The sequence below is a fragment of the Camelus dromedarius genome, chromosome 32 (genome assembly GCF_036321535.1).
Source record: "Camelus dromedarius isolate mCamDro1 chromosome 32, mCamDro1.pat, whole genome shotgun sequence".
NCBI lineage: Eukaryota > Metazoa > Chordata > Mammalia > Artiodactyla > Camelidae > Camelus > Camelus dromedarius.
Genome location: NC_087467.1, coordinates 2,627,850 through 2,772,028, shown reverse-complemented (window position 1 = coordinate 2,772,028; position 144,179 = coordinate 2,627,850). Strand labels below are relative to the sequence as shown.

Genomic DNA, 144,179 nt, shown 5'->3' with positions numbered 1-144,179 from the left:
ATTTTTTTTAATGTAACCTTGATTTCTGTCATATGACAAAATGAAATGAAATGTAGAGATCAGAACTTATTTATTGTTTCCAGTATCCTAGTCATAAAATGTGAATAAAGCTTGAAGAAGAATGGTGGCTGTGTGCAAAAGCAGACATACAGGAACAGTGTAATCTTAAATGTGTTTTCAAGAAGGTGAAAAGTCAGAAAAAAGACTCTCTGAATCCTTGACCAGTGGAAGTCCATCTGCCCGCCTCAGCTGCAGGTTTGAGAGGAATTTACGTTAGGAAAGATATTCCAGATAAATAAACATATCAATACAAACATGCATGTTTGTTGTGGACTTAATGTGTGCCACCTCCCCTGCTCATGTGTTGAAATTCATGTGTTGAAATCTCCACTCTGAAAGTGGTGGCATTAGGAAGTGGGGCTTTGGGAAGTGATTACATAATGAGGGTGGAGCCCTCACCAATGAGATTAGTGCCTTTATAAGAGAGATCCCAAATAGCTCCCATGCTCACTTTCTGCCAGGCGAGGGTCCAAGGAGAAGACAACAGTTTTCAACCAGAAGAGTGTCTTCACCAGATCCAGACCATGCTGGCACCCTGATCTCAGACTTCCAGCCTTCAGAGCTGTGAGAAATAGGTTTCTGTTGTTTACAAGCCACCCAGCCTGCCGTTCTTTGTATCAGCCCAAATTATGACAATATTAGCCGATAATTCTGTTTTAAACTCCAGGGCAAGTTAAGTGTAGTGATTTAACTAACAAAAAGCTGACTTTAAAGATAAACAATTTTCATGGTAAATGGAGAGCAGGAAAAGAAAAAGACCTCCAGGATTGTTGCAGAGAAGTGTGTTACAGCTCAGTTGTGACAGCAGCCTGGATCCAGGCAAGAGACCAAGCAGCACTCAGAGAGTTGGAGAACTTAGATTTATTCCTCCAGTGGGCCCAGAGGAGTTAACACTCCAAGCTCTGGACACCGTCTATAGGTTTACACAGGTTTTTATAGGCTACCAGTCTAGACTGCAACATTTTGCAACATCATATGCAAATAAGTTACAACAAAGGTGACTAATTAGGAACATGCTTTGTAGAAATGGACCAATCGGGAGTGAGGGAAATGGACTAATCAGGAGTGAGAGAAATAACCAATCAGGAGTGAGCTCCATGCAAATGAAGCACTACAATTGGACCATTCAGGAGTTAGCTCAGGGAATCAATAGAATTTTAGGGGTAAGTTCCACTTTGCTTGAAGTAAGCCATTTCAGAAGCAAAAAGTGAGATAAAGCCTCTGGGCCAGAGAACCAGATGGCAGGAGAGTAGTGGCCCTGCCTGGGGGTCCTGCCAGTCTTCTTATTTATGGGGCTTCCCACCTCAGGATAACCAGCCTTCCTCCCTAAAGTGAAGCTGACATAAAATATCAAATCCATGCTTCTTTATCCTGGACCCCATCATGGGCCTGCCAGGACTTCTCAACTGGAACCTGGCTGTAGGTTTATATTAACAGAGCAGCTGCATAGAAAAGACATCACAGAAGAGGAAAAAAAAAAAATTAAAGGAAAATATAATATTAGATGAGGGAATTTTCGGGAACTATCTTTTATACTGAAATCACTGTCATCAGCTTCTGGGCCCATGGCGTGTGCTCCTTTGGAATCTTATGGCTTTGATCTGTTTGAAGGAGGACGGTGAATTCAGGGATCACCATTATGTTGGACAATGTTGCTACCACTACATAACAAAGCAGTTCAAAAATAACTGATGTAAAACCATTTTATTATGCTCACAAATTCTGTAGAGAATTCAGCAGGACTCAAGGGTGCTGGCTAATCTAATGCCCCCATTATGTTGGTGGGATAACTCAATGGCTGGAGGCAGGAATCATTAGGCAGCATCCTTATTCATATATCCAGTGGTTGATGCTGGTCTTCAGCAGGAACCTTAGCTGGGCTGCAAGCTGGAACTCTTACTTGTGGCCACTCCACATAAATTTTCTGGGGGTCTATTCACAGCAAGGGCAGCTGGGTCCCAAAAGAGCAAGGGAGAAATGTATGCCAGTTACTCATGTGCTAAATCCATGTTTTGAAGATAATAATATATAGGTGTTTGGTTGATTTAATGCCACAGAGCATGACCTTCACCTCACTGTACTCTACTGGTTAAAGCAGTCACAGAACTCTGCCCAGGATCAATGAAATGGGTTAGAGACCCCAACACTGAACGGGAGGAATGTCAAGGTCACAGGGTAAGAAGAGCATTTGAGATATCAGATACTGTTGCAGGCAACAAGCAGGTATAGAGAATAAAGAATCAAGCAGTACTCTCTAATAGTATGAGTTCTGGTGCCTGTGTATCCCTCCAGGGAGGCAGAAAGCTGCTGATTCTCAGTGTTCCCTCTAAAATATTGGGCAACTTACTAAAAGCAATGATTAATTTAACTCAAGCTGGAAAATACTTTCAGTGTTAACCACTGGCTTCAGTTTTTGACCAAAAGTTAGCACATGGGTTTGAGGTATGTTTTGTTTGTTTGTTTTTGTTTAGTTTTGTAATTTTTTAATACTCAAAGTGTTCTGAATTTGAAGGATGCTCATGAGTCAACTGAGCAGAAGTGGAACGAATTGAGGGACAATGAACAGTTTGTGTACAATCCTGGGTTAAGTGATGGAGAGGAGAGCAGGAAGAGGTAAGGAAAGAGAGCCATTGCGTGTGACACAGTGAGTGGGAGGTTAGCCCCAGGGCAGCTGAACCCAGAAGGTTACTCAGGAACCAGGGGATATAGCCCAGGTCAGTGATGTGAGTCTTTACCCTAAAGGATAAAGGCAGTAGGAAGCCACTAGTATGTGACTGTAGTCTCAGTGATGTACATGAAAAGATCATTTTGGAAACAGAATAGATAATGGATCAGATTGAGAAAAGACAGTGTGGAAGCAGTGTGCCCAATTAAGGGGTGTTTGTAGCGGTCTAGGTGAGAAATTATGGCAATATTGATTAGGGCAGTTGTTGGGAAGGTCAAGGAAGGTGGACAGATTTAAAGCTACTGCAGATAAATTGATCATTCTGGGCTTAAGAGGTCAGAGAACGTTTCTATGTGGATTTGGAAATTGAGTTGAATCTTGAAAAACAGGCAAAAATCAACTATATGGTGAGAGAGGGGATAAGAAAACCTCAAGTAGGGAAAACAGCTTATGAAAACAAATATATGTTGAAATGTGCTGAGGCCATGATCTGGAGCTGATACTACAAGTGTTTGATTATGTTCATGTGACTTGGAAGGCCTTGAGCATCAGCCTAAATAGACTAAGACAGGCTATGAATATTAACCTAAAGAGACTCCAACACAAATTTGGTTAAAAGTGTCCAATGATTTTTTTTCTTCTTTTTGTGTAATACCATAGCAATTAAGATTTGAGTTCTAGAATTAAATAGAACAAGCTTTAATTCTCAGCATTATTGCTTACCAGATCTGCATGCAACCTCAGAGAGATTGCTTAATCTCACATAAATATATATATATATATATATATATATACACACACACACACATATATACATATATACACATAAATATATATGTATATGTGTGTGTGTGTGTGTGTGTGTATATATCTCCCTTAAAAGTAAGCTTTTTAAATCTCCAAACACAAAGAAAATTATAATATCTATCAAATAGAATTGTTGAGAAGATTAAATGAGATAAGGCATTTCAATGCAGTTTCTGGCATGTAGCACATGCTCATAAATATTCATTATTTTTTTTCTCTTTCTTCTTTTTGTACTCCTTTCTTATGGTTTGATGACTAGAGAAGTTCCTTCAACATTTTTTGTAAAGCTGATTTGGTGGTGCTGAATTCTTTTAGCTTTTGTTTATCTGTGAAGCTTTTGATTTCTCCATCAAATCTGAATGAGAGCCTTGCTGGATAGAGTATTCTTTGTTGCAAGTTTTTCTCTTTCATCACTAAATATATCGTTCCATGCCCTTCTGGTCTGTAGAGTCTCCGCTGAAAAATCAGCTGATCACCTTATGGGAGTTCCCTTGTATGATATTTGTTGCTTTTCTCTTGCTAATTTTAATATTTTCTCCTTATCCTTAATTTTTGTCAATTTCATGACTATGTGCCTTGGTGTGTGTTCCTCTTTGGTTTGATCCTGTGTGGGACTCTGCACTGCCTGGACTTGGGTGACCATTTCCTTTCCCAAGTTAGGGAAGTTTTCAGTTATTATCTCATAAATATTCATTATTGCTATTGTTACTATGAGCTCACTTGCTATTGTTGCTTATTATCTTAAACTATTTATTTTGGGAGGTTATAAAAGGCAGAAATAATTGCTCATTAGTGTCATCAGACCAGCTTTTGTGGATGATAGAACTTGAACTAGGCACAATGCAAGGGGCATGATGGATGCATTGCTACCTCGTAGGCATCCAACTTACTGCAGGCAGCATCAAATGATCTGTATCTTCTGACGGTACCCAGTGCCCCCTACCATGTGAACCACACTAACACAACTTTATTTCTCACCATTTCCCTTCTCTCCCTTAGGTTTTTTACTGTGCCATATGGACCCAGTGGGCCTTATGATCATTAGTTTGATTCCACAAATACTAATTAAATATCAGTGCCCTTGGCACCACGGAGAAATAAGAACTAAAGTCTGGATTCCTGTCCTCCAAGAAACCATAATCATATTTACTCATGTTTTAAAAAACTGGAAAACCATGAAATATGGAAGAGTAGTTGTGTCATTCAGTGGAATTCCATGAAGAAAAATGCAGTGATGTGAAAGTACCAAGTACGTCCAGTGAGTGGAAAGCAGTCTTGATTCATAAAGGAAAAAAAGAAGGAGTTAGTTAAAAAAAAAAAGGAAGGCAGTTGTCACACAACTTTCCTACTCTCGGCTGCCGACTAGGACTCATTGCAGAAGCAAGTGTGATAGGATGTAAGCTACTCACACTATTGCCTCCAATGAACCTGTACAGCACGTCACATGGAAGACAATTTATTTCCCTGCTCAGCTTGAGTTATCTCTGGGGAAATGAGTCTGCTGTTGCTGCTTTTGGCAATCATCTTCCTTATGGAAGACAATGTATACCCAAGGAGAGAGGTTGCAAATGAATTTCTAACCCATAGCTTAATGATGTGAAAAAACTTTGATGTTTGTCAATACTCCTGAAAAATATATGTATTAAAACAGTAAAAGTCTTTGGGTATTTTTTTCTTTCTTTCTTTCTTTTTTAGCTGGCTTTTCCTTAGGACTTTCTGAGTAGCGCAGCATGGGCACAATCCCTTTTCCACAAAGACAGCTGCCTCTACAACCTCACCCATTAAAATGCAATTAAATGAAAAGTTAACTTTCAAGTACATCTCACAGTTTATTCAAAGTGGAGAATGCCTCACATTACAAGCTCTCAGACTCCAGGCAGAGCACATTAATGTTGCTTTAATCCATTTTTGATACTTGATTTTTATTTCTTTATTTTAGCAAGGCTTGGGGACAGGGAGAAGCCTGTAACTGCCATGACCAGGTTCAGCTCCTCTTTAGACAACGTGATGAGCCTAGCAGAACCAAAATACAATCCCAGAGAGGGCTAATCTCCCCTCACTTTCTGTTCATAGCTTGCACCCTGATAGGATCGGATATGATTTAAACCCTGCCACTTTAAATCAGCTTTCAATCTTGCATCTGACTCTTCTCCTGGGTTTTAGTGCCATATTGCAACGTGAAAGTGTAAAACTCTGCATCTGCCGAGGCATTTGGCTGGAAAAGCAAGTATGTCAATGGCCGTCCCTTGCTGCCATCACACATATGGAATTTCTGTGTTCAGCTCTGCCATCTGGTCATTAGGCCTAGATTCACTTTTCATTGAATAAGGACCATCTACCATATCAGTGCCTCTTACAGTACGCTATCCTTTTCGTGGTGTTATTTTGCAGATCTTCTCTGAGAACATTTTCTCTTCCCACCACCCCTTTCTCCCCAGCACAAATGTTCTGCAACGAACAAACCTTAATGGATTAAAAAAAAAAAAAAAAAAAGAATGAAAGAAGTACATGCAATGCAATGGATGCAATTGGAACATAAGCCATCAAAATTTCAAGTAGCTGCAAACGCAATGCTAGGAATTTCATAATTACAATTGCTGCTGATTGTACCTTGAAAGTGTACAAAATAGCCTATAGACATAAAACAATCTTAACCAAGAAGAAGCACTTAACATTATAAAGAGAATGCAGGTTAATCGTCCCTGCCATTCTATTTCCCTTATTTGTGACAGTCATTATCTTCGCATCGAAAGGTGTTTCCTTTTCTGTCACAAGGACGCGGCCCCAGGATGGTACACAACTTCTCCTAAGATATACATTCTGCCACTGCTGAACGATTTGTTCCTACCACAGAGAGGAACAAATGCTTAACTACTTAATTTCCTCCTCAAACATTTTATTTTGGGAGGAAAGAACAAAATCCTAGCCTGAAAATAAACATCAACCTAATTTAAAAATTTAAAGGAGAACCATCGGCAACGAGTCAACATGATTCATTGGAAAGTCACAACTGGGCTGGAATTTTATTAACTTCGTAGTAATAAGAAAAAAAAATTTTTTTAAATCTGTAGCCAAATTCTATGTAGAAGAAGCTTAGGGCTGGCTTTAAGGAGAAATATGTATAATTAAGGCTTAAATTTTATATCCTGAAATCTTTGTTAACTCTCTTCCCAAATCCACCCCACCCTCGGCCATAACCAGCCTCCCTACATATTCTATCAAAATTTAACCAACCGGTACTTCATTCTCTCAGGGATTTGATAAGAACAGCTACTTAAACATTGCTGAACATGAAAGTTACCTGGGATTCTTGTTGAAATGTGAAATCTGGGGTGGAACTCAGAAGTCTGCATTTCTCACAATCTCTTAGACCAATGATGCCGGTCTGACGAAGACGCTTAAGTTTATCCAAATGTCTCCTGCTCCTGCCTGCCTCCCCGCCCCAGTCTCCCTTACACCTGGGAGAAGACAATCTCATGCAAGAAGATTTGGAGACTTGGAGCCATGTTAATTTAATTTAATAAGCGTCTTCCACGTGCCAGGCATGATGCATTATTTTTTAACAATGATGCTTCTTTTCATCATTTTAATCTCACAGAAATTTTTTTTTTCCATTTTATAGTTGAAGAAATTGGAGTGATATTGGCAAGGTCAGGATTCATCCAGCTTCTGCCCGACTCCAAATTCTGAGCTATTTACTCCATTCTTCCTCACCGAGTCTCAATGTGGTATTAGACCTTTAATATGCCACCCAACCCGGGGTTTTTCCCATTTGAAGGGGAGCCCTCCTTGGGCTTCTGAATCTTTGATCATGTTAGTTTGTTTTCTTAATTCCTTCATGGCTGAAACCTAGTACAATGCCTATTATAATCAAGGCATGTTTAAGTGAACGAAATGAACCCATGAAAGACAAGATTCACACATAAGAAGTGAGTGAAAAGAGATGGAGGGTTATTGCTAAGAGCCAATGTTCTGGAGTTACAGACGCTAAGTCTGAATGTTTGCTTTCCCACTTACTGGCTGTATGAATTGGGCTAAGGTAATTCTTAGCCCTGAGTCTCAATTTCATCTGTATGGTACGAAAATACCATAAATTGAGTGGAGTTGTTGCCAGTGATTAAGTCCTTGTCTCATCACAGAAAGAATTCAGAGATGAGACCTGGAGGTTAAGAAAGTAAAGTGAGGATTTATTCAGGGATGGATGGTACACTTCCAAGGGGAGGGCGGGCAGGCAGGCTCAGGTGAGTGGCTGCCCTGAGTTTCTTTGGCAAGTTGGTTACATAGGGTGTAAAAATGAATGGGCGGAATATTCATTGGGGAGGGAAAGGTTTGGGGTTGTATTCCTTGATTTTCATCCCAACTGTACCTTCCCAAAGGGAGGAGGGATTTTTGTCCTTATTTAGTCTGGACCAGAAATATCATGTCAGTGCATGATGGCAAACTTCTAGTCTGCAAGGCTAATAGTTAAAACACGGATCTCACCAACAGTTTCCAGTTAGGTAAATCTGGGATGTGGCTTGCGAATTTGTATCTTTAACAGGTTCTGATGGTTCCATTAAATAATATAACAAACTGTGAGTGCATTAAGATATAAATTTTTAAAAAGGGCACGTTTGAAGACAATTTATATTGTTACAAAGTATCATCACTCAGAATACTTATTAACTGCAAAAGGGGAGAGTAACTACTTGGAGAAACCTGGGTGCCAGCACCTTGATCGAGTGATCAAAATGAACATTATCAGTTATGGGATGAATACAAATTGTACACAATTTGATAGGATGCAATGAGAAGTTGACAACTTTACTGTAATTTTCCTGCCAAGGAATCATAATCTGAACCCAATTACAAGGAAAAATCATACAAACCTAAATTTTATGAAATAATTTCATAATCTTCAAAACACTAAAGTTTCAAAATGTCCAAAAAAAAAAAAAAAGGCAGGAGGCTACAGAACTCTTCCAGATTGAAGAAGTCCAAAGAGATATGACAACTGAGCTCATGATTCTGAGTGGATCCTTTCCCCAAGCAGGACATTACTGGGGCAATTAGCAAACTCTGAATGGGTCTGGAGAGTGGGCGGCAGAAATTATCTATACTGATTCTTTATTTTAAATATTATGTTGTGGCTGTAACAGAGGATGTCCTGGTCCACAGGCAACACACACAATCATATTTTGGAAGGATGGAGCATCAAGTTGGCAACTTACTATGAAGAGGTTTAAGAAAATAGTAACATTTTTTGTATTATAGCTCAAACATTTCTGTAGTGTTTTTTTTTAAACAAAAATTATTTTAAAAAATTAAACCAATTTTCACTCAGCAGAGACAGAAACAAAAGTGCCAACCAAGGCTAGAAATGAGTTTGCATTTCTGTAGAGACAGAGAACAAATTATTCACTAAAATAGCCTAATCAAAATTGGTTTATATCACTTTTTAAAATGCCTCAACTGAAACCCCTATAACTCACGTGTTCTCTCTCAATAATGGGGATTCTCTTAGCGTGTTTCTTTACATTCCCTTTCTCTTTCTCTAGTCTCATATTTTGCCTCTTTCTGATATATTTGTAATTTCTACCTATATGTCACGTGTTACAGCTTTTCTGTGTAACCAATTTGATCTGCCTACCCCTACCACTCTGTTTTATCTCACTTGGTAAAGGATTAATTTTTTTCTGCCCTATTTGCTTTGATCTTGATCTTGATGTTTTCAACCACTGATAGACATTTTTTTCATATAATTATTCTCATTTTTACAATTCTCATTATTTTCTCTACTCCTTTTAAGCAAGTATATTTAAATGTATTCTTAATTTTATAATTACAGTCATCTTTATTCATTCATTTTTCCACTGATTTATTCATTCATTCCACAAACACGTGTTACACACCTTTAAAATGACAAAACACTGTGCTATGCAACTTTCAACATACAACTAAGAGACAGTGTGGTGCTTGGTTTTTAACAGCCCATGGTCTCATTGTAATTGTATAATGCAGCTCAGGGTGAGGCACGCTATGCAGTGTCGGCTTCTCCGTGACCCCGTGGCAGTCCACTGCAGACATACTCTGACGAGGGGAAGAGACCCACAACAGCAGGCACATTTGAGTTGCTCTTGATATGTTATTACGTTTGCCTGTAGAAGGAGAGTATATATGCATATTCCGAAAGGGATGAACGAACATGAGGGTCCAGGTAACACCAGACCCCTGGTTTGGTCTGAGTGAAGAGAACAGTGGAAGACAGGAAAGTCAGAATTCAGGGCTAAGACTGTAAGACAGAGCTCATCCTGGAGACAAGCTAGGGTGTCTGGACCTGAACCCATATAAAATAAGAAGACATTAAACAAGATTTTACACTTAGGGTTGATGTAATCAATGGTATGTATGTATGCATGGGGAAAGGATTGGAGAATAAATGGATTGGCCATATGTACTGGGTGAGTCTGGAAAGAGTCCAAGTCTATACAAAGGCAGTGACATTGAGGAGAAGGAGAAGGGGGTTCGTCAGAGATGACTGGGAAATCCTCTAGTGATTCGCTGTTTAGAAAACCCTCCACTGCCTCTGATACATCTTGGACAGCTTTGTGGATTCCTTCTTGCGCTTTGTTTTCAAAGTTGAATTTTAGATGCAAAGGAACAAAAGGAAAGGGTGAGGGTTATGAAGACCAAAAGGAGCCAGTAAGTTCCTGAACTGGAGCCTTTATGGTGAGGTGGAAGAAAAGCAGAAGGATTCAAGAAGAATTACCTTGGAATTCATGATTTATTAGATATGTTAGGAGGGTGAAGTCCAAATGAATTTCATGTTTGGGTTTGGACTGACAATTCTTATTTTACATTCCTGAAATTGTGACAGAGAATAAATGAGCATCAGTCTAAGTAGGATGAAAGAATTAATTCTATTCTGGGCAGTTGAATTTTAGCCATCCATGGATATTCAAATGAATATGTTCAGGCAGAAAGCAGATGTATACGCCAGAAGCCAGGAGGATGTCTGTCTAGAAGATTTAGATTTAGAAATCATTATGCTAAGGTGTGTGTTAAAACCATGACAGTAGGTGGGATGTTCAAGGGATAGTGCATGTAGAGAGAAAAGCACCGTTGGCTGGAAGACAAAATATAGAGAAGCCCATGTGAAAAGCCAGGTGGAAGGGATCAACATAACAGAGATGTTATCGGGGGCCAGAGAGGGGTGCCCTGAGACAGCCACATTTTCTTCACCACTATCTGTACTTCCCACAGCAGTCAGAGTAATCTTTGAAAAGCAGACACTGGAGCAAGTGATTCCTTTCAAGGCTTTCCATGAACTTTGCAATAGAACCAAAGCCCACGAGACCCTGTATAATCCGGCCCCCGTTTACTTCCCCAGCATCATCTTATATCAACTCCTGTATCCTTTCCCACACCCAGCCACTGGGTCCTCCCTTGATTCTGCATCCTCGGTGCCTATGCCTACAAGGTACCCTCTGCCAGATGCACTTTGCTCCATCTTCTTCACTGGCGGGATCACCACAATAGTGTGTGTTTTGTATCACCTTCCCCTTTTTGGAAAGGACTTCCACAACGATCGGATGGAAGCTGGTCCACTCCTGTCAATCACTCCTTCAATACTTTGTTTATCTTTTTTGGGGAATTTACCACAAATGGAAGTTAGTTACCAATTCTTCTATTTATGTCATGTCTTTTACATCCACTTGAATAGGAGCTTCATGTGGGAAGAACCTTGTCACAATTTGATATAAAATGAGTAACACAAAGGCCCATCATTCTCTACACTGCTCTGCACATAGTGAGTAATTAATAACTATTGTTCAATAAGAGCAAAGGATGAAAACTGGGTCAGTTAATGGAAAATATCAAATGTGAGGCCAAGAAGTGTGAACCTGACCCAAAAGACGGTGAGGGATGTATGCATATCTCTTCACCTTAGCCTTCAAAGCCTTTGAATCTAAAAGCTTTGGCATGTATCTTATACTTCTTGTCTATTACAATAATTGCGTATTACGGTAAAGCTACATTCAACACACTTTTGACCTGTTTTTGTTTCCTTTATTCTAGAGGAATAAATTTCCTTTATTAAAGGAATAAATATTCCTTTATTATTTGCTTTGGTCTTCCTTAAATTAAAAAAAAATCTGTAAATTAAATTTTGAATGATTTCTTTAAAATGTAACTAAATTTTATTGTTTGTATAAAAATGATGTCATATGGAATTATACAGGTATAAGTTCCACAAGTATATAATAAAAAGATATTTTAAAAGATCCTTCCCACAGATCAAATTTAAATTTCTTTCATGTTATTGCTAAATTGATTTAAATGAGTCTAATATCTCAACAATTTTAAAAGTATTGCTTTTCAGTGACTGTTCTCATTTGTTGGAAGGCTTATTTTTCTGCACTAGTTTTTCTTGAACATCCATTTGTAAAATCCATGTAACACTTTTTGCCTTTATCCCACTTTTGTTAGCATTCTCTTGCACTGTTCTTTTCATTTTTTCTACCTGGTCGTTCCTGCAGCTGGTGTTGCAACATGAGCCTTTAATATATTAGGTTGAGTTTTCAAAGCGTAATCTCTAGACCAACAGTTTCCTAATTAATTTTCAGCCAGGAAAACATTGGTTTGAACAGAATCATATGAGTACATGTAAAATACAAAACAAGCAAAGGGAGCTGTTCTGTTACAGCAAATGCCAAGTCTTCAGCCTCCTGCAAATGCTCTCGGCTCCTTCCCCTCCCTGCCCCCCACTTCTGTCCCACAAGAAAGCTCCTACGGTTTCCTGGAATTTGCTGCCCACAGCTTGAAAGCAACTATTATAGAAGGCTAATTCCTATTAATCATTCCCCTTCCATTTTAGTATCTGTCACTAAGCAAGTGGTAATATCTTGTTTTCATTTTCCCCAGAAATAAAAGGCAGAAAATTGAGAAATATACCCTCCCCAGCCCCCCTGCACACATTCTACTGGCATTTTTTTGTTTGGCTTCTTTCAACAAAATAAATATTAGATACAACATGCAACATGTAATAGAAATTCTCCTATTCAACATATTTGAGATCTGTATTTGGTCAAATAATAGAAGTTGAGATAAGTTGGGAATCATGGAAAAGATTCTTGTGTTCTTCGCACAGTATAAATTCAAGCCGAGGAAATGGTATTCATTTGCCAGTTTCTCAAGACAGAAGCAAAACCTTCACTTGAATGGAGCATTTTCTGACTGGAGGTATTTTTCTTTGATATATGCCACACTCAGTGTTGTTAATTCCTTTAACATGAAGAGAAAAAAATTATAAGATGCCTAGATTCTTGCCTTTTCTTATACAGTGTCTCTCTCACAATTAGTTGGACACTCCTTCTTTAAGACTCGCAGTTACTGAGTGCAACTGTTATAATTAGGACTTAGCACTGTCGACTGAAATAAACGCACAGCCTAAAGGCTGAAAGTTGTGTTTTATCTGGTGGATATTTCTGAGGACTCGAACCCCTTCCAGCCCTGGATGATAGCCTCTCAGATGATATGAGGGGCTGCTCCGAAGAGGTAGGGGAGGAGCCAGAATATACAGGAGCTTTACAACACAGACCAGGTAGTTGGAACAATAAAAGATTGCCTGTTACCTAAAGAAAACCAGGCATCTCAAGTTAAAGAATTTAGCGCTTTTCTATGTATGGGAGGAAGCAAACATTTGGGCTCATTGAATTCATTCCTTTGACAAGCACCTCACTATCTAGGGCCAGTGTCCTGTCCTTTCTTATTCTGAGTCCCCTCAGGGTGCACCGCTGTGAGAGGCTGCAGAGGCCAAGCTGCAGGCTTGTCCTCACTGGTGGGTGGCGGCAGCCACGGATGACTTGATGGCTTTAGCGTTCTTGGTTTACTGATACGGTTTGCAGTATTTTTCATTCGCAGCACAAACTCAACTGACTTTGCATTAGTGATGGAGTGTTCATGCAGGAGAGATGATATGTTTTGGCATCTACTGCTCACAAGCAGCACCTGCTCAGTCCCCCCTTCAACCCCCCAGCAGCCATTCATCTTTTTACTGTCTTTGACTTTTCCAGAATATCGTATAGGTGGAATCATACATTATGTAGCCTTTTCACACTGGTTTCTTTCACTTAGCAATATGAATTTATTTCCTCCATGTTTTTTTTTTTTCATGGCTTGATGGCTTATTTTTTGTGATCACTGAATAATATTCCATCACAATAATAATAACGTCCTACAGTTATTGATTCATGAGTCTATCTACTAAAGGGTATCTTGGTTGCTGTGGACTCAATTTTTAATCTTAAATGACAATCAATAGATTGTTTATATTACAAGAGCTACTGGTGTCCAGGACTAATACCAAAATATGGTCTCTTAAAAAAATCTGTAGAAGAATCATACATTTCCTCTTCCTTAACTTTCCAATATATTTTATACAAAAAAAATTGTCAGAAAGTGTTTTAAACTAATCACTACATCATAAATAAAAGTGATGCTTGACTCCATCCTTCATCTGTCCCCGAGAATGGTGAGGACACAGTGCATCTCACAATATAATTAAATCATTTATTCATGCAAGTAGTAATGATTGAATGAATGGTACATTCTTGTCTTTGAGCCAACAGAGATACAGTGGTGAAAAAAATAAACATGTGTTTCATCCTCGTGTTCAAATATGTGTGTCATTAGAATGAAGATGATCAAGGTAGTAACATTTATTTTAATCAGAGAAGTATGTTCTTTTCCTTTCTATATCCTTACTCTTGGTTTCAGTTTCTATTATTTGAAATTTGATTTTATGGAAAGATATGTAAAGCCATGGGGTTTAACTAGTTCGCCCATCACTTTAAAAAAAAGAGAGAGGAACTAACAGTTTGCCGATCTCTTTTCAGACATTTTATTGTTTTGTATCCTTCATAGCTATAAATGCAATAAATGTTACTGAATTCCTATAACATTTTCAGTTCCTTATTTTCCTCATTTTTTTTTAAAAGATGTAGTTATTAAGATTTCTACTTTTCCAATTTGATTTTGCAAGGCATTAAATCTTCATCTTACAATTTGGAATTTTTTTTCAAGCTGCTTATATGGCTCTTCTTCATAAATTGGCCTTGAGAATCATAAAAAAAAAAAAATAAATAAAAAGACATCACCACTACCTCCAATGTGTGATGGCTTCCGTATTTTTTCTCATATCCTAATGCAGACAGTTTCTTAGACTGTGGGAAAAATTGAAGCTGCTAAACAACTTTCTTCTCTCATCGTATGCCTTAGGTTTTAAATGCACGTGGCGTCATGGGCACTGACAGCGCAGGTCCCCCGCACCCCTCCAGTCCTGCCAGCACATCGCACTAATTCATCACTATCCGATCAATAATGGTCCCTGCTGACAGGGGGGCAGAGAAGAATACTTTTCTGTTTCCCATAAATATTTGAAATTGGCCTAATTATAATGTCCTGTGCTTGGATGTGACAACAGTAGCCTTCCGTTTAGACGAGCAGAGACATAGACAGGTGGAGAAGTACCTAGTCAGGCAGGTTAAATAGAAACATCCCACTGAAGTGTGTAACTCCAGAAACCATCATCGACCTATAATCCAAGTGCATAAAAATGAGTCCTATTAAAGAAAGGTGGCATCAGGCAAAAATCAACTGAGCAGAAATTCGCCACCTTTCTACTATCACATGTCCCTTCCTTGAGAAAGGACAACTGTTTGCATCTTTAGTTTCTCTCACCTTTCACTTTATCTCCTTCCTTCGGTTTCTACCTTCTTTTCCTCTTCTTCTTCTTCTTCTTTTTTTTTAATCTTTCCTCTTGGATTTGAAAGTAACATTACCAGGGTAGTGATTTGGGACGATCAATCTTGTAGCACTAAGAAGCATGAACTTCAAGGGGATTAGCCTGTAGGCATGGAAATGATTAGAAAATATAACAAATTTTCCAGGCAAGAGATGATGAGGTTCTGAAATGGTGGCCATGGGAAAGGTAAAGAGTGGATAGATGTGAGAGGTGTTGTAAAGATAGAATTGACAGCTCCACAATTATAGGAGAGAATGGAGCACGCCTTCAGAACACTCGGGGAATCATTTGCACATCAGAACCGTGAATTTTTCAGCTGCTAATTCGGTCATTGCAATGTGAACTTCAGCAATCTGCCCTTTATATGCATAACAATATCATAAATAAATCAGGGGGAAGCTAATGAGAAAATATATATCAAAGAGCCAAGTAAGCTCCATGCAGAAAGTCAACAACAGTTTGTAATTCAGTTCGGTCATGTGCTGGGTAATTGCACACTATGCAATCCAAAAGAATGTGCACTTTCTATTGTAAAATCAGATTGAGTCCGGGATGCGGGCTGTCTGTGAACTCAGACTTCTACACAGGGACTAGGGTGGGTTTGCATGTTTATATGTGCTGAAATATACACTTGAAAAAAAGAATACATTTCTCTCCCATGACCTCTTTAGAAAAATAATACCATTGGGCATCTCGCCTTGGAAACCCACATGGCACAGTTAATGAAAAGCCAGGAGTTTGGAGAGAATATTGAATTTGAAAGTCTCCGAGAGTGGTCCCCAAATGGGTTGTTAAGTCCCTGTGACAGAGAACATTAGTGCTAGATGATGACAGTCATTCGATTCTAAACACAAACCATATTGTCTGTGATTAAAGGCAGATGCCAGAGGAGTGCATCCAGGGCACTGTGGCCAGAGCTGCATTAGAACCAGTCCCCTGGCAATTTCAAGGCTGTGACCAAAAGCAATAACAATAATTATAATAGAATAAGACAAAGTTTTCCTTCTTCCCCATATTTAAGGGTACACGTCCATGACTTTTCTAAACGCTTAAAGTCCAATTTTTTAATGTACATTTGGGGAAAGGCTCCAATACTCTTCTTTTATATATGCATGTAGAAAAGTAAATACAAAGACCACAAAATAAACAAACTGCAGGCCACAACAAGATATCCACAACCACCACGTACAGCATACATGTGAATGAGGGTCTGCTTGCCTGTAAACGTTTTGTGTCCCTTTATCTCTGTGGCTTGTTAAATAAGGTTGGGGAAAGGTTAAGTGACTTATCTACTTTTGTCTCTATAATATTTTAATACAGAAAAATATAAGTATTTTTTCAATAATGATGGATTTTTTTTTCCGCAAGTGTTTGTGGAAATTTTTGGTGAAATATCCTTTCTTTCTTTTAAATTCCATAACAACCGCATCACACTCACACAGCATATCACTTTCAGTGTGATAGAATTATTTTTCTATGTTTTGCAATTCACATGCCAGACCCTAAATTATTATGGCTTGAAGGCTATATCCATCTATCACTAATTGAATACTTATACATATGTCCAGAATTTTCTATAAGCTTTACATGTCTTATCCCATGTAATGCAATGATCATGCCCAATATGTGTACTGTTTCCTTAATCTTAACAGTTGAATCAACTAAAGCACAGAAACGTTAACTTGACCAAGGACTGGTTAGTAAGTAGCAAAGCTGAGATCTGAAGCCAGTCAACCCAGGCATTTGTTGAAGGGCATAAGAAGCAAGACAAAGTTCAAGGCCTGCCCAAAGAAAGGAGTCTAGCTGCACCATAATTGCTTGAAAAATTAGATCCCAAAGGCTCTCACCCTTTAGCTAAGAATGAGTCAGAATTTAGTGTTTCTCACTCCCCATTCAGCACATAGACACCAAGGGAATGACAAAAAAGTCTTGCATCTGAGGAGATCAAAAGAGAAGTCATATCCCAAAGAGTTCATCACTGTATCTTGCGATGCTGAGACCGGAGCACGGATTTGTATCCCCTGGGTGATCCAAGTAAGTTTAACCCATGAATTTAGTTTAATGTACCTATGGTCACAACATGTGCTGGCCAAAAAGAGATGAGAGTGCTTCCTAGAAGAACATATCTTCACCTTAATCTTCAAATAATTACATCATTTTCTAAGAGAAATAAGTGTATCCCCCTCAAGTTTACAAAATACTATGAGTGAGGACCAGTAGAAACAACAGGAAGAAGGTAATTTAGACTTAGAATGGTCAAGCATAGATTTTAAATAACTGTTTGTTATATTTACATCAATAAAATATGATGTCAAAAGGTCTGTAGAGAACAGAAACATATTTTAAAAATGACCCAGATTTGGAAAGGAAGTCTAACTCAGGGAATAAAAACTATGTAATTAAAATGAAAATGACCCTGATGAATGTAACTGCAGATTAGACATAAATGGAGAATTATTTTAACTGAAAATAATTTGAAAGAAAAATATTTATTCTAAGTGGTAAATTCGTTGGCCAAAGTTGTTCATAATATTGTCTTAATATCCTTAATGCTTTTAGGATCTGCTGTTGAAGCAGAGCAAGAACTCATGGGGCCCTCCCAGGTACAGATCCTTTCTGTGTCCCCTGTTTCTTGACATAGGAAATCGGCTTCATTCAGTCTCCTTGACCTTCCCTGATTCAAAGGGCAGATTCAAAGTGTTGCTTATATCAGGGAAGTGAGGAGATGCAGAAGCAAAGAGAAGCAGTCAAGAAGCAATAGTGCAGCCATGGGGCAGGGTCCTGGTTCCTCCTCAAGGAATATCAAAATACCTAAGGTGGAGGATGGTAACTTTATGCTGAGCCCAAGATTCCTGGAGCACCACCCTGTCACCTCACCACCAACCAATCAGAAGAAAGTCTACACACAGTGGAAGACTCTGAACCCCTCCCCAGCTGATCCTCCCTTTATAATTTTCATGGCTAAGCAGAACCTATGGAGCTGTGTTTTGGACACAGGTCCACCTTCTCCTCAGGTTACTGGCCTCTTGAATAAAGCTGACTTTCCTTTTCCAACCAACATTTGAATCTCCAGTATTGGCTTTTGAACATTGAGCAGCCATACCTGAGTTCAGTAACATTGTGATGGCCACGTTTTTGTTATCATGATCTGTAACCTGTGTTTCTCATTTAGTTTAGCTAAGATTTTATAAATTTTGTGTGTCTTTTTAAAAGAAGTAACTGTGACTTTGTTCATTTCCTCTACTGTTTGTGAGTTTCTTGTTGTGTTGATTTCTTTCCTTATGTTTATTTTCTTTTACTTTGGATTTATTCTATTTTTCTCTTGCTGTCTTCCTAAAGCGGAAACTTACATCACTGATGGAGCATTTTTTTTTTCCTTTTTCAAATAGAAGAATTTACAGTTATAAATATACCTCTAAGCCCTTAGTTTATCTCACAATTTCATCACTCAACTCAAATATTTTCCAGTTTCCATTGTGATATATTTTTGACCCAATAATTACTTATTATTTGTTAGTTTTCAAATAATTAGAGATTTTCCATGTATCTTATTGTCATTGATTGTAGTTTAATTCTGTTGTTGTCAGAAAAACTACATTGTATAACTTTTTCTTTTGAAATCTATTAAGACAGATTTGGGAGCCAGCATGTTGTCTATTGGGAAATATTTCTTTGAACACTTGCAAAGAATGCACATTCTGCCCTTCTTTGTACATTGTTCTTCAAACGTATTTAAGTAACTTTGCTTAATAGTGTTGTTTACATTGACTATGTCTTTACTATTTGTGTTCTGTATTCATTCTATCAAGTGCTGAGAGATGTTTAAATCTCCAGTGATAACCGGACTTGCCTATCGCCCTTTTAAATTCTCTCAGTTTTGGTTTCATGTACATTGAGTAACATCTGTTATTGGACATACAGTTGTAGATATTGATGGTTGTCATGCCACCCTCTTGAATGGACTCATCATTATTGAAAAGTCCCTTTTTGTCTCTACTAATAGTACCAGCCTCAATGTCTATTTTATTTAATAGCAATGTAGTAACTTCAAAGTCATATTTTCCATTTCTCCCTCGTTATGCGTACTTTTTTTCTTAAACCTTTTAACATTTTTATAATAGCTGTTTTAAAGTTACTTCCTGAGAATTCCATAATTTTTGTAATTTGGGGTTTGTTTCTATTGCCTGATTTTTCTTCTAGCTGTAAGTCACTTTTTTTTTGCTTCTTTGCATACTCAGGGACCTTTCATTGGGTTGTTGAACATTGTAAATATCATGTCTTTAAATGCCTTAATGTTATCGCAGGCCTTTGGATGGTGTTGCCATCTGTTGGCACATACAGTTAAGTTACTTAAAGAGAAGTTTTTTCTTTTTTGAGGCTTGTTTTTAAGATCTGTTAGGGCAAGACTGTAGTAGATTGCACCCTAGGGTTAATTTAGCTCTACCTTAAAGAACAGCTCTTTTTTTCATTTTAATTTTTTTTTAAGATTTTTACCAAAATTTCTGCCCAGATGTTCAGTGAGGTCTTTTCCCTCTGGATAACAGAAGCTCAAATATCACTGAGCTCTCTTTGAGCCATTGGTATTGTTCAGTTTACAGATCTTCAATACTTGGTTTTTGTCTTATTCTGTTTTTTCTTTTTCTTTTTGTAGCCTGTATCTCAAGGGAAACTTTATCTGGATCAGATTTCTAGCCTTTTATGTTTGCATATTTTTTTTTCGTTTCCCACCTTCTGTCCCCTAAATTCATGACTCCTCCACCTTTCTGATCTTTGATCTCTGCATATTCAATTTAGTGTTTTCTTAGAGTTTCCCTCCTTGCAGCAAGGTGTTGAAAGTATGTGCAAGCAGAAATCCAGGGTAGCCATAGGGTTCATTTTATTTGTTTTGCGTTTCTAAAAAAAAAAAAGAAAAAATCAAAGTGTGGTGCTGCCTGATGTCCAGTGTCTGCAAGTAGTTGTTTTATTATTGTATTTAATTCTCTAATTGTTTAAGATGAGAAGACAAATCTGATACCACTTCTTCCTTTACCATCACAACAGAATTTTCTTTGTACTGCTTTTATCTTCATGATTTATTTAATATACTTGATTTTCCTTTTTTATTATTTTCTTTCATACCTATATCTAGCTATACAGAAACTGTCATAAAAATAAAAACTAAGTAAATATTAATATGCAATTAAATTTACAAGTAAATGCATGTCTTATAAAACACATTTTGCCTAATGACCATAATAAATACAATTTATTCAACAGCTATACTATGTGCCAGCCATTGTGCTAATCAGTTTTCAATTGTTATTCTATTTATTTCACATGGACAGTCCATTACATATTCATTGGTATACACCAGTGATCAGGAAATTATAGCCTGTAGGTCAAAGCTGACGAGTCACACGCTTTTGTAATTAAAGTTTTATTGGAATACAGCCGCACTCACTTGTTTGCACATTGTCTGTCTCTGCTTTTTATACACTCTTTTCCAGAAAAGGAAAATAAGAAAGGAGATTATTTAATTTGAACGAAACAAAATTAAGCACAGATCTGTCATACACCAAACGTCCTATTATTGACTCCTGTGTTCTGGGACTTCTGTCTGGCCTACAGCATTGTGGAAATGTTGAACTCAAAGAAGTGCAAATTATTGAAATGATGCATAAAATGCCTTCTCCTCCTTAAGGAATGTTTAAAAAGTTTTCTTTTTTTTTTTTCCTATTTCATTTCTTTTGGTCTTTCTAGATTTTATGTCATATCCTTCTTTGACAACCCCAGCACAAATTCACTTAATTCTTAAAGTTTTGAAAATGATGTCATTCAACTTAAACCTGATTCAAGATCTAGTAGGTTACATGAGTGTAACCTCACCTCAAGGACTCAAAACTCTTTCCCTAATCCGTCTGTGTCCTAATAGTATATACTGAAGCTCACGGTTATAGCTTGTTCAGTAACTTAGAAACATACATACAGATAGTTAAGTACCAATCAATACTTCTTGGTCAGGCACCTCTAATAATTCAGAACTTTGCAGGTGCTGATAACATAATGTTGAGAAGGGTGATCTCCATTCATGTAACTTCATAGTTGAGTGGAAAAGAAAGACATTAAGGGAGTAAGTAAATGAGGACTCAAGGAGAGTAAGCCACCTATCGCATCCTCAGGAGCTCCCATATCTGGCAGACCCTCTAAAACCTATCCCTTCCCGTTACAAACTGCCCCCAACACTATCTCCAGTGCAACAGCCTGCCTTAAAATATGCCTCCCTTGTTCCGAGTGGCAATAAATTTTATTCCTTTCCCTAGAGTAAGTCTGCCCTCTGCAATATAAATCAAGCTGGCTTCACCTACTTCCCCAATTCTCCACTTCACCAAATTCTACAATCAGCAGAATGCAAGTTTAGAAGCTGATGAGCAAGCAAAACCAGAATGTGCTTTTGTGTCTGAAAGTGGAAGGTTGTGCATAACCATGCATTCATTAATTATTTTACTTCTTTTTAAAATAATTAAATAGCCCTGAGTATGTTGATTGCTACAAAGGAAAAACAGAGAATATTTTTTGAATGAAAATAGGTAGTTCCTCACCTGGTTCCATTATCAGGAAATACAGGCAAACCTCGGAGATGTTGTGGTTCAGTTTCAGACCGCCACAATAAAGCAAGTATCTGAATAAAGCGAGTCACACAAGTTTTTGGTTTCACAGTGTATATAAAAGTTATGTTTGCCCTCCACTGTGGTCTATGCTCTATTGTCTATTAAGTGTTCGATAATGTCGTGTCAAAAGAAGAAAAAAATGTACATATCTTAATTAAAAAATACTTTATTGCTAGAAACAGCTAACCATTAGCCTTCAGCAAGTCAATTTTTGCAACAGTAACAGCTAAGATTACTGATCACAGATCACCATAACAAATATAATAAGAATGAAAAAGTTTGAAATATTTTGAGAATTACCAAAAATATGACACAGAGATAGGAAATGAGCAAGGGCTGTTAGAAAAATGGCACACCCATAAGCTTGCTCAAGGTAGGGTTGCCACAAACCTTCAATTTGTGAAAAATGCGGTATCTGGGAAGCACAATGAAGTGAAACACAATAAAATAATGTGTGCCTGTATTGTAGGAAGTGGTGTTAGACAAAGAGAAAAGAAGAGTCTAAATATTGAGCAGGGAAGTTTATATCTGAAGCTAGGTGCATGGACATGAGCTCATTGCCATGATGATGCACTGGATAATCTAAGAAGGGAGTGTACAATGAGAAGGGGAAATGTAAGAAGTTCCAGTTTGCAGTATTTGGGTAGAAGAGAGAAAAAGAATGACAGAAACAAACACAGCCCAGAGATGTGTGAACAAATTTATATAAGCCCGTGGAAACCAAAAGGAAGAGAATTTCAGGAAGGGAGGGACCAACCATACAAGTGCAATTGTGTCCGTGCAAAGATGATAAGAGAAACACTCAACACCATTACCCACACATACAAACACACTCTCTCTCTTTGTTTTTACTTGGCTATTTTTTTTTAATTGAAGTATAATCAGTTTATAATGTATCAATTTCTGGTGTACAGCACATTGCTTCAGTCATACATGGATAGTACGTGTTTTAAATTAAAAAAAATAAAGGATTTTAGGGAAAATTGGCAGAGATACTTGTGGTGAGTATTATCTTAACACAATGTTAATTATTTTTAACCAAGTTAAAACAAACAAACTCACTAAATACAGATGAGATAACCTGAGAGGGACAAGGAAACACCACTCAAGTGAGTCATAACAAAAGAAAAGGGAAAAAAAATTTGAGGACATTCATCTTCAAGTAAGAGGAGCTGTCCTGTAGGTTATATACAGCATGTGGGCAAAGGAATTTTGTTGCTTAATGTTGGTAATTATGATGTTGAAGAGCTTTGGCAGTATAGGGGTTAGGGAGAAGAAACCAATATTAGCTCAGATTTTACCTACATACAAGCACATTCACAAATAATTCTGGTCTCTGCTTCTAAATAATGCTCAGCTAACAGGAACATCTAAGTTACACATATTTGAAACAAATTCTGGGCATGAATTTCCAGATTTGATTATCTGGCAAAGTCTCCGGGAGTCTCTTTGGTGAGTATTATTTCATCTTATAAACCAACAATCAGAAACTGATCATAGTACATTTTCTTCATTAAATTACATCAATCTAAGTGTGATCAGCTATTTTCAACGTTTGCTTCTTGGTATTGTTTTGTGTGTTTGCTATTTTTGTTTGGCTTGTAGGGCAAAGTATAACAGACATCAAATATTTAAGGTTTATGAGAGAAAAATTGAAACTTGAGAAAATGTCATCCATTAACTTGTTTGCTTCTGAAAACTGACAAAAGGTTGAATCATATTGAATCTGGTCAGGGAACATTTGGGTTTAAATTATACAACATAAAATCTTTTTTTAAGAAAGTAGAATTTCCTTAAATACCATTGGATTGACCAAATAAATAGTATTAACCAAATATATTAATGTTTTTAGTTTAGTATTCAGGGAGCTTGGAATACTCACTCCTTGTATATTCCAAGAAAGGACCTTCTTATACACAGAGGAGAAAGGCAGAAGTATATTTTCACTAATTTTTTTCTCAAGTGGTCTTCTGCTGGTAAATATTCCAACTCACTACCCTTAAGAGTGTACAATTTCTATTGCCCCAAAGCTGCCCTTAAAGGGACATGGGGAGCATCATGTGTGAAGCTCTTTGTAATCTTCAACACTTCACCAAGGGGAAGGCATCCCACTCTCTCACCTCTCTTTGCTCTTCAGATTTGCTGTGTCCAGTTATGCATCATTTGTCCCTTCAGTGTACATGATGTCAGAGGCAGGATCTACGGTCTTGGTCCTTTCTGTGTTTTGTGAATTCTGAGCCTCAAGGTATCAGCTGATGATTTTGTTCAGCTTCTGCTGGCTGCAAAGAAGATCTCTATCGCATCTGTTCCCTGTGGCCTCTCCTGGGACAAAGAGGAGATGGTAGTAAGTTTTTGTTCCTACGAGAATTTTTATTTAGTGAATTGAAGATATCTTACCTTTTTTTAGGGGAATAATATATAAGGAGAGTCTTAAAAAATAGATCATAATTGTTGGTGTCTGTCTTATAAAAGAAAATAATTGAGATCTTCTCATTTTTTAGATTTATTTTATTTTTTTTAAGTTTAGTCAGTTACAATGTATCAGTTTCTGGAGTACAGCATAATTTTCATTTCATTGTTTGCCATGCATAAGCAGAGCTGATAACATTTAGTGAATCAGGACACACATATTATTAATTGTGCAGCTCTAACTGACTTTAATTTTTCCCTACCTGGTTCCCAACCTTCCCACCCACTGCACTGCAATTTTGTGATATAACAAAATAACAATTCTATGTACTAAGGGTGTTCAGAGAAGGAAAGTTTAATAAGTCAATGTAAGTTTAGGGAAAAAGTGCATATGAACTCATTCTTAGGAAATTAAGATAGGTACACAGCAGAAGGGGGACCATTCTAGGAGATTCTTGGGCACAAAGATTCTCAGGTTGGTACCAGTGGGGTGCGATTTCATGACAGTGACATCAGATCAAGATTTCATTTTAGAATACCTGACGATTTAGGGAAACAGAACTTGTAAAGTCAGGCATGTTTTGTCTCCAATGTCAAAAAAGGTACATAATCACTTCAGACTTGTAAGAAATAGAATGACAAGGAAAGTTGTGTTAAAAGTAGCTTTCTTCTCTTTCTCCCCTTGAGGCTGAAGGTTTATTTACTTTCTTTTGTGCTTTAATTATTTAAGTATTTACTTATTTTGTAATTGATTTTATAATTGTCTCAGATACCCACTTTATTCCACTGTGTGAACACCCATAAAAATCTGCAGTGTAGTTCGGTAGGGTTTCCTTGATGGAGCGACTGAAGTTACCATTTACAGATGCCTCTCAGCATCCTTGACAGTAGTTGCCAAGAAAAAGCTCCACCATCCCCCAGCAGCAGCCACAGGGCAGAGCCAGAAAGGTGAGCGGCACTGGTATAAAGAAGGACTGGTTTTCTCAGGGTCTAAATTACTAGCAAAGCAAAAACTTCTCCTGTGCCAATTCTGAAATGAATTAATTAGTTGAAGACCAACCTTGGGTGCACTTTTCTTTCCTTCCTTCTCTATCATTTTTTTCTTACAATAGTGCATGTGGCGAGTCCCTCGGGGAGCAATAAAACACTTGGATAAGCCAGTTGTAGATTAAATATAGACTCCCTGTGGCAACTCTTATCTCCCGCCTTCCCTCCTGCTTGCAAAGATCCAGAGACGGGATTATTGCCACAGCTGTGCTTCCTAGAAGAATAATCAATGCAGCTATAAGAAGGTCTGAAATGCGGCAGGGTTTTCAACTCTAAGGATACAATTTTTAAAAAGTAAGGAGGAAAACTGTTCTGAAAGTTATAATGCCGTTAAGTCCAAACATTCTTTAAAGACAGAAAATAAGTTTATAAAAGTTGGCCCATTGTCGTATTTTGGGCACATAGCAAGCTGGGATTGATAATATCTGTCTACAACAGACCAAAAAATGAAGCCAAGGTACCAGAGAACATTGGTTCTTTACCAGAACTTTGTTCTTATAAGCAAAATTGGAGTCAGGCACGGTCACTCTCAGAAGTCATGGTTACACAACTAGACTTCTCGAATTCACCTTTCCTGCCACTTCGTGAACTCTTGGTTGGGCTCTGATGTCACTGAAATATATAAGACAAATCCCAAGCCAGTTAAAGTACAAAATCATAAAGAAAAATTTAGGAACTATAATGGGAGCTCTGAGGAGGATACAGTCTAATCTCATATAGTAGGAGGTAGGATTCTGCCCCATATAGGGGATGTTTGTCACCAACCATCGTTAAGGTTTAGAGGTCATATCCCATTATCTGACAGCATTCTTCACTTTTTGGCAAGGTGAATGAGGCCATCCTGGAGTGATGGCACTGCAAACCAGATATGAGTTTGGGGATATGATGTAGGTAGACAAGAAGTTACTCATGTAACTTCCATGTCATTGGTCCGTGTCAGTCAATCTGCATATATGTAGTGGGAATCTCAATGGGCTTGATGCTATGCTGAGCAAGCCAGACTTGGCCCTGTGTTCTTGGAGCTTTTCTTATACTTGAGAATGTAAATAGTACACACATGATTATAATTGCAATAATGCCAATCCAAGAGAAGCAGAGAATGCCAAGTTCCAGGCTAGAAGGAATCTTGGCCTATAGAGATGGTTGTTAGGCCCCCATCCCTACACTTTTGGAAGAGACAAGGGAAGAGGTGCCAGGTGATTTGGAGCAAAAACAAACAGAAAACAGGGAGATAAAGTCTCATAAACTTCTGATGGAGCGCTGCACCTTCCTGTGTGTAAATATAAGGAATGAGGCACTGGGTGTACCTAACTTGGTGAAGGGATGATTTGAAAATTCACTTCCAGTAGAGTTCTTGCCCAGACCGCTGCATACTAGAAGATGTAGGGGAGGAAATTTGAATTCTTCAGAGTTCATTTCCTAAACAACTTTTTTTCCCCTCTTTAAGCAATTTGTCTTAATGATATCATCAAGTGAAATGATTTCTACTTTGTTATGAGCAAGGTACACCGATAAAAATGTGCAGCATATATCTTAGCAAGAGCTTTTTCAGTGAATTTTGGATCTCACTGGTTTTATAAGAAATATACGCATTCAGGTTTTTTGTTTAAACTTAATGAATGACATTAATGAGAAGTAAAATGTTTTATACATTTAGTGAAAGACATTAATGGGGAGGAAAAGATTCATCATGACACTGTTCTGTACCCAGAGGATGCCATGTGAAGGTTGTTCTCTGGGTGACTAAACAAGGGCCACACTTACTTTAATGGCCATATTAAAATAGCACAAGGGTAGAATACTGAATAGAACACTCTTAGAAGATAAACCTTCTGTTTAAATTCTCACTTGGCGTTCAGAAAATGTTGATCGATTTTTTTTTCTCTCCTCTCTTGGTTAGACAGTGAATTTTTACCCTTCCATGTAGCGTAGCCCTCCTAACATGGTTTCATCTTGACAATGAACCCAAAAAAACGGTGTAAACTACAAACTTGTGGTTGCCAAGGGGGCAGGGGGTGGGAAGGGACAGACTGGGATTTCAAAATGTAGAACAGATAAACAAGATTATACTGTATAGCACAGGGAAATATATACAAGATCTTGTGGTAGCTCACAGTGAAAAAAAAATGTGACAATGAATATATGTATGTTTATGTATAACTGGAAAATTGTGCTCTACACTGGAATTTGACACAACATTGTAAAACGACTATAACTCAATAAAAATAAACAAACAAACAAACAAACAAATAAATAAATAAATAAATAAATAAAAAGTGATCCTGTGAGGCATTTTAGATCAAATCTGAGAGCCCTGGAAAGAAATTTGGATTTACATCCTAAATATCCCTGATCCATTTGTTGGTTGGTTGGTTGGTTAGTTTATATTATACCAGTGTCAAAATGGAGAAAGCCAGAGACTTATTACTAAATTAGAGAACTCTTCTTTATGGATTAATAGGGCCAACTCATATAACATAGAATGAAATGTGTTCCCAGTGGCTACTGAAACCTTTGTTTGCTATTTTAAGACACTGTGCTTCCCGGGTCAAATAAATCTCTAACGTGTGTTGGTATAAGATGGCTGAGTGTAGATAACTCCATACAATCGAACACAAACATACCTGACCCAAGAGTCAGAGAGAGTAAAAGAAGATCTGGGGAGAATGCAGAACAGATTTTATCTTCGTCTATTGCTACAGAAAAACATGATCACAAAACCAGTGCCTTAACATCACATACATTTATTATTTTATCATTTCTGTAGTTCAGAGGTCTTAACATGGTTTACCTCATTTCTTTATTTCAGAATCTCACAAAGATGCTCTTCAGGCATTGGCTACATCTGTGGTCTTATCTGAGGCTCGTCTTTAGCAGATCTACTTCCCCACTCACACAAAGTTCAGTTTCTTGTTGTAGGACTGAGCGCTTCAGTTTCTTGCTGTCAATCAGAGGCTACCCTCAACTCCTAGGCAGTGCCCTCAATTCCTTGTATGTGGGCTACCAACATAGCTGCTTGCTTCATTAAGTCAGCAAGAGAGAGAAAGAGAGGGGGAGAGAGATAGAGAGAGTGACACTCCAGAAAGAGTAGGCACTACAATTTTATGTAACGTAACCATGTACTCATGTACATCCTATCACCTTTGCCAGTTTATTTGTTAGAAGAAAGTCACAGGTCCTACCCACACTCAGGGAAAGGGATCATACAAGGGCTTGAACACCAGGAGGTAGGAATCATGAGGGGCTACCCTAGAGACGGTCTGTCACTGTGCACCCCCTAGCTCCCAAAGGTCCATGCCCCCATATGCAAAATACATAGACACTCTTATTGAACAGGTCTCATCTCATCACAGCATATACTCATAGTCCAGAACTCATCTCTAAATCAGGTCCAAGTGGAGATGAGACCTCTTGGATATAGAGTCTGGTATGTAGCAAGGCTCAATTCTGGCTTAATATTGAACGCATTTTGTGGATCAGATGCAGAATCTTCTAGATTTCCTTGATGACGTCTCAAGGTGACTATTAGTTATCTCATTTATTCAAGGTTGAGTTCCTAGAGAGTTGGGACATTTTGTATTTCATGTTGGTATCTCCAGCGACTTACTCAATGACTTGCATGTAGGAGTCATGCATAGGTAATGCTGATCAACTAACGGCCATACTTAAAGAGCTGATTTGCTGATCACAGTCAAAAGACACAGTTGACTTGAAATGATAGCTGCACTTCATCAGTCTATTTCTCCTTAACATTATGTTATATTTTTCTTGCTTGGTTGATGTCTGCTTTTTACTGAATTTCTCCTCTGAAATTCAAATCCCAACTAAGGTTTAAATGATGAGAAAATATATGCTCAGTTGGTTCCTCAGAAGTGCTATTAAATTCTATATTTCAAAACATATTTTTCTCTAAAGGTTTTGTGCCTCTTGCTAAAAGGAAGCATCAAATTAGTGTGAGTTTATATGAGAAATTTTATTTTCAAGTTTTGAGAGTGTCTTGTCCTGATTAGTTTACAGTCAGTCTAGTTAAGTCAGAGACTCGAGAGTAAGTATCCTATACAAACATGAGTTGCAGAATTCACTTCATTAATCATTCATTAGCCCAAAATATATTTATTGAATGCCAACTTTGTGCCAAGCTTTGTGCTGGGCACCAGAAATACAGTATTAAACAGATCAGATAAAGTTCCTCCCTTATGGAGCTAACATTGCAGTAGAGCAGAGAGGCAATAAACAAATGAACAAAGGAAAACAAATTATGAGGAAGTCTATGAAGGTAACAACAAAATTGCCTATAACAGAGAACAAATAATAAGTAATACCTCTACAGAGGATGGTTGAAGAAGATCACATAAGGAAAGACATTTATGCTAAATGAAGCAAAAGTTATAAAAAGTAAATTACACACCAAATGTGAATGTACTGAGCGCCATCAAACAGAAAACAAAACACAACAAGACGAAACCAACCAACAACAAAAAAATCATGTGCAAAGACTTCAAGGGCAGAAAAGGAACTTAGCTTGTTCATGGGACCAAGAAAAGACTGGTGGAACTGAGGAAGGGTGGTGTAGAGTGGTGGGAGCTGACTATGAGAGGCAGGCAGACGCCAGATGGACAGGGAATTACAGGTCATGGTGAGGGGTCTGATCCAAGGCAAATATTAAGCATATTAAGCATAAGATCTGCCTGATCTAATTAACATGTAAATATCACTATTTCTGCCATACGGAAAAGAAGTTGGAAGGGTCTGAATTGAAGAATGGAGACCATTGGGAAGCTGCTGTAGTAGTCATGTCTGGCGCTGTCGCGACCTAGTGAGAAATAAAACTTATAGAAAGTTGTCCTTTTTCTGTGGACAGAGCTTGCTGATGGGTCAATGAGTGAGTGCACAAGAGGAAGGGATGGTTAGAGCTTAGGTCTAGATTTCCATCCCTAGCAACTGGCTGGTGGTGGTGCCTTTTCCTCTTGAGAAAAAAGGGTAGGCTGGGTAATAGATGGGAGTTCAAGTTCTGGGAGAAGAATCAAAAGTTTCAGTTAAACATACTAAGTTCAGGAATCATATGAGAAATGCACAGGGAGGTGTCAACAGGGCAATCCTATATGCAAATTTAGACCGGATATCATAAGATAAAATTGGGCAGTATATATGTATTTGGAAGCCACCAGCAGATAGATAGTATTAACTTACAAGAACGGATAAGGTTTCTTCAGATTATCTTCTCTTAGAGCAATGCTTCTTTAATTTTTGTATAAAATGACACCTATACAAAATGATAAAATCTGAAAAGAGCATTGTGGTAAGCTTGGGTGAATTGCGGCTACATGAGGCTTCAAATTAGTCACAGCTACCCCTTATGAGAAGCCTGTAGTTTTTACAACCTCAGAAAAATTTTCAAGAGTTGAAATTATACTCATATATTGTAAAATAGTTATTTTCCCCATTGGCAAATGTGACATTGAGTTTTCTTATGGAAATGTGAATGGATTTCAAACGCAATTGAACTTTTGCCATAAAAAAATTTCAAAATAAAGGTGAAGCTCTAATCTGCAGAGGGTGCTTCTGTGGTGGGTGGTCACCTGGCAGCTGGGTTGGTCATCTCTGAAAGCAGGTCCTGAAGTAGGTGCCCTCATGGAAGAGCACATCTTTGGTTGTGTTCGGTGCTGGGTAAATCACAAAGCCCAACACCTGAGAGACAGCGGGACACATGTTCTGAGCCCCACTGCACTGACATCACCTTACCAGAAGCCCTAAATATGGCTGCTCACTGCAGGAAATGAACAAGCCAAAGGTCCACGACACCCCATGCCCTCAACATGTAAGTCCTTGAGGGCGAGAGGGCTGATGCCTCATGGTACAACTGAAAAGTGCCTGAGAACTGAGAACATCATTTGCTGTCCTTGTATTAAATAATGCTGGGACCAGTCATTTGAAAAACACTCACAGAAATGAAGATTGCAGTCTCATTATTTGCAGTAGTTGTGTTCTATAAAGTCTCTGAAAACACTGATTTAGTGAATACTGAGCCACCGTTCCTAGGGGGAATGTAGGATACGGTTCCTAAAAGCCTCTGGTCACACATTTTTGTAACCTGATCAAAATGTAGCACTAAATAGGCCACAAAGACCCTTGTTTGCATTCAGCTGGGAACATGTGCATTGAGCAAATCAAATTTGTTGTCACTGAGCAGATCGATGAACGACGATGAAAACACAAAAAGTACTGCTTTGGGGCTTACAAATAGATTTTAACTAGTGGGAAAATTCACAAATAATGTATCTGTGAATAAGGAGGATTCCCTGTACTTAACTCCTGGAAAATAAAATTTCAGAATTACTAAAGCAGCTTCTCATCCAGGCTTACGTGGAGCTCCTCACCTTGCTAAGCCCACCAAATCCATGTTGTAATGTCTGCACAATCCTAGCCAGCTCACCTTGCAGGACCACCATCAAAGTCACCCCGTCAAGGCCTTATGGTTACTTCTTCCTAAGTTTTCCACGTTGAGACATGGCTTGGGTGGGGTTTACCCTTACTGCAGCAAGTCCGGCAGACTTAGTCTTACTTGATACATTGGTGATTTCTTTCTGTCTTTTAGCGAGCCGATAGTCAGTACCATGTTCAGTACAATAGGATTCCAGAAATGCATGGTCATAGCAAGCTTTTCTGCAGTGGGTAACACTAAGAACCTCTATGAGCATCCTTCAAATGATTAAATTACTATTATTATTTAAATAAATTATGTTTAAGTCTAACTTGAATTGAAAACTGTGACACTTAAGTACCACTTTGTCTCCCCGTCCCTCTCTCTCAACAGTTGCTTACTGGAACAAGTTATTGGCTCCTTTATTTTCTTATTTCTCCTTTGGATTAAGGATACAGACAATTAAAAATACCTGTGGTGGAAAATTGAACTAGTGCCGAGCAATGGAAGCAAGGGGCTTATTTACTGTGAGAAGAGGTAGATGGTAAATGACTCTTGTGTCAAGTTGAAGACTTCAGCACTCCTATTTCTTACATGAAATGGACGGTGACCTGCTCTCACATTTATTCAATTAAGCCAAGGAGTAAAATTAAAGAATTTTTTTTTTCCTTTACACATCTGCCAAATCAGCAAGATTTTTTTGATTTATTACAATAATTATTACTGTCACAAGCCCAAATACCAAGGGTCAAGTAAAAGGGGGTGATCTGAAAATATTACATTAAAAAATTATGATGAAATTATGGACCAAAAAAGAGAAAGCAAGAACTCTAGTCCTAATCTGTCACTCACAACAGGCAAGTCAGTTGCATTCTTGAGACCTGGTTACTGTCCCCACACCATGAAGAAATGGGATCAGATATCACTAAGTTTCCTTCATCTCCGATTTTGTATGATTTGCATCAACGGATTTCACATCTCTCCTTGTATCCTTGGAGGTTTAATTATGTGCATGTTCAGCTCTCGAGACAATGGCTGGATCTGCTACAGTCTTGTCCCCTCACATTCCAGGACTATGAGAACTAGGAAATCTGTCAAATGTAGGTGCTGGTAACTAATCATTACCAGTGGGGGCCACAGGCATGTTTCAGAAATAACTTGATAAATTACATCACATGACCTTTAGGGTACAAAATTACTCCAGAATCTTCAAGTTCTGTGGAACCTCAGGAGAGTGTCTGGTTTTCTTTTCTTCACGTTACAAATGAGAAAGCTGAGGCCGAGAAGAGGCAACTTGAGGCTGGTTGTCATTATTAACATTATTATCATACAAATAATTGGTTTTAAGGAGGAAAAATCAATTTAAGGACTAAATAATGTGACGATTTTCTAGTTGGTCTGGTTGTCAGTTTGAGGAGAAAGGTAACAGGTTTTTTAGTTAGAGGTAACAAATTGATTTTATTTCAAATTAAAACTTTTTGAACAGACAGTAACTGACAGTGCAACTTCTGGGGATGTGGAAATACACATCTTCAAATTTCTCCTGCTTGAGAAGGCTGCAAATGAAGCACTAGCTATTGGTCTTAGAGAAAAGCAAATTTCAGACCCCACGTCCAAAGACAGTGTTCACACCCACCATTTCTCACAAGCTCTTTGTGTTCTTAGCCAAGTTTGGGGGACCTGACACCTGATCTCTGCGTCGCCTTTCCACTCAAATATAAAAGACCTCTGTATTCTGAATAGTATAATTAATTTTTGGCCTAAGAGCAATTTCTCTGCTTTAAATGGAACTCTGTCTTTGGGACTAAAGTTCTCAGTAAAAGATTTGATTAACTTGCAACTGTCCCCAATCTGTGAGGGTTTAGTGCCAGTTTAAACAAACAATTAGAGAAAAATCAAAGGAAAACACCACTCCGAAAAGAGATTTCTGCTCCCAGGGCCAACAGAGCATCTAAAATAGATATGGAAGTCTAAATTCTAGGTACTGGTTGCAAAGATTCAGCAGCAGTTTTAAGGGCCCCCAGCGTTCAGAGGAAGTGTGCCATGCGGTGAAATGCAATCATTTTCCATGAACAGACGTCTGTATCACAAAGCTGACTGTTACTTTCAGGGTTAGACATGGAAGAGGACCCTTTACCCTCTGGGCTCTTCCCTGCAACATTTGACTGCTTCCCACACAGTGGAAAGTCTGTTTTAACCCACTCCCAAGAACGTTTTCCTCTTTCCATCTTGTATTTGTGTCCTGGATTCTGAGACAGACGCAACTTTATTCAGCTCAGTTACTCCGGACTCTTAAATATCTGGGTGTTTGCTTTTTTTTTTTTTTTTTTTTTTTGCTGTTGTGCTTTTTTTTGTTTGTTTGTTTGTTTTCTTCCTTCCCATTTATTCTGCACAGTCATTTGCATCCCATTTCCCCATTAGACAGTCCCAGGGAAGCTGAAGAGATCCCATCTGTGCATTTCAGGGGGCGAAACCGCCCAGCCCTGGGACAGGTGGAACAGGCAGCAGGAAGGTGACCCCAGGCCCGCAGCAGGCGGGGCAGGCAGCACAGGAAATCAGCAGGCGGCAGGCAGTCTGAAGGGCAGAAAGGCCCTTGCTGCCCACGTCCAGGCAGCAAATCAAACAGAGGTTAGCAGGTAAGAAGGGTGGCAGGAGGGCAGACCAGCCATGTGACGAAGGGGGAGGGAGAAACAGAAGGCAATTAGCCAGGGGGAGAAGGCAGATGGAGGGCATCCACCGACAATTATCAGGGGAAAGGGTAGCAGGAGGGTAATAATAGGAGGCAGTTCTGAGCAGGCAGATGACATGTAACAGCAGTGAGGACGCCGGGCATGCCTGCCTTGCCTGGAAAAAAGCATCGAGCAACGAACCTCATTACCTTAGAGCAGGACCAAGCAGTTAGTGGGGCTGTAGGCAGCCAAGAGGTGTGACCCCGAGAATGTGCGGCCTCGGGAGTCTGGGTGCATGTTATAAACCCCCACCTCAGAAGTATTTGCACCACATGCATTGATTCCTGCCCTGCGGGACCTCAGAAAAGTGCTACCTGCTGACAATGACAGAGAAAGCAGAGGCCAATTGCAGGGCAGACCCCTTAGCCTACCAGAAAAAATTTTAAGAAAAGGAGAAAATAGAGAGAAATTCCGTTTTTTAGGTGTTTACCATGAGCCAGGCTCTGTCAGACATTTTACATATGTTATCATATCCAATCCCATGGCAACACACATGACACTTACACAGCTTTTATGTTGAGAAAATTGAGTTTAAGAGACAATATGAAAATAGCCCAAGATCACACACAGGCAAGTGGGAGCTGTGATTCCACCTTGAGCCTCTCTGACACTCAGACTCTCCCCTCTTCTGTAGCATGGAGGGTCTGGAGGTTGGAAAGCCCTCTTTTAACTAGAAATAGATGAGACATCTCCATCCTTAAAGATAAAGGCTTTGGTTTCTGTTAAATATAAATTTCCTCAAGAAGACATGTATTTCAAGATAGCGTTTCTCAGATTTGAATAATGCACAGCTCCCCATTAAAGACATAAAAAGCCTCAAATATCCTTTACTTTCAGAGGTTGGGGCAGGAGCACTAGAAACATAAATAGGATCTTCAACACCTTGGTACAAAAAGGAGACTCTTTGAAAACCTGTTGCTTTGGAAAACTTGGCATCATCAGACTCTCCATTCTGCACGCTCACCGGGCTTTTGTATCAATAGGACAACTTTCACCTGCAGTTCATCAGAAGCTCTGATCCAGACTGACATGAGCATTAGGAAATGTTTCTCACATCACGAGGGCTTCAAAGCTGGAACAGGATCCCGTGTCCCTCCCAGGAGTCTCGCTGGATTCTCCCTCCGTGGTGACTTCCTCTTCAGTCCAGCAGCAAGATGGCCTTAGCAGGTCTAGGTGTGACATCCGATGGTGGTTTCTGCTGGGAAGACATGAAGGACTTTTCACATCTTGTGTCTCTTTCTTAAGAGTAAAGAAAGGGACTCAGAAGCCCCGTACCCCAGGCACACATCCCCCTACAACTCATTGACCAAAAATAATCAGATGCCAGTTCTGAACCAGTTACCTGGAAAGAATGCTGTTTTCACGACGCATTATCCTAACAGGATCCACTCTTTCTCTGAGTTATGTCCTGAAAAAGGTAGATACCTGAACATAATGAAGATTCTTTCAGAAAGGATTGTTGAAAAAACAAATAACTAAATGCGAACGATCTCTGAGCAGGCTTTATGTGGGGAAGGGAACAAATGCATTGGATGCAGAATTGTTTTCTGGATCATTACTCATCCCATAGTATCAATGTGACCTTGAACAAATTGCTTCATTCCCTTGGCCTTGATTTCCTCATTTGTAAAGTGGAGAATATAACACCTGTCCCATTTAACTCACAGGGTTGTTATGAAAATTAAACAAATGTATATGTAAGTGCTTTGTATATGACAAAGGGCTATGTAAATGTGAGGCATTATTATCATTAATATTCAGAATTTAATCAACCTGGTTATTCTGTCAGTGAGCAAATATTTATTATATTGTATAAGCCAAGTACAATTTAAGTGTGAGCTGTGGAGATCATGGGAAAATATAACACCTAAGTAATATGTAAAATTCACTGAGGAATCAAAGTATCGCATGTCTAAGATTATCGAATACATCATTAAAAGAACAACACAAATTAACTTCAATGGTATCAGGAAAAGTGGACACATTAGAAAAATTTTAAAAAGTTAGATCCCTACGTCATATTTCAAAACAAATTCTCAGTAGAATAAAGATCTATACATGGGAATATATAAAAGTCTTAGACAAAATATTGGAAAATATTTATTTTCAATCTCAGTGTAGAAAGGACCTTCCCAAGCAAGTTTCAAAAGAAAAAAATATTGATGTATTTTAGTGCATACAATTGTAAACATGTCACAGCACAACACATTGTGAGCAAAAAAAAAAAAAAAAAAAGGCAAACAACAATATAGGGTAAAGTGTTAGTAACATTTATAACACATAAAGTATTAATATCTATAAAAGGCTTTTGAAGTAAATGAAAAAGCAATCAAATATAAAACTAAGCAATTTCAGTAAAAGAGTGTTAATTTCCAACACAGCTATAGACTTCCTCGTCTTATAAATAAGTGCAAAACATTAAAACAAAACCATAAGATAGTATCATTTTTGCCCGCTAGATTAGAAAACTATTTAAAGGTTGATTTCCTGTGGGAAAAGTACTGTGTGGGGAACTGGACAATGTTGCCACGTAGGTGGGGTATAAACATGCTGAATTTGGAAGGTGATTTGTCAGTATGTAACAAAAACTTACATGTCCATAGTCTTTTCATCAGCAGCCTACTTTCATTTTAAGAATATATTCTGTAGGACACATTTACAATGTAGACAAGACTATAATGGCCACGATTCATTTAGCTGTGGGAACCTCAAAACAATGTATTGTCAGGGTATTGTCTAAAAGAATGGCAGAAAATAGATATATTATTTAAAGCTACCATGAAAAATACTGTACACCAGAAATTGACACAACATTGTAAACTGACTATACTTCAATTATATATATACACAAAAATATATTAAGGAAGAATCTATGGAGCAAAATGAAAAGAAGTCCAAGATGTATGGGCATGTGACAAAAGCAAATTAGAAAACTGTGGGTAATCCATGATTCCACCTTTCTTTACAAGTACTCTGCACATATGTTTCCTTATACACAGGCAAGGTCTCTCTCTCTCTCACACACACACAGACACACAGAGCTACATATAATCAAAGGAGTCTAGAATCCAGAGTGAGAAGTATGATGCAGTATTCTGAAGGAATTGGCAGGTGTCTCTAAGGGGAAAAAATGTAGGCTTTTACAACTTTGGTTTGATAACTATTTTTCATGGACCTGGGCTGATTCCACATCTGAGATTGAATTTAACTGTGACCCCAGAATGACATATTGTTTTCACATTTTCTTTGTTTTTTTTTTTTAATTTTTTTTTTAGTTGAAATATAATCAGTTCCAATGTGTCAATTTCTGGTGTACAGCATAATGTCCCAGTCATACATATATATACAAATATTTGTTTTCATATTATTTTTCATTAAGGGTTACTACAAGATATGGAGTATAGTTCCCTGTGCTATACAGAAGAAATCTGTTTTTTAATCTATTTTTATATATACTGGTTATTATTTGCAAATCTTAAATTCACAAATTTATCCCTTCCTACCCCCTTTCCCCTGGTAACCATAAGATTGTTTATTATGTCTGTGAGTCTGTTTTTATTTTGTAGATGAGTTCATTAGTGTCTTCTTTTCTCTATCTCTCTCTTTTATTATTATTTTTTTTATATTCTATATATGAGTGATATCATACAACATTTTTCTTTCTCTTTCTGGTTTACTTCGCTTAGAATGATAATTTCACATTTTCTGACTTTCTGTTTCCAGACCCTGCTCTTACAAATCCCATGTTCTTAATGACTGCATTTCAGAATGGTGAGACAAACTCCAGGTCTGCACCTTTTTATAGGTTAATATCTAATCAGATGTGACTTTGGAGTGCTTGAAGTGTGACTAGTGGACATTGAGACATGCTGTAACTATAAAATACTGGCTGTATTTCAAAGACTTAGTAAGAAGAAAATAATTTAAAGTACCTCACTAATAATTATATACTGATTGCACACTATATGCAGATACATTATTTTGGATACATTGGGTGAAATAAAATATATATTAAACTAAACATGAAATGAGCTACTCTTTGAGAACTGGAGTGGTTATATTAATAATATACAAAATCGACTTCAATTCAAGAAACATTACTAGAGAGGAAAATACATATTTTAAAAAGGGTATTGTTGGTAATATATAACAGTTATGAACATTTATACACTTAACTATAGATCTCCAAAATGCATGAAGTGAGTATTTACAAAATTGAGAGTGGAATTAGACAACTCAAAAATAATAGTTTAAAACTTAAGTAACCCACTCTCAGTAACAAATAGAACAACTACACAGAAGATTAGCAACCATAAAAGGAACCTGAGTGACACGATAAACCAAGATTTAGATATTTGCAGAGCAGTCTGCCTAACAGAAGCAGAATACACATTCTTCTCAAGAACATGTGGGAGTCTCCAGGATAGACTGCATTTGTGCCGTAAAACGACCTCAAATTTAAAAAGACTGACACCATACAAAGTACATTTTCCAACAACAGTGCAGTCAGATTAGAAATCAATAACAGAAGAAACTTTAAGAAATTTATAAATATTCAGAAATTAATCAACATCCTCTACTTAATCAATGAGTCAAAGAAGAAACCATAAGAGAAATTAGATTTTAAAAAATGTCCACATTTTCAAGATGCAGCAATAGCAGTGCTTGGAGAAAATTTTTCTTTAAATCCCTATATTAGAAAGGAAAAGTCTTAGATCATTAGGTTAAATGTCCATCTTGAGAAACTAGACAATGGAGGACAAACTGAAAGTAAGCCAAGCAGAAGGAAATAATAAGAAACTTGTGAAGAATGGAATGAAAATAATGAAATCAATAGAGAAAATAAACAAAACCAAAATTTATTCTTTAAAAAATCAACAATTTGATAAACATCAGCTTAAACAAGAAAATAAAAGATGAAATTACAAAAATTAGAAAAAGGGAAAATCACTATCAACAACTTCAGAACCAAGTGTTCTTTAAAGAAAAAGTATGAATGAATTTATGGCAAGAATCTAGATGAAGTAGACAAGATGTACATCTATACTGTATTCCCCAAAGCAATGACTAAGAAAAGAACTCAAAAGCTTAAAAAAATCAACAGAAGAATTAAGACAGTACATTAACTATTTTTGACACAAAGGAAGGTGGTAAAGAAAGAGAAGATTTTTAAAGTGAAAAAGAAAAGAAAGCAAACTGCAAATTAACAAAATTGGCTCAAGCAGAATTTAAAATATGGTTATTTTAACAATATTAATTCTTCCAATTCAAGAGCACAAGATATCTTTCTATTTTTAATATCATCTTCAATTTCCTTCATCAAATGTTTTATAGTTTTCATAGTACAGGACTTTTACCTTCTTTGTTAAATTTATCCTTAGGATTTTTTTTTTTTGGTTTGATGATTTTTATTTCTATTTCTATAATTTTTAAATGTATTTTTATTGAAGTGCACTCTGTATAATGTTGTGTCAATTTCTGGTATACAGCAATACTTCAGTCATATAGGAACATACATATATTTATTTTCAATTTTTTTCCACATTCTTTTTAACCATAAGTTACTACAAGATATAGATTATAGTTCCCTGTGCTGTACAGTATAAACTTGTTTATCTATTTTATATATAGTACTTAGTATCTGGAAATCTCAAACTCCCAATTTATCCCTTCCTACCTGCTTCACCTCCTGGTAACCATAAGTATGTTTTCTATGTCTGTGAGTCTGTTTCTGTTTTATATTTAAGTTCATTTGTCTTCTTTCTTGTTTTTAAGATTCCACATATGAGTGATATCATATGGTATTTTTCTTTTTCTTTCTGGCTTACTTCACTTAGAATGACATTCTCCAAGGACATCCATGTTGCTGCAAATGGCATTATGTTGTCATTTTTATGGCTGAATAGTATTCCATTGTATAATAAATGTACCACATCTTCTTTATCCAGTCATCTGTTGATGGGCATTTAGGCTGCTTCCATGTCTTGGTTATTGTAAATAGTGCTGCATGAACATTGGAGTGCAGGTGACTTTCTGAAGTAGGGTTCCTTCTGGATATATGCCCAGGAGTGGGATTACTGGGTTCATAAGTCTGTTCCTAGTCTTTTGAGGAATCTCCATACTGTTTTCCATAGTGGCTGCACCAAACTGCATTCCCACCAGCAGTGTAGGAGGGTTCCCTTTTCTCCACAGCCTCTCCAGCACTTGTCATTTGTGGACTTTTGAATGATGGCCATTCTGACTGGTGTGAGGTTTTATTCTCTGGTGGTGTCTTTGTCTGGCTTTGGTATCAAGGTGATGTTGGCTTCGTCAAATGAGTTTAGGAGTGTTGCCTCCTCTTTAATCTTTTGGAACAGTTTGAGAAGGATCAGTATGAGCTCTTCTTTGTATGTTTGATAGAATTCCCCAGTGAAGCCATCTGGTCCTGGGCTTTTGTTTGCAGGAAAGTTTTTTATTACTGATTCTATTTCACTTCTAGTGATTGGTCTGTTCAAATGATCTATTTCTTCTTGATTCAGTTTTTGTGGACTGTATGTTTCTAGGAACTTGTCCATTTCTTCTAAGTTGTCAGATACAGTGCCATATAGTTGTTCATAGTATTCTCTTATGATTTTTGTATTTCTGTGATGCTGGATGTAATCTCTTCATTTTCTTTTTTTTTAACATTTTTTATTGATTTATAATCATTTTACAATGTTGTGTCAAATTCATTTTCATTTCTTATTTTGATTACTTGTATGTTCTCTCTTTTCTTCTTGGTGAGCCTGGCCAGAGGTTGGTCAATTTTGTTTATTCTTTCAAAAAACCAGCTCTTGGTCTGATTGATTTTTTTCTATTGTTTTTTAATCTCTATTTTGTTTATTTCCTCCCTGATCTTTATTATTTCTTTCCTGTTTTTGTTCTTCTTGTTGCAGACCCTCTGTGCTTTCTGTACTTGGATATCTGATTCCTTCTTTAGGCTTGGGAAGTTTCCAGTCATGATCTCTTCAAATACCTTTTCAATCCCCTTTTCTCTTTCTTCTCCTTCTGGGACCCCTATTATGTGTAGGTTGGCACACATTATGTTATCCCATAGGTCCCTTATATTGCTTTCACTGGTTTTTATTTACTTTTCTGTCTACTTTTCTGACTATGTGACTTCTGTTATCCTGTCTTCTAACTCACTTATTCATTCCTCTGCATTATCTAGTCTGCTTTTGACTGCCTTTAGCTTGGCTCTTATCTCAGCCATTGAGTTTTCTGTTTTTAATTGGCTCATCTGTATAGCTTCAATTTTTTTTTAATGTATTCTGTCTTTATGCATAGTCTCTTTTAGTTCCTTCAGTGCATTGATCATTCCCTTTTGGAAGTTATGATGTCATAGACTACCAAGGTCTATTTCATTGATTGTTCTTTCAGGGGCTTTCTTTTGTTCTTTTAATTGGGAGTCGTTCCTCTGCTTCTTCATTGTACTTATATTTCTTTAGCTTTATGGATTTAGGAGTATCAGATATCTAATCAAGGAAAGAAAAGAAAGGAAGAAAGAAAGGAAGAAAGGAAGAAAGGAAGAAAGGAAGAAAGGAAGAAAGGAAGAAAGAAAGAAAGAAAGAAAGAAAGAAAGAAAGAAAGAAAGAAAGAAAGAAAGAAAGAAAGAAAGAAAGGAAAGAGAGAAAGAGAGAAAGAAAGAAAGAAAGAAAGAAGAAAAGAAAAGAAAAAAAGGAAAAAGGAAAGGAAGGAAAGGAAAAAGGAAAGGAAGGAAAGGAAGAAGGAAAGGAAGGAAAGGAAGAAGGAAAGAGGAAAGAAAAGTCATTCAAATTGGAAGGGAAGAAGTAAAACCATCACTATTTTCAGGTAACATGATACTATATATAAAAAAACTGTAAAATCTCCAGCAACTGGGGAAAAAAAAACAACTATTATAATTAATGAATGAAATCAGTAAAGTTGTAGGATACAAGACTAATATACAGAAATCTGTTGTTTTCTCACTCCTTCTGTTCAAAATTATTCTGGAGTTTCTAGCAAGAGTAATAAAGCCTGACAAAAAGAAATATGAGGCATCCATATGGAAAGGAAGAAATCAAATCACCTCTGTTTGCTGTTGACATGTGTCTATATAGAAATCCTAGAGAATCTGAAAAATTAACTAAACACTACTACCACTAATAAAAGATTCTGTCAATGTTGTAGGATTAAAAAAAAACAGTAATCAAAACAACTTTACTTCTATATGATAGCAATAAATAACTGAAAAAAATTAGGTCATATTTAAAATAGCATCAAAAATATGTAAACCTTCTGGATACAAGCCCAGGAGTGAGATTCCTGGGTCATATGGTAAGTCTATTCCTAGTCTTTTGAGGAATCTCCACACTGTTTTCCATAGTGGCTGCACCAAACTGCATTCCCACCAGCAGTGTAGGAGGGTTCCCCTTTCTCCACAGCCTCTCCAGCATTTGTCATTTGTGGATTTTTGAATGATGGCCATTCTGACTGGTGTGAGGTGATACCTCATTGTAGTTTTGATTTGCATTTCTCTGACAATGAGTGTGTATATGTCCATGAATAACTGAAAAATTATGCTGAACACTGGAATTTGACACAACATTGTAAAGTGATTATAAATCAATAAAAAATGTTAAAGAAAATATATAAACCTAGAAGAAAATCTGACAGATGCGAAAGAGCTATAAACTAAAAAGTACAATCTATTGCTGAAATAAATTAAAGAAGAAGTTAATAAATATACCATTTTCATGCATTTTAAGATTCAATATTTTTACAATGTTAATTCTTCCTAAATTGATCTGTGGACTCAATTCAATCTCTGTCAAAATCCTAGCAGGCTTTATTTTAGAAATTTACAAGTCAATTCTAAAATTCACATGTAAATAGAAAGATCTTAGAATAATCAAAATAAGCTTGAAGGAGAAGAAAATTTGATATGTAAAACATTACAACTTCTTTGGAAAACAGTTCTGTAGTTTCTTAGAAAGAAAAATACATCTACCCTACAAATTAGCTATTCCAGTCCTATGAATTTATTGCCGATAAATGAAAACATATATTTGCAAAAGAAATTTAGGCTCATAGTACCTTTATTTTTAATAGATATGTGAATGTTCATAGTGGCTTTACTTGGAATAGCTCAAAACCAAATCAAATCAATTGTCCATCTTCAGAGAAATAAATAACCAAATTTTAGGTGTATGTATGTGTGTGCATGCATGTGTGTGTATAAAAACACATACTGAAATACTATTCAGAAATAGAATGAATGAAGCATTGATACATCCAAAAGTATTGGTGAATCTCAAAATAGTGCTAGTAAGTGAAAGAAACTGAACAACAAGAAGTTAATATTGTATAATTATTTTTATATAAAATTCTAGCAAATGGAAACTGTAGTGATTGAAAGTAGGTCAGCTGTTGCCTGGAGGTGGGGAAGTAGGGAAAGACATTAAGGAGGGAAAATAGGAAGGTGTTACGAAGGGTGAGAAGGAAAGTTTCGGAAGTGGTGAACATGACTGTTATCTGGATGTTTTTGCTGGTTTCACACATGCATCCACATGTCAGAGCTTATCAAAGCGTATGCCTTAAATACATGCAAGTTAATGTATGTCAGTTACACCACAATATAACTGTAAAACACACGCACATATACATGCACTGAGGAAAGGGGAGGAAAGTGAATATTTAATTTACATGATCATCATGGATAAATAAAAACTCTGTGCTTCAAAGGTAGGAAAATCATGAGGATCAAAGTGAAATACTGCAAACCTCAGAGGAAGAGAGAGAGATAAAGAGAGACAGAGGGAAAAAGAGAAAGAGGTCATGTATGTTCAGTGTTTGATATAGTTACTGAGGTCTTGCTGTCCTTTCTTTGACCACCATTAACCATAATTAGAATAGGGCCAGTTAAACTGGAAAACCTTATATTCAGAGATGTTCTCCATAAAGCTATGAGAGATGCATTGCTGTGGTCCAGACCTACTGTAAACAATGCCCTGTGTGCCAATAAAACTGATTTTTACCTCAAAGATGGGTTAAATCATCAATATTCATTTTTAATGTATCAGAATATTTAGATATGAAATATATTATAGTTGACCCTTGGACAACAATGGGGTTAGGGATGCTGAGCCTCCATGGAGTTGAAACACCATGTATAACTTTACAGTTAGTTATCCCTCTATGTATGTGGTCCCACCTCTATGGACTCAGCCAACCACAGATCGTGTAGTATTATATAGCACATATTTAATTTAAAAAATCCACATAATGTGCACCCACAGCAGTTCAAACTCACGATATTAAAGGGAAGGCTGTACATTAATTGACACAATGGGTACTTGCCTCCAATTTATCTTAAATTTTATACTTGCTGCAAGGGAGGGACACCTGTCATCAGATATCAATTGTTTGTCCTTGGGATTTTAATGATTTTTGAGAATGTTCTTCATTAAACCTTTGGATCTCAGTTTCTCCACTTGCAAAATCAGGTCATATTTCCATGCAGCCAGGACGTTGTAGTTTAATGAGTTGCTTGATAACTCATTGTGATCTTTGGCACAAGCACAAAGCATTATTATTGTTATTAAATATTATTAGCCAGAGTATGGTGTTGGACTGATAATTACTTCAAAGAACACTTCATAAAATGTGAACTGTAAAGTGTACATAAATTTATATACCCATTAATATCCAACCTGCTTTGAATAAATATTTTGGAAGACTGCCAACATTATTCCTTTCATGATGTTAGTAAATTTCAATTTATATTCAAACCCATCCCCTCAGTGCCTCACATGCAACTCTCTTCAATACCACTTTAAGTTCCTTGGGTTAAATAAAGCTAATTCATTTACTTCTTTCATTAAAATGATAATAGCTTATGATACAGTATTAGGAGGAGAACCCCCTTTCCCACAGTTTAGTTGTGATAGCTTTATGTTGTCATGTTTGGCAAGAAAAAAAATGATTATAGAAATTAGGGAAACTGGGAGTCAGAATTTGGGAAGGTAAAAAAAAATAATTAAATATTGCTGTATTAACAGACCTGGTCACACATGTATTGTTGAATTTGTCAAAAACACCATTCATCAGAAATCAATTTTATTGTCATTTCAGAATACACATCACCAACACTGCAATCGGAATTGTGAGAGATCAACAAATGGCAGGAGGTGAGGTCCCTGCCATCCATACGTACAAATGTTATCACACACATATCCCTGAGTGTGGTCCAGAGCTAGTGTCTCATTTGCCAATCACTTAAGGAAGTCCTGGTACCTGCTGGGTCATTCTAGTCCCAAGGCTACTTCCCCTGCCTTTACCCTCCTTATTTTCAACACTCCCAATTCTACAAAGAAATTAAAAGAACAATATAATGAACACTTATATAATCATTACCTGAACCTGCCCGTTTTTAACATCTTGCAGTATCAGTATGTACTCTCTTGCTCACTCCCCCACATATCTAAAGAACCATTTGAAAATAAATTATGTATATTGCTAAGGCTTCTTACATGTTCTAAACAAGAGGAGTTACTTCTAGCTACTGATACCAAATTTAATTGCCTCCAAAAAGGAACAGGCTTTTGTATAGGCTGCTCAGTAGCAGCAAGTGTGGCATTAAATCTGTTACTAGGAAAAAAAAAACAAAACACAAGAATAGGAGAATAGATGGCAAACTGAGGTGAAATTTTACCAACATCAACGTATCAGTAGAGTAAAAAGAGCATAAACAATGTGGGTCTTTTAAAATAATCTGAGTCCCCCTGTATTCCATCTCAAGTCAGTATGAGCTAGTCTACCTGGGCAAAGGAGGAGCTGGGAAGCATGACTGTACGTTGCCAGCGGAAGGACTGTCTCCTCGTGACTAATGTTCTCTTCCCTGACCTCACAGAGAACCTCCTTGCAGGCTTAGGGCATTCCCTTGGCTGCCACTTAGTCACTAGAGAAAGGGGCGAGTGACTGCCACACCCAGGTGAATGTAAGGAGAGAAAGACCAGTTTTTATAAGAGATAGAGGAGGTACGTCATTATAAAAGATTTAACAGAAGAGGACGGATAAGGTATAATAATTGGTAACATGGGCTCATGTAAGTATCCATCTAAGAGACAGAACTGGGCTCTGGGCTACTCTGGAAGCCTTCAAGGAGCAGGTGCTCACTGAGCTGAGATTTGACATGTGTATAAGAAATGGAATGGGTAATGGGCCTAGCCCATCTTTTACAAAAGAAACAAAACAATAGAAGTTTTGAAGGTGTACTGCAATTCCATAATGTGCTGAGTGGATGAATAAACTTATATAATATGCTATAATTTCCCAGGTATGTTTATTTGGATCACCTCATTTAATCATCATAGTCAATTCTGAAGATAAACTAGGCAATATTATCATTACCAGGTTATAAGTGAGAAAACTTAAACACAGAGAAAATTAACCTGCTTGAGTTCTTCTGAGTTTTAAATGACAGAGTTGGATCTAGTAAACATGCATTCTGATGTATTTTTGTTATCCTCACTTTAATTTTATAGATGAGGAAAAGGAAATTTAGGAAAAATCAGCACACACATGGCAGTCAGGACTCAAACCAGGGATCATGTTCCATACTCCAGGTTTCTCTCTATACCCCATTGACTAAAGACAGAGAAAATGAGGGTCAAGTAATGCATGTAGAACGCTAATCCCAAGGAACAAACTCAGAAGAAAGAAGCTGTGATTTCCAAATGGAATCCTTGGTCACCATAAAAAGTAGGTGGAATCTCAGGGAACATTGATGCCAGGCAAGTATCCAAGAACACCAATCAAAATTCTAAAGCTTCCAGCAGCTTTTAGTCAATCCTGTATACAAATACTGTATTTGCTCCTTTCTCTCAAGTTCTCCTGTGTTTACAGAATTCTTGCTTTCTTGGCTCCATCTTCTCCATCCATAAGGTCTTGTTCCATGAATCCTTCCTCAGAACTCTTCTCATCATTCCCTGATCTAAACTTCTAGGCACTTGTCTCTGAAATACTCATTAGCAGGGCATTGTTCTGTATACGTTAAAGAAGCCACATGTTCTACTGACGATCCTTGTGCTGAGACAAGGTAGACCGTTGCTGTTTGCCTTTGCTGAGAGCAAACAGCTTCTCGTTTGTTCTCTGCCCCCTTTATACCAATTTGGGAGACATTTTACTCTCCAAGTTCTCCGTCTCCTGACGTCTAGTGATCCCTGTATTATATTTTAAGTAATTTTAAGGTGGGGCATATACATTTTGTAAATGCTTGTTCCATATTTGAGAACTCTTTTCAAAAGTGAAGAAGACACACCTGTTTACTGCATGTGAGGGCCTGAAACCTTGGCTCACTGAGTCCACCTCTCCTTCAGACATAGAGAACAACTGAATTTTTATCAAGCACCATCTTTGACTTCAAGCTGGGAGAGCACAGCTGCTTAGAGGCCTAAAGCTCGCATTTTTTCACATGCAGGGAACACATAACAAGGTCCCGTGTGCCCTGGCACCCATCACTATGCCCCTCCTAGCACCAAAGGAACCGATTGGCATGATCACAGTGCATTTTGGCTCCTTTTCCTTCATCCTTCTGGTTCAGGCCAGACACCCGCCAAGGCTCTCATCATTTGGCTCTGCTGTTTGAAATTGGCAGAAATTTAAATATAAGATATTCATGCTTTATTTTCTAATCGCTGTAAAGGGGAATTCTGTTGTCCTGGTGCCACTTGGAGAAGTGGCTCTGGTGTGTGCACTTTAGAAATCTGTGTTTTGTGTGGAGCTTCTTGGTTTGGTGGTCTAGACATTTTAGAAAGGGTGAGGATCAGTTGTCATTCTTAAAGTTGTGTTTAAAAGGCCCCTATTCAGTTGTAAACTGCAGTGGTAATGTAAGGGATAGAAATACGCAGTCAGCCAAATGTGGATGTGAGCATGGCAATCACATAGCAGGTGACTTCAGTTTGGATTTAGTTATCGAGGCCATGACTTTTTTTCACTATATGCTTTATTAAACACTTTAAAAGCATAGTTAAACTTAACCCTCACAAATACCTGGGAGGTTGATATATTGTCCTCAGTATACAGATTACTTAGAAATTTAGAGGTCTGAGTAATTTATAAAAGGACTACATGTACCTAGTAAGTGTCAACTGAAATATAAACTTAACTGATTTCAGAACACAAGCTTTTAATCATTACCCTATATTACTTTTTCCAACATATAGTCATTTTTCCCTGTCTGGAAGACAGAGCTCCCCTCCTCTCTATGTATAAGTTTCTTGCTAAATATGTATTGTTCATCTTTCTTTATGGAGCCACAATTTAAAGAAAGTTCCCCTTCATCCAGAAGCATTCATTCACTCAATAATTCTTTATTCCGTAGTTTCTAGTCTGAGGCACTGTACTAAGGATAGAACGATGCATGAATTACCATTTCTGTCTTCAAGAAGGTTATCATTTATTTGGTAAAACAAATAAACAAGCATTTAGAAATAATAAGTATACTGATGGAGTTCTGCTCATTGTGCTTTAAGACCACATAAAAGGAGTACGTAACATAGACAGGAGATGGAAGTAAGAAAAAGTGTTCTGAGAGGGGCTTCAGACAGATGGCATGAGAAGAAATGATGTGCTAGTTCAAAGGATGGCACAGAATTAAAAGAAAAAGAGCATAAAACAGCCCCAGTACCTACAGCGCTCAGTGAGCCATTTGGCTTCTGAAGGATTGATTTTCATACGCATTTGACTTTGTTTAGTAACCTTGTTTTGCAATGGATCTTTTTTTTTTTTTATATGATCTCTCTCCCACCATGATGTATAATCCTTAAAGAGAGGAAAAGACCAAGTGTGAGGGCATTTTTCACCCCCAGGTTCCTACACACTGCAGGATTCAATGACTGTTAAAGATGATTGTGGTGGTCATGGTGGTAGTACAAATAGGAAGAAACAGGAGAAGCAGAAGGAAGAGGAGAAGAATTATATTGAGAACACTGTATCAGGACAGGTAAAGAAAGATGCACAAAATATTGAGCCCTTCTATTTTCACGTCTGGGATGAAACTGGAAGAGCCACAATGGATGCTGCAGAATTTCTTCCTTCTGACTGCTCCTGTTTCGGATGCAGAGGCATGGTTCTGAATATCATGACTAATGTATCGGATCTGAATACTTGGCACAAGAGAAAATATCTGTGGTTTTTTTCAAGCCCTAAAAAAGCACTACAAATTAAGGGCAGTTAACCAAAGGAAAAAGCTCATCTGCTCATAATGGCATCATTTCCCTGTGTCTCTGGTCTGGGCTTCTTCACTCAGGCAGTAAGCTGTTTTCTTCACTGGAAGAGGTAAGCAAGGTGAGCAAAAACTCAGTCAATAAAAACCTAGGGGAATTATGAATTGGCAATAGTATAAAACATAAAATATGAGTAGGTGAATTGAAAGAATATGATTTTTTATGGTCCTATGCTTTGAAAACACTCTAAGAATAAATTCAAGAAACCTCAAATAAAGAAGTTTGCAAATTAGATCAGAGAAAGTTACGCTGATTTCTTCTTAGGATCTTACTGCTAAAGAAAATGATAGAAATTCTAGAAACTCAGTGCCCCATTTGAGCCATGACTACATAGAAACCTCAGATTGAGAATCAAAAATGAGAATCAAATTCATGTTTTATATGAGTAGCATCAACCTTGCGATACACTCAATTTTAGTTCCATTGGATGCCTCTCTTCCATAATCATTTTATTCCTAATAACAATAGCAACAAAAAATACACGTTTGTTTACTTACCTGTAAGAAGGGCACTGCAAGAAGAGATTAACTCAGACATGCCAGGAGTCTCTCTAAGCTACCTGCTCTCCAGTCCAGTTGTTGTCCATCCCTCATGACCAGTTCAGAATATGGTTCCCATTTAATCTTCTCTTGATCCATTCACTTCAAATGACCTTCCCTTGTCTTGAATATCTACGAAGCCTGTCATTCACATCATTCCTTTGACCTTTCAGTTTTATTTAATTTAGTTCTATCTTCTCATCCCAACTAAAGTATAAATTCATAAAGGACAGAGAAAATAAATGGTAAATAGGGTGACAAGATAAAAGATTTTACAGAATATTTCCAATATCAGAGTCAATGCCTATTCACCCCATAAACATTTTGCATCATATTGACTTGTAAGTCAGAATATATAGGGACTGCATTCATAAGTTTTTCATTCCCCATTGCAGTTAACACTGCATATTGCAGTGATCCTAGCACAAGGATCAGCGAACTACCTCCTATGGGCCAAATCCAAACATGAACATTTGTTTACACATCGCCTATGGATGCTATCATGTTACAATGACAGACTTGAGTACTTGCAACAGAGACCATATGACCTGTAAAGATAAAAATATTTACTATCTGGTCCTTTACAGAAAAAAGTTTGCAGATCCCTGCTCTACAACCTATGTGATAAAATAAATCTAATTGAATTGTCCACTTTGTGGTCCTACAAACCTCGTATAAAAAAGTGGAGAATTTGATTAATGTCCAAGACTCCATTTGCTTTATTGATCAAATTAACTCCTGATATACTGACCTTAACTCATGAATTATATTACTAAATTAGATTGGTCATTAAAACAAGTCGATTTAGCTGGTCCACTATGAAGAAAGCCACCAGTCTAAAGTCTGTTGAATTCAAACAAAATAAAATTGAATATCCTAGAAGATAAAGCTCTAAAGGCAACATGTGATTATATCTGTGACCTTAATTTCCATGTAAGTAACATATTTACAAAATCTGGGGCTTAGGGTATGGACATCTTTGGTAGAGATTATTCTTCCTACCGCAAGTAGTAGTTATTTTCTATCAATAATTGTGATTTTTCTGGTTTCTGTTTTGCTAAGTGTTATGTTTATATATGTAAATCCTGAGAGCATTCTGGAAGAAGTGAACCTTAAATGGTTACCAATGTGTGCTACGCTTCTGCCTTTATACAAAGTGTGTGATTAATTTCAATCAACCTTATTTCAGGGACAATCCCTCAGATAGATTTAGAAAGAATGGCCAGTGGGGTAAAGGAAACAAATTAGCCTTTGAAGGAAAAAATTACTGAATGGAAGTCAAGAGGAAACATGGCTACCAAGTTTTACTATGGCAGATGTTCCAGTATCTGATGTAAGGAATAGTTGAGAAAGATATTGACATGGGCATAATGATTACTGGGTATCCTTTTATTTCATGTATGTATGTATGTATATATGTATGTATGTATGTATGTATGTATGTATTTTAGCAACAAATAGGACATTTATTTACTATACTACAGGCAAAGCAAACAGTGGTAGTCCAACAGCACACATAGGTATAATATAGACACTGAATTTGGACTTAACCAAAAAATTGCAAAATCTAGATTGGAAGGAGGGGAGGGTCTGCAGAAGGGAAACAGTGAAAAAGAGAGCTGTATCTTCATTTACCAGAATTTTAAGTTAATAGAAAATATTCAAAATTGATTAATCAGAAGTTAGCTGTCTGCACATGAAAAAATATGGACATTTGTAAATATCAGAAGAAAAAAATAGTTGTTTCTGGAAAGGCGATCTGGAGGTAGAGTGGAAGAATTGAGGGAAGGAAATGCCTTATTCTGATAAAAAGAGCTTGTATTATTTGTCTTTATATTTTGTTGCTATTATTTTTAAAGCCCAGCATTTTATCCTTGTTTTTCTTTTTTTGGGGGGGAATGGTAATTAGGTTTATTTATTTACTTATTTATTAATTTTTAATGGGGGTACTGGGGATTGAACCCAGGACCTCATGCATGCTGAGCACACACTCTACCCCTGAGCCATCCGCTCTCCCTATTTCATTATTTTATTTATTTATTTATTTATTTATTTTAATGGAATTCTGAGAATAGTCTAGTAGACCTTTCAGGGTTATCTGAATCTATGGGGTCTTCTGCTTTCATCATCTTTGACAAATTTTATGATTCTGCAAATTGTACAGAACTGTTAGGGATGCAAATCAATTTTGCCCTGAAAAATTTGAATGGATTTTGTCCAATAGAGAGACAATTGATTTTCGCTTCTGTTAAAGAAAACCAGAGCTGGAAAATAGTTAAAGTGGCAAAAAAATAAAAAACATATTTTCTTAAGGAATGATTGCAATAGAAGAATAGAGAATGTGGTAAAAAGTAGGCGCAGTTCCTAACACAGCATGTACAAGTGTGGGGAGGCGGGAGTGGCAGCAAGTGTCAGTGGATGGAAGGCCCTCAGAGGACACCTCAGGGGGAAGGCGGGATTCTGGCTAAAACTGCTTGGTAGGATTCTTGGTGAAAGCCATCCAGAGGGACCAGATGCCAAGGGTAGGAGATGATGAACTTGACCACATACTGAGGGTGATCAGATATCTCCTCCGAGCTTATTCAGCAGGATTCTTGCTAAAATTTGGTGACAGAGGTCCAGCAGCTACAGACACAGAAGCCTGATGTTGAACTATAAGTGCAAAGAAGACTTTGAGGAGACTGATCAAGGTTTGGTCAAGAAGACAGTCTTTGTCACTTCCCTTAGAGAAGACATTAAGCAGTTTTACATCTATTAGGAAATTCTTTACACATTCTTGACTGCACATAGCTATATGGTTGGTCTTCAGGTGTTCCTTTGAACTAGCTTTAATATCTTACTGATATCCTCATTAATTAATAAGTTGAATAAAATCTTTGACACACACTTATTTTATATTTTTATGAGAATCAAGATTTTACTTTTTATTCCTTTAATACAGATAAAGGAACACAATGCAAGGTTCCTTTGTGACCTTTTCTCTGTCCTATAAGTCTGCTATTGATCATTTTTCAAGTGGCTTTGAATTTAGGAACAATTCATTCCAGAGATTGACTAATTATTGATGAATGTTTTTTCGTTTCCATCGCAATTAGCTAAAGAATTCCTTGAGTGATTTTTAAATAAGAAATTTGGTGATGATAACTAAAGACCGAAAAGTGATATGATTAGTCTTAGAGATGCTGACTAGGGAAAAACAAAGCAAACAAACAAACAAACAAACAAAATGCACTATGCAAAAGCTGCGAGTTGAGTTTTATTCAGCGTCCTCCTGAGTACTGTAGCCTGGGAGGGAGCGTCTGATGGCCCTAAGGAACCGATCCAAAGTGGTAGGTGGGAAGGCCTGTATACATGTGATTTTGGCGAAGGGATGCATGCAGTCAAGCACGCATCTCTGTGAAAGGTCACTGCTACTCACGAGGATCAGATATCAATGAATGATTTTAGTGCTTTTCTAACTATGAGAAGATGCATGAATCCAGGTTCATACAAATTTCTCCTGAAATATATCTGGCTATTTAAGGGCTTTTTTTTTTTTTTTTTTGCCTGTTTTCCCAAAACACAGAGTGCCTTATCCTGAATTTCTTCCAGGCTGTACTATAGGTCAGTGGTTGAGTGGCTTATGGCTTGATCTTTGTAGAACTGGGAAGGTGGGAAACATTTTTTTTCTTTACAGAGAAATGAACAATAAACTGAAAGCAAGATCCTCTTCTTAGGGAAGAGGATTCTAGGAAGGAAGTATATCCACAGAAAGAAGATCTATTAAAAAAAAAAAAAAAGTAGAACACAAAGAACATTTTCAAACCTTGCATTTTTTACACACAACTCTGCATAAGCCCAGAAGTTTTCATTCCTGACATGGGGTGCAGAAGGAAGAAAGGGAGGAAGATGAGGGAACAAAAGTTGATGATAACAGGGAATTTGTGCGAGAGGCTGACTGATTTCCTTCCCTTTTAAAATTCATGTTGGGATTTTGCTCAGTTTAATGTGCGTGTGGGTGTATGTGTGTGTGTGGGGGGGTGTTTTATCTTTCAGCTTGGCTAGCAATAACATCAATATTTTCTTTAGAATGTTCCGCCCCAGAGCATGGCAGAATGTCAGGCAACTGGAAGTCACGCAGAGTGAGGAGCCCATAGGTTGCCTGGAAGCAACTTAACCAAGTGGGAGCCGATGTTACTGTTTCTCTTTAATTATGCTTGTTTTTTTTTTCTTTTTTCCTTTTCAAGCCTGTTTTGGATTGTGGAACCTTGAATTGGAAACTCAACATTAGCAATTCAAATTCTAAACCGAGCTTTTTAATGCTAAATACTTGTGGATATCATTTGAGAAGATTGTCAAGTTAAACAATGTAGATTTTTCATATATACAGCAAAGTGACTTTGCAGATGTTACTGCGTTAAGATCCAAGCCATGATAGTCATCTTGTGCTTATGCATAAAATCCAAAACCAACAAAGTATTTTGTAAATTCAGCATTTAGTTATCTCTTAGCCATTAAGAGGAAGAAAAGCAAACATTCCCCCCCTCCACTCCCAGCACTTTTATTCATGCCTGAAGCTAAGCAAAGAAGAAGGAAAAAGGTTTTTAGAATTACAAATAGAACCTTTAAATTGTAGAAACTTGCTAATTTCATTTATGAAAGCAGTGCCTAACTCCTGCTTTCTCTCTCAGTTTTTATTCAAATCCTTGTCCCTAGCCAAAGAGAAAGAGAGAGAATAATCCTACCAGGAATTTAGTGAGTTTTCTTTTAGAGATCAGGCATAAATGCTGCATATTTGAATATGCAAATTTAATAGAATAGATTGCCAAGAAATGAAAAATGGTTGTATGTTTAGCCCTAGGAAGTCAGCCCAGCTTAATAAAGCTGACAAAGAGTTAAGGAGTGCCCACTTGCAAAACTCAAACAGGGAGGAAAGTGCGTATAATTTGCTTACCTTACAGGAAGGGACTTTGTAAAGTGAGCTGGATTGTAGAGATCAGGATTGTCCAGGATTAACCATACTTTTCAAAGGCCTCGGTTTCCTCCTGTGTGAAAATGGTGAGGTTTTCTTAGGTGATCTCTGGGATTATTTCCACCTTGAAAGTTTGAAAACATCTTCCTTCAATATCCCGTAAGCTCACGTTAGAGGGGAGGTATCTCATGCTATGAGGGAGCACACGGGAGGGACATTGTTTTGTGCTGTTTGTGCACAGCAATGGAAAACAGTCACCCCTAGTCCCTGTGGTCATCATTCGTATGCCATATTTCAGTCTTGTGTACTTTATCCTTTTTAAACATACCCAGTTTGCTTATGTCACTAAAAGGGAATTTTCACCAAATTAATGTGTATTTTTAGCCCCCCCCCCCCAAGTGCTCTCTATTCGGCTGCTAACTAACCAAGTTTATTCTCTTGAATTCTTCTTTTTTGTATGAGATAATACTCAGTCACTTAGTATTCAGAGGGTTGAGAAATTGAGGATTAGTTGCTCATTCGGATTTACGGTAATCATTCAGGCAGGTTGTCAATATCCGTTTCCAGCCTGCATGACTCTTCCATACCGTAACTCTAGAAATTAGGTCAAAACTGTCCTTGGCTAGAAGATGATGCTCTGAAATACATTCTGTGGTTTAAATTAGAACACTGAAGGAAGGCAACATGAATTTACCTGCAATGTAAGAATTGTATATTATACTGTATTTGGTTTTCTCATTGGGAAGAATATTTTGGTAACCCAATGCACTCTTGAAATACAAGACAGTAGGTATATATCAGATTAGCACCCAAGCACAGGGATACAAAAGGGGGTAATCAATAAACTTTCCTAACAGCTGACCCATCAAAGATGCTAAGATCTATTACATGAATAATATTAATGTAAACCCAGTGCTGCTTCTTCTTGACTGATTCTCGACTCGTGTTTCTCTCTACCATCCTTCTGTTGACTCGCCCTTCAATTTTTCACGGTGCTGGGAAACATATTTGTTGTTATCCCTTGCTTACACCCCTGTCTCAAGCTTTTGTCCTTCCCTAGGGCTACATACCTCTCTAACCCTGTCTCCAGCTTATTTCTTTTTCCTTTTTTCAGAGGCTTTAAAGTGGTACAAAAACACTAAATAGTCTGGGACATGTTGACACCAGTCACAAAACTTCGTACCCAACCTAAAAGGGATTATTGAACAATACAGAGGATTGGTAAAGAAGAAGGAGAAAGAAGATACATGTGACGATCTTGCTCTGTGTGTCTGCCTAGAGTTCCTCACGTTGCAGTGTGGTCACTCTCCTGTCCCAAGGAAAGACACTTCTTCCAGACAGTTCTTAGCATCGTTAAAGATCAACTTCAAGCCGTTCCTGGTTTTAAACCATTGAACAGAGATAGACTTTGTATTTTGAAAGTAAGATGGGTCTCATTTGAGCCCAACAAAATGAGTGATAATGTTGGGAGCAGTGCAGGTTTCCCTGCCTACACCCTCTCCATCACTTTGCATACTTTATAGACCTTGTAATATTAAGTCATGGCAGAACGTCTCATTCCCTACAATATTCACCAAGGGAGACAGGGGAGGTTAGCAAACATTATACTTGTGTAGAATCAAAGGAACGAGGCTACCACAACAAGGTTATACTGCATAGCACAGGGAACTATATTCAATATCTTGTAGTAATCTATGGTGAAAAAAGAATATGAAGATGAATATATGTATGTTCCTATGTAACTGAAGTATTATGCTGTATACCAGAAATTGACACAACATTATAAACTGACTCTACTACTATAGTCAATATCTTGTAGTAGCTCACAGTGAAAAAGAATATGAAAATGAATATATGTATATTCATGTATGGCTGAAACATTGTGCTGTACATCAGAAATTAACACATTGTAAACTGAATGTGCTTCAAAGAAAAAAAAAGGGGGTGTGGAGGAAGGAGGCTACCATGACAGCACCATGGATAGTGACTCAGAGCCCAGGCAAGGAACGGCAAGACCAGGGATATTGGACGGTTTTGGAAGCAGGTCCAGGCTGTTCACAGAAATTGTCTCTAAAAAGTACCCCCAGCAAATGAACCAGTTTTATCCAGGAATTCAAATCATTAAAACAACATCCACTCATTGTGATTTAATCAAAATGTAATGTGGACTAAAGTAAAAATCTTTGTGTCTTTATTTTGTTGATATATTTCCACCACATCAACGTTTCACTTACAGTGTATATGGTGACATTTTGGTATCTCAGCTTCCTCAACTCTAATAATGAACTTGAACTACTTGAGTCTTAATCTTCTATGATTGTCTATCGACCAAAATCATAGGACTTTACTTATAAAAGTAGCCTCTAATTATACTTGTCAATAATGAGACAGTGGTTTCTAAGAATTTACTGTTTAAAATTTAAAGCACTATGTAAGTGTAAGATGTTATTATTATTATTCAGGCATTGTTAAACATCAAATTACTTTTTCAATGCCAAAAGTTTCTAGGTTAAATTTCTGAATGTTTAGACTTTTCAATTAGGGAAAGTTTTTTTGTAAGGAATGAAACTTTCAATTATACATATATTTAGAGGACTTAGAATTTAAGCTCACTGACATAGAAAAGTGGGAAATTAAATATAGGTGGACCACATAAGCAATAAACTAGAAAAAGCAAGTATAGGAGTATGCGAGCAAGAAAAAGATATTTATTTTGATATTTGAGGACCAGTTCCTGTGCCCCCAACCACAGGAAAAAAATTGCTTAAACAATAGGTTTTGTTGTTATTAGTTTATTATAATATGTGCTTTGCACACCAGAGGGAACTATCTGTAGAAATAAACAAGAACCGTCTGTCAATGTTGGAGAGTAAAATGCTAACAGGGCAGGAAGGGAGTCCTCATGGGCATGAGATGACAGGACTATGGTCTGACCGTCAATGCCCATGGCAAAACCAAGCTCAAAGGAGAAGACAAAAGCAGTGGCTAAACCAATCCAAGAAGAGCAAATCTTGGAAAGTCTCCCGTCTACCTCTAAAGGACCTTCATGTGCTCCAAATACCTCCTGCAAATAGAATATTCTCCATCTCTTCACAATGCAACGGATTACGCCTATAAGTCCTTTTCTTTCTCTCTTTTCCCTTCCTTCCTCCCCTTCCTTTATTTTTTCAGGCTTAAGGGTAAGGAATAGCAGATGTGAAAGGAATAAACACTATATGAGTATTATGACTTATGCCTCTTTAGTTTTCAATTTACTCTGCACCAACTTCTAAATTAAGCTTTCTTCTATAATCGGCCAGGTCTTAAAAATGAATTGAATATGATAAAAATTCGTGATATCAGGAAATAAAGTTTCTCCCAGTCTCTCATGGGGCTGCTTGGAAGTCTGTTGCATGACTGTGCCATTCTCTGCTTACCTCTGAAGTGAAAAACATCATTTTTTTCTGTTTATCTATGGTTTCTCTGTCCTCTTCTAACTTTGCCTGGGTTTGGTACCATTTAGTATCATGTTGCAATGTAGTTCTAATGTCACAGGGACTTTCTGTTTGAGAATGACCCATCATGTGATAAGAGTCTATTAATTCACTTTCTTAACGTAGAAGCTGATTAATACATTTGGGTACTTTTGTTCAGTCATTTGTGATCTAAATGTGTTTTTAGGTGGTGGTCACAGGAAATAGAGACAATAATGTGGTCTTTTGATCACTCAGCTGAAATTGTGGGAAAAAGCAAACTCTGAGAAAAACGTAATCAAGGAAGTAATGCCACTATCTGCCTACCATAAGGGTCATCTATTCCAAATTCCCATCTCCCTATTATATATTGTACAGATGGTCATAGAGCCCCCATTTAGACACTTCCCATGGTGGGAAGTTCATTATCTTTGAAGTACCTTACTGCACTTGAGAATATTACAAATTATTCAAAACTTCAGTTGAGTTGAAATCTTCTTACTTGTAAATTTGAGCTATATAACCTGCTTATGCCTTCTGGGGCAGTAAAATCTCATTATATCTTAAAACGACAGGATTTCACATATTTGAAAAAGTTATATTTCCCCTAAGACTTTCCTCCCTAAAGTAAAGGTTTTAATCATCATTTTTTGGACAAAGGTAAAGATACAAGTGTACCCACATTTTATATATTAAGGATATTGAAAAAAATGTATAATTTAATTTACTCATAAGTCAAAGAACTGTAGTATGCTATACAGAGCCTTGGTGCATTTGAGGGCAGAGGCACTGAGAGCAAATCCTGACACAGTCATGTGAAAAAAATGTGTCATTTAGATTATCTGATCCATTTTGGAGTAGAGGAAATAGACACAAATGGTTGAATAACGTATCCGAGTTCTCATGAATTGTTAGAAAGTGGTAGAGTCAGATGTCACACGGTCTAAGATAAAGTCACGGCTCCTTATCCTCTCTTACAAGGATTGTAAAACTGAGATTACACTTCCCCTAAATTTCCTCTCTGATCCATCTTTCCCTCCTCTTTTCCCCACCTGATTTCTACACTCCAACCACACTGTCTTTGTCTAAGACCCTGTCAGAGACCATACTCTTCCTTGGTGAGCAGCCATCACCCATGATGTTACATCTTTCTGGAATATTTCTCCCTCAAATCTCCACTTGAATAACTTCTCTTCCGACTTCAGTTTCCCATATCATGTCTCTCAGGAAATCTTCTCTGAGGGCCTAGAACCAAGCTCGGTATCTCTGCTGGGCACTTGTATAGGATCCCACGGCTTCCTCATTGGAGCCCTTATCCATCCTTTGGTTATTTCCTTGTTTATTTTCTCCACAAACTGCAGTCTCTCTGTGGGCTGATAATGATTTATTTTGTGTACTAAGGACCTAGTTACAGTGCTTATAGTTATAACATATCAGAGGCATTCAAAATTATCTGTTTAAATAAATAAATGCATAAGTGAATGAAAGCAGCCAAAGAGCTGGAAGACATACCCTCTTCCTGAAAGACTTCAATTTGTCGTGTGTGTGTGTGTGCATGTGTGTGTTTGTGTGTGTTGGACAGGACTTTGACTCCTAAACAAATTTATGTGTGTAATTATTTCACATTACAAGATTTACGTGACAGCTGTAATATAATATTATGTCAGTAACTGTTCTAGAAGATGGGAAGTGTACACTTGTGAGAAGCAAAGACAATTCCTCATTTGTCCAAGATTCCTTAATATTTAAGCCTTACTTCTGTTTATGAAATTTGAGCATGTTCCCACAGTTACCTTTACAGTTAAATTTCCAGCACAGAAGAACAAATGGCTTATAGCTCCTACTTTTATTGCAACTACCTCCATGCTGGCCCTGAGCTATGGGTCCCCTCTAGCTGAAGTGCAAAGAAAATTAAGCAGTGCTCCACACAAGGGTACGCTTGCCTTACTGTCTATTAGTCAAAACCTAGTCATAGAAAAAGTACCTGTCTTTATTCTATTTGACCAAGGGAGTATGAAAGAGTTTCTGAGCTTTCTGCTCAAGAGAAAAAGGAAGCGAATAAAGGTATTTTCCTCCAGGCACATTTCCCAAAGAAACAGGCTTCCATCCTTTCCCAACATTATACATGACTCAGTTGTCAGGAGCCCTTCAAATGTATCCATTTCCCAGAAGCCATCTGGGCCTCTCCTTGAAGATGGCCATTCTTAGAAAGTGTTTTGACACAAGTAAGGGGAACAGATGACAAAATTATATGATTAAGTTGGTTTTCTTGGAATTTAAAATTGCATCATAATCTGCTATTTATTTTTGCCACAATAAAATACAAGAAAACAGTTGCGAAATAGCCTATTCTAAGCTAACTTTGGGAAAGCAAATTTACATGTCTGGAAAAGAGCATGCCTATGGGTCATAGATAAATCCTCCTTAGTAATTGACCCCACAATAACTGGAATCAATATCTTAACCGGCAAAGGCTGGGACTGAACATTTTCCTCTTCATAACAACTTCTCAGAGCCCCCAAAGCAGCAGACGGAACGGGCAGGGCAGGGCAGGATAGCTCACTGCCCCGGTTCTGCTGTCCCCCTGGGCTGCCATGGCACTGAGGTCACTTTATCAGTATATGAACCTCTGACTCTCTGACAGCAGTGCTCACGTGGTGGGATTGGGTGCAGTCCTCCAACGTGACCAGACATATCCATTTTCTCTACTACTACCATCCTTCCTTTCTTATCTTAAGCTAACCTTTCATTTTTGGCCTCCTGGTCAAAAAAAAAAATCTTCCTTCATCAACCTGCTCCCCCATGGTTGCCCACGTGGTGATTCTGACCTCTTCTTAGCACCCATAGTCTTTGGGGCCGTCAATTCTCTCCATTCCCACCCCCTAAGATGCCACTACCACTCACTTGTTCTGAGATATCTGACATTCACCTCTTTCTCTTTCTGATGAGAAAACACTTTGCTTTGCTCACGTATTGCTTTGTTACAAGCTTCACTTTTATCGAGTCTTGTCGGTTTTCCCTGTCAATTTTTTGGGATCTGAGACAGAGAGGGCTCAAATATAGCTTCCAAGTTCATGGGGAACCAATGCGCCTCCCATACTCAAGACCTGTCGCCAAGTCTGGTCCAACAGGCCTTCATCATTTGTGTAATCAGGAGAATTGTCTAAAAAGACACTAAGGAATCAACTCAGAAGTAGAATAGAACAGAGTTCTATTCTTTCCCAAATCTCCCTTTATTCTTTGCTCATCTTAACCACTGCCATGCCAAGCTTTCTGAGGACAATCTTAGATGTGACCCCACCATCCTCCACCTCCTTTTTCTCTCCATCTGTTGGATAATCACCTGCCTCACACATTTGTGAGACATTTCCAGTTCTGTGGAAATTATATAGTTGACTCAAATATTGTGGTTTCAGAGGGCATCACTCCATTGGATCAGCAGCCTCTGAATTTCATTTCTTTGCTATATTCCAAGGAGCAAATACTGAAATTATTGGTAGCTCTCAGCAAATGTCAAGAAAATCATAATAAATGTAGAGTAACAATCGACTAAAGCAAACACAAGCACGGCCCATCTCTGTTGGCACATATATATTAAAAAAATTAACATACTTGTTGAGAATAAAAAATCCTCCTAAGCAATAGTGAATTCTGCTACTTCATATTTTAGCAAACAGCTAAGAACAAGTGAGCCCACATGGTCATGAGGGGAGAAAACTGATGGAAAATAAAGATTTGGGATTTATGGTTTAGGTGTTGGGCTGAATATTGAGGCACGAAAGGGATTCTTGTCTGGAAAGCGGAAGAGGTCAGATCTAATTCAGACTAGCCAGTTAGCCTACTGGAGTTTTAGCTTTAACCCAGCTAGAGAATATATACCCCTCGTATGCGACATTTCAAATTGAAATGTGTTAGTTTTGCATTTGTTTCTCTCCCTTCCATTATGTGTATTAATGCCATCTTATTACAATTTTAATTCTTTAGCATGCGAGGAGCTTAATTTTATTTGATGTTGGCTTTTTCCAACTATACGGAAATGATCAGAAGTTCTTAATTTGAGGAATATTGAACTTGCTCTGAAAAGGGACTGTGAACTCGGTCTACTCACATTGTGATAATCAATCTGAATTCTACCATTCTCATATAATGCTTATGTATTTTTATTGTATCAAAATATTATTGATAATATCTATCCTTGAGGTAAAAGGAATGTTAATGTGACGTCAGACTTTTGTTTGAATAAAGAGCAAAGTGATGTGGTGGGAAAAGGCCACTCCCAGAATTTGGTCCCATCTTCTCTCCAGAGTGACTCAGAGTCCCCGGAAACTCACTTAACAATTCTGGACCTCAGTTCCCTTTTATAAATAATAAGAGACTTCATATATTGATTGATAAGGTTTCTTCTATCTGAAATTATGTGATTCTTTGGTTTTTTCAATTTGTCAAAAATATTTCATATTAATTTTCTTATATGACAAATGAGTTCATAATCTTAAAAAAAAAATTGATGAGGATGGCTGTTTAGTACCAGTTTTATAAATAATTCAACTGAAGCTCAGTGAATAGTGCTGACTCACCCAAATCATATAGCTAGTTTAACACCATGATCAAATTTAAGATGGAGATATCTGGATTTTCTTGGAATAATTGCAAATATACAAAAGGCAGGTCTAAACCATGAGACATTCTTGGAAAATAATTTAACCTTTCCAACTATTGTTTCATTGTTTTTGTTTGTTTTTCATCTGAAAAATCAAGATCATAATATTACTCTGGTTATTTTACCATGGTAATGTTAGATTCAAATGAGTTGATACATGGGAACAAATTTTGAAAGCTGTAAAACATTATTCAAATATATTAACCAGGCTATATACTGATGCTGAAAGCTCTAACATCATTTTTAACTGAGCTGCTTTATTTGACTCTGTACATTCATCATCATAACTGGATAATTGGACATCCTTGACTTTTTTTTTTTTGCTATACAGAAAAAGCAAGCAGTATGTAAATGCTATATATTCTGTGTAAGATTCATTTGAAGCTTTTTTGGTAAAGTCAAAACTCTGATTTATTACTTCATCCAGAATGTATTTATTGAGTGTCCCTTATATGCCAGTGGCTATTTGGAGTACTGAGAATACACAAGTAAAAACACAGGCAAGCTCTCAGTGTCATGAAATATGTAATTTAGAGACAGTGCCCCCCAAAAAATCAAATATTCATAAGTTTTTTTGATGAAAAAAATCCATGAGCTAGTTAGGGTATAATGAGTTGAGATTTAAATTACACTAAGGAGCAGGTGAAACTAGGAGAAGAAACCCATCTCAAGCAAAGGGGATCCCCACTGAATGCTGCCTAAGACAATAAAGAGCTTGCACACTGTAAGGAAGTTAGGTGGGATGTAAATTGAGAAGTAACGATTGGGTTTAATCATACGGGAACCGCTGGCGATCTTGACAAGTATAGCTTAGTGACGTTATTAAGAAGAAAACTGGCTTGGAGAGATCTGTGGAGTTAGTGTGAGATGGGGAAAGATTGTGAGTTTCAACATTTCATTTAAAAGAATTGACTACATTGTGCTAAATATACGGGATAAGTAACCACTTGACTGTAGATATCAAAAGAATACTAAAGGATTAAAATTAACCTACAAGAATGATTATGGAAACATAGGGGTGATTTCTGTTCTTAATCCTCTCTTATTTAATAATTATACCAATTAACTACTTCATTTTATTTGGTTTAAAATCTAACGAACAACCAATACAACTATATCAAAAAAGGTAAAATCAAAATAATAAAGCATTATATAAATGAAAATACTATCAAAATATTCACATAAATGAAAGTTTATAAGTCATTACTACAAATCGTATTCTGAACCTTCTACTGATGATGCAAATGAGGAACTTTCATGAAATATATAGCTTTCATTTTGTGATTAATTTTTTTCCTTTTTTTTTTTTTTTTTGTCCTTAATTCAGAGAATCATTTGAAAAGAACAAACTTTATGTGGGGAGACCTTGTTCAACATAACAAGCAATGCTCTAATAGTGTTCTTAACAAAAACATGTGTGTTCAACACGTAGGTATCTCTTTACCAGTGAAAGCCAGCCAGAGGTGGTTAAATGATACCTTTACAAAGTAACCTGGGAAGTCCTGATACAGGGTCATGGGGTGAGCCAAGGAAAGGCTAAAGTGATGTTTTGATATGCATTTTTTATGATGGTGACTTAGTTTAATAAAGTTTGGAAGTTTAATGCAGAAATTGATAGAGAACAATGATTCTGCGATTTTTTTTGATGGCTTGAATATGGAAGGGTAGAAAGTATGTTGTATGACAGAATTGGGGTCCACGGAAGCCTGAATTTAGGAGCTGAATATAATGAGGTAAAATTTAACAGGTCTACTGTTAGCACCTAGAAGTTTGCGCCAATATTCAGCTTTGCACATCTAGGCTTAGTTAGAGATGCAGTGGAGTAACATGTCCTCTCCTTTACTTCTCTGGCATCAATTTACATATTTCACATAGTTCTGAGCCTTAAAGTTTAAGAGAGATAAGCTGGAACGTGTCCAAAGGATGGATGCTGGAAGGAACTGAATTCATGACAGGATATTCAGGTAAAGGAACTGGCAAAGTTTAGCTTGGACTAAGGAAGACTGAGTGTATCATGAAGATTAGTTTGCTTCAAACAATTGACAAAGGTCCCCTTATTCTGTTTGACCACAAGAAACCTGGTGGGCCTTTTAAAAAGGCTAATTTTAGCTCCACACAAGGAAATCTGTCAAAGATACTCCTTCAGATGACTGCTTTTAGAGGCAGGAGTTTTCTTTCCCTGGAGGTCACTGAGTACAGAGTGGATGGGGATTTGAGCAAGAAAAGTGCTGAAAGGAGCATTGAAAAGGTGGGACTAGAAAACCATTAAGTTCCAAATCAATCTTTGATATTTATGACCTTTTTCATCAAATACAGATTACTTGTCATCTTAAAAAAACTTACAGGAAGAAGGTGAAACCTCAGGAACCTCCAAGTTGAGTTTAAAGACGTATAAGCAGAAACGTCTATGGCTATAACGTCTTGAAGAGGTTGGGGGTGATTTTAATTTCTCCCATCAACCTCTGGTGTTTTATACAAAAAGGGAAGGTGTATATGCATCAAGAGGTCTCAGCAACGCTGGCATCAATGTCCTTTTTTAAACAACATGTTCCTAAAGTCATTTTGGTTTGCTCCTGATGAAATACGCCAATGTCAGTAAAGAAGGATGATCGTTGTAGCCTTCTTCTTTGAACGGTACCCATCTCACCTGTTATCCTGGCTTTGATCACCTGGTGATGCTCTTCTTCCATTTCTCTCCCAGCAAGCCTGGCTTTCTGTCGAGCAACGGTTGGATAGTACAACAGCTGATCTCAGCTCTCAGAGGGTTCATGCTGAGCAGCTGGTTGGATTTTGCTTGAAACTTATTTGCACAGAGCTGCCGTGTACAGCTGTTTACCCCCTCAAGTTTATCTCCCAAACACAGCACAATATAATTTATTTTTATAGGGAATTCTTCTTCATCATAGGGGATCGCAAATGGCTTCTTGGGGAGAGTCAATCATAGGATAAAGAGGAACAGAAGGATTGAAGGGGAATTGTAGAGTGAGAAAGTGACACATGAGGGGTGAATATTCCAGGGAAAGTGAGAATTCCAGCACGCAAGAGGAAAGACTGCAAGGGAATAAATGGGGAGGGTGATGGATGGTGTTGGGAGAGAGTGAGTCAAGATGGCAAGGACCCAGACACCAGAGTGGGGAAGGAAGTGACAAGCACCTGTGAAAAAATTCTTAGCTCTGTATTTTTTTTAAACATTTTTTAATTGAGTCATAGTCATTTTACAATGTTGTGTCAAATTCCAGTGGTTAGCTCTGTATTTTTAAGTCTTAGGGCTTCTTTGACAAACATGAAGTGAAGAAGAGAGCCAAATTTCTAGATAGTTGACAATGTTTCAGTTACCAAACATATTTCATCATGTAAAAGTCTGAGAAACACTGACCTAGAATATTTGCTAAAAGCACAGATGCTGGTTCTCATCCCAAACCACTATACTGGAATCTCTAAAGCACAGACCCAGAGCACTGTATTTTGAACAGTTACCCTATAAACAGTCCAGTTTGAGAAACAGTGATTGAAGAACACTTCCGGTTGCAAGAAACAGAATAGGCAACTGACAAAAACTCTATCCTGGAAGCATTTACTTTTCTTATCCAAGGAGTCTGGAAGTAGCCGGCCACTGACATTGGTCCCATAATACAGAAATATCATCAGGGCTCCGGATACATGCGACTTTTCCACTCTCCTACCTAACCTAGTGACCTTTTGCCTCAAGCTTTGACTCATCTCAGTATGGCGACCGCAATCCAGAGGTGGGGTCCTCATTCAAGGTAGGAAAAGAGGAGAAAGAGAAAGCAATGGAGTCTGCTCCCTTTTCCTGGGAAAGCTAACATCTCCCCAAGAATCTCTCCAATAGAGGTTCTCTGAGGTCCCGTTGGTCAACGCAGGGACGTGGAGCCACTGATAAATTAAGAGGAGGCCAGGAAAGCAAATAATAAACTCTCTCTGGTAAAGACAAGCAAAGGAGAAGGAAATTGGGAGTAGGATTGTGTTGGGCAAACAACAGTGTCCACTACACTGATTTAGGTCAATTCTAGAATTTTAAGAATGAAGACTCCCAGGCTCGCTAGATGATATGCTTTGTTTTCAGCAGGGAGAGGATGCGAATGACAGTCTACCAGGTCCTGTTTCAGTGAACTGTCCTCTGAGCTACCTTGTTACTACACTTGTTCCATAAAGTTTTCAATAATGCCCTGTAATATCTGAGTTATCCTGGTTCTTACGTTGGTTCCAAGTCACAAGTTTGTGAATACATTGTAGTTGATAATAGAGATTCCTGAATCTAATGCCAGAATAATTAAATCACAGGCTTTGGAGTAAAACATGGATTTTTTTTTTAACATTTTTTACTGATTTATAATCATTTTACAATGTTGTGTCAAATTCCAGTGTAGAGCACAATTTTTCAGTTATACATGAACATATATATATTCATTGTCACATTTTTTTCTCCGTGAGCTACCATGAGATCTTGTATATATTTCCCTGTGCTATACAGTATTATCTTGTTTATCTATTCTACAATTTTGAAATCCCGTCTATCCCTTCCCACACGCCGCCCCCTTGGCAACCACAAGTTTGTATTCTATGTCTATGAGTCTGTTTCTGTTTTGTATTTATGCTTTGTTTGTTTGTTTTTGTTTTTGTTTTTGTTTTTTAGAGTCCACATATGAGCGATCTCATATGGTATTTTTCTTTCTATTTCTGGCTTACTTCACTTAGAATGACATTCTCCAGGAGCATCCAAAAACATGGATATTTTTAACACATGACTATAAATTTTTATAACCTTTGGATTCGTTGGCATAATAAGGTTTTTACACAGAGGAGCAAGAACCAAAACAACTCTCTGTTTTGCATCAACAATTGGCAACAGAAACAATGATCCTCACATTTAAAAGGATAAGATAGGCTTAATGAAGAGGAAATTGAAAGCTCAGAAACTTTGAAAGGGAGTTATAGATGATTGCTTTAAATAATTCCAAAGTCTCAAAACCAAGTGGATTACATCATAGGGAAACAAACGAATTTATAAATAATCAAGATTAGTAATTTGGGGGAAAAACTCAGAGCATTGATAAGATGCCTGAAAAGCAGAAATGGGAAAATACTCCACTAGAATTTTTTTTTCCAGAGCTTAGTATTTTTCACCCTGCTCACTGATAATTGTGAAAAATACTGACCTGGAAGTCCAACAGAGATTATTAAAAGATGGCATAAAAAGACTTAGGGGAAAAAAATGATTATAAGAATGACTAGAGTTCTCTATGAAGGTATTACATTCTTCAACAAGGCATTTGTGGTAGGATCTGCGACATGCTTGGAGCCAGACTAAGCTAAAAACAAAGCATGGAAGAACGTGGCAATGCAAAACAGATTCAAAGCTTTGTTATTTTATTTTTTAAGATGACCAAGAACCAGCTGCTTGTATTCCAAGTAATTACAGTTTTTTTTTAAAGTGTCATCCTGTTTTCTGTCTGTACATAGAATAATAAAGCTAAATTTGTCACTTAGAGATAATTGTATTACCTTACAATAATATTACTTATAATTTTATTATTTAATATATTAGTCCCAGATTGTTTAGTTTAACTACAAATTTCAAAGCAATGCGAATGGAAATGTTTTTTCTTCTAATATATCTCATGTACGAACTCCAGATTTCAAAATAAGTGTATAGCATGGACAGTGAGTGGGGCAAGTGTGCCATGAAATTACCCACTATTTTATTTATTTATTTATTTGTTTGTTTGTTTGTTTGTTTGTTTGTTTGTTTATTTAATTGATTTGTAATCATTTTACAGTGTTGTGTCAAATTCCAATGTACAGCACAATTTTTCAGTTATACATGAACATATATATATTCATTGTCACATTTTTTTCTCTGTGAGCTACCGTAAGATCTTGTGTATATTTCCCTGTGCTGTACAGTATAAAATGTTTATCTATTCTACAATTTTGAACCCACTATTTTAAACCACTTCCTGTTTACTTTTTCCTAAAATGTGCTATGCTAGTTAGGGGGCAGATGAGATTTGAAAGCATTCATTGCATTGTTTTTGAGAATGTTTCCTTAATAGATGTTCTGATAGGTTCTAGGTAATTAAATCATATCTTCATGGTGAAAAGATTTTGTCTTAAAAATAAGAAAAAGCCTGAAACGTACAAATGCAGTTTCACAGTTAGAAAGAGGCTGTTTTTTAATTCGCCATCAATCGATTTTTATGTTAATACAGATTTACCGTATATTATAGTGTGTGTGTGTGTATGTAGATTTTTCCTTTACTGTGGGTGCACACAGATGTATGCATAGCTGTGGCAGAAGAGCTTGTGAAATTGAAAGAGAGATATGAGTAATGTCCAGCCTCTTTGCTCGATTTAAGCTAAGCTGGCTTATCTTTAAAACAATTAGGTTGCTATTATATAAATTAGGTGAATGATATATTCATTCTTTCATTTTTTTTTTTACTTTTTTCACAGGAATCAGTGGTTTTAATATTTTTGACTCTATTGCAGGAAAACTTGTTAAGGACTGGATTGATTTTGGTTGAGTGTGTTAACTTTAACTAATACCAGAATCTGTTAATAAGATACACATGTGTAATTAAAAAAATACACTTGGAATATACCAAAAAGCGGAAGAAAGAAAACATAGATTAGTATGAAATTAGCACTTTCCTAGTGTTTTTATGTATTTGCTTCTATTCCTTTTGCAATGACTACTGTTCTATCATTTGATTATGGCTTTCTCTTTTTATTCTTATTTTTATTTTTAAAATCATTTTAAAATCATTTTAGGAGATTCAGGCCTTCTGGGACACCAGAGAGTAAGGACACCTGGGCACCATCCTATTTTTGTTTCTTTGCTGGTGTTGACCTCAGATCAAATCAGTAGAGCCCAATATTCTAAACATTACCTAAGCAGAAGGTATAGATTATTCGTCTGAGTTCTAGAATGGGGACAGAAACGAGGAGATACAAAATCAATAGCGCAACAAGAACTCAGCTCCTCCACCGTCATCAGAATGGCTCCCCTCCTAGGGAACCCAGAGCAAGCAGCAAACTCACCAAGGCAGGCTGTGTCTGCTCCTTTCCTGTGCTATTGCTTCACTTTTCTTAAATCCTGCATCCGTGATTAAGCAGATTATGTCCTTATAACACGCACCGTTCCTTTTCTCAGCTCTGTAACCCATCTGCAATGCTGCCCAGCGTACCATGGGCAAGGTTTCATGAATGTCCTTATATGTTTGCCTGTTATAAATATGCATACCACAGATAGACGTTTGAGTAATTTTCAGGTTTCTTTATCACAAATAATCCTCTGTGAAACCTTCTTGTATATATATATTTATGTATCTGCAGAGTAGAGTTGTTTATATGTTTACACTCATTTAAAATTTTAAAATGTGGTGTGCTCATTTTAAATTTTGATACAGAACTGATATTTGATTTGTGTGCCATCTTGAAATAACACAGGTTGCAAAATCCTTCAAAGACTGCCTTCCGATTCTGAAGTATTTAAGCGGCATATAGTGAACACATTCACATTTAATGAAAATTATGAACAAGCTGAAATCTTCCACGTTGTTATTAAATATTCATCCTTAAAGCCCACCATTTATTTGCATTTTCAGTGCCTGTGTGATACATCTCTCAGCCCAATTAATCAGCTGGCATCTTTGGTTAATATTGATTTTAGCTAAAATATGAAATTCCTCTGTAATAGCACATAGCCAGACAAATGGAGAAACATGTTTAGCACCATGCGAATTAATGCAAGGTCATAGGCAAGAACTACAGAATAATTAAGCCAGGTTAAGGGAGCCATGCTTTGGGAGACTAAGAATTTTAATTAAAACTGTTGTTGAGTTCAAATGAGGGGGTTCTATCTGTAATTAGTGAGAAATATCTTTCTGCATTAATCAACGTCACCAAAAACGCCTAAATTAACACATTGCTTATCCTAACACATGCTTATCCTCCTTCAGGTTTGCGGGGTTAGTGGGGACTAAGTTACATAAAAAAGTAATTAAGATTAGAAGGACACTTTACAAAATCTTGCCTTCCTACCTGATTTATTCTTGGGCACCATATTTGACAGAAGTGAATTAACATCTATTTATCAGATACTTTGTACAAGAGTCATGGTTGGAGCTCCTGGTTCAGCTGCCACTTATAAAGGACATACAATGTGTCAGGCACTGAACTAGGCATTTTATAACCATTGTTATATATTTTTTTATCTTCACAACAATCTTTTATAGCTTAAAAATACCTTTTTATTTTGTAGAAGAAATAACAAGTTTAGTAGTTTACCCAAGGACTTAGCAATAAATTGTAGTGTAGACCACGAAAGTGAGTTTGGAGAGTATCTTTTGGACTTGAGATCAAAACAGACTCTAGTAAGGAGACGTTGGTTTGCCCCACCCACCCAGTCGCTGGCTCAGGTGGACGACCACAACCTTCCCTGCCCATCGTATGCGTGAGAGCAAAACAGAGCCCACGCCCTGAGGGCAAGTGGACTTGAGAATAGCAGAGAACTCCCTGAGGTGAGTGCACCCGGATGGTCCTCAGAGAACACAGGGTAATAGGTTGGGGGTTAAGCATGGAAATTGGAGGCCAAGGAAGTGAAAATATGTCGATAACAGATTTTTAATTCAAACTCAGGGAACTCCAAATTCAGTATTCTTCTCATGTACCATTCCCTGCCCATAGGTCGTGGGGCTCTCCACTGGGAAAAAAATATGTGTCCAGATCTTACTCCAGATCCTTCTGTAACATAATGCACTTCACCTATGACCCCCTGCTTAGTCTCCAGCCTGGGGGCTTAATTTTAACTAGTGGATCAGATATTGACGTTTGGGGGACATGATAAAGGAATCTGGATGATCACAGCGGTCTGGAATTTCAGGGTTCTCTTCTGAAAAACTACTCTTAAAGGTTTTTTTTTTTTTCCTCCAGAAGTAACAGTACTTTACTGCACACTGAAACAGCTCAGAGGAAATGAAAACAGGGTCTTTCCCTCCATTTCTCTCTCTTTCTTTTCCCTTTCCTTCCTTCCTTCCTCCCTCCTTCCCTCCCTCCTCTCTTCCTTCCTCTTCCCTTCCTTCCATTTAATCAACACATATTCACTCAATGTCTGCTCTGTGTTGGGGTCAAACATCCATCAGAATAGTTCTAAATGTTGCATCTCATGGTTCTAGGAAGGCTTTTGTAACTTCTCATAGATCCTTGCCTCTCTTCTCTTTCTCCTCTCCAGAACGATCTCACCTTTGTTATTGCATCAAAATACCAGTTTTGTTAAGCAGCTATTCAATTATTTGAAACCCTATAGGGAGGATGGTCAAAATTGGTTACCATCAGCCCATTTCCCTCTGTTGAAAGTCTGCATTAATGCTTCCTATGAATAAAGTGAAACTCCAATCTGAGACACATTGCAATCACTTTGCCTGACATTTTGGGAAACTTGGCTCTGTTCTCCTTTTGTTTTGTGAGTGATGGGGTTACGTGGTATTTGTAAAAATATTTTGGGGACAGATTCTGAATATATATGTATATATAAAATATATATTTATATATAAAATAAAACACATATATATGTATATATAAAATAAAACTTGTAAATTGAGCCATCTTATTCTTCACTGGTGCTCTCTCTCCACTTCATTAAGGCTGTATTGCTTCCTCTTTGCCCAGGAAAACTGCTCCTATCTCCAAAGGCAAGTTTGAAATTCTATTAAATTGCTCGGTTCTGCAGGTTCCAGACATGCCCATACACACGCACGTGTGCGCGAGTATTTTGGGAAAAAATGAGGACCAAGTGGGAAAAAGGCATAATACATAAAAGAGAAAATGGAATTTAAAAAGAAGGAGAGAGACGACCGGAGGAGAAGCAGCATCAGAGCACAGGGGCGCGTTCCCCGCACAGCCAGCTTCCTAACCGGGAAGCCTGAAACCGCACATCGCTCCTGAAGCAAGGACACGTGACGTTACTAGAGATTTCTGGGTAATTAGGCATGAGAAATGGCAAGTGGTATCTTCCCCTCCTGCATTTTTATTCTTTTGAAAGTACCTAGCGATTTTTTTTTTTTTAAGTAGATGGTTTGAGGTTTGGAAGTTACTTGAGGGTAAAACTGAAAAGAGTGATAGAGATTCTTCTACAATAGTTTTTGGCCAACACAGGTCAACTGATCTGACTGAAGCAGGTACCCTCCTAAGTGTCACTGAGTACTGAACGCAGGGTACAGTACTCTTACAGGGTTCAGTTATTTTTATTTTATTTTATTTTATTTTATTTTATTTTATTTTATATTTTATTTTATTTTTAGTTTACAGAGCACAGTGATAAAGAATGCTGAAGAAGCAGCTAAGAGAAGCTGGCCTGGCTGTCTGCAGAGACTGGCTGATGTCACAGAACGGGAAGGCTGGTTTGGCTTGTAGGCAAAGCATGGAATCCGTAGTATATCCAACCAATATCATCTAGTTAGTTTCCTGGGATATCTCGAATGGTACCAATCCGGACAAAGATCTGGTCTCTCTGTTGGTTCAGAGGCGGCAAGTGAGGTTCTCAAGTTGATTCTCGTGGTTAGTGGTTCTCTGAGTGACTGGGTTTGGGAGTGGAGACATGGTTGACACTTTCATGGGGAAAACCAGGCATTCCTTCCTGCTGACTGCTCCTGACCTCCTGCCTGTCAGGTCTGAGCCTGAATCTCCCCCCTGCTCAAGCCTCTGCCACGTCTTCTGAAGTGTCTCATTCTGCTCTCTATTCGTCATGGTTCTGTGGCCTCGCTGCATGGGTGGAGACCATCCCTCAACAGAGGGGAATGAACTGCCCCTGGGGAGGAGAGCTGACTGCCTCTTTCTTCCCCCTCCTTTCCTGCATGTATGTGTTCATTCATTCGTTCACTCATTGAGCCCTTCTTGGGATAAACCAGTGAACAAGGAAGGTAGAGTTCCACCCTGGAAGAGCTGATATTCAAGCAAAGGGAAACAGGCTGTTAATAATAAACACACTAAGAGATCTATGTAGCACATAGAGTTGAACCATTCAATGGATCACAAAAGGGAAAAAAATGAGCAGAAAGAAAGGGAAAAGATTATAGGCAGCATATTTAAAGGTTGGAAAGCTGAGAAGCAGCAAGGGGACAGGGAGACTGGAGCGGGGTGAACAATGCAGAGGGCAGTGAGGGAGGGAGGTCAGAGAGGGAACGGAGGGGACCGACCACATAGGACGTTGTAGGTCTCTGTAAGGACTTTGAAGCTTATTTTCAGAAAATTTGCTAAATCTCAGCCTATAAATTCAAATTATAAAATAAAACCTTGGAAAAACATGCTAATTTTCAGAGGATTGATGAAAATAAATGAAAATACAGATGGCATTTTTTTCCTCCTGACTTATGACAAAAACGTAATTCAAAGATTTATACCCTGCATCCAAATTACAGTCAAATCCTTACACATATTTTTCATCTTTTGAATTTAAAGGAAAAAAATTAACCCTAGAACTATTCTCAAAATTGTTCATTCCTTCACCGATTTAACAACATCCAAGAGAAAGACTAATTGTACTAAAATTCATAACTCACCCTGTCGCTCTCAAAATGAAGCTCCTACAGTAGACCTCCTGACCGATAGCCATGTGTCTGTACAGCTTACTTAGAAACAATGGGTAAAAGTTAAAAGGACCAAAAGCCATTTTAATGTACATAAGACAAGGTGCCTGTAGCTGTCCAAACATGGAACAGGAAGCAGGGGTCTACCCAGCACTGAATATATATATATATATTTATCCTTTTTAAAATTTTATTAGTTTTTTTTAGTAGACTTTATTCTTTTAGACCAGCTTCAGATTTGGTTCACAGCAGAATTGAGCAGAAAATACAGAGAGTTCACACATAGCCCTCCCCACCCACACATATATACTCCCTTCCCCTCAGCATCCCTCAGCAGTGTGGCATATTTGGTACGATCGATGAACTGACATGGACACATTATTATCAACCGAAGTCCGTAGTTTTCAATAGGGCTCACTCTTGATGTTGTACTTTCTATGGGTTTTGACAAATGCATAATGACACTTAGCCACCACTATAGTGTCATACAGAGTAATTTCATTGCCCTAAAAGCCCCTTGCAGCACTGACTATAGTTAAGCAGAGGCATGGTAACCATCTACCCGAGATCTGACAAGGAGGACACCTGCCTGGCCAAGCGGATTGGGAAGACTGCCCCTCAAGAATTCTAGGACATCACCTGACTTTTCTTCGATACTTATTATGAGCCAGGCATTTCTAGAAGCATCTTATATAAATTATCTCATAAAACCCACACTAGACTCAACCCTTTGAGTCTGGATTTTTCCGTGATCACTTTAGAGAAGAGGCAAATGAAACTGTCCAAGTGCATAAGTCTAGTGAACCAAGGCAGTACCTGGATGCACATCTGTTTGATCCTAAAGCCTTTGTGCATTTTGTTGTTGTTGTTTCTTGCGTCCTAGCTCTCAGAACCCAGAACCTGAAACTAGTGTTACAAACCAACACTTATCTATTACTTTGCTTATTTCCAAAATTCATCCATTCAGCCGCCAAACATTAAGTTCCTCACCATGCTCAAGATATTGTTCCAAGTGCTGGTGAGGTACCAGGGGAGGACGCAGAGCCGGAGGACGGTGATGGCAGTCAGATGATCAGAGAAGAAGTCCCCCTTGGGGACTGTGATCGTGGTCTTCTATTCGGAACACACTCCATTGTTTTTTCTTTATTACTTTAGTTTTTTTCTTTATTACTTACTTTATTACTTTTATCCTGCCTATAAGTCTGTCATCTAATTACCCAATTCACAAATACCTCGACAACTTTATTACTCAGTTGTAAGGAATAGAAACACTGCTGAAACTAGCTTCAACAAAGGTAAACAGACAACGAAGGACGTTTACTGACGTCCATAACCAGACGGCCTGAGTTTGAATTAGGCTCCGGATCGCTGGGCTCACCTGCTCAGATGATACCATCACACCCCGTCTCTCTCGTGTTCATTCTCTCACTCTCTCTGATCCACCCACTCACCCATCTTATCTCTACCTAGTTTATCTTCTATTATAAGAAAGCATTTCTTAGGCAATGGGGTCCAGGACTGCAGATAGCTCAGGCTTCACATCCTTTCAACTCCTTGACCCTCAAGATAAGGCCTCTGATCTTCCAGTTTTAAACTGGGAAAATATCTATAAAAAGGACACTGAAAAAACCCAACCTGATAACTGAGGAGAACACTATGAGTGATAGTTCATGAATCACAGAGCAGAAGTAAACCCAGGGGCACGGGACTGAAGTCCTACCAGAATCACGCAATTAAGCTTGTAGAGGAAACATTTCCTGCAAGGAAGAGGGGGTGTGGTGGAGATGTCCATCTTCTGCCACCTCCTTCATAGTCTCTCATGAGCCACCCAGCACGTATGCTTTTCCCTCCTCCTGAAGGCCATGACACCATGGCCATCTGGAGTTTCGGTTGTCATTTACAGCCATGTTTATCTCATAGAAGTGATTTAGATCTTTTACACCAAGCCTTGGGCCGGACTCATCATTTAATTTGCTGAGATTAAAAAGAAGTCCTCTCTTAAAAGGCAGCACCTAGCAAGCAAGTGCTAATGGCAAACAGAGAAAGGGGCTTCAGTCAGTGATGAAGGACAAGAGCTCCTTTACTGATTCACTAACTCATTTATTCAAAAATCACTGAAATCCTACAGTTTACCTGGCATTATACTAGCCAGGTAAGACGTAGCAACAACAAAGACCAGGGGTGGTTTCTGTTGTCCTGGTGGGACATGCGAGCAGGACCAGACATTCAGAAAACAAGTAACTGAACACACAATGCTGAAGAGTCCTGGGAACTAAGAAGAAAATTCCCCAGTGTGCTGTGTGGGGAGTAGTAACTAACATGTCTAACTTGGATGTGGGGTGAAGGCAAGCCCATTTGGGGAAATGCAATTTGAGCTGAGCCCCCAAAGCAGAGCAGTCAACATGCAGGGGAAACACAGGAGGAATGTGCCCTGGGGGAAGAAAGGGCATTTGCAAAGGCTGTAAGCCTTTCAGCATTTTAAAGAAACTACTTAAGAGCCATGTGGTTGGACTCTTGGGAGTAGAAGCATGCTAGTTTGTGCCTGATGAGTTTATCCCTGGCTTTCATAGCGAGCGATCCTGAGAGGCAGGGTCACCTGGGAAAAGGGTCCCTATGGAAGGGAGGAGAGGACAGCAAAATCAAGGCAGCCTGGGAGCACAAGGCTCTGTCTTTGGCAACTTCATACTGTTACCAAAGACAAAATGACAGGCATTGGATGTAGCACTGAAACAGATGCAGGAGATGTGGTTTGGAAATCTAGATATCCATTTTATTTCATTTAGAGCTAAGACAAGCCAGTAACCATGCTTGAATTTTCTTTCTTGTCTATAAATTGGAGATGACCTCTCCTTTTATTTTTTTTTTTTTATGATTATCCTGCCCACCTCTCCTTCTTCCAGCCCCATCAACACTCAGAACCATCCCATCATATTCCCAGCGTGGAGGTATGATGTGATATGATAGGAAGTAGCTTTCAAGCTTTACACGACATGGTATACCTGACTTTAAAAGACTGAGATTGAATGTCAATGCAGATATATGGAATTCAGGGCTGTTTTTGTTTGTTTGTTTGTTTGTTTGTTTGTTTTATTATCCAACATTCAGGTTAAATCCTCACACATGTTTAGTCTCTGTAAACAAGCAGCCTTCACAGCAACACCCCTGGTCCTCCAGACCTGGTACTGAAGAGAGGCTCTCTTATTCTGTGTGTGTGTGTGTGTGTGTGTGTGTATTATGAGAAAGTGTGAAGCTGAGAGACATACAAAGGCTGAAAGTCTGAAAGTCAGGAATCATTCTCTGGAAATATCATCCAATTTCATTCCAGTTCCTGGGGGAATCTCAGAATGGCACACTGTGTAACCCGCAGAGACAGCTGGCTTCAGGATAGACCTAAGCCGTTCGCTTTCTAGTAGTTTGGCAGAGATCAAAACAGCATGCTCTAGGAAGAGTAAAACAAGGGCTGTGTGCCCAGGAGTGGCGTTGTCACCAGCCCTCCTAAAGGGCTGCAGAGGGAGTGTGAAGCCGTGGGCAGGTGTGTGCTCTCAAGTCTGCATGGTAGCAAAACATCTCCAGGCCAACCTTGGACCACTGGAAGCCGAGGGAAAGAGGCTAAGTATTTATGAGTACAGCTGTTACAATGCCAGTCAGATGGAAAACAAGTGCATTCCTCAAATTTTCTATAATCTCCTTTTACTCAACTGTGTAATGTTCAGTGAAAGGTGACGTCCTAACGCCCACACCCCCTAGACCAGGGGAAAGAACATTGTGGAAGAGCAAGCAAGCCATAAAGCCGTATGCAGAATTGCTCTGATCGCTTGTCCCCTGGGTTGTGTGGAGAGGAGGAGGACACTCCGGGGGCACTGGCGACTAGCACGGCCCTGTGCATTCTGTGGACCTCCACTGCACCGATCGCACCCCCAGAACACACCAGAAGAGTTTCCTAGCGTTCTATCCACCGTGCCCTGGAGCAAGTGTCGATCTCTGCAGGAAGAAAGGAAAAAAGGAAAACTTCATTGACAGGCGAATGCAGGAAACAAGAAAACAACCATGGAAAAGTGGGATACGGGATTAAAATTCACTTGCAAGTCCTCAGATATGAAGTATAGGGAGGGAGGAAATCAGTGAGAATATTTGTATGAATGGGGCTCAAGTTTGGCCCTGAAAAACAGATGGATTTTGCCTGACACACTGGCTGAGAGACAACAGAACAGAGAAGGATCTCACGGGCGGCACGGATTCTCCATTGAGGGAAGGGTGAACATGCATCTGAAGCAAGGTCTCTCATCCTGCAAGTTCTCTAGGTGCAGTGGGAGGGGAGATGGCAAGGCGCAGCCACTGAGGGCAGGGCAAACCGGTTAGAACCAAGATGGCGGGAGATTTGACTTCCAGTTGACCTTGAGCCTCATGGCGCACCCACAGGCGCCATGACAGTTCCTGGGCTGCCCGTAAAAGGTCAAAAAGTGCATGGGGGGGCGTTTCCTGGAAATCCTCACCCCTTCCCCGAAGTAGTTGGCATAATCCTCCTACCCATTGGCGTGCAAAATTGCCGAGTCCATAAAACCTAACAACCCCACACCTTGTGGTCCCTCTGCTGCACCTTCTGAGATGGCCCGCACTCTGTCTGCGAGTGTGTATCTACTTTTACCTTAAACACCCCCACACCTCTCGGCTTCTCTCCCTCTCACCTTTCTGAGATGGCCCGCATTCTGTCTATGGAGTGTGTGTCTCCTAAGCCGTTTTCTGTTCTTAATGAGACAGACCGCACTCTGTCCATGGAGTGTGTCTCTCGCTAAACAAACTTGCTTCACTTTGCCATGCCTTGCTGTTGAATTCTTTCCTGCGCGAGGCAAGAACCTCTTCTCCCCCAACATAGGTATAGTGTCTAAAACCTACAATGTTTCTAAGGGCCTATAAAAATGATGCTTGAGAACTAAAAATATATATATACTTTAAATTCTTAAAAGTGCAGAAATTGGAATTATAAATATTTCATGACAGCTATAAAACATAGCATAACTTCCACTAATGAGCTACATCCAGACTCGTATAAATGTGGTGCCTGATGTGGATGTTTGGTATGATGAGTAGTGAGACCTCCAAAATAGAGTGTTCAGGACCCCAAAAGGTCTCAAATCAGCCGTATTTTAAAAGACTTAGTAGGGGGGACAGTATAGCTCAGTGGTAGAGTGTGTGCTTAGCATGCACAAGGTCCTGGGGTCAATCCCCAGTACCTCCATTAAAATAAATAATAAATTCATAAATAAAATAAACCTAATCACCCCCCTCAAAAAAAATAAATAAATAAAAATAAAAGACTTAGACTCCAAGAGGTTACCTAGGTCACTTTTCTAGACATTGGTTTCTTTATCTTAAAAAAAAAAAAAAAGAGGTCTCTAATGATGCTCTCCAGAGGCCGGGGTATCATAAAACCATACAGGAACCATGGAAATGTCAAGCCTTGGGGCAAATAATCAGCTTAAGTAGTATTTGAGGATTGTTCATGATTAGTGAGAAAGCGGAACACACACACACACACACACACACACACAGATTTAGGTGTTTATTATTTGCATTAACACAATGTCTAGCAAATGTTATGCTTTGTAGCTAAAGCTAGATTTATTGCTTCTGTGGTGGTTTTGATTGAAGGAAAGCTCGGCTAACTAGAAATGTGTGTTATTAACTCTGTGAGTTGATTGACTTGTGGGAATACAAGGTATTTGACTATAATCAGGCGCTTCTGTCAACTTATTGATAACTTACCCAATAGCAGGCATAGTGATTTGGAATGCAGGCCTTACAACCCCAATCTATCAGGTAACATCAATCATCACACTCGTTTAAGGAAAAAAAATCTTAGGAAAATAAGGAAATGTGCTAGTTTGTTTTTCTTTTTACAGCCCCACATGTCAGTTGATACAATACAGCTGCCTGTTATGTTATGAATCTTCATTTGCCAAGAACGCATTCTCTTCCTCCAATTATCAGAGGTGTGTACTGTGAAAGTCATATAAAAGACATTATTAAAGGGAGTAAATTCTTTCACCAAGATCAGCATCATAACGTAGCTACATTGTACTCAATCACCGTTACCTGGGGGTAAATCTTGTGTAATGTTTAACTGAACTGTACATTCAATTTCTACTTCTGGATTTATTTACATCAATAGCAGTCTAAATTTTGCAGAAGCAGAAAAGGTCCTGGCTGACTTACTTAAATACAATCTCCAGGACCTAGCCAGCTGTAAACCACTGTTTTTGTAAATGTTTCGTTATGAAGATGAAGGTTACAAACTACAGAAGACACTTCAGTGATACAGTTAGAATTGTACTGAAGACCAGGAGACATCAAAGGAATTCCCATGTGTACATTGCTCTTGAACTTTAATGTGCTTTCACAGCTATTGAACAATTGTTCTTCCTGAATATTCCATATCTTGTCTGACATGGTAAACACTTTTACCTGAATTTGGCGGATAAGTAAGCAACGTCTGAGAGGCAAAATTGAACCCAAATTTCCAGGACTGGTTTTAGAAGAGGAGCTGGTCTCGTAACTCGCATTCCCAGTTGTTCTCATGATATTCTCATGCCCCAGAGCTCTGTAGGGCACTGGTTATCTTTGTTGGTATTACCTGTCACAAGAAGAAAAAAAAAAGAAGAAGAGTTAAAATTAGCTGAGAAAATCTTAAATATAATGAAGTCCCCTTATTACAGAATTCCTTGGAATCCTTAATACTGGCATGTTTGTAAGTTTCTAAGAGAGATGCGTAGTGTATATTATTTTCCAAACTTATTTAACCAAAAATTCTTTTCTAAAAGGTTTTCAAAAGAACATCTTTTTAGGAACTTATATCCCTCTGTGAAATCTCTACCAATTTCAGAAGAAAATAAATCCCTACCATAGGCCTTACTCTATATCCTGTGTATTTGATTATGTTCTTGATAATGATATGCAAGCATTTCAAATCTTGTATTTTTCTCTCTAAGAAATTTGAAAAACCCAGGAAGAGATGCCTAATGCCGTTTGTTTAAGAAACTTCGATTAGTGGTTCAGACAGATGCTTTCTGGAATAACAACCAGTGAGCTGTGACTGGAACACTATGAAATGTTTTGCACGTAAAATGAATCCTTATGCATGGAAAGTCAGTATCTGTTGTGAGTGGTTATCACCTGGTGGTTAGTTTGAAGGGCTGGGAATCAGAGGAGCTCATTCCAGCGAGGCTGTCTCACTCTTCAGAGAAGCAGCAGAAGCAAAGACGTTTACACAAACCCAAATGTGTCGTGCTCTGGCTTTGTCTCAGGTTGATGCAAAAGGTACAGCCCACACCTTGGAGCACATGCCAGACGCAAAGAAGGAGACCAGGGTTTCCTCCAAAGGCAAAGGATGCTTTACAGCATCTCCCAAAAGAGTGTTGATATTTCATTCTGCCTGGAGCAGGGAATATGGTGGCCACTCAATAAATCTACTTTATTAATTCAGTAATGTTGGGCTCCTTTTATAGACACAGAAAAGATGCTTTATGCCTGTTTATGATACTCTTATATCAAGGGGATGTATTTTAGACCAGAAGTTCTGAGAAGGAAGAGACTGTGGTGTATTCCTGGCATCAAATCAGTACTAGATTCAAGTTAATTCAAGAAAAAAAAAAAAAAAAAGACTGCAAATCTAGTTCTATAAAATTTTGGAAGCCAATAAGGGAAAACTTAAGACTTTGGGGGTATTCAATTCATTAGCTTATCTTTTCAGCCCCGAATTAGCTATGATGAGGAACATACCTGCTTATACGTATCCAATTCCATCAAGACTTAATGTCTGTCCAGAATAAACATCCTTCTAAATTTTTATCTATAGAAATACAGGGGTTGTTTACTTGTTTTTGCATCCCCTTTAGTGAGTTCTTCTCCTTACTATAGGTTTTCTGTCTCTCTGTGAATTTCTTCTGTCTTGGTGGTTATTTCTTTCTCTCTTTCTCTCTCTCCCTCTCCCTCTTTCTCTCACCCTCTCCGTTGTGGGGGATGTTTAATGGCTAATCATTGTTGGGTTAATAACATGAGAAATGTGTGTAGGAAAGTAGAAGGAATTAAAAGGGATTTTTTTTAAAGTAGCCATGGTGTGACTCCCCTGTGGCCCTGTGGTCCCATCCTGTGGCTCTTGTGGTCCGTGTATTCACTGAAGGAAAGGCTAGCTTTTACCATCGTTAAAGGCAAGGTGTTCTGCTGAACAAAGCCTGGGTAGAATAATGAAAAGTCACAGAACCAGAAAGCAGTTGAGTTTGGAGGACCTTTAGGGGCCACCTAATCCAGCAGCAGTGGTATCACAGGTAAAAATACGGGCTCTGACTCAGGACTGTGTTCGAATCTTAACCGGCTGCCTCCTAGCTCTGCCATCCATTTCAAGACATTTTCTTCACTTTGGCTTCATCCGTAAAATGCAGATAATCATAGTACACATATAAGAAATTCCTGGGGTGATTAAATGAATCATCAGGTAGGCAGCACATATCTCATCAGTGTTAGCTGCTATTTTTATTTTTTAATATTATCACTAGTAACCATTGTTATTAATGACAGTCGTAGTGGAAGCAGAAATATTTATCATCATGGGAGACTGAGGTGGAGAGAGGGTCAACCGATTTTTTTAAATAGGAAGGGACAGAGCAGCTTAGCAGCTTAGCTTCGAAAGCCATGAGTTGACACTCGTGTCTTGAGTGTCAGCTATCGGGACTCCCCAGCTCTACTGTCCATTCCCTACATCTCAGGGCCATGGCCTGACGTGTGCACTTGCCATCTCCTGCATCTGGGGTACCGTTGTGACATGGCAGGAGGTGCTCCGTAAATCCACAGATGAGTGAACAGAAACTTCAGAATCACACACTTGTCATGGGATCAAGAGAGTACGGGATCAAATAATTCAGTTGGACCTAAAGGGCTTTAAAAAATCTAATACTTAAAATTCTGAGAATAGAAAATGATAATGACTTCTGAGGATTTTTCAGAGTTTTAGGGAAGTGAAGATAATGCAACTGAGGAATAAATTAAAGGGAGTAATGAAAAGAGAAATAGTGTAAATTTTTAGGGGCCAAAACCAGCCAAGCAATAGCAATAAATCCATGAAAAGAAAATGTATAAATTTCAGGCAAGCCAGTATTAAAGAGTTTATGCTTTTATATTGCAAAAATTGAATGCATGCATGTAATTTATTTTTGCACATAAACTTTGCTTAGCTAGTGGTGATTGTTCTACACTTAAAACTTTTATTTTTTTTTCTTTTCTTCTAATACATGAAATCCTGGTAATAAACATGCCTTCACTTCACTTCAGGTAGCTGTTCAGAGTTGAACAGTAACATCTACTTAGGTCAATTTAGTACTACTAAAATAGTTTCTTTTTTTAACATATATTTATAATTAAGCATATTTATAAGAAAGCAAAGTAACAAATAGTTAAATATGTTTAAAATTAATTAAGCAAAGTAACAAATAGCTAATTAAATATATTTAAAATCAATTACACAAAGTAACAGTCAATTAAATATGTTTAAAATTAAGCAAAAGTCTGTATATTGATAATTAAATTTTGTTTATTTTTTATAAATACTGGAAAAATCTTCAGTTATAGGTAAAGGAAGAATGAAAAATGTAATGATTAAATATTTTTATTTCTCTGGGCTGTGTATATATATATATATATATATGTATACACACACACATACATATATACATATGTACATACATATATTAAGATTATTTTCTGTCAAGACCTAGATTGCTTGCTCTAAGCCTTTAAGGCTGGCGTTCTCAACAAGGAGGTAAACTGGTTCTTGGGAATGAAAAAAATGTTACTCATCCTGTGTATAAAGTTCAGAGGTACATCCATTACACACACAGAAATATAGTATATTGTGAAATGAACATTTCATGGGAAAGCAATTAGGAAAAAATCTCCAAGAAGTCTCCATGGAGGGGTAGGGAGATCATGAAAGAAAACACTGAGAACCATTGCTCTAAAACTTCATAAAAAGAACATAGTAACTCCAAAACCCACTCCATCTTGCAGTAGTTTGATTGTTCTTAACCCACCTCTGCTAAGTTTTCCCATAAGTTTTCTTGTGTTTAAAGACCGAGGCTGGAGTAGAAGGCATCTGGGTTTAACTCCCGGTTGCCTGAAGTTCTAGTCATAGACACTTATGCGAGGTAACTGGCCTCTCTTTCACTCTACAGCAGGAGGTAAGAATAGCACCTACTACACAGGGATGTTAGAAGAGTTAAGATGGTAGTGCTGGCCAGTCGCCGAGCTCAGGGGCTGGCACCGATTGGGCGCTCCGGGTGAGTGTAGCCTTCAGTTTTACGGATGTTCTAATTTTGAGTTTGGGATTCCCGTTTCCACACGGAGGCTGTAACAATGCAGCTTTTGACACCCAATCAAGACCAATTTAGAACCTTCCCATTAAATGAAAGGTGACTGCATTTTATAATCTATCCATCCTCATCCAATTTTTTTTTGTCATTATCTCAATTCAAATGCATTGCCAACAAATGTATACACATATATGTGTGAATATATACATATGCAGATATACGTATGTATACGTTTACATATTATATATAGTTACATAAGACAAAGATCAAAGTAGAGCAATTTGAAGACAGGTGATTAAAAAGGCAAACTAATAAATAATTTTTATTTAATTCCTAAGTAAGCCAAAGGATAGGATTAATTGTCTATTTTCTAATTATGAATACATATTTTCCAAATCTGAATGCCTTGGAAAGAGACGCCAATCAAACTTCCTTATATAGCAAATAATGCAAAAAATTCAAATTATTTAGTCTTGTCATGACTTTTTTCTGTAACCCATATTCACCCTTGGCATGAGCTGGAGCTAACAAGACAAAAGCAAGTCCATCAAACATTGACAGATTGCTTACATTCTGAAGTGATCTCAGCGATGAAAAGACGTGCTGTAGCTCATGCCACACGCTTCTGCCATCTCCAAGATCATTTGTTTGTTGTAATGAAGGCTGGCTTTGCATTTATTCTTCTGGGAGAGTGGCAGCTGAATGGTGGTAAGTGGAAGCCCAGAAGATGACAGGGCGTTGACCGGTAATGAACAGGAGCTCAATTTGGAAGAGCTGGGCTGGTGCAGAGATGGAGATCTCGCCTTCCCACTTACAGTTCTAACAAAATGCACTCCTCTACTGACTACTTTTTTTTTTTTTAAAAAGCAATAATTAAATAATAATTAAGCAATAAACCAACAAGTATTTTATTTTAGAGACAGCATGTTTTATGAATAGTCAAGAGAGACAGCATTTTATAATATGGTGTTATTAATTGTGGATTATTTGTTGTGACCAGATCAACAAAATGCTATTACTGTAGACCATTCCCCTGGGACACACGAATGACTTTGTTATGCAGAATGTCTCCCTGTAAAGCTTTATGCCAGAATCAGATTTCACAATGAGAGCACTTTATTCCACACAGCTAGCGGCCCAGAGCCCTGCTCTCTGACCTCTACTCAGAACAAGAGGGAAAAGGATACTTACTGCTCCCTCTGCTACCCTTCGAGAAAACAGAAAGGTGTGCAGGCAGAACCCCGAACCAGGAGCCTCAAGTCCCAGCATCACAGTCAACCTTGGAAAACCCATTTACCATATTGTATTTCAGTTTCCACATCTGTATGATTTCGATAATAATGCCTGATTTAATGACTTCCTAGAGTTATTGTAAAGAAAACCAGTATTGAATAAAAGTATTTCCCCCGAAGTATGTAGTGACTGACATGTGCAAGGAGCTAAGGTAATTCCTTTATTGAGCAGGGACATGGATGGGACAAGGGCAAGGACCAGGCTGCTCATCGAGATTGATATTAAAAACAAACAAGAGGCACAGATGCAGTGCCAGTGGCGCGGATGCTGGGAGAGCTGTGTCAGGGAGAACGACCAGGATCCCAGCCCTGGAGTCTGTTGCCGTTGTAGCCAGCCCAGCCAGGACACACTCTGAACTTCTCGTGAATAATCAGTCAGTCTAGACATGCCTGTCATCCTTTCTCCTTTGGGTGGGGGAGTCACCTCCTTCAGTGTCTGCCAGATGGGAGAGCTTATTACATTACCCTTATTAAATTTCCTTTTGCTCTTCAACTCTCATTGCCTGTGCCCTCTCATTTCTATCAGGCTTATAACATTTAATTTCTCTTTCCTCTGCTATTATGGAGTCCAATTTTCATCCCAATTGTGAGGCTACAGCATGTAGCCTCCATTCCAGTGGGAGTGCTCCACGGAGACTTTTAGAGTGACAATCTTGCTTATTAATATCATTACCAATTAATCATTTTAAGCACAAGAAATATGTTGAATACTCTTGTTTGAACTTTCCAAGTAGCTATGGCTCCTGACTTAAATGAGACCTGGTTTTCCTCCTGATTGGTAAAGAGTTTTTCTCATTTCCCTTGGCCACATCTTCCTAGATTTGTGATCTTCCATGGGCAGATTAAACTGTAGGATGGTCCTTTCTGGAAATCTGAGACAGTTACCAAATGTCCTTTAGAAGTACAGTTTGAGACCCTCAGGCTAACTTTCAGGGTTCGATACAAGTTCAAAAAACAAGAAGAATCTCTCAGAGAGTTTCTCCATTGTCAGGTTTACTTTCCACGAGCCTACAGTGCCTACTCACTAATTTAGTTAGGATTATTTTGCGGGCTATCTTATTCCCACTTGAGCATCGCTTCACATTCTTTTTCGCCCTGAATTTTCATGCTCTTCTGTCTTCTTTTAAAATCCTACTTACCACCTAGGGCACTCTTAAAGTCTCAGTCTTCCCTGCCTAGTCAAGGTGTCCTTTCTCTGCACATATGGATGGTAATACCTTCAGTACTTAGACTTTATTGAGACAGGGCAGAAGGGGGCAGGACACAACTGTTAAAGGAATGACAGAGCAATTAACACCAAGATGGCTGAACATCCAACTCTCAACAGGCCTTGAGGCCCAAGACGGCAGGAGATTTGACTTCTAGCAGTCCTTGAGTTTCATTATATGCTCATTGTAATATATTGGCATGGCAAATGGCACTCCCGCAAGCGCCATGACCGTTCTGAGGCTAACCATAAAAGGCCAAAAAGTGGGTGGTGGCCCAATTCCTGGGAATCCCCAAAAGTAGTTGGAATAACCCTCCCACTTGTTAGCTTATAAGGTTACTGAGCCCATGAAAACTAACCCCCACACCTGATGGCTGCTTTCCTTTCTGAGTGAGACAGACTGCACTCTGTCTATAGAGTGTGCATTTCTCGGAATAAATCTATCTTTACTCAACTGTGGCTCACTCTTGAATTCTTTCCTCAATGAAGCCAAAGACACACACTTGGTGGGGCACGTCCCAGGGACTCAACCAAGACCTGGGACACGGACATCCTCTCACCCCATTTTTCTTCCCACATTATTTTTTCCTGTATCATTAATTAATTCAAAATTTTCTGTGCGTTCGATTCTCTTATTCTTTGCCCTCCTACCCACAATAATTCACAGCTTCAAACATACTCTCAGAAGAGTCTATGACCTCTTAGAAGATTAGGAACCTCCATACTGAGTCCAGCAGGGAACTGCCAAACCATCGCATAGATGGAGAAGGGGGTTAAGAAGGAGTGAGTCAGTTGGAAAGAACTATCTCAGTATTATTCCAAACTCTGCTCTTATTTTAAGTTGTATCAGAGAATGCCCATCCAATTTCTTAAAACAGGTTTTGATAGTGGTACAGGCGTATACGTTCTTATTTGCTGGCTCCCCTCCTTCCTGCAGAGTCTTCCTCCCACTCCAGCCCACTGCCCAAAGCTTAACAATAGAGCTGTGCCCCAGGCTGTGCACTGGGGAGGGGTGGAATGCCTAAAGCAAATCCAGAATTAAAAACTTCCACAGGGAGTGGCCCTGGGGGAGATTAAGGAAACAGTTCTCTAATTTCCCCTCTAGCAGCAATCCTGTTTCCTCACCACCCCTGCAGGGTGAGGAGTGAGGCTTAGCGTGAATTAGTATCTCAGAGCGAGCCTGCCAACCAGGTCCACAGTAATTGTCTTCTCTTTCTCTTTTAGGAAAAGAAAACCTCATTTCCGATTTTTCCCCTGGACTATAGCTCTCATCCCGCTCCTGTCCGCCTGGACTAATGCAGTACAAAATTGCCTTTTTCTCACACTTTGGATGTTTGTCCTTTACTTGGTCTCCCTCTAGGTTAACAGTGACTTTCTGAGGGTTTAGGGTGGGGAGAGAGTGGATGCATTATGCTAATGTAATTCTCTCTCTCTTTCCTCTTAGAGGGGCAAATCCCAGTTCTCAGGAAGACTCTTCCACCAGGCTTTTAAACACCTGAACTGCTCCTTTGAGGATCAGTGAATGTGGAACACAGCCTTAGACTTAAAAACATGGAAGTAGGAACAAAGTAAAGTTTGCAAAATGCATCCTGCTACACTTAGATTGGATATGTACCTGCCCTCCTTCTTACCTAGTCCTCATCTTACCTCTAGTTCTCAAGACCTCACCTGCTTCCGAGTCTGAGTGCTTTAGTCTCATGAAAGACTGGCTGTGATATTATCAAGGACACAAGAGAACATTCCGATAGAGTGTTGCTGTTCTCCATCCTGTGGTCCAATGCACACAGTTCCCTGAGGGTACCAGTAGGCTGAAGGCTCCCCAGACCCCCACGTGAGAGCATTCTGAGTTCTCCAGTTGCTCCCTGGTGTGATGAAAAATTACAATTCAGAATCACTTAGCAAAACCTATGGATAAGAATAAGTTTTAGAGAAAAGGACAGTCTCTGGGAGGATAAATACTTGCTTTAACCCATGACAGTTATAGGTCAGCTAACTTCAAACCAGGCACTGTTCCTGTTGGTCTCCCCTGGCCCAGCTGATCCTGGCAGTGGCTTTAGGATTCATCTGGGCACCTTGACATTGTGGTTTGTGGTACTTGCATCCATTTTCCTCCAATAGGTCTTTTCCCACATCTAAAGATATGGAAATTAAAAATACGGTCATATTTCCATATCTAAAGATATGGTCATTTAAAATATGGGCAAGTTTACACTTAGGAAGAGGATGAAGTCAAATATCTGTGGTGAGATAACAGTATTGGTTTACAAATGCATTCTTAATAGATTTGTTTGAATTAGGCCAAATATACATGTTGAATATGACTTATGACAAAATGATCAAGTTGACTGAAACACGTTCCATACAAACAATGTTTTTGACCTCACTTTATTTCTTAAGTATTTACTGAGCTTTTACTATAGTTCAGCTCTGGGCTATTGAAGGAACTCCAAAACCTGTAGACATGGTGAGTCTTCTCCTCAAAGATTTATCACTCTACTTAGAGAAAAGAAACTCTATTTAAAAAATGAGACAATGAATATATACATGTTCATCTATAACTGAAAAATTGTGCTCTACACTGGAATTTGACACAACATTGTAAAATGATTATAAATCAATAAAAAATGTTTAAAAAAAAATGGCCAAGGAGTGTGCTTCTCAGAAGAGTCAAAATTATTTCCCGGGATATGGGTGTCCTAAACTCAATTTCAGCCGACACCTGAACTATATATAAACACACGTGTTAAGTTGATTTATAACCACACCTTCAATGGATGGAGCTTCTTGCTTATTTTACCCTGTTAAACTAATAAAGAAAACCAAATCATAGGATTTAGAAAATGCTGAGAGGTCTATTTCTGACCACAACACTCTTCCCAAAGTCTTTATCCCCTTTGGAATACACAGGAGCCCATGAAGGCCATATGTACTAGGCGAGGGTACATTTGAATACAATATTGTCGAAATGACTCTGGTACATTTGGAAGTACATCCTTGTTCATCTTTAAGTTACTTATTTCTTGACGTCCTTTCCTGATGAATGTGGCTTTGGGGCTGAGATAAAAACTTGATTGGGCAGGTGAGCAAAGACCTGGCAAAAATGCAGGAGTCATCTTTGTAAATGTGCCCCATGTAATGAGCTCCGAGCACAAAAACGCTCCCAGAATGCCTGAGGTTAAATTCCCACCAGCACAACAACATGGCGGCTTGGGATCTTTAATCGGTTGAATTTTAAGGGGACAAAATGTACTATTTCCCGACTACTGAGTTTGTGGGTTAAGATCACATCACTTAGCTGAGTATCTCCGAAATCTCTTCAGGTGACAGACTTTACAGCTGCTCTTGACAGAGAATATTCGTGGCTCAGTCTGTCTGGGTCTTTAATGTTCCCTTGCCCAAACTTCCATGTTGTGAAAACGTTGTGTGATTTTCTCTTTCCCTTATTGGCTTGTACGTGAAACAATGTTGAAGAGGTTGACTTTGAAGAATGCTATAAGAGTTGCAATCCTATCTCAGGTGAGAAAAAAAATAATAGTATCTTTTTTAATGTAGAGTAACTGATCATTTCTCACCCAGCCTAGCTGCTGAACAAAACTATACTTAGAGCAATGAAGCAGTGCTTGGGAGCTAAGAGGGTCTCTTCTGTACTGACGCCGTAAATGGGTAGGTTCAGTGAGGAAAGAACTCAGCAAAGCGGCTGAGACACTCGAATGTGGCTCCGCCCTTCCAGGCAAGGAGAGGAGGGGGAGCTGAGGGGAGAGCAGGACCACTGTCTGAGCTGCCTCAGAACACGCTGGGCATCATTGCGGTAACCTGCGCCAGCATCTCCGCTTCGTTGTCCCCTGTCACCCATTCATGCTCCCTTGAAAAAACCAGTTTACTAACAATTGACAGAAAAGCCAACAGTGATGTGAAACTGCAAAAATCAGAAGTTTGCTTCTTCATTCACCTTCCATTTCTACAACTCCTCCTGCCCCTGTGTTCCTGGAGTTTGTTCCATCTATGAATAAGACGGGAAACATATCTCAGGCTCCTGACGCGTGTTGAGCTTTGTGAGATGTACTGTGGTAGATGCACGTAAGAAGAGGGCAGGGAAATGGGGAGGGATGTGCTATTGAGCAAGATTTCTGGTGCCTATTTTGAAGCTGAGATGAACTGAAAATGGTGTGCTGCCTGGAGGGAGCAGAAGTTAGAGGAGACTGAAGGGAACAGCCCTGATCCAGGGGGTCCCAGGGCCTGATCATACGAGGAGGAGCGTTTACTCATGGCGGTGGAGTCAGCATCACTAGGGGGAGAACTGGGAATGCTAAAGGGTGAGGCAAGGCGACGCTAGAGAGGAGAGAATGAGCAGTGAGGGCTGAGACTGAGATGATCAAAGGCAGGCTGGGATGCAGCACAGAAAAAAAGGGTCAGGACCAACGGTTCAGAACTAAGGTTGTGAACAGCAAGAGAGAGCCAGAATGTTCCTTTTATGTGGTGCCCAGTGTGTGACCCTGGTGTGAGAATGAAGGCTTACAGCAACCACTAAGGGCTGCAGCAAAGCACATTCATAATGTGTGCTTTAAGAAATCGATCTTATCATTGGGCAAATAATCACGATAAATATTAAAGCACAATATTGTACATTTTTCTAAATAATTCGCCAATTGGTCCACATCTGTGTCCTATGCAGGAAAAAATATTTGATGATAATTAAATAATTCAAGAACTTGATCTATCTGCATGTGTTGTCTGTAATAATTCTCCCATTAGGGCTTACCTGCCAATCAGAAATCATATCCCCGGGACTTGTCCCAAATGGCCTCATACTTCTCTGCAATGTAGGGTATTTTTTTACTCTATTTTCCTCCTCCTATCAATTCCTATGTGCTATGTGCTCTAGCCTTTTTAAATAGATGCCAATTGACAGATGTCTTTGGATCAGAAACCTTAGCTTTTTCCCAGTCTATAACTTGTTTTTGCTTCCTGAATGGTTCTGCACTGAAAGACTAGCACAAAACAAAAACAAAAAACAAAAAAAACTCTTTTAAAGGATCATGGTAGATCTAGGAAGCCCTAGAAAACCACGCTGAGCACTGCTCAGTTACACAGGTCTCACCCCTTCTTGACCCTGGCTTTCTTCAGAATACTAGGTCCTGCCTGGACCTCATCTCTTACATAACACCACTAACTCTCCAATCATAATTTTGCAAGTCTTTGTTAGATACGTATCGTTCTCTTTTTTCTCCATCTATCTCAGTCCATGGGGCAAATCAGAATTATTTTCCTCATTTAAAAATCAAATGACAGGATTATCATAACTAACGTATAGTCCAAATCCTGAAGAGCTACAAGCAAATGTGTTGACAGGTGGTGCTGTAACACTGGCTCCCCCTAATAAGTGGATTCCGACACAAGCATTGCGCAGACTGGAGGGCACGGACTTGAACTGGCCCTGTAAAATCACGTTTTCAACACCTTTCTTAGGTAGAAAGTTAATATGTATGCATGGAGAGGGAAATAATAATACAGTGAAAGGGTATGAACAATGTAAGTAAGTGTGTGATTCATTAGCCAGCGAGTCCTTTAAGCAGTAAGTCTCATGGTTTCCAGGAGAGATTAATCAGGACACGGATGAATTGGAGAGGCTCACTGGAGAGCGTAGTACATGACTCGGTCTTGAAAAATGGTGAGAATTATTAAAGGTAGGGAGGCCGAAGGGAAGCATTCTGGGAGGCAAAGCAACACCTGCTCAGAGGCTGCATACTTGCTTATCAAAGAAGTTTTTGGAAATGCTGAATCACATCGTGCTCCTCTTTCACAAGGATGAGTGTCTTTAGAAATTTTGAGGGTTTTCTTCTGTAGGTAAATACAACCACCTAGACATCAGGTGTTCCCAGTTCAGACCATGTCACCAAGGTAGGGTGGTGACCAGCAGGTCCTAGCTCCGCCCACTGCCCGCACTTCTGCATGACTTCACTTTTCCTCTTCAAACACCTGCTCCAATCTGCCTCCTTGCTGAGAAACTATTCGAGTCCTATTTCCTAAAATAATCTTTGTTTCATAGAAAATGAACTTAGTTCTGGAGGGAACTGGTAAGAGAAAAATATTCTAAAATTTTGTAAAGTAAAATAAAAATATTCTAAAATTAAAAGATTCTAAAATATTCTAAAAAAAATCTCTAAAAATATTCATAAGTTCTCTTTTAAAATGTTAAAAGTAGTGACTCCTTTTTAAGGGGACTCTGAAGTAAACATACCTCATCAAAAATATTTTACAAGAAATAAAGCATATGATATTATAGGATAGAAATGAAGAAAGAGAACATTTATTCTTTCACTTAGGTAATAAACCAAAAGTAAAAGTTTAGATATACCAAAATAAGGAAATATGATAAATTCACCCAATAATAAGATGTTAGTAATCATGTGAAGTATTTTACATACTGGGTAATAAAATAAGACTGATTGAATACTGCTATGATCCATGGATGGCAGAGTGAGACTTTGTTTACTGGGTGGTATAAGCATGTATGTGGTTTTTCAAAGGAGGAAAAAGCCAAAATTCTATCTCTGGGAGTCCCATCACATAGAGATAAGAATGTTCAAGAAGTTGAAATATATCAATAGACAGCTTAGGATATAAAAACAGTACCGTGCATGTTATGAATAGGGAAAAATAACTCACCAAAAACATGAAATGTTTTTTTTTTTCATCCTCTGCACACAAACAAGTTTCTACAGGCAGGTTTTCAGCCGTGATCTATAAAGTTCACCAGTTTGGACTGACTGGAAACACTGCCATCAGGAGGCGGGTAATGATTAAGAAGAGGTAGAAAGTGATTACGATACAGATGTTACCCAAAGGGTTTTCCAGCTGTTTGGGGAGAATGTAGCCACTGCCAGAGGTCAAAGGGGAAAAGCATGGGCCCGATTCTCTCTCAGATCTTGCCCTCTGAGTTTCAACCAGGGCTTCCCATTGGCTGGGTCCAAACAGAAGGGAGCAAGACAAAGCAAGCCGCAGAAGCCAGCCTGTTGGACCAAAAAAACAATAGAGAGAAGGTCAGAAGATGGATGTCAAAGGGCAAAGGGGGAAATGGCATGACGGAGGAGGAATACGTTGCCTGTGTTTTTAGGAAGGTCAGAGAAGCCGTCTGAGACACAGTGCCCTGCAAGGACAAGATGCTGGAATACGGGCTGTGAACGTGTCCTTAAACAGCCAACCAGCACGCTGTATCACTCCCCTCGTGGCCAGAGAGCTCGAGCATTTGCTTCCAATCCCAGCATCTTCGGGCTCAGTGGGCTCGGGGGACGGTATTGTGGGTCACAAAGCTGACCTGTCCTGGCCTGGGTGAGGACTGGGCTTTGCAGCCCGGCTTATATCAAGCTTGATCGTATGACTTATTTTGGCTGATGACATGTGATCAGAACTGGTTCCCAGTTAAGTTAGAAGGAGGCACAAATAGGAAGACAAAAAGCAGGAAGAGGGACAGATTCCTTCCTGCTTTAAAACTGCGTCTCTAGCAGTGGCCGCATCTCTCCATGACGGCAGTCCCCTCTGAGTGGTCCGTTCTCCACCGTTCTAGCTCTCCTTGGGGTCCAAGAACACTATTTCCTCCCTGTGAGTCTTCAGACCTGGAAATGATATCAGTTTCAAATAGCCATTAGCCCTTGCGGGCTTTAATATGCCCTGCTGGTCCCCCTACCCCAGCTGTGCTTCTGTAAGTACCCCCTTTATTTAAATCTCTTTCCTTGAGTTCCTTGTTAAGGTTCCTCCCATCATCAGCCCCTCATGCTAGCAAACCCTTCATACAAAATGAAGGTTCTTCTAATGCAGGACCGTAAACACTCATTTATGAGTCTGGCTGGGGGTAAAGACTATACCTGACACTGAAGAGTTGGACACTTAACAGGGCTTTTTTGCCTGGAGATAAAAACTGAACCTAGTATCTCGGGTTGAAATCCTTAATTTTCTTCAATAGCAATTTTCTGAGCTTTATATTATTCTTCTAATTATGTTCATGTTCTCAAAATTGTCCCGGGGAAGACAAAGTCGTTTTCTTAAATAACAATTTTGTGGGCTTGGGGGAAATAGATTACCTGGCAGCTGGCCGACATTTGAGGCATTATTTTATTGTTTGACTCCTGACCCTTCATGATGTCATTATCCTGCCAAAATGCCACCCAAACTAGAAGCATAACCCACATTTAAAATATGATTTGTAAATTTGTGTGTTTTAATCAATTAACCAGTAATTCAATGGATTGTTTGTGTCAATGGCATTCCTAGGATTTTCCTGGTGACGGGGGTAAGAAGAGGACGGGGTCCTAGCCGGGAGGCACTGACAGTCACACTGGACAAGGTCACTACACTTGAACAATCAGTGAATAGACAGGAAAGTATGTGAAGCATTCTCGGTGGGGCCATGCGGGCATTTGGGAGCCCAGAGAAGAGCAGGAAACAGAGCATCGCGTGTCCCAGGAAGGCTTTAACTTGCTGGAACACGCAGTTTCTTTCTCGGAGTGGAAGGTTTTAAGGCTGTTTATCCCGAGGCATTGGTGGTGTTCCTCTAAGTATATGCCACTCCCAGGATGGAAGAGGCAGTAACACACAGGGCCTACCAGCCATCCATTTCACATCATACACAAGTCCACACGGTTGGAATTTGTGGAGTTTCGCAAGTGCCACTCATGTGAGCGAACGCACCACAATCACAGAAAAAAATCACTAGGTGAGAAATCAGGAGACCCTTCCCCTTCGTGTCCTTCTAGACACACAATAAGAACAAGTGGTAGTGACCTTCCTTCTCCTTAATACAATTGTATTTACTTATTACATTTTTTAATTGAAGTGAAGTCAATTGCATGGTGTCAATTTCCGGTGTACAGCACAATGTCCCAGTCCTGCAAATACACACATATACCCGCTTTCCCATTTTTTTTTTCATTAAAGATTATTACAAGATATTAAGCATAGTTCCCTGGGCTATACAAAAGACACATTTTTTAAAAAATCTATTTTTATATACAGTGGCTAACATCTGCAAATATCAAACCCCCAAATTTATCCCCTCCCATCCCCTTTCCCCAGTAACCATAAGATTGTTTACTAAGTCTGAGAGTCTGTTCCTGTTTTGCAAAATTTTAATACAGACTTCATCACTCTGGCATCCTGGCAAGGCATTCATTAGAACACCTCTAAAATCTGTGTGGAGGGCTTAATGGCTAAACCTAGTGATTGAAATTAGCCAAGCATTCTAAACTCACCAGGAATCTTTTTTTCTAGATTTAGGTAAACTTTCTGGAGGCTTTCCTTCTGGTACACAATAGGCTACCATTCAGGCTTATAAATATGGCATGTCCTGTCAGCATTGATAACTTCCAAAACACGTATCTGCTAGACACTGAATAATTATTTTTTTATGGAGAAGATAATACAGAGAAAGCAATTCAGATTGAAATCAAGTAGCAGAAATTATAAAACTTGGATTAGATAGGGATTATTAAATTTCTGGATGATAGTGTTAAACTAAAATTCTTTTCTCCTTTCTTTCAGCTCTTCATTGGGAAGTACTGACCCTCTTTCAAATAATTAGCTCTCTCTGTCTCTGTCTCTGTCTCTCTGTCTCTCTGTCTTTCTCTCTATATATACATATATGTTGAGCAACTATTCTAAGCACTCTGCTAGGTCCTATTTCTGTTTCAATCAGGGGTTTTAGATCACTATAATTGCATCATTCTTTGATGATGGTGTAACCATTGGTTCATTCTGGGCATCATAGCTATCCTTTGGTCACTGTCAAATTGCCAGTGGGTGGTGATACAGAATGGATAACATCTGAAGGGGAACGTTCACATGGAGAGGTGTTCTAGGTGAGGGGGGGTGTTGAGATGACAATGCACTGTCCTTACCAGGTGAGGAGGGATCTGTGAATAGAGCCTCCCCCACCAGGAGGGGACAGGGCCCTTGTCTGCTTTCTTGCACAGGGGAGCCTGTGTCGGAGTCCAGTGTCCTGCTCTCCCAGAGATGGAGCGAGCAGGAGGTTACTGTACTCGGTGAGAGGAGGCTCTGTGACAGCAGGCAGTGTGGATTTCAGGTAATAACACACCTATGTTTGTTATCTCAGGAAGGTAGGGCATTTCTTTCCAAAAATCTGGTGTGGGTAATAGTCTGATCAAGTAACAGCCAAAGCCTACAGCCAGGGGAATGTGTTTAACAAAACAAAATTTAAATCCCTGGTGACATTTCCTTCTTTGTAATTTGCCCCTTCTTATCCTAAAGTTGAACTGTTAGGGGAAAAAAGTCTAGTTGTGTTTCCTGGTACATTACCAGGAGTATGATCACTGCTGATTTAAGGTTGCTGGGGAGTGCCTCAGTGAGGAGAAAGCGGAGTACTGGGCTCCCCAACAACACTCCCTGAGGTCCTGTTGAGCAGAAGGGGGCCTTAGACCAAGGCCAAGAGAGAGGACAACTGACCGTATACCCTCTCCCCTCCCCCCAAGCCCCCACGTAAATCCCGTTTCACCTCTAACGTTACTTTGAGTCACGAAACCTGAGGGGATGGATTAAGCACCCTAAAACAGATTTTTTTCCTTACTTGTTTCAACTGCTTTAAATTGTTCTACATCTGAGAAAAGACATTTTAATCAAATCGCAAAAGAATCTGGGGGTGGAGAAATGTATTCTGAAATGTAAAAATACGGACTTCCTTTGGAGACTGCCACGAGACGTATTAAAACTACGGCTGTAAAGAGGAAGATGATTGCAGTGACTGGTTCGCTGTACCTGGGTTTCAGAGAGAGGATTTCCCATCAGATCGGCCATGCGTTTCTTCATACATATGTGCACACGCGAATAAATATGCATATGTTACGTATTTGTGCATATGTGTATATGGTATGATTTAAGTGGTTATATACAAAATTTATATACATATACACATGGGTATATATACATATAAACACACACAACTCAGATAGTTAAACACAAAAATAATACAATACTGAGGCCATTAATGCTAATAGGAATGATCTGTTACACCTCTTGTTTTGAAAATGAGCAAGAAAAAGCCCAGAGCACTTGACTGTTGCAAGTTACCCGGATTCTCAGTCACATGCTTTATCTAATATCCATATTGCTCTTTGTAATTCTGAATTATGGCAACATGCCACTTCTTTCTCACCATATTATTAGTGTTACTAGGGCTTTTTTTGGACCAAATGAACATAACTGCTTCATCCTCTTTGTTTGTCCACAATTTCTTCAGTCACCACCAGTGCCTTTTGGCGGCCAGCGATTGCTTTGGACAGATTTCTGGTAGTGATGCTTGAGGGATGGACAGTGGCTATGTGCGGATATTTCTGATATTCCTTTGCACATTCTTAATGGAGTGTGTGTCCTCTTCACATTAGTTTGCTGGTGAGGACATACAGCTGCCCCGGTAAGGCTGTCACCACTCTGATCATTTGGTCATTCTTATCGTGGGATTACCGTGACGGCCACGCCAGAATCCACCCAGGAAAACATGAGCCCGATTGTTTCTCCGCTTCTTCTCTTCCTTCTGACTGCCGTTGCTTTACAATCACATCTCAGCTTAATCAAGCCTCCTGTTATATGATGTTACCTCGACTAATTTTCACTAATTTACACGTATTCCCTAAATATCTCAAACTATCTCCCTTTATAAGGAGGCACATCTCAGTATTATGAAACCATTTCTCATTATAACTGCGAACAGATTAGTGATGTTTACTTTCAAAAACATTTCAGTGCTTCTAAATATAATTGATTGGTGAGCTCAGACATTTGTTTCTTTGGTACCAGTTTATGGCTAATGATTATATACTGGAAGTTGTGGGTTCACAGAAAGTTACCAACCTAGATTTTCCATAATATTCTTTAGATGGCAGATAATTCGATCATTATAAGAAATTGCTTTATCAGCTGTACCTTAGTCCCTAAGTTATTTTTGCTGAGGAATGAGAAGTAGGTAGACCCAGCAGAGAAAACCAAGTTTGGTTCGGCTGAGCTAAATCTCCTTAGTGGACACTGAATGTATACATTCTTCTCTATGCGTTCATCCTCGCAGGCTGTCAGGTCACATGTATTGACACTGGGACAGCAGAGCATCAGCCCCTGCATCTCCTGATACTGGGATATCAAAGAAGGATCTTCTGAGTGTAGATTGTTGGGTGGGAACAAATTCACACAATTATTTTGAAAACACACAAAGGAACTTTTGAAACCAGAATAGGAAGGCATTTACTCATGAGTTAATAGTCCAAAATCAACTCCAAATAAAATGGTTAAATGTAATTAGAAACTAGTATTTCAGAATGAAGGAAATGGAATAACTAAAAGGAGGGTCTGGAGACGAGCATTTAGATAGAAAATCCTGGCCCAGCAAGGGTCTTAGAGTCATTTCTGTGCAATGCAAGAGCTGAAGACCAGAGATACACCTGAGTTATTGCAATAACAAACCCAGCTTGGCCACGTGTCCGTTTGTATTGATGTCAGTTAGAAAGCAACCCCCCCCATCCCGTGCTCCTGCCGCCACGATGCAAATCATCTCCCCCATGCTATCGCGCAATGCCTCGGGTGCAAACCTGCATCGCCCCGAAGGAGTAAGAAGAGGTGAATCAAGAGAAGGCCTTCCAAGGATATCACGCCACCTTGTCCGTTTGTCTGTCTCACCTTTAGAATTCTACTTCTCGGCGCAGGAGACCTCAGCCGGAGAGGCTGTCCGCAAACATAAACACAGTGCGTCCGTCCGGCTGCCTGATGGGGGACTCTGCTAATTGGAGAAGTCTGCTCTGGTCCCCTGCCACCAGTTGGCAGACAGAACCGTCTGGGCCAGAGCTGATTTCCAGAGGCAGGAGTTCATTCATCTCAGTGATAACAGTGTATGTGCAGAGGGAAGGCGCAAAGACAGCAGAGGGCAGCTGCAGTCGAGGTGGGGACAGTGCTGATGCCCCCGCATCAAGGACATGCTGCGTGAAGGGCCTTGGCAGTTTATTCCTCTCTCCAAAGTTTAATTAGTCACTAATTATAAACAAGTCTCTTTTATTATGGATGCTTTTGGCCAGTGCTGTGATTTTTTTTTAAGAAACATGTTCTCATCTCAAGCAAGTTCCAAATGCTAACGTGTCAATGTCAGAAACTGCAGTCAAGCACAACCTGTCCCCAAACCCCAGCCCCTTGAAGCACGATGGCTCATTAATAACTTAAAAAGGATGATGACACCGGTACTATTTATAGGGCCTTGCCAGGCAGGTCTGCCAGCATTAAAGAAATTAACACGGAGAAATTGTCAACTGGAAAACATTAGTGTTTATCAACAGATCAATCAACCTTCAACAACTGTAAACTGTGCTTTTAGCTAAATGGAACCTACTGACAATGACAGCCACTTACCCACCTTCCCGAGGAGCCCTGCATCCCCATGCTGGCCCCCACCCAGGCAGACTGTCCCCCTGACCCTGTGGCCGTGACCCCACTGCTGCCTCTGTCCCACATCCAGGAGCGGCTGGAATGACTGGGTGGTGGTCTCGGTGGTGCATTCATTAGTTCTGACTGCCGGTTTCTAAAGATTAAATGCAACACCAAGGTTAGTGGCTCCAGGAGCCAAAATCTAGATTTACGGACCCTTCATGAAAGGAGGATTCTGATTTAAGGAGTTTTTTTCTTGGTTCTCACATCCTTTAAAGCAGTGCTTGACTCTCATTGTTGTATATTTAGAGAGAGTTCTATTTTCATTTCTGGGCCACATCGGCGATGATGCCATGGCTTCGGAACCTGGACAAAACTGGAGAGCTCTGATTGGCTGCTGGTGATGTCATCTCTATGCCTCCAAGGCCCGGGAAAAGCACCAGGGACTGACTGTTTTCCGGACTTTTCTTTCCTTTCTTCCCTTCTCTTTCTTTCTTCCATTTATTTTTTTTTCCTTTTTTTTTTTTCCTCCCCACATATGAAATCTCACTTTCACAATAACAGTGCATCTGGAGTTTCAGATCCTAGCAACATTGTCACTGAAGTAGCCGGTGACCGCTCCACACAGGCCGACACTGCTTGCTTGATGCGCAGTTTTCTCAGCTCTCAGGGAGAGGGTTTTGAGCTGCCCCGCACTGCGTATTGCTGCTCCGTGACTTCCTGTCATTACAGCACACCCTCTCCCGGGCTCCCTCTCCGTAACCCAGATGATCAGCACCTGTCAAATCTGACTGCTCGCACAGATCCTAACCAAAGAGCCTGACAGTGCACAGGGCTTGAACAGCAAAGAAGAAAAAGTATGGCCAGGGACCTGGCTATAGTTGGGAGTATAGAATGACTATACTCCCAACTCATCTCATGTGATTCTTCTTACGTATCATAAAGCCTCATCGGCTGCCACCTTTTGTTCTTCCTAAAACTGCAGGATGGTTGAAACGGTGTCTTCACTGGAGTTGGGATGGAAAGACGTGGGGGCACCAGGAATGAGATAAAAAGAGCTTTCTTCATCCCTATTTAGAGGGAGGAGTTTATTGTTGTGTTCAACATATAACAAATTTTATATTCTTTTAAAACGAAACGCCAGTCCTGCAGTTTTTGTTCTGACATCCTAGGTAACACCCCAAGTCCCAAGTTCTCACCTATTAAGTGAGACAGATACACGCCTGTCTGAAAAGTCTGCGCTCCTGAGTTCAATGCACGACTGTGTCGGGAGCCCCCTTGCCGGATACCAGTAACACTAAAATCCGCTCCTGTCAATCAGATCGCACGCTTTGTGATGCAAGCAAATAAAGATACCCAGAAAGGTAAAAATGCAAACAAACAGGAAAAAAAGGAAAGTTGAAGACATTTTCTACAGCCTTCCAAGGAATCTTACTCCCGTTCTCACTTCCAGAGTCCTTCCCCTTCCTGGGTCACCATGGCTGGTCTTCGCCCAGGAGTAAAATCTGCAATGTAGACTTTGAAGGAAAGTGGAGGGATGCAGACATTAAACTGAAAAACCCAAGTTCAAAATTCAAGTATGTCTCTATCTGGACCAAAAGAGTTTGGAGAGTTTGAAACAAAATCCTCCCTGTAGGATTTTTGTGCAGGAAATTTAGCAGGTCCAGGAGGATCCAAAAAAGAAAAAAGGAAAAAGAAAGGAGGAAAAAAAAAGAAAAAAAAGGAACGCAGCAGCTGTAAATGGATGCTCACAAAACACTGTACCGAGTTCCGTGAAAATTACAAGGTAAATACCAGCCATGGACGTTGGCATCAAGACTTAGAATCCAATTTTGTGAAAAGTAAGTGAAAATAATAGTTCAAAATGCAAATATGAGTTGGAGATAGCAATAGAAGACATGTCAAAAGGCAGCGTGTGACTAAATGTCAATTGCACTGCACAAATATTTATTTTATAGGAATTCAAAGGAGAAGGACTTTACCTCCAAATGAAATGGTCAGGAAAGGTTTGATAAAAGGATATGGGGTATCCTCTGGGCCACTGAGGACGGGTTTGCTTTGAATAAACAATTGCAAGAGAGGAAAGATGTCTACTCAAGACAAGAAAGAAGTGCGAGAACAGAGAGGTACTACCTTCAGGAGGTGGCAGAAGAACATGACTGGTATGAAGGCGTGGTGGGAAATAGGACTGGAAAGCTCTGAGGGTTCCAGTTAGAGACAGCTGGCCCTAGAATGCAGATCTCTGGGTGGTGCATTAAAGGTGGAAGAAAGGCAAACATTTGCTCCTAAAGCCACTTGGATTGTGGATCTGAAATGTCCCATCTGAACAGTGCGCACACTGATTCCTTGCTTTCTGCCCCCTCCCACATCTTTGACACCGTACATCCTTACCCACCTCCTTCCAGAGAACAAGGTTTGGCCTGGAGTCCAGTAAAAACTCATCCATTAGTCACATTTTAACTCTTTGGCTTTGAACATGTTCAATAATCACATATTCTCATATCCACGGATTGGTGTAATTTCTTCAGAATGAAAGATGTTGTCCTTGTGGATTTATTTCAGTGTCCCATATCATTCTGACCTGGGAAAATGTTATTTTAAATATGGAAAAGTTTGTTCAATGTATTAACTACTTGATGTGTGTGTAGAATGCTGAAATAAAGAAAGTGTTTTTAATCAACTGGATTAGCAACTTCAGCATCATAATTCCTTTCGTCCTGTACTCTCTTACATTCTTTTTCTAGTTAAATTTTATTCAGGACTTCGTTCCTTCTTGTAAGCCCACCTTTCCCACTGGCACAAAATAGAATGGCCAAGTTACGCAGGTTGCCAAAAGCCTGCAGAGCAGCCCAGAGAGTGATGGGAAACATTGGTGGCCAGAGTTGTTTTGTACAGAGCACAAAGATGAACAGCTTCCTGCCTTGTTTAATTTTGAAATTTTCTGACTCACTCTGAAGTCTCCGCTGTTGGGACCAGTTCTAAGTTTTATTCTTTGTTGCTTTTTATTTTTATATTTTAGTCTTATTTGATTCATAATCTCTCATTATCCAGTTAGAGCGATGGCACATTTAAATTTTAAAATGTTTTGGCTACATACATGGACAAGGCACACCCTACTGGGAGCAGCCACCCCAAGCTGCAGACTTAGCCTCCGTCTCGAGGGAGCAATTGCCAACGCCCCAAATATGTGCCCAGCCAGGTAAACTCTGTCTTAAAAGATTGTTCCTGGCACATAGATAGGTGGTTTTGAATCAATATCTTCATTTCAGAATTAAGTAAACATAAGATATGCGCTGACACTCAAATGTTTTCAAGCAGCAATCTTCATGCTCGTTAGAGAAGAAGTGCCATGATCTTGAACAGATCAGAGGGTCTGTTCAAGTGACCTTTGCTTTCTCCATGTCACAAGCAGATTGTCACTGGCTTGACAAACAAAGAACATACGGTAAAGTACCTACAAATCACAAAAGCCACTTTTTCTGCAAAGAAAGCCATCGGTATGGATGAACGAGCCCTTCCTAGTTTATCAAGACAATTTACCTACTCTTCTCAAGCCCTCCTTCAAAAGCAGCCGTTACGCTAGTTATGAGGGTTTATCAGCCCTTCTTTGTTTTTAATTTCTTCCTTCAGTGCATATTTACTGAGGGACTCAAATGCAGCAGGCACTGCTGGACACTGGGTGAGAGCTCAGAGAATCAACAAATGTATGCTCTGCCCTCCTGTGTTGTGTTGCAAAAGCAGGGCAGGCACAGAGACAGAGAGAAGCCCCGGGAGGAACCCGGTGGTACCCAGGGGTCAGAGGACATCTCTGGGAAGAGATGGCATTGCATTTACACATGAAGGCAGAGAAGGAGCCACTCCTGGGAAGAGCAGGGGAACAGGACGTGCAGAAACCCTGAACTGGAAACGAATGTCGCACGTGTGTTCAAAGGAAGTCCGGGAGGCTATCGCCCCTGAGTGAATGAGGGGAACGGAGGCATGAGATGGGGTTGGAAAGGGAGTCAGGGGCTTTGTGAGCCACTGTATGTAGTAAAATGCGATTCAAAATGAAAGAGATGATGTCAACGGATGCTAAGTGGAGATGCAAAATGATCATGCAACTATTCAAAAACATGACTCCAATGGTGGTACAGGGAACGGGTTGAGGGGGCTAAGAATATAAATAGGAGAAGAGTTAAGAAACTTTCAGTGGTCTGGGTGAGAGGCGATGGCAGTGGCGTGGAGCTGGTCAGAGCAGGGGAGACGGGGAGAAATGTATTTGCCTGAAACACACATAACCATATACACACCAGGACGTGCGCATGAATAGAGCTGGGTGACGAGAGAAAGGAAGCAAGCTGAGCAGATGGCTGAACGGTGGCAGCCTTTTGGGATAAGGTTTGTGATCAAGAATGAAGAAAAGGGAAGACTGAGAATGCCTTTCGGGTCCTCTTGATTTTGAGATGTCTGTGAGTCATCCAAGGCGTGGCATCAGGTAAGCAGTTGCCGTGTAAATCAGGAGCTCAAAGAAGAGGCTAGGTTTGGCTTGAACTGTGGGCGCCATCAGCATATTGAATTTTTTTTCCTTCTACTTTCCAAAAGTCTCCAGCTGGGACTCTCTAAATTTGACTGACAAGAGATAGATTAATGAGAAAATTGCAGTCCTATTTATTTAAGTTTTTTTTTTTTTCTGATATTAGGGACCTTCATAAGGAAATGAAGCCTCCTCCTGGCAAAATGATTAAACCTGAGTGTTTTTATACCAGGTCTGATGAAGAATGAAAGGTCACGCAAACATGTGATAGGAAAAAAGCTTATGAGCTAAGAGTAGTAAACTGGAGGAAAATGAGCAAGGCCTGTTTATTCCAATTCTTCTTGGCCTCCCTCCACTTGCTGAAAGGATGCTCCTTTCCTCGGGGTATACGGAGGACCACTTACATTCTTAGCTTCTCCAATCTATTCACTGTATCACAATCAGAGCAATATTTTTGAATAGTTGCATGGTCATTTTGCATCTCCACTTAAACTTTTTCAACATTATTTCTTTGTTTTGAATTATATTTCACATCCCTTGGCTCATAAGCTACTGTTTCAGGGAAGATGGGGGAGGTCAGAGAATCCTTCTTTCACCTGCCATTTCTCAGATTCCTTTAGCTTAAAATACCCGGAATGTTTAGGTGCCATTGTTTTGGGTAGCTCCGTCAGTGCCATTTGATAGCATGGTAATAGATCAGTTCACCGAGGGGGAAGTTGCAGATGTGAAGTGCCCAGAACTAATACTGTGAGGATTCTAATATTTAGATGTGGGGGGAAAAGCAGGGACAGAAAGAGGCTGAGCAAAAATGTCCAAAGAAGTGGAAAGGAAATTAGGCATATGCAGTATACTAAAAGCCAAAAAAAAAAAAAGGAATGTTTTGAGAAAGAAAGCAGTCAGTTCGGGAGAATGTCCTGTGCAGTGACATGAGGTTTAAAAAAAAAAAGTCCGATGGGCATGGTTCACTCCCTGTGTAAGGCACAAGCCAGCTCCGTGGTGACTGAGGTCCACAGGTGATAACGATGTCTTTGCATCATCTTAGTTTCAAAATCAAACTAAAAAAATGCCCCCGAACATATGTCATTACTCTACATGTGGTTATATAATGCCCCATACAATTAACACAATTAGTTAATTTTGTGACAAAAATTCAAACTGGCTGCTTAATTGAACTTTGCAGTCATTCCTATCTGATCATTTCTTTGTCTGTCTAAATATACTCTCAGACACAGACTGGGGCTGATATACTCAGCAAACAAACAAACAGAAACTATTCATTGAAGAGGAACAAAACATCCTGTTCCTGAAAGGGAGAGAACGATTTGTATTTCTTTCTTTTCTTTTATTTTTTTTCATTATTCAGCTTTTTGAACTTTGTTGGTCAAATTCAGCAGTTAATTGTTTAAGTCTTCACAAGAGTAACTCTGTGGAATCTCAATGTGAAGCTGGCTGTGCTCAAATGTGCAAAAGTAGAACTCCCAAAGAAATTTCATCCCTTCACAGCATCAGACTCAAAACATTCCAAATGACTAGAGATTTACCTTTGTCTGTTGAACTTCTCGGTGAATCTCCCACCTCAACAAAACACCCAGGATTCTGAAAGTTGAAATATACACGGACCACAGAAGTTTGGAACATTTGAAACAGAAAAGCAATTAAACGACCCCTCCAAACACACACAGACATACAGCCCATCATCCCCTATGATAAGCCATCCAACTTCGAATAAAAAAATGTGGCCAACAAGCAAGCTACGAAAACAAGGCACACTGTCTGCATAAAAGGCTTCTTTTGACGAGAAAATGACTATTAATGAGAACATGTTCATTTCTGGCATCGGGCTTGAAGAGACACAGGTCATAAATCTCTTTGGTCCTCTTGCTGAAGTAGAATCAAGCAAAGAAGCAAGTTCATTCATTTAAAAAAAAGATGCTTTTGATTGAAATGATTCCATTTCGTTACAAGTAATTCATCATGTGTTTCCTTCCCTTCCCGGGGTGAGTTTGGTTTTCATTCGCTCACAGTTCAATCTTGGCTAAGGCTCCAGTTAGATGTTACTTTAGGGTTTCTTATTTGATGGGGGTCAGACAAAACTTCCAAGAGAAATGTGTGTGAGGGGGCATAGTTTGGGAGGATGAGACAGACAACAATAAGAATTCATAAATTTTGAACAGAAAAATGTCTCTCACCGCTCAGCCTGTAAGCCTCCAAGACGCGGATTCGATGTTACAACACTGCCCTCTCTTGCTCATTCACAGCCGACGTTGAAACCTTGGTCTCAGTGCAAAGCCTTACAAATCCGCTTGCTTCCCGCTATTCCCTGAAAATCACTGTCAAAAACAGAATGCAGAGTTCTTGTAAGATTCTTTCCAGTTGAACTGATTCACTTTTTTATTAAATGCATTTTTTTCCCCGCATTACTGTTCCTTGCCTAGCGGGATACCTGCTCGTGCCTTCATTCAAAGCACCTTGGAGGAGCAAGGCGCTCACTAGCAAAGTCCCCTTGAAGATGTAGCTCAAGCGGTCCTGGCAGGAGAAGCAGCGTCTCTCCCTCCTGTTAGGAGGCCTTATTCTATTTCCCGCACCCACTGAGGGTGCATTTACGGATTACCGTTTTGGATGCAAGGTGAAAATAAGGGGTCTTTATCGATCGTCTCAACCAAACTTCCTTGTTCTGCCAGCCTTTCACTGCACACTCGTTTGCCAAACACTCATCTTTAGTTTTCAACAAACAAAATTGGAAGAGAACTTTTTACTCTCAATCTCTGAAAAATTCAGAAAAAAAAAAAAAAAAAAGAGAGGTAGTAAGGCTCGAGTCACTGATGGACACAGCCATCCCTCTTTCTCCACTGCTTAGCCTTTTGGATCACATGTGCTAGAATCACAGGACAAAAGAAGTAATGCTTATCTGAGTGACAGATTCTTAGTTTTTTGCACACAAGATGTGGAACTCTCCCACTCATGGATTGTAAGGTTTTCCTTTAGTGCTTCTGAAACCTACTAATCTGAGCTAGACTAGCATGAGGCTTAGAAAAGCAGAGAGGAGCTTACAACAACTTCTGCCTTCTAGGTCAAATATGTGACTTGATTTGGGTGGGAAAGGGGTTATGGAGAGTCCCCTGGCTGCCCCAACATAGGATATTTGGGTGAATGAAGATGTTAAATAATTCTCGTCTCCCTTGCTTCTTCTGATTAATTATTGGCAGCTGTCTAAAACAGTGGACAGACAAGGATTCTGATACTGTCACTGAGCTCAGCAGGGAAAAGAAATTCTGAGATCTATTGATGGTGCGTGACATCAGAGCAAAAATAAGGCCGGTCAGTATCCACGATGGGGATCGGCCATGGTAGGTTTAGATTTGGCATTTCTTCCTAGGATGCCAGCACGTGTCCCGGAAGACTGTCTGTGCTTTGTATGTCCTGTTTAGTGAACTGGCTCATTTGTTGAGCAGTGTGCAAAGGAGGGCTTTGAGGGGGTGAGAGACAGGTAACTTCAAGACGGATGGCAGTGGGGCCAAATTTAACTCATTTACCTGAAGAGAGAGAAACAGATCTCTAGGTTCCAGAGAAGCCAAGAAGCAGCAAGACGGTACCCAAAAGCATCACTAAATGAGAAATGTCTGCAGAAAGGAGTAGAGGAGGGTGAGGCACGTGTTCACTGGATTAGAATGTGAAATTGAGAAGTATGTTTTCAGTATTTCGGTTCCCATTTACTATCAACATGCCTTTTTTTTTTTATGTCATTCTCAAATTTCAGTATCCAGTGGTTCTCTGCTTTCTCTCCTTCTCCGGTATCCAAATCTACTCTAGGGGAAACCTCTCACATTGGCCATCCAGCTGAGATATTTTGCTTCTGTCATTGTCAAAATATACCTGTTTCGCCTCTAGGCATTTGGAAATGGCAAGGGAAGAGAAAAGCAATTCTGTCAAATGCCTATGGTATTTTCTGCTTGACTCCATAGCATGGACTTTCAGAACCAGAAACGGCCGACAGTGTAGCTGAATAGACACAATCAGCTTCTGTTTGCTTGTTGTGACGGAAGTCAGAAGGTGTATATTCAAATCCTGTGATTCTGTTGCCTACCATCTGGGTGACCTTGGCCAAGTCACTTAACCTCTCTGAGGCTAGTTTCCTGTTCTACAAAATGAGGATAATAATTTCTGCCTTGCCAGCTTCACAATGTTGCTGTGAAGATCAAATGAGATGCTGGATGTGAAAGTTCTTTGAAACACTACAAAACACTACCCAGATGCAAGCTATTGTCACAAAGCTGAACCCTGGTGAGTCCCCGTAGTTTGTCAGCCATCCATGCTCATGCTGGGTCTGGTCCATCATTATTTCTAAATATGGCTGGTCTGTTGGCTTCTGAAGTTTCCACATGAAATATAGTCTGGGTATTTGCTTGAAGCCTCTGCTCTGTGTCCTCAAATAATGGGCCATTAAGTGTTAGATTCCAAACCAGCAGAACCAGCATTCCTGACCTTGTACCTGTGAGCTGCAGAAGTACCATTGTGTCTCCGAGATAAACGTACCAGCGCGGCAAGGTGCTTAAAAGATATATTTAGTGCGTAGGCATTTCATTTGTCACTGAGCAATTTTACAGTGTCTGATATAAGCTGGAGATTTTATGATCTATAATCAAAGGGTTTGCAGACACCTCTCCTTAATTTGGATTTGTGACAGTATTAAAAAATGAAACTTTCATCTTTAGAGCCATTTCACTTACTTGGATGAAACAACCATGTATGCTTTTAAGTGCAAGTCACTTAAAATTTCAGACTGTCCTTAGTAACACAGGAAATCTTGACACAAACTTGTACTATTGACTTAAGGGGAAAATATTCTATTTTCTGCCCCTTTTGATCACCCTGGAACCATCCATGTACCTGGCTGTTTTGCCTCAGTGTGCTAAGGATCTCATGGGCAAAGGTGGAGGGGAACATTTCTCTTGTAATTGTGTACAGAGGTTCAAAAGCTAAAAGATATGCAGCATGATGGAGACAGAATCTCAGAATCTTGGAGCCAGTCAAGAACTTTCAGAGTATTTTTTGGGGGGGGGAGGAGTCCCATTTTACTTATGTAAAAGCTGAGTCTCAAGTAGATATAAAGGAATTCCAAAAAGCACTTTTCCACAATTGGAAAAATAAGCATTATAACCAATACGTGGTAAAGTATCGTCCCATAGTCCGAGACAACCTTTCTATTATAGTTATCCCTACAGATAGCTAGAGCTGTGGAATCTTACTGTATGGTGTACATCACCTTTTCTTGCCCTGGAAATGTCAGCAAATAATGAAGAAGCGTCCTTCCTTCCACAAAGCTATTTGAAGAAGTTAAATCTACATAAGAGCCCTACCGTGTATTTATCACCCATTATGCGACTAGACGGCATACAGACACAAACTAAGTAAATCAACTGCCCTCAATCAGAGCAATTCTTCCGTTTCTCCCACATTTTATTCCTTTTGTTGAGCTAAAATGTAAAATCGTGTAATGTAATTAATTTTGTGTCCATCTCCCGGCTTTCTGGGACTCTTCTGCATGTTCTGAACCTCAGACAGGGCTAGAAATGTTCTTTCCACTTGGCCCCAGTGAATACACCACCCCTCCTCTCCATCATTTCATTTCTCAGAGTTATCTGGGAAGGTGAGTTGCTTAGAAGATATTTTCTCCCTGATTTTCCTTAGGTCCAAGATCATTTGGAAAAAACATCAGAATAAAATAATTAAAAGAAGAATGGTCAAGCTGCCTGCCAGGCAACGTAATTCAACTGGCTTCATGTGGGTGAAGTTCTGCAGTGGATCAGCCTTCAGGGCTGGATGGATTCAGACCTGGCTCACGTCTACCTTCCTACTTGCTTTGATTGTGCCAACCTCATCCTATGACTAGATTCCTCACTTAGGATATATTGATTGCTGTATTTTCAGGCTTCACATCTGCATAGCAACCACCATTCTCATAAAGAGGGAAAGAATTTTTTTTCCCTCAAGCACCCCTAGTTACAGTCCTGAAATTATTCTCATTAGATCGCTTAAAACAGAGGCTTAACGAAGTACAAGTGTGCAGACATTTAAGTTCAAGACTACATATTGTTTTATTATTTGAAATGAGAATTAAAAAAACAAAACAAAACAGGATGCACCCTAATTTCATTCATTCAACAGACATCATTGATTGCCTACAATGTGCCAAGTACTTTTTGAGTCTGGAAGAGCAGCAGTTAACAATAGAATTACAATCCCTGCCTTCATGGAGTTTATATTCTAGTGAGCTCAGGGTCAATGATTTAATGCATAATGAAATAGATTTGCAGGCACTGACTTAGACGGACATCTATGATATTGATAATAGGCAAATTGAAAAATCTAATATGCTAATTTTGGTATTTAAATAAATGATGATATGTGTCTAAAAATATCTTTGAAATATGCACCAAACTGCCAACTGATGGCTGTTCTACAATGATGAGAAGTGGGTGAGCATTCCTTTTCTTTACACATTCTATATTGGTTGACATTTTTTCCAATAGGGATGCATAAATTTTGTAGTTTTAAAGTCTCTAAAAGAAGATAAAATATTCCACAAATCCTATTTGTACTGACTTTGGTATGGAGAATATCAAAGGAGGAAGTAGAAGAAAGGTGGTGGAGGGAGGCGGGAAGAGAGAAAGCTAAGAGAAGAAAGGATAAAAATGGAGAATGATCAGACCATATTTAAAAATAGAGCTTTGACCCATACTTGCAGCAATCTGCACAGGAAACCAACCCTCTCATCGACAACAAACAAGCCAGGAAGCCAGACTGTTATAAGTCAGACTTGCAGGAAGCCTGATTGCTATCTCTGTTGACAATCCGGGAAGCTAAACATTCATTTCTGTGATAATTGACCCCAAAATGGACAGGACCTGGTTATTAACTTGCAGCTTCCTTAATTTTTGTCCCTGCTCCCAACTTAGGGACAACTAGAGGAAGCCTAATGTGCTCTGCTAACCAGTCACACGGATGCCCCATTTCTAGTTTGCCAAACACAGCTTTCCCAGGCTCGTTCCTGAAACCACCCCCCTTTTCCACTCTGAAGTTTCCCCTCTCCTCTGTCTGCCTTTGAGTCTCTGCCCAAATGCAAGTGAGATGTCTGAGTCCCTGGCTCTAGCGGTTCACATAGCCTTTGCTTTACTCATTTGCTGGTCTTCACTTATTTTCACAAAAATAAGAAGACGACGTCAGAGGAAGAGAGGAAGATGAGGAGGAAGAGAAGGAGGAAGAAGCCACAAAACTTGATTTCACATAATCTGTAAACTGAGAGGACAAACCTATCACGCTTTGAAACAATGGGGAAAATAGCAGAGAACAGACTCAAAGACTAAATAAACAGTTATGTGGCACAGATTGTGACTTGTTTGAAATTCAGGAGAAAGCTCTGTAGATTGGGACAACCATAGACCAAGACAGACTTTTATCTATAAACGAAAAGAAAAATGGTGCCTTCTCCTTGGGCTAAGGGGATGCTTCCGTTTTGCAGGTTCTTTTGGAAGGAGACCCCATAATCAAGACTTGATAGTCAACTCATTACCTATCAAAGGAAAACAAGTAAAATGTGACACACTGTGGGGAAACCTGTGGGGCTTTTGGATACAAAGAGCTCACGGCTCCCTAGTCAAGAGACCCCACTGCCCAGCTCCAGGCAAGGAGTTTCCTCAGAAGAACACTTGTTGGTCCACTTCTTGGTTCTATAATAGCCATGAGACGAGGTGCCTCCTGGATCCTGCACTGTCATACCCAGTGCATAGGTCACCAAACTGACCATGCCTCATGTTTGTGCATTTACAGAAGAGTGAAATTTTGAGTCAAATCTTCACTTCCATTTACTAGCTGTGACCTTGGGAAAGATACCTCACTTTTTTTAGACTCGATTTCATGATCTGTAAGACAAACTTAAGAGCACTCAGCTCAGGATTGTTGACAGCCTTAAGTGAGAAAGAAAAAAGTAAATAGCATATTAAATGTTGTACCCTTTTCTCCTCGAGGAAGAGGTTGCTTTGTATCATCTACTTCCATTTTTCAAAGAGAAAAGGAAATCGATTTAAGTTGCTGAATTTGCACATGAGAAGCTCTTGCCATCAGGACAGCAAACCAATAATGTGCTATTGGAAGGTATAACATTTATAAAAGGAGAAGAAAATGTATGAAGAAAATGTTCAGTTCTCAACTTGGAAAAAGCCTTCAGCACTGGCAAGGATGGGAGCATTTTCTCAGACTCTTATGCTGCATAAAGCTAGTGGCCACTTCTTATGCTAAAACTAGTACAAAAATAATTAATGCTGGAGAAATATATACTCTTAGAGTATTTACCACCTGCCTCCTCAGATCTCCAAAACTGGAGGAACATGTCTACAGAAATCTGATGTTGTTTTGTTTTGTTTTGTTTTGTTTTGTTTTGTTTTGTTTTGTTTTGTTTTCTGTGGGCAGAGAGTTGGCAGCTAAGTGACTTGGAATTACCATCTTGTTGTGACACTTCCTCATGATGCCCCTTTGGGCAAGGATAAGGGAGAAGACAAAGAAACCTAATGTTTACAGAATTCATTTCAGTCTTTCCTCATAATTTTATATAGGAAGGAAGCATTCTTCCATTTTTGGAGGAGGATGCTGAAGCTTAGTGAAGTGGCTGCCCAAGGCCACACAGCAGACAAGGCAAGTAAGGTTTGATCCCGGGTCTGTCTGACGTAAACACCACTCTCACCCAACTTTTATTTTCAACTACATCATGTGGCTTCCTGAACTTGACTTCTATGGCTCTTTTCCCCTAATCTGTCTAATAAAATTCTATAGTTGAATATATGCTATACTTCTATTTTCCCTGAGAAAGAAAATATTTTTCACTTGAGAAGCCATACATTTGAGCACATTTCTTCTGATATAAACACCAATCGTATTTGGGTTAACTGAACTCAGTGATTAACCCAACTAGGAGACGATATCATAAAGAATTTAAAAATAAGAATATGCCCAAGATTCATTTATTTATCCATTCATTCACCTATTGGCAAATATTTATCGAGTGTCCATTATTTGCCAAGCAATATTCTAAGCAGTGACATGAGGAGACTTGCTACAAGTGTGAGCTGTGGACCAACAGCACTGGAACCTTCTGGGAACATATTAGATGGGCAGAAACCAAGACCTGCCCAAATCAGAAAGTGCATGTTTAACAAGATCTCTAGTTGATTCATATGCACATTAAAGTTGGAAAAGGACTGTATAATAATACAAGACAGTCGCTCATCTTTAACTAAGAAAAAAGAAAATTAAGAAAGAAATACTATAGTGCTTTTTGTATAGAAAAATATTTATTTGTATATTTCTTAATGTGTTATTATACTAAAATATAATTATATAACATGCATATTATAATATATTGTTATATAATGTGTATAATACAATATTATAATTAATGTGCATTTATAATTGGATTAATTCTCAACACTGGATTATCCACTGGGGGAAAATTGAGCTGTTGATTTCCTTACCAAAAACATTCAAAATTCCTTCATTTATTCTATTTACCTTCCAATATATTTAATTACTTCTTGCTCACAAAATAGTTAAACATTGGGAGAAAATGATCCTGGGTAGTATGGAGAGCATGTTAGAAACCACGACTAACTTAACCAGAAAGAATTTGTTGGGAAGCATTGCAAAGCTGTCAAACGTCCCAGCTAGTATGATGCCCAGAAAAGGTATCTACCATTTCTTATTTGTAAAACATTTTCTTCTGGCTTATATGGGTATCCCCCACTTTCCAAATATACACTTTATGCCACTTTACTTTTGTAAGACCTACATTTGTACCTGTTTTTGCTAACGAAAACAGATCCACAAAGGATTTTGCTTTTACGAAGAAACAAGGTAAGTGAAAACAGCGTTCAGTGTTTGTCTGGCAGGGAGCCATCGCAGAGGCAGGGCGCATCCCAAAGCAGCCAGGGTGTCCCCAGCAAGCCCCTTCCCGGGAACTACACTCATCATCTGAGCATCAGGCCACTCGCACTCTGAGCTGTGTCCGTGAGCATCTGTGCTTCACCTCGATTTATTTTGTGCATCCATTAGCAAGATGTGTCCTAAGGTACCTGCTTCTCTGCTTTACAACATTTCAGTTTACAAAAGGTTTCAAAGGTGTGCTCTGCTTTGGGAGAGTGGGGGAACCCTACATGTGTTGACACAAAGCAGCCTCTCCCAGTTCTTCATAATGAGGCTTTGGCTAGTTGCAGATTCTGGAATACAGCTGGTTAAATGAAATATTTATTTTATCTTTCAAAATACAGCCTAGAAAAGTACCCAGTGCCCACTGGGAAGGATCAAAGAAGATAAATTATTGGGAAAAGCAGATTTTGCCTTCTTCGTTTCTCTGGTCTCTACGCTTTCCAAATCCAAGCCCTCTTTTCCTTTTTCTTCTCCTTTGGGAGCATTTTAAGTAGAAAATACAGATTTATCATTTTTAGCCCAAATGAATGTTTTTCAAAATAAGTTGTGGTTCTGTCTGCCAGCAGTAGACACCCCTGCATTCACTGGGAAAATTCTTCCAAACTCTCAGTCCTCATGGGCACCTTTGCACTCTACTGCCAAAAAGTCAAGGGAAAAAGAAAAAAAAAAAAGGCTCACATTGAGTATGTGGCTACCAAGGGGTAGAAAAGCAAAGTATATGCATATGAGCAGTAACATTTTTCAAAGAAGAAACATAATTTCCTGGAGTAATGGTAGGCAAATGGAGTTTTCCTACAGACATTCTCTCTAAACTTTAGGCATTAATAACCTCACTGCCCTGGGTAGAAACTTTCACACATGGGACCTTAAAATGGTCCTGATGGTGACATCCATATAGCCATCTTAAGGTCAGCAGAGACCATGAGGAAGTGTGACCTTGCAGGTTGAGTGCCACCCAGCCCTGTCCATTTGGACCCTGATACAAACGGCACCCCCAGATTGTGCATCATGACCACCTGGCATCCAAGGTCGGCAGTTGTCTTGTCTTTAATCAGAAAATAACCAGCACCCAGTCTGAACATCCACCTCCTGCCACCCTCCTATCTTTACCCCAGGTAGCTCTAAATTAGGTGAAATGATACAAAATTCATAGTATAACTCTTTTCCACCCATTTCTTCTTTTGGTCAAAGCCACCTAGAATGCACTTCTAATTGTTTACTTAGCCATCTCACTTACAGGACATTCAAAAAGAAGCAATACTTACAGACTTCATTTTTTTTTTTATAATCCAGTAAAAATGATGGAATGACGCATGAATAAAAAGATGCATTGAGTAAACAATATAAGTGACCCAGGCTCGCTGCAAATCTCAGACTGATGGAATACATTCACAAACAAGACTGTCTTGCCAGTCATAAATTTCATACGGAACTTCCTGTAGAGTTTGGAGGACTCTGCTGATAGCTGCCGAAGACAGAATTGTTCATCAAAGTTTTTTTTTCCTCTCCTACCCTTTGATTAGAGGATACATAGATTCAATACTGTAAATGTATTCTTTTAATTTTGATATAGATTACATTGCTTTAAATGTCTCATTTATGTGGGTGTTGTCACTCCACTTTCAATAAGCAATGAGAATAGCTACTCAGTAATGTTTGATGAGCAAATAATCAAATGAACAATTGAGTAAATGAGGCAGTGAAGCAGGAGTTTACTGAAGGAAAATTTAAGACCAAGTCTTCATCACCGAGGAGTGTAACATTCAAATGAGGTTCCAATGCCACGTCCAGTTAAATTAAGATCTACGTTTATGCCAAGATCGGATAATAAACAGATAATAAAGTAGACAGTAGTCATAATGATGCTATAAGACTTCAAGGTGGAGGTGCAGAAGTCAAGGGGAACTGATTGATCAGGAAGTAAATTTCAAGCTATTTTTCTATTAATGTGTAAAGTTTGCTGTAAACCTGGTAATTTACCCACACCCACTTATAAAGATGGTGGTCTTGATCCTTAATGGCTGAGGGATGTTTCTTCATAAAAGGGCCAGGAGACCCAGGATTTTTACATGTCACCATAATGTTTACCAACAGTATTTGCCTTACAATTCTAAGACTTGAGAAGACACCATTTCTTAAGGATGAAGCAACTCTCTGAAATCACAAGTCTTTAGTTCACTGAAGGCAGCTTGTACTTTAACCACCCACTCTTGCTTTCATTTGGGACACAGGATAGAAAGTTTGGTGGAAATTGGTGCTAAATGCAACTTCCAGTCAACTTTCAAGTAGCACGTGTAATCCAGTTAGCAGAGAAGAACCTTAGACTTGGTGATGTCAGGACTCAGAGAAGATGAGAGTCTTTCCTGATCAGAATTCTTAAAATTGGTGTAGCAAATAGACACACGTACAGCGTTCTTCTTAGAACTGATTTAATCCTTAGACACATTCATAGTGGTCACATTAGCATCATTAATTGTAGCATCAGTATAAAATGAACGCACCTCATTCTGATCTCTCTCTCCTCAACCCATTTTAAACCTGGCCTTGATCCAGACAATGGACATTGTTTGGTTTCCAAACAATGATCAGATTGGAGAAAAACAAATTAGAAAAAAAAATTTATTTGAGTGTATTCATGTCTCTAAAACAGTAGTTTTGAAGGTTCTATGTGTTGCCCAGACAATATATAAAATATCTAAACACTCTGAGTTCTGGTAAAATAAAACTGCACAGTAGTGTGTGTGTGTCTTTGGTAAAGCCTGCTTCTTTAACCACAGTGCTTCTGTAACAGTTCAGTGATGGGTTCTGACGGTTGGGGGCTGTCCTTCTCCCTTAACAGGATGAATAAAGCAACAAGGCAACTGTGATAAGCTGGCTTTTCCATCTCCAGACACCAAGGGCCATTTGGATGTCCCATTGCTCAGAAAACACCATCTATATTTTCCTTATGTTTTATTTATTTGTCTGAGTGTTTCATTTTACTTTTTTGTTTTCAATTTTCTTGACTTTTGAGGATATGGCCCACCTCTTTCTTAAGAACATAAAGGAAGAGAACAGAGATTGAAAAAAATAATCATAATTCAACATTAGGCCCTTCACTTCCTCTCAGTCTTGGGTGAAAAGTTAATAGCATTTGAAACCTGCTTCTATCCTTCAAGGCCAGGAGGGCGTTAGTAACTTAGGCTTTTATGTCCCCACCCCCTAGGAATTCTTTCTTTTTTAAGGGTAGATTAGCCAAGAATGGGGCAGAACAGTTTTATTCCAGCTCAAACACGGCCCTGAGAGAAGAACTCTGCTCTCAAGGGCCCTGGTCCCCAGCCTGGTCTTTGGTCGGGAGATGTGAGCGAGCGGTTAGATCCAGCGGGTCTATTCCTGCAGCCCCAAGGCTCAGCAGAATTCATCAAATGTCCCTGTGCCTCGGTGACCTTCCCTCTCCTCATCTCTCATCCCTTGCTCTCTGGGATTTGAATTCTGTGCTCATAATTCTTCTCCAAGATCTCTGACGTGACAGATGAGCAGAGCTGCTTTCCTCACAGACTAACCCACTGGGGGTGCGTTTTTTGTTTTTGTTTTTAATATTTTATTTACTTTTTATTTTTGTGTTGAGAGTGAGGTAATTAGATTTATTTATTTCCTTATGTATTTTCATGAAGGTACTGGGGATTGAACCCAGGACCTCGTGCATGCTAAGCACGTGCTCTGCCCCTGAGCTGTACACTCCCCCAGAGTTACATTTTTTTTTTTCAATCAGGAGGCCACTTTGATCTCACGCCTCTGAGCCTCAGTTTCATCGTGTGTCAAATCGAGGTAACAACACTCGCTTTGTGTGGCTGCTGAGATAAGTCTATGAGATTTAAATGCCCAGGAGATGGAAGATGTATAATTTCTCCCCAGCTTCATAGACCCTCAAAGGCTTTAGTTTCTTTCCCTTCCTCAGGCCTCACTGCATTTCCACCATAATACTAGCCATGGACATCCACATACATTTGGGAAGTTCTTTGGAATTAATGGAAAATGTTACTATTTCTCACATGTGACTAATGATACCCTTTCAACCAAAGCTGAACTCTAAAGTCCTCTTGGAGCTCTCCCCCTCCTTGTCCATTATTACAGCAGCTCATATCAGAGCATCTGTCAAAAACTGCAGCGGGACGCATTTGGCAGTCACTTTCCCCCTCATTCATTTAATGTTATCAATTAAGGGGCAACCATAATCAAAGAAGTGATGGTGTAAATGAAGGTACTGAGCCAAGTGGAGTTTAAAATTTTTTTTAAAAAGTAAAGTATTTTCGAACTGTTTCGATCACTGTCCAATGCCTGTGAGATATAACTCTTGCCATCCCAGGATGCACTTGAACTTGTGTCTATCCTTTTGTATCTTATCTGTATCTATTTGTTCAGTGTATCTATCGTGGGTCCCTGAAATGCGATTTTATTACTAGGACTGCAGAGAGAACCGTTCAGTACCATGGGACTAACTGTAACTAGGTCATAAGGCACGGACTTCAAGGCTAGTTTTGCAAATACAGATGTGCAAATGGATTTGTCTGCTCATGGTGGATTAGATCAGTCTTGTCTGTAAGACTTCAGCAAGCCTGCCATTTTGTCGGGAAAAGGGTTTGCAGAACATCCATGTTCTCTGGTCTCTAAAACAACTTCTCCTTTGTGAGTGAATCCGCTCTTCCAGAGAATGGAGCCACTAAGGGCAATGGCCTAAAAAGCACGGCCACCTGAGGCATCTGGGTACATTATCAGGCTACTGAGAGGGAGAAACAGTCACATTAGATTCATTTCACACCAGCTGAATTTCACAACATAGACAGTAGCAGCAAAGTGAGGAGAAGGTGGCCCTGCCTGAAACGTTGGAGCTGCGTGGGGTGCCGCTTAGCATCGGCTGCCTGAGCTGTCCAGAGGCAGCAGCCTGCCATGCCCACGTCTCCTTCCGAGGCTGTGTTCCTCACACTAACAGCACCCCTCAGCACTAATGCAGAGGGTAACGTAGCCCTGGCTCTGCCCTGCATGATCACGGAGCAGAAGGAACGTGGCACCAAGGGGCCCGGGCACGAGGAAGTAATAAATATGTTTCGAGATGACAGTTTCAAGGAGCCTGAGCCTGCAAGGCGGAGTTGAAGGCAGACAGCTCCAGATGGCAGAAGCTGTGGAGGAGACATCTTGGAGACCAGCAGCGTCTGAAAGGAAAGAACGGAACACAGGCCAGGTCTGGATCAGAGGAAAAGCCCCAGAGACAGGTGATGAGATGCGCCTTTTGAAACAGCTGGGAGAGAATAAGAAATAAGGAAGGGACTGAGCCGGTTCAAGTATCCTCGGAGTGCGATGAGGTTGCTTTCTTTCTGTATCTGAAATCAGCTCCCTTTCAAGGCGTTTCGTTTTCCTCCACTTTGCTGCAGCCCCTGCTTCCCAAGTCCCATTTCACGGCGCACCAAAACCGCACCAATAAAACCACTTTGGAAATTCCTTCCTCAGTCATCCTGGGGGCACGCGTGATAGGCAATGTTGGTATAGCTCAGCCTTTTATATGTTTTTAACTACCTGACATAAACCCACATTTAAATGCCACCAGTAGCAAAGCCAAGAATACATTCACAAGCATGCTTGCATTCAAGCCCAGTAGTACAAGCAGGTGCATACATACACATACACACACAGACACACAGACACACACACACACAGCAGTATTGAAAACAAACTTGACAATTTGCACATGGGACATCAGAATTCGTAGGACAAAGGTGGCCCTGTGGTTTAAAAGAGTAGATAATTGGATTTTGTCATGTTTTAATTAAAGATAGCAATGCAATCTACAATATATCTGGAAATTATTCAAAACCCCCTTTTTTTGTTTGTTATTCCAGAAGCAAAAAGGATCAATACCTTTTTGTCTCTGTGGCATTAAACATCTCAGGTTACTTTGTCCCTGTTTATTCCAGTAACTGGGGGTTGAAAGCAAACATTAAAATGATGAGGGGGAAAGTCATACATTGACAATAAACGAGGACACTTTGAAATCAGCTAAATTGTGGGCTTCAAGAGCTCTCGAAAGGTCAGTCCGAAGGCCTTTGCTTCAGGGAGAGAGACAAAGGAAGAAGGAAAGGATTCAAGGGAAGACAACAGGCAAAACTACGAGACAAAATTCGGAGCTAAAAGTCTATGGAAATGGACAGAAATAAACTCATTCCATCTCTGAGAGGAGCTAGGAAAAGTCAGCGAGCTCTGGGCCCCTTTCTCTCCATGAAACGGGTTTTCAAATTTTGCTGCTGCTGCTTAGGATGACGAAAGCAAAATACCAAGTTAGGATCCTGAAAAATAAGTGCTGTTCGTGTGGGAAATTATTGCAAGAGGTCACTGAATGCACAGGCAGGAGCCACTTTCCAGCTGCCAAAACGAGCATTTGTCCAGGCTTTCCCCCACCTAAATGTAACCAGCCCGAAAACATTTCAGTGAGCTACCCAGAAAAGGGGACTTGGAGACAATAGACTGACCCTCCCATCATTATCCACAGGACATTATGCTGATAAATGGTGATCTTAATGGCCCAAGTGAATTTCAATCCTTTCTCCCTGCAGTTATTTTGATAATACTGAAATCTACTAAAGTGTATGGAATTAACAATTAGAGGGGGTTACGCAGACACTTAATATTTGTTCTATTTTGCACAATTTGGCAGTAATGCATCTGCGGTAATCAGGATTTTTATTTCTCTTTGGGAAAAAAAAAAAGGAATGTTTATGTTTGGGAAGCAAAGCCTCCAGGATCTGCTGCTCCTCGAATGCCTGTGTTTGCATCTTGTGCCTGAGGCCCCGCCGGCGCAGCTGGCCTGCCTGGCTCTCTCCTTTTGCAACAGCTCCACCTTTGGGCTTCTAAAGGGAAAGGTCTTTTTTCTATTCTTTTTCTTTTTTTTTTTGCTAAAGGATGGGAAAACCGACAACAACTGGAAACAGGCACTCCCTCTTCAACCTTTTTGTTCAATGAAACTAAAGAAAATTAAGTTATTTTTCTCATCAGAAAGACAGAAAGAAGAAAGCGAAGAGGGAAGAGAGAAAAGGAGGGTCACAAGGGATGTAAGAGAGGGAAGGAGGAAGGAGGGAAAGAGAAGAGAGCCAGAGCAGGAAGGAAAAAAAGAGAGCTTCCATTTTTGACCAGAGCAAGACTCAGCAGCTCATCGAATTGTCCCCTGTTGGGTGGGTTGCAGGCCCCTGACTGACCCTGGTTCCAGGATTTCTGTTTCAGACTTCCTCATCTCTGCCATTGCTGGTTTATAAACTACAGCACGAGGTTAACAGATGAGACGTTAAGGGAGGATTTGGATTTCTGTTAAGCCTGTCCTTTTTTTAAAAATAAGAATTAAATACAATGTGTGAACTTTGCTAAGGTTCTTACCACTTCTTTCTGAACGCCCAACAGCCTTGGAGTCTTTCCAGACAGATGCAGCCCCACTCCCAGGAAGCATGACCCCGGCTGACCAGGGATAGGGGAATGAACACAGAGAAACTTCTTCAATTCCACTGTCAACTAAATCCCAATCTTTAGATGTGTGAGGTTCAGTTGCAGAACTACCCCGGGAATAGACAATCCATAGCTCAGCTGGCAGAGCTGAAGATCTAAGGAGATCTTTGTCTAGGGGAATCGGTGTGGGTCTTTGACAAAAAGATCAGAAAAAAATGTGTGCCCAAAATGCTGTGCCCTGTAAGAATGTAGATTTTCATAATCAAATTTATGAAGTTATGAGAAAAAAAATGTACCATAAGTTGGATGGAAAAGATGTTTCGATGCGTCAGGTTAACTCCAGGATCCAAGCATCCAAGCAAACCCACGCACTCCACTTTGGAGTCTTTAACTCTGACCTTTATTGCTCCAAATCTGGGTTCGTTCTCATCATCCTCACTACTTGCTATCACTTCTCTGAAAATTACCTTGTATAGTTCACCCGAAATCCGAAAGTGCCTTTCGGTAAATAACTTCCTGCTCAAAATCCTTTATGTTCTCATCATTCATAGGTTAAAATTCGTATTTCTCAGTCCTAATACCAAGGTTTTTGAGGATCTGCTCCTGAGCCCTTCTCCCAGTAATCCCATTTAGGGACCGTCCTTTCCAGGCAAGGTAGGCATTCGATGCCTCGTTCCCAGGACCACTCCGAGTTTTCTTTCCATGATACGCTCCCTGAAGGTCCACCTACAACCCACCTGCCTTGTAGACGGCACCCCTGACAAACACTTTCATTGATGCACTCACTCCCTTTCATAAAGCCGTAGTGCTGTTTGTGTAAACCCTCACCGAGGGTGCACACTTTCGAGAGGATGATACCGGCTTATCTCGGTATTATGTATGTATGTGGGTCTCCCATTTTCAGCTCAACTGGGTCATAAGCAATTTGAGGACACATCTTATGCCTATTTGAATCTCCTTGTGACAGTTAGGATAATGTTTTGTATACGTGAGGTGTTGAACTTTAAAAAAAAAAAATTATTGATCGGTCGCATTGACAAAAAAAATGAGTGTTCCAGTTTCTGTGCACCCAAATGCTCCTATCTGGCAGCTGTCTTGATAGTTTAAGGAGCCAGTAATTGAGTAAGTCTGACTTGCAGCAAAGCAGGCACTTTCCCTTGTAAATCGACCACTGAATATTTAGCCAGTCCCTTTGGAAAAATAAGTAACTTTTTATATTATCTCTTATCTTACCCAGCTATATTTACATGATTTTTACATTTATTTAAAGTATCTATAAATCTTACAGAAGCTGAAGCCAGGAAATAGAAGTCTTCTTGTTCTGGTGCTCAATTTTTCATATACCCTATTTTACTGGGAGCAAACTTAGGTCCAAAAACTCTTCTAACTCCTGAAAATCACTTAGGCTGGAATGTATCCAATATATTCCTATCTCCCTATTATGCGTAGCTATATCTAATTTTTTTTTTTAATTTGGCTAAAGAATAATGGGTCCTCAAAAATCATTGTATAGTTTCTATTTAGAAGTCATTCTATAGTTCCTTTATGTTCTAAGGAAATGTTCTTTCCTTAGCTACTGAATAGTGAATTATTTCTAAAAAAGGCCCTTACGTTTGGTCCCAGACCTGATCACGATGGTCAGCAGAAGCGCTGGCGTGGAGACAGATGGTACCCCGAGGGTGTTTCATGGCACAGGTCGTGAGAGAAGGCTCTTCATCGCTCCAAGGGGTCTTTTCATCACCTCTGAGGAAGGTGGGCTTTGAATGTGTGTGTTATGAAAGGAAAACCATCTTCATCAGGCAAGTGGCATTTATTCTGCTCATTTTGTACAGAACATTGTGGTGACTGCAGAAGAAATGTTGGTCATAGCCTCTGCCCCCAAATTCTGAGCCAGGCTATAGAGTCTTAAGACAGAGCACCTATTAGCTTGTAAGAATTATACGTAAAAGGCCACCCACACTTAGGGACATAGAGGAGAACCTGGGATTCGAAGGCACAGGCCAGACCCGTAGAGGACTGCCAGTATCCTCTTTGCTGGGACTGGGCTTAAGGGAAAATGGCTTTTTCCCTGCATGTCGTATGCTTTCTTTTTTAAAAAATATAAATTCTAGAAAGGTGCTGGGTTCATGAATACACATCTCCCCATTCTCTCATCTTAATATTTTATTGGTAACCCAGTCTATCTCCTGTTCCAGCCTGAATCACTCACTCCTCTTTCTGGGCTCCTCGCGTATACTTCTATTTCATAGAAATATACTTCTGTTTATTTTATGTGTCTTTCCCTCAGTAGGTATTTATCAAGAGCAAGGAGTGGGCCATATATATCTGTGTGTCCCCTTTACCTAGGACGCAGCCTGCCATATAAGGGTGACCGATAAATGTTCCAGTGAATTATGAGCTGCTTTGAGAGGGGGAATTGTATCCTGGTCACATTTATATCCTTAACATACTTAAAACAAGGCTTAGTACATAGATGGAACTCAATGATTATTTATTGTTTTAAAGTAAGGAGGACGTAACGTGAGCTAAACTCTGATGCTAAATTAGTGCGGGGCAGGCCTGCCGTCTGGGTTCGGGGCTCAGATACAGAACCAAGGCCCTTAGTCGATATGAGAAATATATCAGACAGCATGTGTTTATCTTCCCCTTCATCAGGGGAGTGCATCTCAAAAAAACGTCCTTTAAAGAAAGAAGCTGTCATTTATTATTGCAGTATTTCATGTTTGCTTTCGAGTTCTGTTTCTCAGCATCAGAGTCAGCGTGGCACAGTGTCCCTGGTAACCTGTGCCACTTCAGAAAGTGCTGACTTGCCTGACGATGGGGCGGTTTAAACGTGCCTGAGGAATCATTGTACCTGACCTTTCACCTTAATGCCTTTAAAATGATCTCAGCTTTGTTTCTGAGGGTGACTAAGACAGTTCGGTATCGTAAAAGGATGAATAAATCCACAAAGCAAATGCATTTTAAGTCAGAAATGGGCTGGCCCCCTGCTGGTCCCATTATAAATTCATCCTGTGGGTCTCAAAGAGAAAAACAATTGTTTCTTGGTGTGGTTTTATCCAGCCCTCTCCCCCCCACCCCGCCCAGGCTATTTACTTTATGACCTCTCAGAACATGTAAATAAATATGTCATTATCCTTTTTATTTTCAGTGGAACAGCAGTAAAGGAAGAATTGCAGCAGACAACATGACATAGGCCTGGATGCTGTGGGTCTTTGGTACCTGGAAATGCAGAAAATTCCTCTCTCCTCATGATCCGTGAGAACTTGGGTGAACAACCAACATTACAGACTAGGTGTATGAGTTAGAATTCTCAAAAATAGAATCAATAGAATCTATAGAGAGGAAGACATTTATTATAAGGAATTGGCTTATGCAGTTAGAAAGCTGAGAGGTCCCCATATCTGCAGTCAGCAAACTGGAGACCCAGGAGAGTTAATGATGTAGCTCCATTTTGAAAGCCAGCAGGCTTAAAGCCCAAGAAGAGTTGATTTTCCAGTTAAATTCTGAAGGCAGGAAGTGACTGATGTCCCAACTTATGCAGTTAGGAAAGAGGAGTTCACTATTTTTCAGCCTTTTGGTTTTATTAGAGTCTTCAACTGATTGGACAAGGCCCACCCACATTCAAGACGGCAACCTGCTTTACTCAGTCTGCTGATTCAAATCTTGACCTCACTGAGAAATACCCACACAGACAAACTGAGAATAATGTTTGACTAGTTTACACACAAAATTAACCAACACACTTGCTATAATTAGCTTTTGAATATAGGTTTACATATATTTACATAGATAATTTCTCAGTTTTATTACTTGTTACCTCATTGTATTCACTTGTTTTAATACATTGAAAATACAGTAAACATCTGTTTAGTGTTTAGCAAGTACTTGGCACTCTACTAAGTGTTTCACATATGTGACCTCATTTATTTCCCAAAAGAATTTTGCAGGATAAGTATTCACATGATTCCAATTTCATAGATGTAGAAAGTGTAGTGAGGCAAAGAAAATTTCCCCATCACAAAACTTTTAACTCATGTGCCAAGACTAGAATCCAGATCTATTTAACATGAAAGCTCTGTATTCTTTACTCTATTTTGCATAGCATAGTTGAAAATCCTGACACTCTAAAAATCTGCATTATATCCAGAACCTGAAGATTTACATGTAAGAGTCCTATTTTGAGGAATAAGCTTTCTGCCTTAGAAGTCAATCCATAAGAAAATGTCATTTGAAATAACACGACTTAACCATTTGTCCATGTAGAGGAATAACAATGAAGTGGGTGTTTTTGATGTATAAAGCTTAGGAGGACCAGCTGAATTAAGTCCATGGACAACAGACCATTAATGTTCCCTAGAAGAAATAAATATTCCCCACACCAGAGCGTTCAACTTCCATTTCTCTGAACATTATCTCGGTCAGGTCTAATTCTGTTCTCCTTAGGAAAGCACAATTAAAGAGGTGTACTATGATAAAATGATTATGATGTAAATTTTTGATGTGACAAACTATATGATAGACCTACTGCCTTTCAAATTTCAGAGGGAAGAGTCGTCAAAAAAGGACACGTGACACACATGTGTTTTTGTTGTCTTCCAGACCTTCATGTGGCTTTTCCATGGTAGAGTTAAAAAAAAAAAAATGCAATAGCATGTGATCCTTATGTGATAATGATTCCAGTGATCGTATTTTCCCACCAAGTTAACCATTGTAAGCTCACTTTTGAGTCTATCAGGTTACTTAGGTTTGGTTATGTTATTTAGCATAACTCTCTAGCCGTATACCACACCACTAGTCTTCGCCAGGCATTTCATAAAATCCAATGGAGGCTTTTCTTATAGTTATAATGGAATAATTGATACCAGAATAGCCTTCTCAATTATAAAATTGAGCAAAACATAGGAAACACACTGTTTACATAAAAAAGGATAAGAAGTCATACTTGACTGCAACCCCCAAAGAAGATAAACAACAAGAGATCTCCAGAATTGCCCAGTATTTCTGCCTGGACACTCTTTCCAGACCACAGTATGTGAGATGCACAAATCGAGCATAATGATCTTACATCATGAGACAAGGGACAAAGATCAGAATTTGGGGCTGTGAAGGTGGCTCAAATTAACAGGGCATGGTTTTAGACAGGAAAAGCTCCAGAAACTTACAGAGGGCCCCCTTGAGTCCTTCAATTATTGCTAATCAAAGCATGTGCAGGATGAAATTCTTACAAAGCATCACCATGGAAATAATATTTATTGGGGAGCTATGGCCAAAAACTTTCTGGGGCTAAATAGGACTGGGAGATTTTGAGCTCTCACAGGCAGAGTAAAGAGAAGTTATGGAATAGCTAATGTGTTCAGCAGAGATCCCAGAAAGACCAAACCTTTGGAGCAGGACTTATCTGACCCTAGAGTAAAGGCTAAAACAGACTCAGTCTATTCTAATTCAAATCATGCCTTTAAACTCTAGGTATAAGTGACATTATATAGTATTTGTCTTCATCTGACTTATTTCGCAAGTATGGTACTCTCAAACAGACTCACAGATATGGAAAACAAACTTGTGTTTACCAATGAGGAGAAGGAAGAGGGGAGGGACAAATTAGGGGTATGGGATTAACAGATATAAACTACTCTACAAGGACCTACTGTATAGCACAGGGAATTAGACCCATTATCTTGCAATAACCAGCAATGTAATATAATTTGCAAACAGATTGAATCACTACTCTATACACCTCAAATTAACACACTATTGTAAATCAATTATACTTCAAGAAAAATAATAATAAAAACAAGCCTTTAAAGAAGTAAGCTATTCTGTACGTAAACTAACTTCTTGTCCAAGTAAAACTTGATACTATGCAAAGAAAAATAACAAAATTTAGATATTCAACAACATAGAAATTACAATATCTAGCACACAATTAAAACTTACTAGACACGTGAAGAAGTGAGAGAATAAAATCTACAACTAGAAGAAGGAAAAAGAAAATTAAAGCCAGGAGAAATAGATCATGGGGTGATGGAACTGACCATAGAAGGTTTTAAAAAGGGCTGCTAGAATTTTTGTTCAAGAGTGCAAAGAAAGAAAAAATATGATGAAGGAAAACAGAATATATCAGTAGAGAAACAGAAATCATATATAAAAGTCCAAATGGAAATTCTAGAATTGTAACCTATAATATCTGAAATTATGTATAAAATTATAAAATTGAATGGAAGCTGCAGAAGAAAAAGATCAGCAAACCTGAAGACAAGGTAAAAGAAACTATTCAAACTTCAGAAACTGGAGGAAAAAGGAAATACTTCCCAATTCATTTTATGTGGTCAGTATAACCCTGATGCTATATCTAGGCAAGATCATTACAAGAGAACAAAATTACCAATATCCCTCATGAACCTGAATAAGAATTATTATTAATAATATATTCCCAAATTAAATCCAGCAATATTTATGGAGACTCATACATAATAACCAAGTGAAGTTGATTCTAGAAATGCATGGTTTTATTACCTTTCAAAAACATACCCATGTTATACACCACATCAGCAAAAATAAGAAAAATCACACGCCGTCTCAATAGATGCAGAAAACACTGGAAAAATTCAATATCCCTTTATGATTAAAAAACTAAATAAACAATCAGAAAACTATGATAAAACTAAGATAAAATTTTCTTCAACCTCATAAAGAGCATCTTGGCAAAACCTACAGCTAACTTCATATGTAAGATCAAAAATAGAGAAAGGGGTTTACGTCTCACCACTTCTATTTAGCAAAGTACTAGACTTTTAAGCATATTCAACTAAAAACACGCAAAAATAAAAGACATAAATTTGAAGGAATGTGAAAATGTTTTCTTCATATACAATTGATAATTTATGTAGGAAACTTAAGCAATCTATAAAAAACAGTACTAGAATTAATAAGTGAATTTAGCCAAGTTGCAGGACACAAGATTAATACATAAAATTCAACATAATTCTATGAGTATTTTAAAAATATTTAAAAGTATTTAAAAAAATTAAGTAGAGAATGCTATTTATCACAGAACAAAAATGAGTAAAATAGAAATGGATAACTTTAACAAAATATATGCAGCATTTGCACACTGAAAACTAAAAAAAAAAAACAAAAAACTTTACTAAGAGAAATTGAAGAGGTTCTGGATAAATTTTACAGAGTAGAAATGACAATATTAAGATGTCTCTTCTCCACAAATTATTCTATGGATTCAATGCAATCTCAAAAATGACAGCAGGCGTTTTGTAGAAACTGATAAGCTGTGTCTAAAATTTAAGTGGAAATGCAAGGGACCTATTGTGGGCAAAGTAATCCTGAGAAAAAACGAATTTGGAGGATTATGCTACTGACACTCAGATCAATTATAAACTGCATTAATCTAGGCAATGCGGTATTGCATAAAGAAATGCAAACAGACTAACGGAAGAGAATGGTAATTTCAGAAATAGATCTATTGTATTTGTTCAACTGGTTTCAAAATGTGAAAGCAATTCAATGAAGACAAAATATCTGGGAGCTACTACACAGCTCTACGGGAAAGAGAGACGCACACAGAACATTAACCTCTACCGCATGCCATGCAAAAATTAAATTCTCGATGGCTTATAACCCTAAACTTAAAGTTACATCTATAAAGCTCTAGAAGAAAAATAGGAGACCATAGGGTAGGCGATCATTTCTTACATAGGACATAAGCATAACCATAATTAAAAACAAATAAATTTTTCTTTATAAAATTTAAAAAATCTGCTCATTAAGAGTCATTGTTAAGAAAATGAAAAGCTAAACCACATAATGGGAAAAAATATATTTGTAATACATATATGTAACTAAAGGCTTGTCCAGAATAAACAACTTAGAAGAGTTAATATAAAAAGACAATCTAATTTTTTAAATGTGTGAAAAACTTTAACAGGCACTTCATGAATAAAAATACACCAATCTATAATAAAAGTCTGAAAAAGCACTCAACATTACTTCTTCTCAGGGAAATGTAAAATGAAATCCCACTGAGACACTTACTGTACACCCACCCAAAGGGCTAAAATTAAAAATAATGATAACACCAGAGAAAGGATGTTGAGAAAACCAGCTCTCAAACATTGTTCGTTGAAGTGTAAAACTGTTCAAACACTTTGGAAATAGGTCTGGTAATTTCTCATAAAGTTAAATATGTATATATTCTATGATCCAACAATCACTCTATTAGATATTTACCCAAAAGAAATGCTATATCCACAAAAAAAAAATTGTCAAAAAATGTGCATCGCAACTTTAGTCACAATAGCTAAGAGCGAAAAACAATCTAAATGCCCATCAGTGGGAAAACATATTAAAAATATATTATGTTTTATTCACACAAGGGAATAATATGCAGCAATCAAAAGGAACTCCTGATACATGAGGCAACATAGATGAATCTCAAAAAAGTATACTGAGTGAAAGAATAAGACACAAAAGAACACAGCATGATTCCATTTCCAAGAAATATCTGAATAGACAAAATGAATCTACCATAAAAGAAATCGGGAATTTGCAAGGAAGGAAAACTCTTTGGCATGATAGAATGTTCTCTATCCTGAGAGAGGCATGGGCTAAGATACACAGGTGCAGTGCACTTGTTAAAATCTATGAAATCGCTCTCTTTAAATACGCACTTTTCACTGACCGTAAATTATACTTCAATCAAATATTCTTGACCCAAAAAATCCAATGGAGCGCCTGTCTGGTACACAGTAGGCACTCATTACATATGTGTTAGATTATATTATTTCTAGGAAGACTCCCAGAGGGTGATTTTTTTCCTACAAAGAACTGCAGCCAATACTGAGAAGACAACTCAAAGAGAACGTCACCTGCATCATCATTGTTCATAACGGGTATCCAGATTATTTTTGTAACACTGATATCTGTTCAGAGTAAAACTAAAACACATTTTCTTCAGTCTGCAGAGATTTTAGGTGGTGTTAAAGTGATTCATTGGAAAAGCAGAAGCCTAAGAAGACGGAGCTCTCTCCACATGACCTCTGCCTTTATCCAACCCAAGCCAAGAGTGTGGTTGCATTCCTCAAAGTCCATCCGACAGACAGGAACTGTCAGTAATGGTCACACTTAGCAGAAACTCATTAACCTGCAGACCTTTCCCATTTGAGGAAATATTTTCTCTGTCTATTGAAGGCACACTCATTTCTCTAAGAACAACCTCACATGCACTTCCTCCCTGAAGTCTTTTTCAAGCTCTGCAGCCTAAAATGATCTCTACATCTTCTAGATCTTATGGCAATTTCCTAGGGCCTCTATTATAAAACCCATCACCTTGCACTTTATATTACGGCAATCTGGGTACCTGCTTTATCCCCTCGTGGATTGCAAACTGCTTTAGAGGAGAGAGTTTGTTATTCATTTTCTATTTCCACAGAACATACCACACTGTAGCTTTCTACCCACATATTTGCCAAATAGGTGCATGAATAAATGGGAAAATAAGAGAAATGTTTGTGTCTGTTATGAGAGAGGGGAAAAACGTACTTATGAACAGCAGAATGTGATTTTGTACAGTGGTTTTTCAGTAATTTTGCTAATTACTTTTTTCCAGATGTATTTATTGAGCACTGTTACCTGACTGACATTATTCTGGCTGGGCATTCAGGGTAAAATTGAAACAGACACAAGAGCTAATTATATCAGATGTGGGTTTGGAGAATGGATGGAGGAATTTCAGATGACTTCCCAGGGTCTGAATAATAACAATTGACTTTATAAAGAGCAAAGTATGTACGAATCTTTTCTCCTTCTCACCAACCCTAAGAGGTACTACTGTTACTCCTATTTTAAAGATGAAGAAACTGAGACACTGAAATTAAGTATCTTGCACAATGCTTTTAGAGTAAATGGTGGGGTCAGGAGGTAGGTGCAGGCAGTTTGAATCCAGAACCTACATCCTCAATCACAATGATCTGGGTCTTGAAAAATGAATAGGCATTGCCTCTACTCCACATGTCTGGTTTGTGTGAGGATGTTACGTGAGGTCAGAATGGTTTTATCAGTCAAGGTTCTTCAACGTTTTACTCAAGTTAAGGAAGGTTGAATCCCGCGACCTTATGCAGCAACAGAGAAACTACCAGAAAGATATGAGGATTTATCAGAGTATCCAAGCAGTTGTTGAATATCCAAACCTTAGGAAAGGAAGAATTATGTCAGATGAATGGGTTTTCCTAGCTGCGGATAATGAGCCTTTTCTTTTGGTAGCATTTAGTTCTTGAATCGTGTAAATCCTGGATCAATCAATTGCGGACAAGGGCAGGTTCCTATGGTACCAGGGCCACCGCCTACATAACTATATGGGGCACCATCTATGTTATAAACTGCACACAGGCAGTGTGGAAGGTGTCAGCTGAAGCCGCCCAGTATTTATACTCACGTGGCAGTTCCAGTGGTTGTGATGTGACTGGTGGGGTGTGGCACTTTCTAAAAGGAAGGGGAGATTTGAAAAGAAACAAAGCAAAACAACATAATAGATGCATGCTGCAAGGATTTGGGGCGGAGACAAAATTCGGAGTTCTCACATATAAATGGGTCTTGGGTATTTTATAACATCCAACATCAGGCCATCTTTTTCTTATCAATCTCTGCTTATACCTATGTTCTTTAGCATCTCTGACAAACACTTTTTGTGACTTTGGTTCTTTTTAAAGCAAAAATTATTGTAGATTGATTTCACCTGGATTAAAATACTGCACAGATTTCCCCTGACTCAACACATTACTTGGAATTGTACTGATATTCACGTCCTCAGCGATTTTGCATCATGGTGCGTGGGGTGCGTAACAAGTACGCTGAGCAGCCCGTGGTCTGAGTCAATTGGTGGAAGATTCAAGATCGGTGCAAGTCTAGAAAAAGTCTGTTCACTCACACTAATGGTGTCAATATTTCTTAGCTGTTTCCCCTTCTTTGTCTTTGTGGGAAAAAAGGAGAATGGACAAAGAAAATAAAATAATAGTATAATACAGTAAATACGGTATGCAAATTATTTTACTTAATTCCCAAGAAAAAGGCTTTCTTTTCCTTATTTTAGGAAGGTGAAAACAAGCTGAGAGTGATTAAGTAAAACGCTCACAGTAAGTGACACTGTTAGAAAATGACCCAGGAGAACGAAACTCCACGTCTGCGTTTGCGTCTTCCACGTCGGTGCACCTGAAAAGATGTAAGATTGCTGACCAGACTCCTGCTGCAGCCAGGAGATGCAGGGCACTCCAGGTTTCTTCATATGTGTGGCACATTCATTAAAACCCAAATCAGCGAGCACCATCCTCTTTTATACCTCACATTTTCTTTACTTCAAGGGTATATTGTAATGTTGACCTTCAGTCAATTCCAGCTTGGTGGGGAAATTAAGGTTATTTGGTAAGTTCAGTTACTAAATGTCACATTGCTTTTTTTTTTTAAGTGGTAGAATTATTGTTTGCTAAATTACAGAATTTCTACCATCGGCCAGCTTCTGTCCAGCACACCTGTCGCTCTTTTGCTGAATCCCTTTCTCCCTCAGTGGGGGCCGGATTCCTCATCTTAGTGTTGGGTGTAACTGGAGTGAATAACAACTTGCTCGAAGAATGACTGCTTCAATCAGTAAGACTTAACTGGACTTGAAAACGGAAACGCGCCACCAACACGTAGTGGAATAAATCCCGTCCAAGGAGTCAGGAAGCTCTACCCGTGTTGTTGGTTTATCAGCGACTTATAAGGTGAAGCTGAACATATAACACAACTACTCAAGGCTTCCTTTTCGTTCATCTATCAATTATGTGTTCTAATCTGGGAAAAACAGAGCCAAGGATGGAATGAGTTAATGTCTGTGCAAGTCTTTTAGCTAAATGCAAAGCACACTGTTACACGCTGCTGTGTTTTTACCTTGACAGACATTTGGAAAGAATCCACTAAGTCTTCACATTTTTTTTAAGTGGAAGAATTTGGGAACAGAAGGGTAAAAATAGAAGATATGTCTTTTCAAGAGGCTGGTAAAGGAATTAAGAGTCTAGAGAGGGTCTCAGGGGCCAAGTAGCCAAGTGGGATTCGTGCTGAGGCAGGCGGGCCGGCAGGCAACTTCTCAAGACAACAAAAATAAAACTTCAAGAACCCACTAACTTCAGTTAATAATGTCTAGGATTACAGAGCCCAAAATGAGAGGGTCCTCTGCACTCACCTGTCTACTGCCCTTTGTCAGATTTTCGCACACGAAATATTCGGCAAAATCCTCCCTGATTTTCTCCCGTCGGTGTACCTCTCAAGAGTATGATGCTATATTGAAAAATGTACAGTCTTAAAGAATCAGAGGTCGGAGGCAAGAATGTCTCCTGGCCTCGTAACAGAGCTCAGAACTGAAGGACTCACTAGACTCTTTGAGACTTTGTTTTATGTAAATGTTCCCACCTCCTGGAGAGTCCTCCCTTATGACTTTGTTAGAAAGGCCATATATTTCCAGTTTTCATTTAGGGAAAGCATTTGTTAATTCAGGGAAAGAGAGAAGCTGATTCCCTGGGGCGCACTGACACGGATGAGACATAACACCAGAGCCCAGTGATGGTGCGAGACCAGGAAGGCGCCAGCAAAGTACAGTGAAAGGCACAAGATGCTTCTGCTGCACACGAAGGGGAGGGCGGGGCCTTGTGAGGACGTAAAACCACCCTCTGGAAAGTGCTCCTTCAGTGTGTATTTGGGGGGCAGAGCACGTAAGGGGGGGGTTGTCTCTGGAAAGGTAGCACTTAGGGTCTTCAGAGACAAACTTTTGGTCCAGCCATTTTGTTAAGGCGGGTTAAGTCGGTCTGAAACAGCGTATGCTGGCTGGAAAACTATTTGGCCTTCACTGGCTCCTCGGTCATTCTTTTGCTTGAGTGGCTAAATGAAGAGTATGTCATTCTGTCATAGCAAAAATCTGGAGAAGGGGAAAAAAAAAAATTAAATCGATCCTCTCCATCTCAGAAAAGCTTAGTTTCATTGGCATCTAACTGACACAAATACTCTTCACTGGGCTTCTGTTTGCTGATGATAATTAAATATTCCTGTCTTCAACTTCACAGCCAAATGCCCTGGCTGATGGGTAGGACAATGCTCTCCACTCCTAAAGGATGGGACTGGAATTACGCTTGCTTTAAATGCCTCTGAGCACAGACATGCATCTGCCTGGGTTCTCTCTTTCCCTTTGTAAAATCTGTCCCATTCGCCAAATGCAAGAAACTCTTAAAACAAAAAATAATAAAATCTGTAATGTGCCATACATCGACATTTGCAGCCCTATTGTGGCTATTAATTAGAGCCTATTCATATAAAAATCTGGATTGCAGATGAATAATTAAAGCAATTGATGAACTTACAGATTTTCAGTTATTTCTTAAAACACTGAGAAATGAATTGCGAAGAGGAAAAAGTGAGGTGACAGTAAGGCAAGCAAGAGATCTGGGTGACATTATTTATCACCATTTTGCCACCGAGTGTTCCAGCTGGGAGACCTTGATCATCTTATATTTTTTGTTTGCTTGTCTGCTCGCTTGTCTTTGTAACCCACAGCCTCCCTGAAGTCAGATGGAAGTGAAACGGTACAGTGAGGGACCACAATTTTGTCCCAAGACGATGGTAAAATTTAGAGTCCTCTCTCCCTTAAGAAATGAATGAATAGCAATTGTCCTCGGTGGCTTTCAATAACCAGTAAGATTAACCCCAGAAAAACCTCTTGTAGTTGGGACACTGATTGTCCTTTCTCATCTGGGCCACAGGCTATTTGAAGAACCTCAGTCACATCTTTGCAAGGGACAGGGGTGAGGTGAGGTCAGGAGTGACGCCATCTCGTTTTCTTCTTTAGAATTCCTCTGCTCAGGACAAGTCCCCACACACAGTCCAGCTGGGAATTGGGGGCATCACCTGGAGACTTCAGACCCTAAAAATGCTTTATTTAGAGAGTTACATACTTTAGAGTTTTGCTTTTTATTTCTTGCTTCACCTTACCTGAAAATTACCTTAGGACTCCATTCTGCTCTGCTGCAATTGATCAGACCAAAATCTTCCTACTTTATTTAAGAAATAGAACATCTGAAATTCAGCAACAGGAAAAGAAGGAAAATCTGACAAATACAAGATGCTAGATGAATGGAATTAAGATTATGAAAGTCTCAAAATGAGCTTTCCCCCCCCCTTCTTTCCTTTTGTTTTCCTGATTTATACAATTTGAAATGAAGGCATGTGAATTAGATTCTTGAAACAGCCTAAGTGTGTCCTTTGGATCTTCTTCCTTGTCAATACTAAAAAAATAAAATAAAATAAAATAAAATAAAATAAAATAAAATAAAATAAAATAAAATAAAATAAAACCTTTATGGTGAAACTATTGGCATTTTTTTAGCTCTTGTTTAACTTTAGAAGTTAGAGCAATGTAAGTCACTAATGTAAGCATGCATGATGCAAACCATTAGGTTCAGAAGATCTCAGATCTGAGCTGAGCTGGGAAGGAATTTGTATGAGAAAAAAGGAAGGGGGGGCTGCATGCACAGCCCTTTCCTTTAGCGTAGGTGGCCACATGCCGAAATTGGATGTGATCTGATTTCCTAGCTTCTGCTCTCATAGATAGATTTGCATTTATCGGGTTAAGTTTTGTCCATATCCTGTGTTAGACACCTTATCTCTGGTCTTCATCACAACCCGGAAAGTCAATATTCATCAGCCTGGCTTATAAAATACGTGGTGCACCTTGGAACTGAACCATCTTGCTTCAAAGTCAGTACCATTCTGGTGCACCATGCGACTTCCATGTGATTGGTGGTACGTACGGCAGTGGAAGTAAAGGGGGCTTAAATAACGCTAAGGACTCCGTGGTGGCTGGACTGAGCATTTACATTGGGGAGTAGATGAGTTACGTTTAAGTAGATGGTTTTGAGTCAGTTAAGGGTGGTCCTCAAATAGCAGAAGTGAGAACCCAGCTGTATTCCGGAAACTACGGAGAGCCATTCAAGAAGGGTCAGGGGGTGAATGCAACTGACGTTATAAAATATATACGTATATTCAATATAATTTTAATTTTTGGTATGGAAGCTCCTACACAGAGCCAAGAATATAAAAACTACTGTTCAGTAAGTTTTAATAAAAAGAACCAATGGAATTCAGTTATGAATCTATTTACTGAATGAATTAAAATTAAATCAGGGGTCCCATCATATTTCTATTCATGGACAATACTTCACTGATTAATTTTAGTGCCAGAGGCAGGTCTTGAACCCAAGTTCCTGTCATTTCTGGACACTCACTGAACAATCGTGTGTTAGGTGCTGGCATTTGCAATGAGTATCTACTGAGTGCCTGCTATGCAAAGCAAATATATATTGAACACATGCAATGAAAAGAATAGACTGGGATTTCAAAATTGTAGAATAGATAAACAAGATTATACTGTATAGCACAGGGAAATATACACAAGATCTCATGGCAGCTCACAGAGAAAGGAATGTGACAATGAATATATGTATGTTCATGTATAACTGAAAAATTGTGCTCTACACTGGAATTTGACACAACATTGTAAAATGATTATAAATCAATAAAAAATGTTAATAAAAAAAGGAAAGAAACAAATTTTGGTGCTTTGTAGATACCAAGAAGTTTACAAATAACACCTCCCTTTCAAAATACTTAAAATCTTGTTACAGAATTAGACTTAATCATTTGGAAGCTCTATTAACTAAAAACAAAAAGGAGCAATAGTAGTTCACTAGTTAAAAAAAAATAAGGAAATATGGGAGTGTATAGCAAGCAATGGCTCAGACAATATTGAACAACTCAATCTTTATAACAAATTATCTCCCAAGTTTAAAGGCAAGTTTCTACACACCTGTTGTGAATGTCAAAATGTTAAACATATAAGCTATGCAGATTTATTTGCGAAAACCAAGTGCTTAGAGTGTTTCTCACCAACATACTACAATCGCACAAAACCAAATCTGAAAAATTATGCAGCTGCTTGGTGAGCTCCAAGTCAAGAGTATGTTAAATTTTCTTTTAGGCACTGACTGTAACCTTCAGATCACAAAGGAAATGACTCATGGAAATGAAAGATGACCTACTTCTACTCTGTGACTTGGTAATCACATGCTAAATCAAGAACAAACATACTCGGCAGTGCACTCGGCGGTCCCAAGGATCTATCTCTTGCTTCCACAGGATTTGGGTGGAACAGACCCAGGGACACCCCTTGCTTCAGCTTCTGACCACCCTTTTGTCCAGTCACAACCTCAGAACCAGCCACACTGCTGCCCTCAGCCTCTGGGACCAGCCAACACCATCTTTTGACCAATTAACCATGAGCCCCCAGATTCGTCAGAAATATTCCATCCAGGTGGAGGCCGCCATCAACCACCCCATCCACACGCATCCATGGGCCTCCTACACCTACCTCTCTCTGGGCTTCTATTTCCACTGCGACGATGTGGCTCTGGAGGGCATGGGCCACTTCTGCAAATTGGCCAAGGAGAAGTCTGAGGGTGCCGAGCATCTCTTGAAAAGGCAAAACTATCGCAGCAGCCATGCCCTCTTCCAGGATGATCAGAAGCTGTCTCAAGATGAGTAGGGTAGGAAGCTGTGGTATATCTATACAATGGAATACTACTCAGCCATAAAAAATAATAAAATAATGCCATTTGCAGCAACATGGATGGACCTGGAGATTGTCATTCTAAGTGAAGTAAACCAGAAAGAGAAAGAAAAATACCGTATGATATCACTCATATGTGGAATCTAAAAAACACAAAACAAAACAAACAATGAAAAAAAAAATGAATGTATATATAAAACAGAAACAGACTCACAGACATAGAAAACAGACTTATGGTTACCAGAGGAGAAGGGTGTGGGAAGGGATAAACTGGGAGTTTGAGATTTGCAGATACTGACCGGTATATATATGAAATAAACAAGTTTATGCTATATAGCACAAGGAACTACATTCGGTATCTTATAGTAGCTCACAGTGAAAATGAATATGAAAATAAATATGTATGTATTCATATATGACTGAAGCACTGTGCTGTACACCAGAAATTGACACAACATTGTGAACTGACTATACTTCAATTAAAAAAAAAAAAAAAAAGAGTAGGGTAAAACCCAGGATGCTGCTGAAGCCACCGTGGTCCTGGAGAAAAACCTGAACCAAGCCTTTTTCGATCTGTGAGCCCTGGGTTCTGCCGGCCAGACCCCCACCACTGTGACTTCCAGGACAGGCGCTTCCTGTATGAGAAGGTGAAACTCATCAAGAAGATAAGGGACCACCTGACTAGTCTCCGCAGGCTGGTTGGTGCCAGGCTGGGCTGGGCTGGGCGAGCATCTCTTTGAAGGTGTCACCCTCAAACACAGCTAGGACCCTCAGGAACCTAGCCTTTAAGGAGCCCCTGTGGTGTCAGAGCTTCTGCCTGAAGCTTCTCTCTGCAGCTTTTTAACCACTCTGAACCAAATTGAAAAGAGCTTTTTTCAGGGAAAGAAAAACAAAAGAATAAATAAGCGGCCCATAAGCAACCCTATGGCCTCTTCTAAGAAGGTTGTCACTGTTGGCTTCCCTTCCTGCCTCCACATGTTTCCATGGCCCATATTTTTTCATTTGTTGAGAGGCCCTCCTACTGACAATTGGACCTATTTGATAGCCATAGATGGACTCTGGGTGGTCCTGATTTCTGCTTCTGGTTTTCCCTTTAGGGTCACTGTACCCACTTCAGTACCACCCCTTTCTGGATCTCAGGTGTAGACATTACATGTGCCTGTGTAAGTCAGCTTGTTCTCAGTTCAGGCAAGAAGGTCATCCCTGTTCTCATGGTAGAGTGATGGCCAAAGAAAGCACCTCACCAATGAAGAGACCACTCTTAGCCACCTATTCCATAACCATAAAAAAAAAAACAAAACAAACAGATTATCCAACTCAAGTCATATCTCAAATCTAGGTCTATCTATACATATTGGATGAGAAGGTGGCTGCGTATTATGACTGGCACCAGAAACATACTCACATCTCTAACTGCTCTACAAAAATATAGCTTCCTGCAGTCAGAACTTCCTGTATTAGTCAGCTCTGCAAAAGACATTCAATTGCAAACGTCCTCCCTTGTAGAATGAGATCCACGTATATCAACAACTTAATTCTGAGTTGACATAAAACCTGTAGCTGGATTTATCCTGTAAGTTAGATACATTCTAACAAGGTTGGAGGCTTAGGAAAGATGTAGCTGGAGTGGAAAGAGCTTATCTGGAACATGTACAGTGGAATCAAGACAGGTTCACAAGACCATTCTGTGGGCATTGGGGAAGGGAGGTAATTTTAAAAGTAAGTGTTTAGCACTGTAATGACCCAATTATTTATATTTTTTCTAGCTATCTGGTCAATGGCTTGCTTATACAGGTTACCTACAAGATCTGGGATTTTATAGCATTTGGAGACAGTTGAGTCACTCGGATTCTTCCATTTTTCGACCCTTCTAAAGGTCAAGAACATTCTGTTATTTCAAAATTTTAGGTATTCTTCCACCATTAACACCATTAACACCATTAACAAGACCCATCAGACCCTTTCATTGCAGACGGAACATACTGAAGATCATTCCCTCTGCTATGAATGAATATCGGGTAAAGTATTCAGACTTCAGTCTGCCTTTTTATTTTAATTCATTATGTAAATCCTGAAACACTTCTTCAGATGTATTCAAACCCTTCTTTATGTTGTAATCTATATGATAATGCCATGAAAATCTCATCAGACATTTTATCCTGCTCTATTCTTTGGTGATTTACAAAGTGATGGTAGCTACTCTGCCAAAGGACACTTCTCCTCAGCTCTCATCAAAATACAGCCACTTTGAAGATGCTTGAATTACATGTCTCTATTACCTGTCAGCCAACAAGAAATGTGGCTGTATCTGTATACACTGGTAAAAGGATGTAAAAGCAAAGACATTAGCATAATCATTCAATTCGCCAATAATTTATTAGACTAATTTTTGCCTGACAATGATCTAAAGAATATACTTTATTATTAATGGAAGGGAGAGAGGCTTAAGGATAGTTTGCATTTACTTTGCTCCAAGTACTTAAGGAACATTATTTTATTATCACAGTTTCCAGTAACTTTTCACCAAAGCCACGTAGTTCCATATTGTTAAAGCTGGAACTCAGAGCAGATCTGTGACCCTAAAGCCAGCACATGCCCCTCTGCTATGGTCCCCTTCTAAATAGCTCTCTTACCACCACTGCTATAGTTCAGACTCTCTGAACAGACTTGAGAGCCAGCTCTGAAATGATGAAGATTCAGCAGTGATGACTGATCTGCTGAAGCCTCATCCTTTCGATCTCTGCTTTTTCATGTGAACTATATCAACCACAAGCACCTTGGGTTGACCCAGACCACCTCAGTTTCCAAGCCATTGTCGGGAAAGTGGAACTGTGCAGCTCAGTCACAAGGAGGTTTACTAACCACGTCCTACCTGTGGGCATAGTTTCTCTGGAGGAACTCACCATTGTGGTCTTGTCTCCTTCATTTCCCTGCTTTGCCACTCCCTTTGCCCCAAGTACCATACCCTCATTAAGCTAGCATCCATGGTGTGTCTGCCTTGAATCCCATTTGATCACTCAGCATCCGTGGTGTGTCGGCCTTGAATCCCATTTGATCACTCTCCCAATTCATTCCTCTTCCTCTCCTATGAGGCCACACCAGGAACTTCAGCCTTTATAGCTAAGATACATAAGTAAGCCCCTTCGAATAGAGAGGGCTTGCTACATAGTTCATCAGAATCCTTAGGGGAAATTTCTTCCTCTTTTTCTACTGCCCATCCCTAACCCTCCCCATTCTGATTGGTAAGTGTGGGTTGGGTTGTAGTTTTCTTATGATGCATTAAAATTTGAGAACCAAATTGTAAGAGAGACTAGTTTTCACACCTCTAGCTATGGAGTGTTACCATGTCATGAGTGGAAGAACTCTTGTCACCTTGACATGTTTATGCCTGAATATATTATTCACCAAGTGGAAAAATTCACTTTGCCAAGCTTTCTTTCTTGTCATTAGCATCCATCAGTCTTGTTCACTGGTATAATTTGAAAGCTACTAATGGATCATGGCGCATAGTAAGTACTCAATAAATAGTTGATTAATTTGAATCAATATTGGAAGGCTGAATGGATGAGGGAATGGATGAGTGACATGCCTGTGGATTGGACCACCCTGTTCTCTCCACCCCACCAAAAACACCTTGTCCCCAAGTTAGCAATAACAACTCTAAACTGCTCTTTAGAATTAGGACCTTGTTATATCACATTAAACCAGTCTATTTCCCAGGACTCCTGGACACAGTATTTGCAAATGATTCTAGTCAACCTAGGTGGAGGACTTGATACAACTCATCTTTGCCTTCTGAGAAGTTGAATTTACGTGTAACACGACATATTGACCTGGTGATAAGCATTCAACCAGTATTTTCCTATTCCAGTTCTAATTGTTTTGTTTTGTTTGTTTCCACTAGAAGTCCTCATCCATACTGACCCAGTTCAATTTTGTTTAGTTTACAAAACGTGGTGGGATTCTAGCTAGAAGTGGTGTGGCCACAGGCCAGAGTGTATATCCCATAGGAAACGCTATTAGTAGGAATATGACTAGTTTTTACCATAGGTTTTGAACCAGATTTTCAATGACTTAAAAGTTTTCTTAAAAATGTGTACCATGCACCTAAATTTTTTTGACACTTATAAAGAAGGCTATTCTACGCCTGAGCTCTTCGGTTACCTGACTACTGGAGAATATGATGCAGAGAACACTTACTGCAAGAGAAATGTTCTTTTATAGCATCCTTTAGTATGCATTATAGCTCTAAAAGAAATGGAAGC

The 144,179-nt window shown here is 39.1% G+C and overlaps 1 long non-coding RNA gene and 1 pseudogene across 1 annotated transcript; one reads left to right on the top strand and one right to left on the bottom strand.

Annotated features, from left to right (window-relative positions):
• Positions 1 to 75,248: 75,248 nt before the first annotated feature.
• LOC135319797 (uncharacterized) lies at positions 75,249 to 100,852 on the bottom strand. The gene is made up of 3 exons (XR_010378654.1): positions 100,574 to 100,852; positions 81,507 to 81,675; positions 75,249 to 79,025 (listed from the first exon to the last, which is right to left on the bottom strand). It is a non-coding gene; the product is annotated as an uncharacterized LOC135319797 (long non-coding RNA).
• Positions 100,853 to 139,574: 38,722 nt separating this feature from the next.
• LOC135319794 (ferritin light chain-like) lies at positions 139,575 to 140,679 on the top strand (annotated as a pseudogene).
• The last annotated feature ends 3,500 nt before the right edge of the window (positions 140,680 to 144,179 follow it).